Below are 121,896 nucleotides of genomic sequence, written 5' to 3' on the forward strand. Positions count from 1 at the left end.
TTATGGTTTGCACAAACCCTGCTCAGTGATTTATTTGAGACGGAGAGGTTAAGTGACTAACCCAAGGCCACAATGTAAGTCAGTGTCAGAGCTGGGGGCTAGCCTCCCAGGAGTCCTGGTACCCACTGCCTGCTGCTCTAACCACTAGACACCACTCCCCTCCCCAAGCTGGGAATGGAACCCAGGTGTCCTAGTTCCCAGGAAGAACCCTTCACGCCGGCGCTTTCGCACTCCTACGTGTTGTTTGTAAACGCTCACAGAGCGAGCCACCCCACCGAAAGCGTCCGCCTAAACGAAAGCATCACTCAGCATGACTAAAGTTCAGAGACTGTCTCTCTCTGCCCTTCCCGAGCTGGGAACCCAGCAGCCACTAACCCCAGCTGCCAGGCCCCCTCGGCACAGCACAGTGGCGGCCTGGGAAGAAAGTGTGGATTTTGTTCAGGGCTATAAATATCCTTTGTATCCAGGCTGTTCGAATCCCCGACATTCCCAGGGCTTTGAATTCCGCTTGGTATGCTGGTGCGCGCGGGCAGGCAGTCGACGCGGCACGAAGTCACGGCGCGACCTGTTTGCTGTGCCGAGCCCGGGTGGCTGTTCGCTTTGCACTGATGCAGTTTTGACGCAGTCCCCCGGGCGTACAGAGCATGTGGAACACGGACCAGGGCAGGAGAGGACTTTACTCACTGTCCCTTCTGAGTGCTAAGGTGCTTATAGATGAGCAACGGGGCAATCCTAGCGCCAGATGAAATTCACCCCTGCTCGGGGCCTACCCCAATGTTCCCTCTAATCTTTTCCATCCAGGTGATGATGTTTGTGCGGACTAAATTTTGTCTGTGCACCAAGGTACGTGTGGATGTGCACCAACAGGAGAAACACAAAACCTAGCTGAGGGTGCTCTGCTAATCAGCTGGGCAGCACTGGAATCTGAGTGGCTGCACAAGCACCCCGCTTACAGGGAACCCCACTTTCATTCCAAGGGTCCCGTGCCAGGTGCTGGTCCCACTTAAATCCATAGTGTTGGTTCCTGAGCCTCACGTGATGCATAAGCCTCTTCTATGAGGGCTGAAGCGGGGCGATTTGATGCTCAAAATGAACAACAAACAGTCTGGTGTGTTCGGCTGGCTGTGGTGTGGGGGCTCATGGCGTTCGTTATTCATAACGAATATAATCACTGGATTCCCAGGACCTGTCACCCTCGCTGGCATGACTGTTCGCAAGAGCAGCCCAAGGAGCAAATGCAACTAAGTTAGAGGAAGGGGGTCAGATTCAGGGTTCCTGCTAGGTGTTTCCATTTGTGTGTGGAATAAATTTTGTCTTGTGCACTGAATTAGGTGAAAATGTGCACCACCAGTAGAAACACACGCTGCCAGCAATGGGCGCTCTGCTGATCAGCTGGGTGGCATTTGAATCTCTCCTGTGTGGCTGCCCAAGTGCTCGACTTACCGGGAACGCTGATCAGATTCTCAACAGGGCAGTGGCTTTGTCAGGGTTTGGACTGGGTGGCTTGGCTTGGCTCTTCTTTGAGCCAGGCCCTCTTGCTGATTAGCTGTACAGAGGATCCCAGAGCCCCAGGAGGCCGCATGGTGCAGGGGGCTGCTCAGACACACACCAAGAGACTTGCCTGGTCTGGAAGAACGTCACAGTCTGAGTGGACAGGGCAGCCCCAGCCCAGGGAAAAGGAGGCTCCATTGTTGCTGTTTCACAGAAAGCCCCCTCCCCCAAGGTCAGGAGAGAGTAACTCTTTCAATGACGCAGGGAGGCAGCTGAGCCGGGGTTCATTCACAAATCTGACACGCTCCCCTTGGGCTTGAGTAAAGCGCTTAACTGGGTAATGCACTACCAAGGCAATTTCCCTGCCTTTGCTATTCGCATTCACACAGCAAACGCTATGAATGAACACGTCCCACCTGACTCAATCAGTGTCATCGCCACTGGCCCTACAATGGGCAGGTAACTGCTGTCGCTGTTAGAGATACCCTGGATTCTGTAATTTCCTCTCCAGCTCGTCTGAGGAAGTGGGTTTTGCCCACCAAAGCTCCCGATCCTGTCTATTTGGTTAGCCTCTCAGGTGCCACAGGACGGCTTGGTGTTTTTAAGGTTACAGACTAACACGACGAGCCCTCGGAGACGGCTTTCACTGTGTGTCTCGGGGTGTCACAGTCACCCCGATGCCATTCACTGCTACCTCCTAGAACAGGGGCGAGGAACCTTTTGGGGGTCAGGGACCCCCAGAAAAATCAGTCGGAGGCCGCACACATGTGAGAAGAAAAAACAAGCAAGCAAAAAACCCCAAAGCAAACCCTCACGGCCGTGGCCCCCGACTGAGAAGGAGAAAGACCCCTCCCCACCGTCCCCTTCCACACCAGAGCCTGGGGGGGGACCCCAGGAGAGCAGACTTGGTGCACTCCAGCCCTGCAGGGAGGTAGCGTGGGGGCTGGAGCGCCAGCGTGGGCTCCCCAATGTGTGCAGGGGGAGCTCTGAGCCTCGAGGGCCGGATCCAAGCAAGCTGGGGGTCACATTTGGCCCCCGGGCCTAAGTTTCTCCACCCCTGCCCTCGACCCTGATTCTTAACTTGGTCCAGTGGCAAAGGCTCCTCCGACACACTCCCCTGTGTGCACACCCCCTTCCCCGTCCCCTTTCCCCTGGCTCGTTCCCCCCGCCCTCCAAAAGGCATCTAAGCCCTGCAGCTCCATCGCTCTGCCAGCCCAGTTCCACGCAGCCGGGAATCTGTGCTTGGAGGAGCCGTTCCTAAAGATCGGTGGTGACTTTCCAGCGCATCAACCCCCCTAGGCGCAGGCCCTGTCAGTTCTCAGCCGGGCTGATGCCGTTTCGCTATCGTTCACTTCGCTCTTTTTGGCCTGGCTTTGCGGGCGATTGAGGTAGGAGGTGTTAGCATGCACCTCCGAGTGGCAACTTCCGACGACCGCCTTTTGTGTGCTCCAGAGCCGGGGCAAAGCAGCGATTTATACCCCGGCGGGACATGCCGCGCGCGGCTCCTGCAGTCCGAAATGTCCCCAAATCTAGCCGAGCGGTCAGAGCCATCCGGGAAGGGATAGACCATAAGACAGAAAATAGCATAATGCCCCTGTTAAAAGCCACGACACGCCCACACTTTGAATGCTGCAGGCCGCTCTGGGCACCCCATCTCAAAAGAGATGTATTAGAATTGGCAAAATTATAGAGAAGGGCAGCAAGACTGAGGAGCGCCAGAGAACAGAGGAGGAGAGATTAAAAGGAATGGGACTGTTTGGCTTCGAAAAGAGATGACCAAGCGTGTGTGTGTGGGGGGGTGGGGATATAATAAAATCACAAATGGTGTGGAGACGGTGAATATGGAAGTGCTCTTTACCCCTTCCCATAACACAGGGACAAGAGGTCGCCCAATGGAACGAGCAGGTGTAAAACAAACAAAAGGAAGCCTTTTCACACAGCGCACCGTTAACCTGTGGAACTCCTTGCCAAGGGATGTTGTGAAGGCAAAGCTGTAGCTGGGTTCCAAAAAAAGAATGAGGGAAGTTCTTGGAAGAGAGGTGCATCAATAGCTCCTAGGTGAGAGGGCCAGGGCGGCAACCCCTTGCTGTGTGTCTCCCTAAACTTCGGCCTCCCAGAAGCAAGGAGCGGCCCATGGTGGGTTGCTCACTTGAGGAGTCCCTGTGCTGTTCATTCTTTCTGAAGCGTGTGGCGCTGGCCCCTGGGCGAAGACAGGACACTGAACGAGGGGAAGGTGGGGCTGGCGCAGCGTGGCTGTTCTTACGGGCTTATCAGCAAGAACACAGCGGTCCGGGGGTTTTCTCCTTATTGGCTCCTCCTCTGCCGTTTCTAGCTCTGCACACCCCAGTTTCCTAAGCTGGGGCAATCGGTTCCAAACGCCGCTTCAGTGCAATGCCAGGCATGGCCCCGACCTGCGTTAGCCTGCCCGGGCTTCTCCGGGCGACTGTCCGTAAATCCCCGGAAGACCAGCTGGATCATAGTGGGGCCCTCCAGGGATATTCTGCCTTTGCCGTCTGGGTCGCCCAGAACAGCCCCTGTGTACCTTGGGGTCGGCAGCTAGGGACTGTGGAGACAGGGATCAGGTAAGAGTAAATATACAGATGGATCTGTATGGAGATAGATAGATAGATAGATAGATAGATAGATAGATAGATAGATAGATAGATAGATAGATAGATAGATAGATAGACTGAGGGTATGTAGATAGACAGACAGACAGACAGATAGATAGAGGGGGGTGGGGATAGATAGATAGATAGATAGATAGATAGATAGATAGAGGGGGGTGGGGATAGATAGATAGATAGATAGATAGATAGATAGATAGATAGATAGATAGATAGATAGATAGATAGATAGATAGATAGATAGAGGGGGGGTGGGGATAGATAGATCCATGCAGGTACCAGGCTGTGATCACTTCTGCTGACTGGCTGGGGACACTGCACCCCCTGTTGTTTTTGTTACCCTGTATCTGTTGTCCCCCCCACCCTGATCTGCTCCCCTGTCTCCTCTCCCTATTCCCGCGGCTGTAATTTCTTTGGGGCCTGGGCTGTCATTGTGTCCAGCACCCAGCACAACAGGGCCCTGATGTGCCCGGCCTCTCCGCACTGCTGGAATATAAAATGTGAATTCCTCCTCCCAAGGGGCAGACATCCCTCTGGGTGTGTATGTGCTGGCAAAGCTCACTGCACGGGAACCCACGGCCCCTTCCCTCGCTGCCCCATAGCCCCGTTGTCTCCACCCTTTTGATTTTCGAGTCTGTTCTTTATCCCTCGACTCCTCTCGCTCGCTCTCCGTTCTTGGCTCTTGATAGGTCCACACGGTACACGCGGACATGGGCATGTAACAAGCCGCCTGCTGTTCAGCGCCCCAGAAAACACCCGCTCAGCCGGTTGATGTAGGAAAACAGAGTGAGGGGGCAGCGGGGAGGTTGCCGGAACATCGCCACACACAAGGCACGGGAAATAATGAATGGCTTGGCCACCTCGCCTCCCGCGGCCCCTTGGATCCCCAGCTGATCTGAATGCGCAGCCTCGCGCGGTGCCAGTGAGCCGATGAAATATGCATCGAAGGGCAGCGGCCGTGCTCACACATCCTGGGAGGCCAGCCGCTGCGTGAGCTACAGCCGAACCCCTAATGCGATGCCCCTTTGCAGCCATTGATTTCCACGGAATAACCCAGCCGTGTGTGTAATTGTCTGCAGATACGGCAGCCTCTTTTACATGCTATTCTGCGGGGCCCTTGCTCACAGGAAATGAAACTTTTCAGGCCATTAGACATTTATTTTGTTTCTTGCGCTGTTAATTTTTTTTTCTCCTTGACGGATCCAGGGGAAAAATACTCGACAACATGCAGGAGACACCTTTATGGGAGAATCCCGAGAGATGTGGCGGATAACAGGTTAATCCGTGATTAACAGCTGTTATAAGCATGTGATGGGCATTAGCAGCAAGTGTTCTAGAGGGTTCGGCGCACAGCGATAGAAGTGGTTCTAGAGATGATTATAGTTCTATAGAACTAAAATGCAGAGGGGGATGGAGCATATGACCTACAAGGAGAGGCTGAGGGACTTGGGTCTATTTAATCTGCAGAAGAGAAGAGTGAGGCGGGATTTGGTAGCAGCCTTCAACTGCCTGAAGGGAGGTTCCAAAGAGGCTGGAGAGAGGCTGTTCTCAGTAGTGACAGATGCAGAACAAGGAGCAATGGTCTCAAGTTGCGGTGGGAGAGGTCCAGGTTGGATATTAGGAAAAACTATTTCACTAGGAGGGTGGGGAAGCCCTGGGATGGGTTCCCTAGGGAAGTAGTGGAGTCTCCATCCCTAGAGGTGTTTAAGTCTCGGCTTGACAAAGCCCTGGCTGGGTTGATTTAGTTGGGATTGGTCCTGCCTAGAGCAGGGGGCTAGACTTGATGACCTTCTGAGGTCTCTTCCAGCTCTATGATTCTATGAAACCCACGGTTAAGCAGCCTGTTGGCCTGTTCTAGTCGAGACTTATCTGTCCACCTTTCAATCATGCATTAACCATTTATTACAGAGTCTATTACTCAGTATTAACTATTTCTAGGCTATACGGTCATCGTTTTCTTCATCCAGCCAACCCCCAACGGGGCATGGTTACTAGGGATGCAAAAACCTGTTTAATCAGTTCATTGGCTAAACGTTATGTTTAACCAGTGAACCGCTTCCTCGGGGCAGGCGGGGGCTTCCCCCACTGGGCTCCCTGTGCGGGGTGGGGGGAGAGGCAGGTGGTATCCTGGGAGCGGATGCTTGCAAGGAGCATTTAAGCTGGCTACCCCACTCACCGGTTCCTGCCTGACCCTGTAGTAGCACAGGGGGGCTGCATGTGATCGATGAGCCGTTTACTTTCACATCCCTAATACCAAGTGATACCAGCACAGCTCCATAGCAAGAGTGGGAAAAAATATTCCCCAAGGGCAACCTAAGAGAGGGTCAGGATGACAGTACAGGATGATCAACATGGACAATGGGATGGGTGAAAAGGGAGCTGGGATTAGATCCCAAGTCGATCCGGGATCCAGCCTGAATCCAAACCTCTATGCTGGCATCTCGCGGTCACTGACAGGCCCACTGCGGCTGGGAATGGCAGTGTAGACACACCCATGCCAGTCTTTCTCCATCTCTGCACCCCTCTGTCCCGCTCGAGCAGCGATCGGCAACCTGGGCTAGTAAGTAGTCTGCATGAGCGGCCCTCCTTCATCTCAGTGGGCCACAAGATTGTGGTAGCCAAGACGGCCTCCCAGGATCGGGCAGTGATGCTGACGGCGCTTGTGTCGCTAGAATTTATTGGGGGTGTGGATTGAACCGGAGCAGCACTGTGGTTGGAGGCAGAGGGAGCGCATGGCTTTCACGGGTAACACTGCGTGTAATCAACATGCACCGCACAACACGGCCTTGGCATTACACACGTGGCACTTAGAATCATAGAACACGCCAACTGGAGGGGACCCTGAGAGGTCGTCAAGTCCCGACCCCTGCCCCCACGGCAGGACCAAGCATTGTCTAGATCATCCCTGATAGGGGCCTATTGAACCTGCTTTTAAAAATCTCCAATGATGGAGATTCCACAGCCTCCCTGGGCAATTTATTCCAGTGCTGAAACTCCCTGACAGGTCGGAAGCTTTATCTTAATGTCCAACTTAAACCTCCCTCGCTGCAATTCAAGCCCGTTGCTTCCTGTCCTGTCCTCAGAGGCCATGGAGAATCATTTTTCTCCCTCCTCCTTGTAACACCCTTTTAGGTCCTTGAAAGCTGCTCGCACGTCCTCTCTCGATCTTCTCTTTTCCAGACTAAACCCACCGAATTCTTTCAGTCTTCCCTCCTCGCTCATGTTTTCTAGACCAGCGGTTCCCAAACTTTTCGGCATCACGCCCCCTTTTTGATTTTTGAAAAACCTTCACCCCCCCCCCCCACAAAATAGCAAAACTTGTTGAAAACAAAAAACAAAAAAAGGAACTGACTGGGACAGCAAAACTTGATGGGGGGGGGTTGGGTCACCTTGCCCCCCCCTGGAATTTCTTCATGCCCCCTCAGGGGGGCACACCCCCCAGTTTGGGAACCCATGTTCTAGACCTTTTATCAGTCTTGAGGTGTGTCTAAACTACATGCCCCCATCAATGGAGCCATGTAGATTAGGCTGATCGGAAAAAGGAAATGAAACCACGATTTAAATAATCGCGGCTTCATTTAAATTTAAATGGCTGCCACGCTGAGCCGACAAACAGCTGATCAGCTATTTGTCGGCTCAGCACGCTAGTCTGGACGCTCCCGCGCCGACCCGAAAGCCCTTTATCGACCTCCCCGTTATGCCTCGTAGGATGAGGTTTACCGGGGAGGTCGATAAAGGGCTTTCATGTCGACAGGGGAGCGTCCAGACTGCCCCAATCTGCTGACAAACAGCTGATCGGCAGAGCGGGGCAGCCATTTAAATTTAAATGAAGCCGCGATTATTTAAACAAATCTACATGGCTCTGTCGACGGAGCCATGTAGTCTAGACGTACCCCTGTCGCTCTTCTCTGGACCCTCTCCAATCTCTCCACATCTTTCCTGAAATGGGGTGCCCAGAACTGGACAATTAGTAATAGAATCCCAGAACACTAGGACTGGAAGGGCCCTCGAGAGGTCATCGAGTCCAGTCCCCTGCCCTCATGGCAGGACCCAGCACTGTCTAGACCATCCCTGGTAGATGTCTGTCTAACCTGCTCTTAAATACCTCCAGAGATGGAGATTCCACAAGCTCCCTAGGCAAGTTATTCCAGTGTTTACAATACAATTAGAACTGAACTTCAGTAATACTAAAAACCTCCGTGCATGGAAACCAACAGAATCAGAGAATTCTGCACGAGGGCAGCGGTAACCAAAGGTCTCATGGGCCACACCTAGAACCCGCGCGGGCCACTTGTGGTCCTCAGGTCGCCCATCGCTAGCGCAGAATGACCCATCCTTTCATCCAATGACCTTAACGTAGTTCAGGAGAGACGGGAAGACTCATTTGTATCCCACTCCAGGATTCCGAGCTGTTTCTCGACTCCGGTCCTTTTCCAGCCCAGAGAGCTTTAACGGGGAGCGATTTCTCTCCGCGCCAGAAAACGAGTCTCCGTTCTCCCTCTGTGCACTCCTCTCGCTCTAGGTAACTGGCATTATATTCGGACCAATGGCTCCAGCATGATCCTCATGAATGTTGCACAGCATGGACGCGGCGTGTTATGTAAAATACATGCCTCTTAATAGGAATGTCTCCTACCCGACGGGGCAGGGGTGGGGGGGAGGCAGGTAGCTGGCTGGCATTTCGATGGCAGAGGATGATTGAACCGAGCGAGGGCTCGCCGTAGGAAACACCCCACCGAGGAGAGCAACGTGTTTTCATTCCACTGCCAGGTAACAAATGAAAAGAATTGCCATGCATGCTAATGACCAGGAACACGGCCCGGGCACAGTCAGGGGCCGAGGAGGGCACAGTGGAGCAGGTACGGACAGCTCAGATGCAGACAGGAGAAGGAGTCAAGCAACCCATCCAAACTTGGAGGGAAACTGACCGGCCGGCCCTTGGGGAAGTCAATCGGATCCTTGCCAAAGGACCCCCCTGCTCTGGAGGCCACGGGGAGGCAGTACAATGAACCCCAGTCCTCTCAATGCTCGGGCCCTATTCAAGTCACCGTCCAGTTTGATCCATTTCACAGTCACGGGATTTTCAAACGCCGATCGAAAAGTGCCTCGCGGCGCTCACGCTCCGCCTGGCGCGCGTGCAACAGAGCCCGAAAGTGAAACCGATGCCAAGTGAACGGGACTTGTCGCTTTTCATCATTCCGGATGGGTGGTGCTCAAAAAGCCAACAAACGGCAGGGAAACAAACAAGTGGGATTTTAAAATGTCTTTCGGTGTTTTTCCGCCGAGGTTAGGAACACAGCCACAGCGATTTGTTTGTACGGCTCGGGTGTTGCTTATTTAAAAATGGATAGCGCCAGTGTGACGTAGTGGGGGTACCTGGCTGGTTTCTATGCTGCTGGCTCTGGGGGAACCCCCACTGGCTGCTGTGGGTACCACGACCCAGCAAAACAGGATGAGTCACTATGCAAACCAGTGGCCAGACACCCCCCATGGAGAGGAACAAAGGAAGGTGGAATGCTGCCTTTGCTGGGGGGCAGGGCTGGAAGTTAGTGAGTTGGTTGCTGGCTGTCGGAGGGCATGGAGGAGAGCCTAGGGGAAGGGGCTGGAGTTTAGGGGCCCAGTCTCCCCCATCTCAAGGGGGCCTGAGGCATCCTAGCCCAGTTCCTGTGACCAGACTACACCTGTGCTGCGCTGTGCTGGAGGAGCAATAAACCACCCTCAATTCCACTGGCTGGTGCAGTCTGTTTGTGCCATTTCGGGGTGCAGGAGACGGGGAACCCCCAACGCGCCGTCACACTGGTGTCAGAAGTGGGATGCACTGCACCCCGTGGATGAAGCTCCCAGCGGCAAGCGACAAGGCGCAGTAGAAGCAAGAGCCCTGGAGCCAGGCGTGCTGGAGACAGAGCGAAGCGGTTCCTGGGAATCGTGGGGCGCTGCAGCACTAGACTGGTGAGTCTGCACCGAGGGGCCCAGCGGGCAGATGGCCTACGCCCGACTCTTGAAGGCAGAGCTGGTGGGGCTGTGCAGAGAGAGGGGCTTGCCTGTGCGGAAAGCAACCAAGGCCCAGCTGATTACCCAGCTGGAAGAGAATGACCAGCCACAGGGCCAGGATCTTGTCCCCAGGGGAAGCAGCCAGACCCCCCCTGAGAGTGTGTCAGGCTCAGAGAGGGGGAGGAGCGCTGGAACCCACCGGAGAGATGAGACAGCGTCTCCCGGGAGGCCTGCAAGCCGTAGCCCATCTAGGGCAGGGGCCAGCCCAGCGGAGCTGCGGCGGCTGGAGATCCAGCTGCGGATCAGGGAATTGGAAGTAGAGGACCGAGAGAGGGAGCGCCAAGATCGAGAGAAGGAGCGCCAAGATCGAGAGAGGCAGCGACAGCATGAGCTGGCCATGGCAGAGCGGAGAACCGGCGGGGCACCGGCTGCGCCAAGTGCGGATGGGCCCCAAGGTCCCAGGGCTGCCAGCCACTTGGAGAGGCTCGTGGTGGCCCAATTGAAGGACATGGGTGACATAGACGGGTTCCTCAGCTCCTTTGAGAGGGCCTGTGGACTGCAACGGGTTCCCCCAGCTGACTGGCTGCAGGAGCTCGTCCCCGCACTGAGCCAGGAGGCGGCCGGAGTGCTCAGTCAGCTGGAGGACCTACAGCCAGGGGATTACAACCGAGTCAAGGAGGCCCTGCTGCACAAGTTCGGGCTGACCCCCGAGATATACAGGAAGAAGTTCCGGGGGGTACAGAAAGGGCCACGGGAGACCTATGTGGACCTGGCCTCCCGCCTGGCGCAATACTGCCGCAAGTGGGTGTCTGGAGTTGGAGCCCAGACCGCAGAGGAGCTGCTCAAGCTGGTCATGATGGAGCAGTTCTATGAAGCGTGCCCACCCAAACTGAGGCTGTGGCTCAAGGACCGGAGACCAGAGAACCCCCAGGAGGCCGGGAGACTGGCGGATGAGTTCACGGAGAGCCGGTCCGGGTGTGAACGGGAGTCCCGGAGAGAAAGGGAACCGCGCAGAGACCGGATCTCGGCTGAGCGACGGAGGGAGTCAACTACGGGGCGAGACCAAGGAACAGGTCGTCTGCGCCCCAGAGAACCAGCCAGGGCCTGGACAGAGACAGCCCAAAGCCTAACTTGCCATCGCTGTGGGCAAAAAGGCCACAAGAGGGCTCAGTGCACCAGGTCCCAGGACCGGGGACTGTCCAGGGTTAACTGGCTGGGGCGGGAGGAAGGGCAGGCTGCCCCAGAGGCAGGGGCTGGCAGGCAAACCTCAGCTCAGAGAGAGGGGAAGGATGCTCAGTGCACCTCCCCTGGGAGGTCTGATTCTCAGGAGGCGGATTTCTCCGTGTACCGGGTGGGGGCAGGACGGCCCCTGCGGAGCGAGTGCCTCATACCCCTGGAGGTGGATGGTAGGAAGGTGACGGGCTTCTGGGACACGGGGGCGGAGGTGACTCTGGCCCGATCTGACATAGTGGCCCAGGAGCGGATACTACCCCACGCGCAGCTGACCCTGAAGGGCATAGACGGGTCCCCGTTTAAGGTGCCTGTAGCCAGGGTGCATCTGAAATGGGGGGCGAAGGAAGGCCTCAAGGAAGTGGGGGTGCACCCGCACTTGCCCACCGAGGTGCTGATGGGGAACGACCTAGAGGAGTGGCCCCATGAATCCCAGCGGGCTCTAGTCACTACCCGGAGCCAGAGCCAGCGGGGGGCTGACAACGTGGGTCCAGGGAAGGACTCCTGGCAGCGTCCTCAGGGTCCCATCCCAGTGGACACGGGGTCCAGCCAGGCTGGGACTCCGGACCTAGGCAGAGGTGGGGGACAGGTCCCGATCCCTGCCTCAGCAGCTGAATTCCAGGCTGAGGTGCAGGCAGACCCCTCCTTGCAGAGGCTGAGGGACCAGGCTGGCCTCCGTGCAGCTCAGCCCCGGGGGAGAGGTGGCCAGGAGAGATTCCTGCGGGAGCGTGGGCTCCTGTTCCGTGAGTGGCTCCCCCCCAGGAAGGCGAGGGCATGGGGTGTCCAGCGGCAGCTGGTCGTCCCCCAAAAGTATCGCCTCAAGCTGCTGTATTTGGCCCACGATGTCCCCGTTGGGGGCCACCGGGGGATCCGGAGCACCCGGCTGAAGCTGCTCCAGCACTTCTATTGGCCGGGAATCTTTACAGCCGTGCAGCGGTACTGCCGGTCCTGTGACTCCTGCCAGAGGGGCGGGAAGGCCCAAGACAGGAGGAACGCGGCTTGGGGGTCTCTACCCCAGATAGACCCTCTGGGCTTGCTGAGAGAGTTATGGGAGGGGAAGACCTCCCTGGATGGAGCATCGGGGGTGGAAGCCGCCCTGGCTGTCCAGCAAAGGCTCGCTGGGCTCATGGCCCTGGCCCGAGAGACCCCGGCCAGAGATCAAGGCCAGCGGAAGGGTGGGTGTGACCCCCGAGGACAGGCCTGCGTCAGTCGCCCTGGAGCGGGGCGGCGAGTGGACAGAGGGAAGCCAATTCATGTGGGGCCTCGCCACGGCCGGCCCGAGTCAAGGGGAGCACCCATGTCCCCAGGGCGGGTTCCCACGCAGAGGACCCGAACTTCCCTAGGTCACGAGCGGAGTGACCCTGCTCAGTTCGCTCTCGGAGGGGGGAGAACTGTGACGTAGTGGGGGTACCTGGCTGGTTTCTATGCTGCTGGCTCTGGGGGAACCCCCACTGGCTGCTGTGGGTACCACGACCCAGCAAAACAGGATGAGTCACTATGCAAACCAGTGGCCAGACACCCCCCATGGAGAGGAACAAAGGAAGGTGGAATGCTGCCTTTGCTGGGGGGCAGGGCTGGAAGTTAGTGAGTTGGTTGCTGGCTGTCGGAGGGCATGGAGGAGAGCCTAGGGGAAGGGGCTGGAGTTTAGGGGCCCAGTCTCCCCCATCTCAAGGGGGCCTGAGGCATCCTAGCCCAGTTCCTGTGACCAGACTACACCTGTGCTGCGCTGTGCTGGAGGAGCAATAAACCACCCTCAATTCCACTGGCTGGTGCAGTCTGTTTGTGCCATTTCGGGGTGCAGGAGACGGGGAACCCCCAACGCGCCGTCACAGCCAGCATCTTGGCTGGTGCGAATGCTACACTACGGGTTTGCTCTGGTACAATAAAATCCAGTTAATCCCGGCATTCGCCGGTGTCCTTCGAATGTCCGGCTGAGCGAAAGCCGGCACTTGTTCAAATTCTACATTCTGAACACACCTTTCAGTCAATGGGATCAAAGCTAAGTATGTGCTTAAATGCTTGCTGAATTGAGGAGGGAGGGAGATGGCATGGGGAGGAAAAGAGAAAGAGGAGGAAGTGAGAGGGTCCTAGCTGATAAAGAAACACGTCGCTGTAGGAATAAGGTAGATTCATTTTAAAAAGCCAATTTCTCCTGCCTTTAACATCTGCATTGCCATATCTAAAGCGATATACGGGACACATCCAGCCCACTTAATTAGCCTCATCAATGGACAGGTACCTCTTCTGTCGTTATACAGATCTTTTGATGTCTGTTATTTCCATGCCGAGTCATCTGATGAAGTGGGTTTTGCCCACGAAAGCTCACGATTCTTTGGCCACGTCTTCACGCCACAGAAGAGCGAGGCGGCCACGATCGATCTTCCGGGGTTTGATTTAGCGAGTCTAGTTAGGACTTGCTAAATCAAACTCAGAGGGCGTAGCCGATACACCTGCTCTTGCGAGGAGTAAGGGAAGCTGATGGGGGCGTTTGCTCCTGTTGGCCCCCCGCTGTGTGGACACTGCCCCGTGTGACTTGAGGGCAGCCGACTCCAGCTACGTGTTCTACGCATTCGACGTAGCGGCAGTGGCGCACCTTACACCGAGCTGCCAGGTCCAGCATACAATATTTTCGTTAGTCTCTAAGGTGCCACAGGACCACTCGTTTTTAAAGTTACAGACTAACCCGGCCACCCCCGAGGCCTTTTTAAATAGCTTGTGAGGCCTCTCGCGAGGCTCCCCGTGTTCGATGAGCGGAGAACCAGAGGGAACGTCTCTGTGGATATTTTGTAAACACTCCGTCCCACCTTGTCTTGGCTCTGCAAGGAGCAAAAGACGCAGCCAAGACAAGAAAGAAGCAACAGGCGGGTTAGGCAGCGGGGGCTCAAAGTTCACTATGTGCTTCCTGAATAAAAGCCCCACCAGCAAAATAAAATACATTCAACGGATTCTCCTTTCACAACGTGCAAACCAGCCGCCTCCGCAGCGTGCTGGAAGCTACACGTCCGCATGCGTTTGTTTAACCCCCTTCCTCCTTTGCTAGGGGTTATAGCATCTCCTCCACAGCCCCAGCGAGGCCCGGAGCCTCATTTGAATGAATGAACCTTGCTACTTAACCACGACTTACACCCGGACGCCCCGGGGCTATGCCAAGCCGAGCGCTTTGTAAATGGAGCCGGTTTGCTAAGCAGGAGGGTAAACACGGATGAGCTGCCTTCGTCCGCGCCAGTAAATATTTTATACCGCGCACCAAGCAAAGACACTCCTATTTAAATGATTTATAAAGGAAGATCATGTCGAGGTTTCTATAAAATATGCAGGGCTCCTAATCCTGACAGCACCAGGCAAAGAGGACTAAACTCATCTATTACCTTCCGGACAGGCTGCAAGCTGCAAGACTCCAACTGACAAATAAAAGTGTGTTTACAGCTTCTGGGCTACTCCAGGGAGCAGTAAATCAACGTGGGGGTGGGGGAAGGAGGGGGCAGGCGGAAGAAAGCTGGAAATGAAGTGGCGGCTTCTGTCTGTCACAGACCTCCGGGCTGGGGGGAGTGGAGGGGCCCGATCCTGAGCGTTCCCTGCCGTGGGGTGACGGCGTCGCAATGCTTCCTGATTTACACCGCCACCGGGGTAGCGCTTTGCGTGCCAGGAAGGGACGACCGGCTTGTTCATAACTGGGCTAAGGGCCAACGTCTGGATCCCAGGGCGGGCAGAGACCTCAAGAGGCACCGAGTCCAGCCCCCTGCCCAAAGCAGGACCAGCCTCAGCTCCATCAGCCCAGCCAGGGCTTGGTCAAGCCGGGACTTAAAAACCTCTAGGGACGGAGATTCCACCCCCTCCCTACGGAACCCACCCCAGAGTGCTCCCCCCGCCCCTCCCACCTAGGGAAATCGTTTTTCCTAATATCCACCCTAGACCTCCCCCACTGTAACTTGAGACAGTTGCTCCTCGTTCTGCCATCTGCCACCGCTGAGAACAGCCTCTCTCCATCCCCTCTGGAACCCCCCTCAGGGACCTGAAGGCTGCTACCAAATCCCCCCTCACTCTTCTCTTCTGCAGACTAAACAGGCCCCAATCCCTCAGCCTCTCCTCGTGGGTCACGTGCTCCAGCCCCCGAAACATTTTGGTTGCCTCCTGCTGGCCCCTCTCCAATGCGTCCCCGTCCTTTCTGTAATGGGGGCCCAGAACCGGACACAACACACCAGATGTGGCCTCCCCAGTCCCAGAGAAAGGGGAATAAACTGGGGTCACTGATCTATCCAACCGTCTTCGGTCTGTTTGTGGGCCGTGGGCCGTGACCGGGTCTCGCAGCTGCTCTGGTCATGCCCATGATAAATATGACTAGGAATATTGACTACACTGGCCATGTGCCTAGAACCCACAGTCAGCCCGGGGCCCGCCGGCGTGCCAGAGCAGAGTCAGGTAGTGAGGGGGAGGGAGAGGCCCAGCGCGCTCAGCCTGTGACTAGCTTCGGCGTTCGCGGCAGAGCCGAGCGCTGAGCACACAACGCCTGAGTCCCAGTTCAGTGCTGGTGCCACTAGGCCCCGTTGTCTCCCGTGGCCCGGGGGGAGCCACGGCGACGGCAGGTTCCACGTGCAATGCGGCGGCGGGCCGGGTGGTTGGTTTGGATTCGCTCTGGCTCAGCGGGCGTTGACACCGTGACTCTCCGCACTAGAAGGGGCCCCGCGTTTCAGGAAAGGCGGAGAGGTTGGAGAGGGGAAGAGCAACAGAAAGGCCTAGGAAACATGAGCTGGGGGGGGGCAGACTGAAAGAATTGGGTTTGGTACTTTGGGAAAGAGACGGCTGAGAGGGGACGTGCGAGCAGCTTTCGAGTATCTCACGGGTGTTACGAGGAGGACGGAGAAAATTTGTTCTCCTTGGCGCCCGAGGATGGGACAAGAAGCAAGGGGCTTAAAGTGCAGCCAGGGAGGTTTAGGCTGGACATTAGGAAAAACTGCGTGTCAGGGGGGTGACACACTGGAATAAATTGCCCAGGGGGGTTGTGGAATCCCCCATCGCTGGAGAGATTGAGAGCAGGTTGGACACACACCTGTCAGGGAGAATGTAGATGGTGCTGGGTCCAGCCGTGAGGGCCGGGGACCGGACTCGATGCCTCTCGAGGTCCCATCCAGCTCTAGTGTTCTGTGATTCTATGGGCAGCGCCCCTGGGCCCTGAGGTGGGGAAGGGCTGGGCAGGACATGGGCCCCCGGCTCCTCGGAGCTCTGTGGACGACGGCGTAAGTCACCAGCGGAGGATCGGGCCCTGAGGTCTAAGAGCTGCACGAGGGACAGGAAGAACCGTTGCCATAGGGCACCCGGTTCCCCGCCAGCCGGCAGCCCCCTGCCCTCCCTGGCAGCTGCCATTAATCGTCCCTTGTCGCACTGGCAAAGCTCCTGTGGACTTCCCCACGGGACGCTGCGTGCCCCCCGCTCCCAGTGAGGTGTGGGGGAGGGGGAGGGAGGGTTGCGCGAGTTAGGACCCATCCTGCTCTCCCCTGTGTAAATCAGGAGTCTGCTGGGAGATCCGGAGCATGCCGGCTGGCGTTTACACGAGCGTGGAACCGGAGTCAGGGGAGTCTGGACCAGATTCCGAGGAAGGCTTTCCAGCTTGTTTCACCTCTCCCCACGGGGGGAAACCAGAGTCCAGCGGTCACGCCGGCTAGACTCAGCCCAACTTTACAAGTCAGGGGCGCGCCTGCTCTCTCCAATTCTGGGTTTTACCCTGCTGTAGCGCCAGTGACGTCTCGGGAGTTACTCCTGGTTTACCCCAGCGGCGCTCAGCTCCGAGGCCGGGCAAAGCCCCCGCAGGTATGACGTTCAGACCAGCTGCTCATGGGCCGCGTAGACGGATACCCGGCCCCTGGCTCCCCACCCCCAGGCAGCTGGACTCCTGCGTTTTCAGGCCCTGCCCTTGGCTCAAATCGCCAGCCATTGCGTTGGCCTCGCTGACAAAAGAACAGCCGCTGGATAATACACACACACACACACACACACACGCACACACACACACAAGAGGCAGACTTTGGCAAGCGGAGGAGCAATTTCACATGCAGCCGTGGCAGCTCCAGCCAATGAGGCTGTTGATGTGGCATTATTAAGGGATTAGCAAGTTGTCTGGGCTCTCAATTGTAGATAAGTGCCCCCGTTTGTATTATCTTTTCACGCCGCACCGCGACGGATGACAAAGAGACAACATGGGTGTCATGGCCTTCAGAATATTATTAAGCGTAATTTGACTGGCTGGGGGGAGGGCGGGGGGCGAGGTGGAGGAAGGCGAGAAAAGGAAGAAGAGGAGGAAGAAGGAAACAAATCAGCCCAGGAGGAGCGAGGGGATTAAAACTAAGAAGAGGAGATTAGGAGCGAAATATGAACTCTATTCAGAGCCAGTCAATCAGGGGGAACGAAGAGAGGGGAGGGGTGAATGTCAAAGACGGGCTAAGCCGCCAGCAGCTGTTCGGAGCCCCACCAAGGGCTCTCGACAGGTAGAAACGGCTCTGCCGGGCAGATGATCCCCAGCCCTCTGGGGACTAGTTGTGACTCTCCTTTCTTTTCAGTCCCCGTGATATGGGGGGGGGGTGTTTTGCAGGGCTGGGCAGACAGAAGGGGGGGGTCTCGTGTCCGAATGGCCGAGGCTGCCCTGTGGCATCCAAGCGGACGTGCTCCCTCGCCAACGGGCCACCGAGACGCCCGGCCCAGCCCTGGTTGAGATCCGGAGGAACGCCGCAGAAGGCAGCAGCCTGACGCCGGTGCAAGAGCCAAGGGGCTTGGCCATCCCTGGTGGAGAGCAGCACTGCTATTGTCTGTCTGACGGCCGGCTGGGGACCTAAGACCCGGGCTTGCCCGGATCCGGCCCCCGAGGCTGCTCCCCCATGGGGCTGGAGCACACAGAATCCACTAGCCTGGGCCCCCCTTGGCTCTGGGGGATGGGGAATGTGGGGCAGGTCTTTCTCCTTCAGTCAGGGGCCGCCTCCGTGAGGGGTTGGTTTGATTTATCTTTCGGTTTTTGTTTCTCACTTGTGTGTGGCCCCTGATGGATTTTTTTTCTGTGGGTCAGCCCCACCCCCGCCCCGCGACCCAATTGCCTGGAACAATAATGGAGCCTAACACGGGGCCCCAGCTGCTATAAATAGACTTCCATGGAGCCAGGGCGATTCACACCGGCTGAAGATCTGACTCCGTCCATTTTATTCCGTCTTAAGTGGATGCATGGGTGGAGGAGTGGAGGGATGAAGGGATGGACAGACGGATGGATGGAGGGAGGGAGGGACGGACAGCGGGAGGGAGGGATGGCTGGCTGGACTTATGGACAGAGGGATGGCTGGATGGACAGTGGGAGGGATGGATGGATAGAGGGTGGGATGGATAGATGGATGGACGGATGGATGGATGGAGGGAGGGAGGGGTGGATGGACGGTGGGAGGGAGGGAGGGATGGACTGATGGACGGAGGAGGGAGGAAAGGAGGAAGGGATGGATGGATGGACTGATAGATGGATGGCAGGAGGGAGGGATGGATGGATGGACGGAGGGAGGGAGGGATGGACGGGTGGATGGACTGATGGATGGACGGCGGGATGAGGTTTTTCTAAAGCAGGTTTCTGACTCAGGTGGAGTTGTGTTGCAAAGGGCAGGACTTGAACAGGGTTTGAAAAAGAGCTTGGTACATTCCTGGAGGTCAGGTCCATCGATGGTTATTAGCCAGGCTGGGCGGAGAGGGTGTCTCTAGCCTCTGTCAGAAGCTGGGAACAGGTGATGGGGGAGGGATCCCGTGAGGATTCCCTGTTCTGTTCCCTCCCTCCGGAGCACCCGGCGTCGGCCGCTGTGGACAGGCAGGACTCTGGGCTGGACGGATCTTCACTCTGACCCAGCCTGGCCGTGCTGACGCTCATGTGGCGGGGCTCACCTCAGTGCTGGATCCCGGGCTGGCTTCATCATTCACCCTCTGATGCGATGCCTCCGATTCACCCACCAAAAAAGCAAAAAGAATTCTCCAAAGAGAAGGCAAACGAGGCCAATCGGGCGCAGCGTGTGGGGCGGATAAAGGCTGCACGGCCCTGGGCGCTTTTTATATCCCGGCATCAAAGAGTTCTGGATCCACCCTCTGCCCATGCCGCCGCGGCCTCGGCCCCACGTATTCCTCTGTAATAACAAGCAGCCATTCTGCTCGGCGTCAGCGGCACGGCAGAGAAATGGAGCGAGTGCGTTTCCCCCTTGCGTGGCCGACTCACCATTTGCATCATTCGGGAACCCTGGGGCCTGGCTGAATTCACAGCCAAACAGGACGGTCCCCTTGTGCACTCTGCAGGAGGCCCCAGAGCGGGCGGAAAAAAGGAAGCGCTCTCGCTCTCGCTCTCGCTCTCTCTCGCTCTCGCTCTTCATCGAGGTCGAGGTGCGTCCCGTCTCCTTCCTCTGCAGATGATCAAAGGGGGTTAGTTCTTCCTGACAAGCACCCGTAGATCAGGGCTGGGGAACCACCGACCCACAGAAAAATCAGTGAGAAGCAAAGACAAAAAAGAAACCCAACACCCCCTCCCTGATGTGGACTCTGACCGAGGAGCAGAAAGCCCCTCCCCATGCTCCCCCCAGAGCAAAGGGGCACCGGGGCTTGTAGATTTTGTGGCCTCCCCTACACTATAGGGTGGGGGGCAAATTGAGGGGTTCAGTGTGTGGGAAAGGGTTGCCAGGGGATGGGATCTGAGAGAGAGGGAGGGAGGGTGCAGGAATGGATTGGGGGCGGGTCTGGCTCCCCGATGCTGGGGAGACCCAAGCCTCAGGGGCTGGATCCAGGCAAGCTGGGGGGCGCGTCCAGCCCCTGGGCCATTGGTTCCCCACTCTGGGTCTGGATAGTCCTCAGTCCCGCCGTGAGGGCAGGGGACTGGGCTAGGTGGCCCCACGAGGTCCCTTCCAGCCCCACGCGGCTGTCTGGGGTTTGTTTTTTAAAGAGCGTGTTCTGCTCCCTCTGGAGCGACCCGAAACTGTTCCCTGGGGTGTGACTCTGGATTTGCCGCAGCAAGAGTGGCATCGGGCCCGTTACTCCGGATTTACACCAGGATCGGGCTCCACGTGGCCTCTGAAAGGCATCGATGCAAATCAGACCCGCCTCCGAGTCGAAGGACGGCCTCTCCCGCGTGCTCCGCCCGGGAGCAGTTGTGTCCCAGTCCTACCCGGGCAAGCCGGGCGTGTGAGCCAGGCTCCTTGGGCACGGAGCCACCGGGGCCATTTTGAAAGGCGCTGCCGCGACGTAGGCGCAGACGAGCCCTTTTCGAAGGACAGGTCGGCATTTGGGGAATCCCTCTCCCACGCTCCGGCCAGCAGACCTGCATCGGGGGAGAATCGAATTCAGCCTGCCACGCCCACGGCCAGGGGCGAGTCCCGGCACCTCCAGGCCTGGCAGCTCAGAGCCCGGCACCCCTTCCCTCACAATTTGAATACTGCCGAGGCCAACGCCCACGGGTGCCGATCTAGGGAGGGGCCGAGGTGGGGCCTAGGCACAGCTCCTGCTGGAGAGACACGGATGAGGTCTTGGTGGTTGGTTCTCAACCCGTTTCAGTCCACGGACCACCAGGCCACGCAAAAACTTTTCGTGGACCACCTCCTTTTTGAGACACGATAAAGATTATTTCAATCGCGGCTTCATTTCCCTCTGCCGATCAGCCTCATCTACATGGCTCCATCGATGGAGCCATGTAGTTTAGACACACCCTAAGAGAACAGCACAGAGCTCGCCTGCGCCCTGCCCCACTCCCCGCCCAGCCAGAGGCCGAGGAAAGCAGCAAACCCTACCCCTTCCCCTTGCTCCCTGGCAGGGAGGGGACAGGGAACAAAAGCACGCAGCCTTCTGCTACGAATTTCAGGGCGGGAAGCTTCAGTCTTCCCTGGCCTCCCTAAATGCCCATGACAGGGGCTCGGGACTGGGCCATCCTGGACTGCTGGGCGTGCCCCCCGCCAGCCCCTGCCAGGCTGCCTGCGATTCAGCACAGCAGCCGGCAGGAGAACCCTGGGATGCTGGCTGGGAGTGCGTCCTGGCCCCTTCCAGCAGCCGAGCCCCCCAGCTCGCCAGTGATCCCCCTTGCACCCGCAGGCCACTGGCGGGTCTGATTTTGCTGTATGGGAAGAACGACATGGCAAGCGCTTCGGCTCGCACACAGCAGCCGGCGTTCCGTGGCCGCAGGGAGGGCTGGTTTGGGGGCTGACACGCTCCTCCCCCCTCTCGCCCCGGACTCCCAGATTCCTGGGGGAAGACCCTTGTGGTGTTTGTTGCCATTTGAACTTGCCTGGCGTGGACAATTCTTTCGCATTACGTCCGGGGGCTCGGGCCCTTCTGCACAATAGTTAAACCCAGCAGAGAACCAAGGTCCCCACCCCTCGGAAAGCGCAGGCCAGCTCCGGGGGGTTTGATTCTATCGGTCAATCAGTCAATCAGGAAATAGGAATGTAGCTGCCTCTGGAAAAGAGAGGCCCCCGTATTGATTGGGGAAGATGGCTTTGCAGGGGCCGGCTAATGGAAATATGCATCGGGAGACACAGTCGGATGGAACAGCTAATACCAAGATCACTGATATGAAAAGGCGAGGATCCTATTTGCAGGGAGAGAAATCCTGTTATGATATTTTACATTTAGCCAAAATCCATTTCAGCGGCTGCCTCCCCTTCCCCCCACTCCCCCCGCAAACCTCGATGCTACAAACCCACGTGATCGTTACAGCTGGGGCTGAAAACTTTCCACACTTACCGCAGCCTGATGCAAAAGCTGTTGAACCCAATAGATTCGCTTCCCCCCGACGCCAGTGGATTTTCTCCAGGCCCTTACGCAGCCAGCGAGAAATACAGGGGTTCAGCTCAGTCTCCAGTGGTTTTCGAGTAATTTGTGGCTCCGAATCTCTAGCTTTCCACCCCCGGTGTTAAAGGAGAGTGTCTTTAGCTTGTGGTCTCTTATGTCCTTAGTGGGTTCCGCTATTAGACAAGAAACAGCACGGTACAGGGGCTAACGTGCTCGCTTGCAACTCCTGCCAGCTGCATTCTCAACTGTCTGGTTGATCTTGGACAAGTCAATTTCCTCCTTCTGTGCCTGTTTCCCTATCCATAAAAGGTGCAGAGAAGAGCAACAAGAACGATGACAGACCTAGAAAACACGGCCGGGGAGGGAAGACTGAAAGAATTGGGCTTGTCTAGTTTAGAAAAGAGAAGACTGAGAGGGGATGTGGGAGCAGCTTTCAAGGACCTCAAAGGGTGTTACGAGGAGGAGGGAGACACATTGTTCTCCTTGGCCTCTGATGATAGGACAAGCAGCAAGGGGCTTAAACTGCAGCAAGGGAGGTTCAGGTTGGACATTAGGAAAAACTCCCTGATTGTCAGGGTGGTGAAACACTGGAATAAATTGCCCAGGGGGATTGTGGAATCTCCATCACTGGAGAGATATAAGAGCCGGTTAGACACACACCTGTCAGGGACGGTCTAGACGGTGCTTGGTCCTGCCGGAGGGCAGGGACTGGACTCGATGACCTCTCGGGGTCCCTTCCAGTTCTAGGGTTCTATGAACATGGAACGCCCCCCCCCTTTGCAATGTGCTTTGAGAGCTGCGGGTGGGAGGCGCAAAGGGCTGTTCCTAGGCCCCTGCTTTCTGATCAGAATCCAGCCCCCCCCCCCCCAACTTTGAATCTAAATGATTGGTTGTTTTGCCGCTGCCCTGAAAGGACACCCCGGCTGCAAAGGGAAGGGTGTAGCCCCCCCTCCCGCCACCACACAGAAAACAGCCAGGTGTTCATTTTTCCACCTCCTCAGAACTGGGGGTGCTGAAGGAGCCTGACTTCCATCGCCAAGGCCCTCTCCATCCCCCTCCCTCGCCCTTTTTCACATAATCCCGCTTCTGAGCCGGGGGATTACGATGGATACTTCACTCCTAATGCTGTGGTAATGCAGAGTTACACTGGGAACGCCAGTTCCCCGCCGAAACACTTAAGGTGGTTTAAACCCATTTGCGGCTCGGCAGTGCGGTGAATTCACAAAGAGCCTCCCGGCTGCGAACGCAGAACAGTGGCCGCTGGGGAAGGGTGCAGCCGAACGGAGCAGCCAGGACAATCACACTTCCTCCTCCCACGGCCTTCCCGCCCTCCATCCGCTGGCCCTATGGAGCGATGGGACAGACGCACATCACCCCGTCAGCCTGTGACCCAGATGCTGAGACAAATCGCTTGATCATTGTCTTCGGTCCACCCCCTCTGGGGCACCTGGTGCTGGCCACTGTCGGCAGACAGGATACTGGGCTAGATGGACCTTTGGTCTGACCCAGTCCGGCCGTTCTTATGTTCTTATCACCCAGACGGGGCCAGATGTTGTCTGAGCAGAGAGTTGCGGTAACCGGGCCTGCAAAGAGCACATGTTCCTCTGTGATTCCTATGACCCACCGGCTCATCTGTTTACGAACAGATGGAAGAGGGTGACAAAGTCAGAGTGAAGAGGGTTTTACTAACCCTTCTGACGGATGGTGCTAGGGTAGCAACTGGCAAGCAAGGGGGGAGGGCTGGCAAGCTGCACACCAAAATTGGGGTGTCAGGAATGGCTCAGATAATGCAAGGAGGGGGGAAAAGACTTTGGGGGAACCTGGGCAGAAGCAGCTGCAGTGAGATTGATCGTAACTACGGCCTGCTTGAATCGGCAACAATCTTCATGTTATTTTAATGTTTTATTGTCATGTCAAAACATCTTCGGGGCTGGAGATGTCCCCGGCGGACGGGAAGGCAGCTTCGGGGCGGTCACGGTGAAGCGCTGCTCTTGTAGGGAACGCACCCGAACTTGGCGTTGGGAGCCTTGCAGAAATATTGCTTCCTGACAGGCATTCCTCCCTTGATGAAGTAACGCCTTTGAAAAGAAAAGGAATTCAGTGGAACGCCCCGCAGGCGTCATTCGAGAATTGGTTGCAATTTGAATCGAGAAACTTTCACAGGGCCCCTTTTAAGAACTTAAGAGCATAAGAACATAAGAGCGGCCGTACTGGGTCAGACCAAAGGTCCATCTAGCCCAGTAGCCTGTCTGCCGACAGTGGCCAGCACCAGGTACCCCGGAGGGGGTGAACAAGCAATCTCTCCCCTGCCGTCCATCTCCAGCCTCTGACAAACAGAAGCTAGGGACACCATTCCTTACCCATCCTGGCTAATAGCCATTAATGGACTTAACCTCCATGAATTTATCCAGCTCTTTTTAAAACCCTGTTATAGTCCTAGCCTTCAAAACCTCCTTAGGCAAGGAGTTCCACAGGTTGACTGTGCGCTGTGTGAACAAGAACTTCCTTTTATTTGTTTAAAACCTGCTGCCCATTAATTTCATTTGGTGGCCCCTAGTTCTTATATTATGGGAACTCATGATTTTATAGACCTCTATCATATCCCCCCTTAGTCTCCTCTTTTCTACACTGAAAAGTCCCAGTCGCTTTACTCTCTCTTCATATGGGACCCGTTCCAAACCCCTAATCACTTTAGTTGCCCTTTTCTGAACTTTTTCAAACGCCAAAATATCTTTTTTGAGATAAGACGACCACATCTGTACGCTGTATTCAAGATGGGGACGTCCCATGGTTTTATACAGAGGCAATGAGATATTCTCCGTTTTATTCTCTTTCCCTTTTTTAATGATTCCTAACGTTCTGTTTGCTTTTTTGACTGCCGCTGCACACTGTGTGGACGTCTTCAGAGAACTATCCATGATGACTCCAAGATCTCTTTTCTGATTAGTTGTAGCTAAATTAGCCCCAATCTTTCTTTCTTTCTTTCTTTCTTTCTTTCTTTCTTTCTTTCTTTCTTTCTTTCTTTCTTTCTTTCTTTCTTTCTTTCTTTCTTTCTTTCTTTCTTTCTTTCTTTCTTTCTCTTGCAACAAGAGAGGCAGCTAAGGCTATGTCTACACTACAGAGTTTTTTCAGAAAAATGGCCATTTTTCCGAAAAAACTCGCGGAGCATCCCCACCTCAAGCACGTTTTTGCACAAAAAAATTGAAAGAACGGAGGGTTTTTTCTGGTGTAGGTAATCCTCATTCTATGAGGAAGAATGCCTTTTTGTGGAAGAGCTCTTTCGCAAAAAGGCATGTGTGGACGGGGAAGAGAGGTCTTTTGTGCAAAAAGAGGAAAGAGGAAAACGCACAGGTGTCCCGGTGGCCATCCTCTGCAGTGATATCAGAGCTTACTTTCGAGAGAGCTTCCATGTGGCCTCTCTTTTACAAAAGCGCATTGCTTTTTCGATGCGCTTTTGCAGTGTCGCCGCGCTCTTGCGCAAGAAGTTTTTGCAGAAGATCTCTTCCAATAAAAGCTTCTTACGCAGGAAGCCTGCGGTCTAGACCTAGCCTAACAGAATAATCGAACCAGCTCCATGGTAGAAGTTTGTCAGGCTGCTTTGTCGGGGCTTGTGATTTTCCAGCAGCGAGGCTGTGAAATCAATGCCAGAGAACGACGCGGCGTTTTCCCGCTTTGCTGCTCTTTTCTTTCCCCTTCTGAGTGTGTTTGGCTTGTTTTGTCTTCTAGGAAAAGGGATTGGATTTTAACAGCAGCCCCAGCCCATCTCAGCTAACTTCCCTTTCCCCCAAAGGCCTGGTAATTGGCATCCTTAATACTGTGTACGAGATGCATAAACAAGGGGTTTATTTTCCCTTCTACAAACTCGCCTGCTATAGGGAAAGGAAACCAGGCATGTTGGTAAAATCAAAACCTGTCTTAGAACTTTACATGCCAAATGCGTCCTTTGTTTCCTTCCCTCTTTTCGTGCATCATTAGAAGCAGGCTAAGAGGAACGTGTTTGCCGTGGTACCGAAGGTGCTGTGTGCCCCAAACCCCATTTCACACTGGCCAGGGCGAGACCGGAACACAGCGGTGTGAAAAGCTGGGGCTCTTTGGGCCCCTTGAGTCCGGCTACACTAAGACTGGATTTTTTCCCCTGCCCAGTCCATGGGTGGCGGTTTGCTCTCAGCATCCTCACCCACTTGGAAACACCTGTTGGCTGGGCGACAGGCTGGGAAATTGCTACCACCCGCCAGAGCTGTTCCTTTGTGCCTCTGGAGAATTCCTGTGGGTTTGAAACCGAGGCCCACCAAGCCCATGGCGGCCAGCTGGTGGCAAGCAGCCCCTGCCACATGTGCAGGCTGGAGAGCACGGCAGGGCCCCGGGCACGATTCCGTGCAGATCGGGAACAAGAATAAGTTTTGCAGAAAGAGCCAATTGCTGGAGAAAGCCGACATGCTTGGGGAGTCAGACTGAGAATTCAGAGTCTTCCAGCCTCTTCCCCATCGGGCTGAACACAACATTAGAAGGCTGCCATGTCTGGTTTCGGTGGGTCCAGCCAGCAGAGGATGTGATTTCTCTCACACACATGCATGCACACGTGAGGTCTCTCACACGTACATGCACATGTGATTTCTCTTGCACATGCACACATGATTTCTCTTGCACATGCACACGTGATTTCTCTCGCACACGTGCACGTACATGTGAGGTCTCTCACACGTACATGCACACATGATTTCTCTTGCACACGGACACATGATTTCTCTTGCACACGTGCACGCACATGTGAGGTCTCTCTCACACGTACACGCACACATGATTTCTCTTGCACACGGACACATGATTTCTCTTGCACACGGACACATGATTTCTCTCACACACGTGCACGCACATGTGAGGTCTCTCTCACACGTACACGCACACATGATTTCTCTTGCACATGCACACGTGATTTCTCTCACACACGTGCACGCACATGTGAGGTCTCTCACATGTACACGCACACATGATTTCTCTTGCACACGCACACGTGATTTCTCTCACACACGTGCACGCACATGTGAGGTCTCTCACACGTACATGCACACATGATTTCTCTTGCACATGCACACGTGATTTCTCTCACACACGTGCACGCACATGTGAGGTCTCTCACATGTACACGCACACATGATTTCTCTTGCACACGCACACGTGATTTCTCTCTCACACGTGCTCAAGAGGTCATCAGGTCCAGTCCCCTGCCCTCACGGCAGGACCAAGCACCGTATAGAATCTCTAGATCATCCCTGAGAGGTGTCTGTCCAACCTGCTCTTAAATCTCCAATGATAGAGATTCCACAACCCCCCTGGGCAATTTATTCCAGTGTTTCACCACCTTGACAGGTAGGAACTTTTTCCTAATGTCCAACCTCAACCTCCCTGGCTGCAGTTTAAGCCCCTTGCTTCTTGTCCCATCCTCAGAGGCCAAGGAGAACAATTTTTCTCCCTCCTCCCATTTCGATACTTGAACTACCACTGCGTACCGTCTGCCAGGCTGGGCAGGGCCCAATGAGGAGATCTGCGCTGTTCATCGCCCCGAATGAGTGCAGTGAGCTGGCAGCAGCCAAAGGACATTGCTGGGAAGTCAGTCTCTGCCTGTGCCTCGGTTTCTCTGCTCAGTAGGCCAGTCTGCACCAGCTGTGGCCTAGGTTGGACTGGAGGCCCGAGTTTCTCTCTCGTTGCCATCAGCCCTCTAAGGCATGCATCTGCGTCACGGCAGCCTGGGCTGGGTGTGTGAGCTGCATGGATCGCCCCGTCCCACATGCAGGCAACGCTGCGGCCTCCTTCCCACCGGCTGGGTCTTTGCACCCTGCGGCTCTTGGCCACAGCAGAACCTGGCTGCCTGTGGCTTTGTCTGCACTGTCGCCAAAACCTGCCTTTCCCTCCTCCCTTGCTTAAAGTCATTGCCCAAAACACCCTGCGGGTTAAATAACAGTGGGGAGGAGCGAAGAGGGGGAGAGCCAGCAAGGTGGCAGGCGGGATACCCTCCCCGTCTAAAAGTCGCTCGCTCTAGAAAAACCCAGGAGTGCCCCCCCCACGATCGTGCATGCTTGTGTAGGCCCACATGGAGGCACGTGCGCGCACGGGGCCTCTCACACGCGTGTGCATGCCTGTCAGATGGTGAAAAGCAAACGGCAGCCACGCGCTGCACCCAGACGGGACCTGCAAAGCTGCTTTCCGATAATAGCAGAGCCTGGGTCTCTGAATCCGCAATTTACTGCAGCTTTCGGATCTATAAAGCTGCAGGAAATGGCTTCGCTTCCGCTTGCCCGCCTCTCTCCCCTGCCAGGCCATGCGGACGTATTTATTGACCGACAACCTCGCTGCCCTCATGCCTCGCTGCATCTGCTTCACCTAGACACAGGCGCCACACGTACCTGCCTTATTCATCACCTGATGTGCCCCGGCCCATACCTCACACTGAGCACGTCTACACTTGACTCTACGCCACGGGTCCCTCTAATGTTTCCATCCCGCGCAGAATAAATTTTGTGCTGTGCACCGAGGCATGTGTGGATGTGCACCACATGCAGTAGACACACAGGCTGCCGGCAGTGGGTGCTCTGCTAATCAGATGGGCAGCATTTGAATCTCTCCTGGGTGGCCGCCCAAGCGCTCAGCTCACAGGGAATCCTGCTTCACGCTCATGTTTTTAGGTGTGTTAATGAGTGTCAATGCTAGTGCAGAGTGCGTTGAACTCGAGGTTGCAGTAACCTGCCCACTAGATAGAAATACTTGCTTCTATTCCTGACTGACTTTCTAGGACAAGTCACGCCTCCATGTGGCACCTGTCTCCTCTTTCAAACTTTTGTCTGTTTTGCATTTTGGGGGGGACAGGGACGGTCTTTCCCCAGGCCTTTTTACAGCAACCAGCGCAGCTGTGAAGGGGTGTCTGAAAATGCTTCTGTAATCCAGACAATCCCAGGGTGGCACAGGACTATGAACAAACATTTACATCACGTCCACTCAGAGTTCACAACTTGTTAAGACATGACCATGCCTCCCAGCCATGCCTGGAAGATTTAAAACAAACCAAAGGCAGTATTTCTTCACTCGGGGCACAGTCAACCTGTGGAACTCCTTGCCAGAGGATGGAATGAAGACCAGGGCTTTAACAGGGCTCAATAAAGAACTAAGTAAATTCATGGAGGTTAGGTCCAGCAATACTTATTAGCCAGGATGGGCAGGGAGCATGTCTTCTTTGTCAGGAAATGGGTGACAGGGTGTGGCGCAGTGGGGGGCTGTCTGCTCTGAGACCCAGGGTTCCCCTGCGCTGTGATGGGAGATTCTCACTGACTCTCCCAAATGTGTATTAAGCCAGACACCCAGGCTCAGCCTCCCAGGGACAGACAAACGGAGGGGGGCAGACACCAGCACCTGGCTGGGGGCCAGGGCTAGAAGAGAGTTTTTCCGTTTCTGTCTGGAATCGTGGAGGAAGCAGCCTAAGCCAGGGGCTGGGATTTAGGGGCCCAGTCTCCCCCATCTCAAGGGGGGCTGAGGCATCCTAGGCCTGCCCTGGAACCAGATGACATCTGTGCTGTGCTGTATCCTGGAGAAGCAATAAACTCCCTCTGTTCTACTGGCTGGTGGAGTCTGTTCGTGCCATTACGGGGGTACAGGAGTCGAGGAAACCCCAACGCGCCATCACACAGGGGAGGGATCACTTGATTTCCTATTCTGTTCACTACTTCTGGGGCACCTGGCATGGGCCACTGGGGGCAGACAGGACACTGGGCTAGATGGGCCTTTGGTCTGGCCCAGTCTGGCTGTTCTTGGTCTGACACCATTTTATCCCCTGGCTAATAGCCTTTTATGGACCTAACCTCCATGAAATTATCTAGCTTCTCTTTAAACTCTGTTCTAGCCCTAGCCTTCACAGCCTCCTCTGGCAAGGAGTTCCACAGGTTGACTACGCGCTGTGTGAAGAAGAACTTTCTTTTATTAGTTTTAAACCTACTCCCCATTAATTTCATCTGGTGTCCTCTAGTTCTTCTACGATGGGGAACTAAACAATAACTTTTCTTTATTCACCCTCTCTACACCACTCATGCTTTTATAGACCTCTATCATATCCCCCCTCAGTCTCCTCTTTTCGAAACTGAAAAGTCCCAGTCGCTTTAGCCTCTCTTCATATGGGACCCGTTCCAAACCCCTAATCGTTTTACTCGGTTACTCCTAGTACCCCTAATCGGTTACTCGACTATTCTATAGTCCCAGGGGGTGGGGTCGGCAGCTTCCGAGGAACCCCCTATCACTCTGCGCGGCTGCCTCTGTATCAGAGGCAGCAGTGTGGGGGGGCAGGTGGAAGCTGGTCTGTGCGGGGAGCCAGTTTAAAAACCAGCTCCCCTTGTGGATCGGCTGCCTGTCGCCTCGTGCTGCTGCCTCTGATGCAGTGCAGAAAGGCAGCAGCCCCTGTCCAGGGCAGGATCTGAGCTCCTGGATCCTGCGTGAGTCAGAATTGAGCCGGGCTGCCTACCCTTAAAAACTTTAAATGCAGGGGTGCAGCAGGGGTAAGCTCTGACCCCAGCGCAAGCTGGCCTGCCAAAAAGTGTACTGGCAAGGGGTGGGGTGGGGAAATATGTGTGGTCTATAGCATTAACCAATATGCTTTTGCTTATCAGTTAATCGACTCCACTATTACATCCCTCCTATGGACAGCAGTCAGCAAACTCCCTTTGCGGCTGCTGACACATGCCAATTTCTGGCCTTTGCCTTTTCTTTTGTGTTTACAGCAGAGAAGAAAGAAGAAACATCCCCCTTCCCGCAGCCTGAATTTCCCACCCCCCCTTGATCTCGCTGCAGAGGGAGAGATGGAGGGAAGGAAGGAGGTGGACTTGTCAGACCAACAAGGGGAGAAACCTGCTCCCCCCCAGACACACACACACACACACACCCACAGAGCCTAATTTTAACCCACTGCTGATCTAATCAGGACTTGATTGGGGAAAAGCAGCAGACCCTCTAGCACAGGCCTTTCAGCGTGGCTCTAAGTGCTTAAAAGCTTTCAGGGCGGGTTATTAGGGAAATGAGCGGCATGGATCCTAATGAAGGGAAAAGAGCTGCTTTATAGCCTCCGTCTCACTTTTTGCAATCAACCCATCAATCTATTGCTTCCTTTTTACCTCCTGGCTTCCTCCTTTCTGGATAACTTTTCTGGCGCTTGGCGTTGAAAATGTGATGTACTTATTTATTTATTGGCTGGGCGTAATAAACTGGGAGCAATTAACCCCATGGGCCTGGCTGTGCCTGATGGTTTCCCCCTCCCCTCTACAGATGTATTTTTCAATTTTCTTTTGTATTGATTTTCAATCTGCTACGGAGAAACAAGGCTATCTGGGATGAAATATGCCAGCTTTTGCCGCTGGTCAGCGGAAAACTAATCACTGCAATTAGCGGCTGACCTAGCTGGGCAGTTAACAGGTCAGCTTTCCCTCCGAGCCAGGGCTGCCAGCAGTGGGATCCAGCGATTGAATGATAGGATCCTTATTGCTGTAGAATCTCACAGTCACTGTTATTTATCTGTGTCTCGGTAGAGCTGAAAGGCTGCGATTGTAGTCAGGGTTCCCTTGTGCCAGGTTGCTGCTCCACACAATAGGAATGGCCAAGAAAGCCAGAGGGAGGATTGGTACCCCCCACTGGGGACACTCGCGTACAGAGAGACAAGTGACTTGGCCATGGCTACCTAGGGCAGCAGTGGCAGAGCCAGGGATGGAATCCAGGTCTCCTGGTTCCCCAGCCACACATGCAGGCGAGGAGTAGGAAGGACCACCATAGCCCCACCAGATTGTGGGCTGCTTGGGGAGGACATGGTGCTTGACATAGAGAACAGCCTCTGGGACTACTCTCACTGACAGCCGCTTCCTTGTGACTGTTCATCTTTGCCAAGCCCCCTACACCGACACCTGTGAGGGGACAGCACAGGGCTGGCTTTGCTGACATCTGCCCCATGCTATTCAGGGGCAGGGGGGAACCTCCCGTGGCCCCCAGTAGCTCTGTTTCCAGGTGTAGGGACAGGATCAGACAGATGGTTTTGATCCAGACGAGGGGTCCCGTCTCCCAGGCTGTTTTCTTGTCCTGGACCAAGTCCCCATATGTCCGGCTGTCACTTGTCACTCTGCACTTAACCCTCATTTACATGCAAGGCCCCTGGCACTCTCTCTCCATCAGGTCATAGACTAGAATCCTAGAGCTGGAAGGGACCTTGAGAGGGCATTAAATCTAGTCCCCTACCCTCTTGGCAGGACCAAGCACTGTCTAGACCGTCCCTGACAGGTGTCTGTCCAGCCTGCTCTTAAATCTCTCCAGTGATGGAGATTCCACAATCTCCCTAGGCAATTTATTCCAGTGTTTAACCACCCGGACAGGAAGTTTTTCCTAATGTCCAACCCAAACCTCCCTCGCTGCAATTCAAGCCCATTGTTTCTTGTTCTATCCTCAGAGGCGACGGAGAATCATTTGTCTCCCTCCCCCTTGTAACACCCTTTTAGCTACTTGAAAAGCTAAGAGGTACATTAGTGCCACACTCTAAGGTGTTCAGTGTTTTGAGGGTTTTTTTGTGGTCTGACATCGGAGGAAAGAACAGTGGGGAAAAAACCAGCCTTCACCTGATATAACCCCTCGGACTTTTAATTTTGCTTTATTAAACCGGGAAAGAGGGAAAAAAATAGCTGGGAAAAATTTTTCCAGGGGAAGTTTGAGATCCTGTCATTCCTGACAGCCAGAATCGCTTGCAAACCAACAGTGCAGGAGCTTCAAATTAAAGATACGAGCATGGAAAACAGACACAGAGGGTATGGAAGTGATGAGGGCGTGAGAGGAGACTAATGTCTAAGAGAAGAGACGCCATTCATCCTGCATGCATCTCTTGCGACATTAAAGCTGCTCAGAACTGAGAGAAGCCAAATGAAACTCCTCCACCAGCTCTCTGTGCTTGTATTTTAAGAGACAGGCAGCCGTCACAATTCCCAAACTCTTATATTCATGGTTTGGTTTGTATTTTTTTTTAAATACCAGTTCTTGCTGGAAGGCAGGGGTCTGCGAGACACTGAGAGACGGATTTGAAATGCCCACAGCTCGAGAGTTTGACCTGTTTGTAGAGGAAATGTCACGCTGCCGGCCCCCAAACGCTCAAAAGAAAAACCAAGTCAGTGGCCACAAAATATCACGAGATTGGCTTTCAAAACAAGAAATGCTGTTTTAAAAATACACGTGGGTTCTTCTTCTTTGACATCTGGATTCTGACCCGACCTCTTGGCCCTCCAGTCCTGTTTCCAGGCATTTCTTTGGCACCAGAAAGGCGAGAAATGTCCTTATTTTAAAACATGAAAACTGAGGTTCTCCCCTAATCACCTGACTCCAGGAGCACAAGCTTTAAGAAAAACACCTTGGGTGGAAATCGCGGGAATTTTGCCACAATGAAACAACAACTCCCCAGTTAAAGGAAACATCCCACCTGCTTCTCTCCTACTTTCAGCAGAGTTGGGATTATTGGCAATATATGTATTTATATATTGGCAGAGGCCTCCTTGAGATCAGGACCCCATTATACTCGGCCCTGATAGATACACAGAATTTGGACAAGGGTGCATTTGAGAATGTATCTAGCTCTTTTTTGAACCCCGTTAAAGTCCTGTCTTCACAACATCCTCTGGCAAGGAGTTCCACAGGTTGACCTGCGCTGTGTGAAGAAAATCTTCCTTTTGTTTGTTTTAAACTTTTCATTTCATTTGGTGACCCCTAGTTCTTATGTTATGGGAACATGTAAATAACTTTTCCTTATTCACTTTCTCTGCACCAGTCATGACTTTATAGGCATGTATCATGCCCCCCTTAGTTGCCTCTTTTCTGGTCCTTTCCTCCTCTTCCCCGTGTCATCAGGTTCCCTTCTGGCTTTTTCTTTTCCTAGTTTATATAGTTCCTTTCCCAAGCGCCACGTGCTCTCCCCTGCTCTGGTAATTTATTCGCTGCAATCAGATCTGAATTTTAACGAGGAGCAGCAGCGATTTTGTGAGGGTCCTCTCACCAGGCAGGCTCTTGGAAAGCTTCTTGTTCGCGTCTCCACAGTGCAGCCAGGCAAGAAACATTTATTAACCCCCCAAATTCTATCCGGGGGCCAAATGCTCTTGACTTGGGCTAGAATTGAGGTGGTTGAGCACCAAGGTTCCCTCATGCATCTGACGAAGCGGGTCTTTGCCCATGAAAGCTTTTGCTCCCATACATCTTAGTCTATAAGGTGCTACAGGTCTCCTTGTCACTTTTTTCATCCTTGGGTGGAATACATTTTGTGGCTTGCCCTGAGGAATGTGCAGATGTGCACCACCTATAGAAACACGTGCTGTCCGCTGTGAGCAGCTGTGGGCACTCTGCTAATCAGCTGGGTGGCACCTGAATCTCTGCTGGGCGAGCAGCCACCCACGCGCTCAGCTTACAGGGAACCCTGCTCAGCACCCAGTAAGATCAGACCCCACCAGGCCGATTCACCTGAGCAAAGCTCCTCCCGGTGTCAGCGTTTGCAGGATCTGGCCTCTGATGAGCCGACTTAAGGAGTTTATTTAACTGTGATAATTAAAAGGAAAGGAAATAGACCTGCTCTTGCAGATATGAATGGCTCCAGCATTCAGATAGTCCCTATGACATGTCCTAGTCTTCATCAGGCGGCCTGGATGAGGGCTTTGGGTGTGAATGCTTTTTAAAGGTCTCATGGACAGAGCACAGGTCTGGGACCCCGTCTCTGCTACTGGCTCTGCCAGGTGTCCTTGGGCAAATCATTTAATTCTCTGGTGCTGGTTTCCCCTGCACTTTTCTTCTGTCTTGTTGACTTCATCCCTGAATCTGCAAAGATGTGGTCTAATGCAGTGTTTCCCAGTTGGGGCTCCGTGGAACCCCGGGGTTCCGTGAAGTGAAAGTAAGGGTTCCGTGTGAACATGACACTCCCCCGCCCACTCTTAAAAAGACAGAGTCTATTTTGTGGCTTTTTTTCCTCGACCAATTCTAGCGGAGCTTTTTTTTTTTTTTTTTTTTTTTTTTGGACAAATTTTACCTTGGCAACCTAGGGGTGCCTTGAAATTCTCTTAAGCCGTGGCCAAATAAAATTGGGAAACACTGGTCTAATGCTTAAATGTATGTGCTTGAGTCCTTGTATTGACTTCAGCGAATCTAGGCATGCGCTTAACATTAAGCAGCTGCTTAAGTCTTCACATGATTAGGGGTACAGATGATAAGCGCTCCCATGGATGCACAATGCTGGGGCCTCTAGATGAGATGGTATCGCAGCAGTAAAAATTGCCTATCAGAAATGGAAAGCTGTCTTGGTGGTGACTGATTTTTGGATTGAAACATGGGCGGTAGAGGCAGCCCAGCCTGGCATTCAGGAGATCATAGAATACCAGGTCTGGAAGAGACCTCAGGACGTCAACGAGCCCAAAGCAGGACCAACCCAACTCAATCATCCCAGCCAGGGCTTTGTCAAGCCAGGACTTAAACACCTCTAGGGATGGAGCTTCCATCCCCTCCCTAGGGGACCTGGAGCTGTACGCTCTCCCTGGCTCTACCAGGGTCCTGCTGGGTGGCCTTAGTTGCTCTGTGCTTCAGTTTCCTCATCTGTAAAATGGGGCTAAGGACATTGACCGCTTTCCTAATGTGCTTTGCCTCTGACAAAACGGGTTTTTACCGATTAAAAAATAAATCACTATGGGTATGTCTACACTACTCCGCTAGTTCGAACTAGCGGGGTAATGTAGGCATACCGCGCTTGCAAATGAAGCCCGGGATTTGAATTTCCTGGGCTTCATTTGCATAAGCGGGGCGCCGCCATTTTTAAAACCCTGCTCGTTCGAACCCCGTGCAGCGCGGCTACACGGGGCACGAACTAGGTAGTTCGAACTAGGCTTCCTAGTTCGAACTACCGTAACTCCTCATTCTACGAGGAGTAACAGTAGTTCGAACTAGGCTTCCTAGTTCAAACTACCTAGCTCGTGCCCCGTGTAGCCGCGCTGCACGGGGTTCAAACGAGCGGGGTTTTAAAAATGGCGGCGCCCCGCTTATGCAAATGAAGCCCGGGAAATTCAAATCCCGGGCTTCATTTGCAAGTGCGGTATGCCTACATTACCCTCCTAGTTCGAACTAGCGGGGTAGTGTAGACATACCCTTAGCTTCTAAGGCAGTGTTTCTTACCCAGTGCCTTAGGGGTACTTGAGAGACGTTGGGGGGGGAGGGATACGTGAACTCAACTGAAATTTGGAGAAAACTGAATTTTTGTGTTGAGTTTTACAGCGCTTGATTATTTTTGTACTTTTTACACCCCAAAATGTCATCGCCCGCCCAGCTACAATTAAATTGTTTAAACAAATGTGTTGCAATGGTAGAAAGAAATGTGTATGTCTGAAAACTGTAGGTACCGGGGGGACTTACAATTATTTTTCGTTTGAAAAAGGGATACTTTATAAAAAGGATTGAGCAACACTGCTCTAAGGAACCACAGGACTCCTCATTGTTTTTGCAGATGCAGCCTCGCACGGCGACCCCTCCGATCGTGAGCTCAGTTATATCAGTGTGAAATCAGGCGACTATTGGGGTTAATCCAGATTTTAACCATCATCCCAGAGAAGAGAGTCCAGTTCTGGGGTGGATAACTGGCTCCCACAGAGGTGTGCACGCTACCTATTTAACCATCTACTACAGGGGTCTCCAATCTTTTTAAGCACAAGATCACTTTTGGAATTTAAGTGCAAACCAAGACCTACCTCAAATATAAATACCCTTGCCGCGCCTCCTTCCCACCCCTTCTCCGAGGCCTCACCCCTGCTTACTCCATCCTCCCTCACTTTCATCAGGCTGGGGCACAGGGTTGGGCTGCAGGCTCTGGTCTTGGAGTGTGAGCGGGGCTCTCAGTTTCTCTTGGGACAGGCCGTTAGGATGGAGGAGGGGTTCTAGGTGCAGGCTCTGGGATGGTGTTTGGATGCAGGGATGCTCGGGGCAGGGGCAGGGACTTAGAGTGCAGGAGGGGGTTCATAACCGGGGTAGAAGTTTGGAATGTGGGCTCCAGATGGGTACGGCTGGTGGTTTCTAGCTGGCAGTGCAGTGGCGCTAAGGAAGATTCGTCCCTGCCCTGGCCCTGCACCACTCCCTAAAGCAGCCAGCAAACTCCATCCCAAGTCCTCATAGACTCATAGGCTACGTCTACACTGGCATGATTTTCCGGAAATGCTTTTAATGGAAAAGTTTTCCATTAAAAGCATTTTCGGAAAAGCGCGTCTAGATTGGCACGGACGATATTCCACAAAAGCACTTTTTGCAGAAAAGCATCCGTGGCCAATCTAGACGCGCTTTTCTGCAAAAAAGCCCCAGTCGTCATTTTCGCGATCGGGGCTTTTTTGCGAAAAACACTACTGTGCTGTCTATACTGGCCCTTTTCCGGAACAGTTTTCCGGAAAAAGACTTTTGCCCGAACGGGAGCAGCATAGTTTTTCCGGAAAAGCACTGATGATTTTACATTAGATCGTCAGTGCTTTTCCGGAAATTCAAGCGGCCAGTGTAGACAGCTGGCAAGTTTTTCCGGAAAAACGGCTGATTTTCCGGAATAACTTGCCAGTGTAGACACAGCCATAGACTTTAAGGTCAGAAGGGACCATTATGATCATCTAGTCCGACCCCCTGCACAACGCAGGCCACAGAATCTCACCCACCCTCTCCTAGAATAATCCTCACACCTATGTCTCAGATATTGAAGCCTTCAAATACTTTGAAGACCCCAAGATGCAGAGAATCCTCCAGCTGTGATCTGTGCCCCATGCTACAGAGGAAGGCGAAAAACCTCCAGGCCCTCTGCCAATCTACCCTGGAGGAAAATTCCTTCCCGACCCCAAATATGGCGATCAGCTAAACCCTGAGCATGTGGGCAAGACTCACCAGCCAGACACCCAGAAAGTTCTTGTGCCCCCTCTCTGCTCTGTGGAGAAAGGAGACAGGGTGGGAAGGGGGTACCTTGACATCAGCACCCCCCTTTTCCCTTCCCTACCCTGCACAGAAAGCAGGAGGATTCCCAGGGCAGGTGCAGCTCCAAGGGAAAGGGCAGGAGATGAGCAGCTGAAATGCTTCACTTGAGAGCCTCTTGGCCAAACCAGTCAGGCTCACCTGTCAGAGGCTCCGAGATCTCCCGGTAGATCCCGATCGACTGGTTGGTGACCCCTGATCTGGTACTTTTTGCCAGCAGGGACGGGGTGAGCTGCTTCACATCTGGCTACGATCCATCATTCCACCTGCCCTCAGTTCAGCAATTGCCCGGGGCGGCCCGTTTCCTCATCTGGAGCGAGACCCGTGCCTGCAGACACCAGGACAAGGGGCAGTGGCAGAACGAAGCACGACAAGCCGGCCCGTCAGCCCATGCAAATGGGCGCTGGTCCGTTGCAGCTGTGCAGATTTACTCTCGCTGGGCTCTCCCCCTCGGAGTGAGGAATAGTTTTCAATTAAAACGAAAATATCCTATAATCACCCTCGGAGAGGGTTTTTTTTTTAATAAATCCATTATGAAGAGCTTATGACAGTATGTAAAACTGGCAAGGGACAATTCAGGGATTAGGAAGCTGAACTTTCCTAGTGTGACAAGCAACGAAGAGAAAATCCTGCCTGGGAATAGAACGGGGAATATTGCAGCCCGCGAGCGACGGACCCGGGATGACAGGCTCCGGCACGGAACAGAAAGGGGTCAGGAGAGGTTACCGAGAAGGAAATTATTCTGAATATAAGACAACGGAGCAGCAGCCCCCTCCTCCGCGCCGAGCGCCCGACCGCGTGCTCGGCGCCTGGGGAGAAGCTGACCTCCTCCCGCGGCTGGACAAAGAGAGGATGGGGGGGATCACAAGCCCCTCACCCCCAAGGGAAGCTCTAGGGGATGAGGTAGAGAAACAGACCTCCCTATCGCCCCTCCCCCCCTGCCCCTGCTGTACCCCATGTTGGGATACCGAGGGCGTTGCAGGGAGCAGATCTATACACCCCCCCCCCAGCAGTGTGCCAGGGGAACGATTCAGACACAGCCCCCTCCCATGTGGGGGAGAATGGGGGAATCTGAGGGTGAGGGGCTGCCATGGCCCCTTCCAGTGGGGGTAGAAAGGGATGGGGGGGAGGCCTGAGGTGCAAGGAAAACTCCTCCCAGCACGTTCCAAAGTGGAACCAGGCAGAGACGAGGCCTCATGTGCCCCTGGAAACAGGCCTGACGTGACAACGGTTTCCAGTTACTGCTCCACGGTTAGCTGGCCTGTGTAGGCCGGAGCCTAATGAGGGTTCGAACCTTCCATCGAATCATCAAATCCCAGGGCTGGAAGAGACCTCAGGAGGCATCGAGTCCAGCTCTCCGCTCCCGGCTCCATCATCCCAGCCAGGGCTTAGAAACCTCCAGGGATGGAGATTCCACCCCTCCCTAGGGAACCCAGCCCAGCGCTTCCCCAGCCGCCTAGGGCAATAGCTTCTCCTAATCTCCAACCTAGACCCCCCCCTGCAACTTGAGACCGTTGCTCCTCGTTCTGCCATTCGTCCCCACTGAGAACAGCCTCTCGCCAGCCTCCTTGGCACCCCCCTTCAGGGAGTTGAAGGCTGCTACCAAACCCCCCCTCACTCTTCTCTTCTGCAGACTAAACAAGCCCCAATCCCTCAGTCTCTCCTCGTAGCTCATCTGCTCCAGCCCCCAAATCATTCTGGTTGCCCTGCGCTGGACCCTCTCCAATGCGTCCACATCCTTTCTGTAATGGGGGGCCCAGAACTGGACACAACACTCCAGATGTGGCCTCACCAGCGGCGAATAAAGGGGAATAATCACTTTTGTAGATCTGCTGGCCATGCTCCTCCTAATGCCCCTAATACGCCATTAGCCTTCTTGGCTACAAGGGCGCCCTGGTGACTCACATCCAGCTCCTCATCCCCTGGACTCCCCAGGGCCTTTTCTGCAGAACTGCTACTTAGCCAGTCGGTCCCCAGCCTGTAACAATACTTGGGATTCTTCCGTCCCGGGGGCAGGACTCTGCCCTTGTCCTTGTTGAACCTCATCAGATTTCTTTTGGCCTAATCCTCTAATTTGTCTGGGTCACTCTGGACCGGATCCCAGCCCTCCAGCGTATCTACCTCTCCCCCTCGCTTCGTGCCAGCCGCAAACTTGCTGAGGGTGCAACCCATCCCCTCCTCCAGGTCATTCCTTGACATTCTGGAAACCTGACAGAATGGGGGCCAGGAGGCCACTGTCCGGGGAACCTGGGTGATTCCAGTTTCCATCCGTCTGGCCAGCCTGCCAGGGTCCATTTCGACCTGTTCCCAAACACAAACCATTCCCAGCAGCAGGCAGGGCAGGGGAGCCAGGCCGGCTCCATTTCTAGCGAGTCAGAAAGTGGCCATCTTGGGATAGACCCCCCCCCATGTTCTCCCATTCTCCCTTTCCTCCCCTCTGGAAACCACTTTGCTCTGGGCCCGTTCCCCAGGTAAACAATTTGTCACAGACTCAGAGATGTGACATTGAAAGGGACGCCACGAGGTTCACCTTCTCCAGCCCCCAGGGGCGGATGAGAGCGCCGCAGGGCCCTGGGCAGCGAAACTTCACAGGGCCTCCCTTTGACACGGTGCATGCACGGGGCCTCGGGAAGTGCGGGGCCCAGGGCAACCGCCCCGTTCACCTGCCCTAAATCCGCCACTGCCAGCCCCCTGCGCTGAGGCGGGACCCAGCACCGTCTACACCGTCCCTGCCAGGTGTGCGTCCAACCTGCTCTTCAATCTCTCCAGCGATGGAGATTCCACAACCCCCCTGGGCAATTTATTCCAGTGTTTCACCCCCCTGACAGCTGGGAAGTTTTTCCTAATGTCCAACCTCAACCCCCCTTGCTTCTAGTCCCGTCCTCAGAGGCCAACAGGACCAATTTGTCTCCCTCCTCCTCGTAACACCCTGCTAGCTACTTGAAAACCGCTCTCACGTCCCGGCTCAGTCTTCTCAACTAAACCAGCCCAATTCTTTCAGTCTTTCCTCCTAGCTCATGTCTTCTGGACCTTCCATCAGTTTTGTTTAGCCCAGTGGCCAATGCCAGGTGCCCCAAAGGGAGTGAACAGGACAGGAAACCCCTGTCACCCATTCCCAGGCTCTGACACACAGCGGCTAGGGACACCCTCCCTGCCCATCCCGGCTCGCAGCCATTGATGAACCTAACCTCTGCGAATTGATCTATGTATTTATGTGCCTCTCTTTGCTGAGGAGCCAAGATGGGCGGGGTGGAAACAGAGAGGAGGGGGTAACCGAATGGAGCTGATTCCCTTCACATTCATTCCGCTCTTGCTGCCCGGGAGAGCCACGGAAACGCCCGGCCGACGACACCTACGTCCTGGTCTCTTCCGGCTTCTGAACTCGCTTTCTAACCGAGCGCATTCAGCTGCGCTGTTTAGCATAAAAGTCATTTTCGTTGCGGCCCCCTGTCTGCTGCTCACTCATTCACAGGTGGATGATAACTTTCTCCAACGCGGAATGCAACCCACCGGCTCGGCGCCGATCGCTGTGCAAGGTGAAGCGCGTTTAACCCCCTCCGTCAAGGATAATCGGCTTGTTTACCATTTCCCTGACCCCCCAAAAGACAATAAAATTGTGCACGAAACCAATAGATTTTAGCCACATGCCTGCGGCGCGAGGAGCTATATAAATAAAATATAGGTACAGAATGGTCCAGCGGGGACGGATAATGACTCCATAATGTTCGCGGTGGGGGGTAGAGCGGTTTGTTCCCCGGCACTTGAGTCAGCGTAGACGTCCGACAACTCTGCTCCTCCAATCCGTTGCCCACTGGAGGGGCCATCCGACAGGCAGCCCCTACCCACCCGCGGGTGTTCGGATGGGGACACTTGGAGGTGGGAATTCTAACGAACTCAGATGGGCTCAGTGCTGCGGGCACATCTCAGACACCAGCTCCTTTATTTTGCAGACAAGCTTTTGGGGGGAATCCTGCTCTCGTTACGGGGGCCGAGCCCCCGGAAAAGCCGCCCGTTGGAGCTTTATCTTGCAGCATGTGGATGGCTGCTGGGAGGGAGAGGGGAACGTGCGCCTCGGTTCCAGGAAATGCTCTGGGTGCCCTCCAGGCCCGTCGCCCATCAGCTGTGAGCGCAGACACAGACCTGCAAAGGCATTGGAGTGGCTAGCCCTGCCTCAGGGTGGGACTCAGCACCACAGCGCCTCCTGCTGGGCCCTCTGGGAATCACCTCGCCTGCCTCAGAGCACCCCCTGCTGGCCGGTATCCCAGCCTCTGGTGCGGGTCTTCTGCTGGCTCAGACCCATGTCCCTGCCTGCCCACAGGGCCCTTTTTTCCTTGTACTGCCCTAGGTCAGTGCCCCTTCACTCAGAGTCCTCCCCGCCCCCAGGGAACCCCCAATTCTTCTACACCCCCCTTGCCTCAGTTTCCCTGGCCAGTCATCATCCAGCCCCTTCCTCGGGGGCAAACTGCAGCTGACACAGCCACTCAGTGTCGGCAAGGGGGGGGTGGACCGGCTGCCTTTGCCTGTCCTGGCTGTTCCTCCATGGCTCTAGCGCCCTCAGGCCTTGCATCCTGGGAGGGAGGTGAGGTCAGGCCAGACCCCTCCAGCTCTGCCTGCCTTTCCCCAGCCCTGCTCTGTCTCAAGAAGCCTCCAGCTTCCCTGGCAGCCAGGTCCCTCCTGTGCCCCAGCCAGAGTGTGTCTCCTCCCCTCCACGAGCCCTTATTTATACAGCCCCAGCTGGGCCCTGATTGGCTGTATCTGCCACCGGTGTGGGCTCCGCCATCTCCCTTAAAGGGCCAGGCTGGGGCAGAGGCCCTGTCACAGATTCCCACTAAAATTAATGGGTGCTGGGCCCCCAAACCTATTTAACAGCAGAACGGCCAGACTGGGTCAGACCAAAGGCCCATCTCGCCCAGTGTCCTGTCTGCCCACAGTGGCCAATGCCAGGTGCCCCAGAGGGAGTGAACAGAGCAGAGAACCATCCAGTGAGCCCTCCCCGGTCACCCATTTCCCGCCTCTGACAAACAGAGGCTGGGGACGCCTTCCTGCCCATCCTGACTAATAGCCATCGGTGGGCCTGTCCTCCAGGAATTTATCTAGCTCTTTTTTTAAAATCCTGTTATTGTCTTAGCCTCCACAAACACCCTCTGGCGAGGAGTTCCACAGGTTGACTGTGCGCTGAGTGAAGTAAAACTTCCTTTGGTTTGTTTTAAACCCCCCACCTATTGATTTTATTGGGTGACACCTGGTGCCTGTGTTATGAGGAGTAAATTACACGTCCTTATTTCCTTTTTCCGTGCCGGTCATGATTTTCTAGCCCTCTCTCATACCTCCCCTTAGTCATCTCTTTTCCACACTGAAAAGCCCCCGTCTCATTAATCTCTCCTCACAGGGCGGCCGTTCCAAGCCCCTTATCGTTTTTGTTGCCCTTTTCTGAACCTTTCCCATTTCCAAGATAGCTTTTTGGAGAGGAGGCGAGCCGGCTCGTATCCGAACCCCTCTCTGCTATATTCTGTCTGGCTCTCAGCTCCTTCCCTGATACGCTGCGGCTCTCAACCGAATGCAGGGCTGGACTGGACCGCTCAGACCTACGAACTTTGCCATGGACCGGCAGGAGCGGCGAAGGTTGGTGAGCACCCCTGATCGGGAACAATCTGGGCAGTGGGCGTGCCGGGAGCCACCGGCCCAGACTCTAAATCCTGTTTATGGAAACCACTTCCAGCCAGGGGTGCGGCAGCATCCTTTGTTCCAACACCTAAGCCTCTTTGACCCCATGTAAACGGGGGAAAAGAGGCAAGAAGTGAAGTGAAGTGAAGTGAAGTGAACGTCTCTTTGCCTAACACTACGGCTTCTCGGGCACTGCTTTTTTTTGAGGAAGATAAGAAAAGCAACAAGCCCACTGCTGGGTCCTTCCTCCCCGAGGGGAGAATTGGCAGCAAATTAGCTTGAGCTTGGAGTGGCTCTTGTGCAGCTGAGGGCAGAGGCCTGAAAGCCTGAGATCCAACCAGCATCGCGCCGTGTGAGCAGCCACCGCTGGGCGGGGCCCTCCGGAGCGCGCGCGCGTGTGTGTGTGATGGCAGGGGACACTGCTTGCTCCAGATGGCCAAAGCAGAGGGGGAAACTGGGGGAGGGGGCTTTTTTGTTGCTGTTGTAGCAGCAAATTCTGAGGATGCTCTTTAATGCCCTTGCAAATCAGCTGCCCCTTGCTGGCAACCGCCAGGCTGCCCTAAAAGCAACCCCCCCATCAGACTGACTCCTTCCCAACTCCGATCTCCCCAGCGCCGGGAAATCGCCTCCTTTCCTCGCTCGACGGCTGTGTCAGCGCATGGCCGGGCCAGTTCTGCAGAACGGCGCCAGGCCAGGTGCCAACCTGTGCAAGGACAAGGGGAGTTCTAGCCCTGCCCTGTCGTCTCCCAGCAATTATTAGTTTACGCACAGGGCCGGAGACAGCAGCCCCAGTGCTGGGGGCATTCACCTTGCAGACCCCAGCCGGCTGCCACGTCACCAGGGCAGGGAACAACGGCAGTTCTGTGCCACTGTTCTTACAGGAATCTCATAGGCAGCTGTTACTCCTGTGAGTCCTCTCATGGATCTACACAGGGGGAAAAGGATTTAGGGGGAGCCGTGGCACACAGCTGCGGCCAGAGCCTGTGGGGAGCTATTTAAAGAGCTGGCAGGGACCCGGGGTGCAATAGGACGGCACCCGTAAGAAATGGTAAGTTCCTTTCACCGCTGGGTTTAAGTGAGATTGCTTGTGTGAGTCAGGGTGGAAGGAGAGCAGATCGATAACAGGGTGCCGGGGGTAGGGAGGTCATAGAATCATAGAATCCAGGGTGGGCAAAAACCTCATGAGCCATCAAGTCCAGCCCCCTGCCGGAAGCAGGACCAGCCCCAACTCCATCAGCCCAGCCAGGGCTTGGTCCAGCTGGGACTTCTAGGGATGGAGATTCCACCCCCCACGGGAACCCCTCCCAGGGCTTCCCCGCCCGCCTAGGGAAATCGCTTTTCCTAGCATCCAACCTAGACCTCCCCCACTGCAACGTGAGACCGTTGCTCCTCGTTCTGCCATCTGCCCCCATGGAGAGCAGGTCGATAGAGACAGGCTATAATGCAGCCCTGTAAACGGAGAACAAACTATTATCCCCAGAGAGCAGGTTCCGCAAAGATTTCCCCGTGTTGGTAAAAGGGTTTCGGCCGCATCTCGCCATGCCGAGCGCAGCGGCCCATTACTAAGCATTTCAGATTCACCGCCCCGAGGGAGGGCACGGGAGAGCGGCTCTTCCGGCGATGATTCCCGCGCGAGGCCGTGAAGAATCACCCCGCGGCTCGCGGGACAGCAGACACGGGACCTGTGGCGTGCTGACGGGAATGGGTCCTGCCGGAGAGGCAGTCTCTGGCTGGCACGGCAGGCTGTGACAACGCTGCATGTGTGCCAGATCCCTGGTGACGTGCAGAGCACCCCGCCTCCCACAGCGGTGCGGGGGGGCATCCTCCACAGAGAGAGGCCAGCGTGCGGCCCATGGCTCCGTGACGTCCGCGCGGCGTCCTCAAATGAGGATTTGGGGCCCTGCAATCTGGAGGACTGTCAGTTGAAAGGCTGAGCTGCCCACAGTCAGGATGCTCTGGCTAATGCCCAGCCAGGTGGAACCAGAAACAGACTAACTCCGCCTCTTGCAAACTCCGAGAGAGGAACACTATTTCCGGTCCTGGGACAGTGGTGGGCAAACAGCAGCCCGCAGCTGCATGCAGCGACTGGGGCTCTATTGTGGCCCGTGAGACATTTTATTTACCTTTGCCAGATTCTGCTGGTTTCTATCCGTGGCGGTTTTTTCCGACCGGTGTTACTAACGTGACAGGCACGGAAAGCCAGGGCACATGAACGAGGGGCGGGCCGACTGCACACAATATTGATGGGAGAGCTGTGTGCTCCCAATTCCAGCGCTGCCCCGGAGACAGTCTTGGTTATACCAACCCTGCAGCCCACTGAGATGACGGTGGCCGCTCCTAGGCTTGGTTGCCCATCGCTGCGCGAGGAACTTGCATTAGCTCTCCACCCGGGCTGAATTTCTTCTGGGCCAGGTGAGCACCAGGAAGAACGAGGGTTAACTCATCAGTGCTTTTAGCTGGGGTGTTACTCTTGTGCAGAAGTCGCCAGGGGAGAACAGTCTTCTCCAACCACACGTTTTGTGTTTTGAAACACTCAAGTCACATTGGCTTGGCCGGAGGAAAGAGTGTCTGGTGTAGAGAGGGCAAATCGGAGGCTCTCCGTGCTTCTTCAGACTGCAAGAATAAGGAGCTGTTCCGGGAATAGCAGCAGATATAGAAGTGATCAAGGAAACCTATGGGGGTTGTTTTTCCTTCTGCTCTGTTAGCCTGCGGAACTCACCACCACCAGATCTAGGGAACCCAGAACTGGGCAGAAAAAAGCTAGCTGTTCCTATGGATCACAAGAATAGCTATCTGTGGTACTGCTATGACCCCATCACCGCTCCCCCCCAACACACGCCCGACTCTAAGGCAGGGCACTGCTATTATGCCCATTCCGTAGAGGGAGAATGGAAGTATACACCCGAACTGGCTCTCCACAAGCCAAGCAGCACCTGCTCCATCAACACTGATATTTTTAGCAGTGTCGGGTCCTGCCAGGACCCTTCACAGTAGTGGGGCCAGGATGTTGACACACCAATGCAAGCGTAGACAGAACCTTGCAAGTCCCGGCCAACGCCCTAACCACTACCCCACCCTTCCTCTCTACAGCATCCACCAACCACAGATGACAGAATCCAACACGGCTTCTTGCCACTCCCCTGCAGCGTGCAATGCTGGCCACCATGGGAGAGAGACACCCACGTTAGCTGGACCACAGGGGTGATGCAGGCCGGCAGGGCCGGTGTGCCTCAGCTCAGACTCTATTATCTTTGTTAGCGATGGTCTGAAGCCAACCGCTCCCATGTCGTGGGACAGGGAATCCACCACCTGCTCCAGACAAGCAGTGTCGGGGGAAGGAGAGCTGCCGTTTCTTCTCGGAAGGTTTCTTTTTCTGCTCCCCTCGATGGGGCTACCCTAGGCTGTCATCCGCCAGGCTCCGAGCCCCTTTGCTCTCCTGCTTTAATGCACCACCTCTATTTATTCTGCTCCTGTAACTGTAAAATTGATTTTCTTGCAACACGATGCTTGTCTTTCACCACCGAACGCACCCCAATGCTCCAACATAAGACACTGGCAATTTTTAATTAGTTTCCTTTATACCTCCTGCCTCCCAGAGCAGGCGTGTGGAACCAGAACAGGGAGGCCAAGAAAGGAACAGAATCCAGAGATGACAAAAGCACTTTTTCGTCGAGATAGGATTATTAATAATACAAGTCCTTTACCTAACAAGGCAGACAAGCTACTTGGGAGAGAACGGTAGAAGAAGGGCATGGGATTGGGGGGGGGGAACAGATGTAATTATTGTAGCTTTCGTTGCAGGGTTTGAAAAGTGACTTTAACCACTATGGTAACCTTTAAATAATATTTCCAACTGGCTAGTTCCCGCAAGGCACCTTCGCACCCTCCGAATGCGCGATGGTCGCCAAATTTTCTTGCCACTGCCTTTTCCTAATGGTATCTTCCTAAGGACCAATGACCAGAGCATGTGATTGCGTTTAGTTCGGTTTGAAGCCAAGCTCCACACTGAAATCCTAGAACCAGAAGGGACCTCAAAGGGTCATCGAGTCCAGTTCCCTGCCTTCACGGCCGGACCAAGCACCGTCTACATCCTCCCTGACGGGCGTCTGTCCAACCTGCTTTTCAATCTCTTCAGCGATGGAGATTCCACAACCTCCCTGGGCAATTTATTCCAGTGTTTCACCACTCTGACAGCTGGGAAGTTTTTCCTAATGTCCAACCTAAACCTCCCTTGCTGCAGTTTAAGCCCCTTGCTTCTCGTCCTGTCCTCAGCGGCCAAGGAGAACAATTTTTCTCCCTCCTTCTTGTAACACACTTTTAGGTCCTTGAAAGCTGCTCTCACGTCCCCTCTCAGTCTTCTCTTTTCCAAAGGAAGCAAGCCCAACTCTTTCAGCCTTCCCTCACGGCTCATGGTCTCTAGACCTTCCATCATTTTTGTTGCTCTTCTCTGGACCCTCTCCAATTTCGCCCCGTCTTTCCTGCAATGGGGTGCTCAGAACTGGACACTCTCCTCCAGCTGAGGCCTCACCAGCGCAGAGCAGAGCAGGAGAATGACTCCTCGTGTCTTGCTCACAACCGTCCCGTTCATGCAGCCCAGAACCGTGTTTGCTTTTTTTTGCAACAGGGTCACACTGTTGACTCATATTGAGCCTGTGATTCCTAGCTGCCTTTTCCAGGACTCCTTCCAAAAAAGGGTGGGGAAAGAGCCCCCAGCGATGATGGCGCCGCTTTGGGGTGTAACGACTCCACTGCCCATGTCAGTTTGCTTTGGACAGGCACCTCTTTGGGGTGGAGAGCTTCTCCACACCCAGGAATGTCCTGGACTGGACTGGACTGGACTGTTGGCCAAGACCCACCCGCCCACCCACAAATGACCCCCTCGCCCTCTCTCTGTACCCCCTTAAACCTTCCCCTCTATGGCAACACCCAGTTCTACCTTTGCTCCAGTGTTCCCCCGACTTTTTTCCCATTCATGTGTGGAATAAATTTTGTTTTGTGCACTGAGGCCTGTGCGGATGTGCACCATCAGTAGAAACACAGGGGGCTCTGTGAACCAGCTGGGCAGCCCCCCAATCTTTCCTGGGAGGCCACCCAAGCACTCCACACTGCTTTGCAGCCCCTCCTAGGCAGTAGATCCATGGGGGCTCCCTTGTGGTAGGAGCTGTTCATCACTTCAGGGGGAATACCGTGTTTTAGCACATATAATCTGTGGGGTATACAAGTTTATTTTTACTTGCCTGGGCGTGAGTGCGGCTCTCCTCCCACAGGCCGGCCAGCAATTACCAGGTACCTTAAAGTAGCGTCTATAACCCACGGGCTATACATGTGCGCGGGTTATCTTAGAGTTTTTTTACACATTTAGGAAAAACCGCGGGTTATGCCCAGGTGCATGTTATACTCCAGTGCGGGTTATATACGCTGATTTACGGTAGTTAAAACACCGGTTTGGGACTCAGGAGATCTGGGTCTGTTCCAGCTTCCCGTGAGAGCCCCCTACCAGCTCTGGTCCTCATGTCCGCATCTGTCGTCTTCCTTCCTTCGTCTGTCTTGCTCCTGTAGACAGCCAGCATTTCTAGGCAGAACCGTCTCTCACTCTGGGTCTGGACAGTGCCAAGCACAGGCGGCTCTGATGTCAGGGATACCTCTAAGGGACAAGTCATAGAGAAGAGAACCAAATCAGCAAGCGGAGCAATAATTCCTAGGACAGCTTTTTTAGAAGAAACTTCCAATCTTGATTTGGAAATTGCCCGGGATGGAGAACTCACCACCGCCCCTGGGAAACAGATCCAGTGGCTAATTACCCTCACTGGTAAACACGTACCCCTTCTTCCCAGTCTGCAGGGGCAAATGGTGAGGGGAGACACTGGGGGAGGCACCAGCCATGTGACCCATCCCCCCCACCGGTCTGGGGAAGGGCCGGCCAAGTGCTCAGCTTGCAGGAAATGCTGTTCTGCCCCCAGCCTCTCCCAGGGAATATATTCATGGGGGCTGCGTTACAGTAGCACCCCCACCCCAAACCCCGCCCCTGCTCTGCCCCGCCCATGTGCATGTTTGCTCCACCCCCCACCCTGCCTCTTCCCCCAGGGTATGTCTACACTACCCCCCTAGTTCGAACTAGGGGGGTAGTGTAGACATACCCTTGGGGAGGCTTGGTTTGGTCTGGAGTGTGAGGCTTGCTGTGTACATGCCTGATCTCCAAAGTAACGTGTGCGGCCGGCGCACTTCTCTTCTGGAGCCCGTTGGCACCTGGGCGATCCCGCTAGTGACGAGCTGTGAAGCAAAACGAACTCCTGACAGGCTGAGGGCGAAATTGCCAAGTCCCTTGGATCGGCCATTCCTAGAAAGCACATCTGAACAAAGCCGCCGTTCCAAGAGTTCGTAGGAGAGTCCTGGGCGTTTCACTTTCCCGCCCAGCGTTCTCCGGGCCTGGCTTGTAAACTGTCCTGGATCACATGGCGTGTGCGCCTCGATGAAGACCAGTCATTTCCACGGCCCACTCTAATTCCTAAACTCTTCTTGAGCCGGCCACGAGACAATGGTATGCTAGCCTCCGAGTTTGCATCTGGGTCTGCAAAGCTTGGTCGCTACACCCCCTGCAGGCCATTCTGAGCTATTACGGTTCAAAAAACTATTTAGGGTACATCTACCCTGCCTGGCTATTTCGGGATATCCCAAAATAGTGACCCCACGTCTCCACAAGCTGCCTGTTATTGCAAAATATTTTCACGCCATGCTATTTCAGCATCCCGGTAGCCCTCCTTCCATGAGGGTGAAGGGATGTCTCGAAAATCATGTGTTATTTCGAAATTTGGTGTTGTGTTGCCACGCCAGATTTCAAAATAAGCTCTTTTGATATAGATTTGAAATAAGAGATGCAATTTGCATGGCTCAAATTGCGTCTCTTATTTCAAACTACAGTGCCGTATCGACGTAGCCTAAGAGAGAGCAGAGTCTGTGTTGCATTTCCAGCATCTTTTCCTGAAAAAGTTTAGCCAAGTGTCTCCTGGGGAAACCCAGATTCACCCGTCTTCCCTGAAATAGCCAGAGAGCTCCTGGCTGTGACTGTTTCCTGCCATTCCTACTCGCTCAATCATTGTGTCCAGAGAGAGACACTAAGGGTACGTTTAGACTACAGGCTTTTGCCAACAGAGAGCGTCTGTCGACAAAGAGCATCTAGACTGCATCCAGTTCTGTCGACAAAGCAAGCCGCTTTGTTGACTTGAGGGTGTAGACGCAAAGGACAGTGTAGATGCAATAACGCCTTCTGTCCACCGAACTCTGTCGACACAAGGCGTTATTCCTCGTAGAATGAGGTTTACAGCCATCAACAAAACTGCCGAGTTCTGTCGACATTACGTCAACAGAACTTGGCGGTAGCGTAGACACAGATACAGTTTTGTCGACAAAAGTCCATTTTTGATGCAGGTATAGTTTTGTCGACAAAAGTGTCTATACCTAGACACCCTGTGTGTCTACACTACAGGGTTTTGTCAACAAAAGTGGACTTTTGTTGACAAAATGATACCTGCGTGTACACTGCCGCCGAGTTCTGTCAAAATAACTTCAACAGAACTCGGCAGTTTTGTTGACGGTGGTAAACCTCATTCTACGAGGAATAACGCCTTGTGTCGACAGAGTCCTGTCGATAAAAGGCGTTACTGCATCTACACTGTCCTTTGCGTCTACACTCTCGTGTCGACAAAGCGGCTTGCTGTGTCGACAGAACCGGAGGCAGTCTAGACACTCTTTGTCGACAGACGCTTTGTTGACAGCATCTTTGTTGACAAACCCTCTGTCGACAAAAGCCTGTCGTCTAGACGGACCCTAACAAATAAAGATGCAATGAGAGAAAGGCTGAGCAATTCTTAAGCCAGATAAAGATGGTGAGCAGTGCCCGGAGGAACTGGCTGCGAATCCAAATGCCCTGATGGAAATAGAATGAGAAAGGGAAAGCAGGTAAGTTTTTCTGTGCCTTTAGGAACCCGGACCAAACAAAACAACGGCCCTAATGAAATCCCAGCTTGGCCAGGCGGAGTTTTGCTAATTCAAAGGACTCAAGATTTAAAAAAAAATGCTCGTGACATTCATTGTAGGCCAGATCTTGGTCCCGTCGTCACTGAGGTCAGCTTTGCCACGGCTGGCAAGGGGAGCAGGATTAGGCCTTATCACGGTTCCCTCCCCACTTCAGTGCTGCCGCGAGCCAAGGTCTGATTCTGCTCCCGCCTGGGCTCTCCGGCCGTGGTTTCATTGCCTCGCCTCTGGGGCTGGCACCTCCTGGGACCGTGCGGTGCCCGAGACTCAGGCTGCTGCATCTGGCAGAAACTGCGACAGGAGTCCAGGGCTCCAAAGAGGTTTGCCTGATGCAGACCGGGACCTTTACCAGCAGCTGCCTGTAGAGAACCCCCAGAGACAGCCACCCAAGTCAATCAGCTGCTGTTCCTTAATGTCTCACTCCAGGGGTTGGTGCGGCCAGGATAATCATGTATCCCGGGGGTGTCAAAGACCCCGTGTTACCACTCAGAGACCCCCGGAGACTCACCCTGACCCACTGGCTTGCACCCACATGATTTCCAAGACTGGATTAAGCAAAGGTGGCCTCTGGCCTTCTCCTAACCCTAGCAACTCTTCATCCTTCCATAGCCCACACACTCATTAACAAATTCAGCCTCGTAACTCCCCCTGTCCTATGAGACAGCTAAACTGAGTCCTGGCAGAGTCAAGTGACTTGACCAAGGCCTTCAAACAAAACGGGTGCAAAACCCAGGTGTTCCCCTGACGTCCAGGCCTGTGCTTTTCAGTGCTAGGCAGCACATTCCAACATGAGGCTTGTGAGCAGCGAAACAGCTCAGAGAAAAGGCCTCTCTGAGGGACGGGGCTTGCACGTTTGCTCCATAAAAGCTGCCAGTGTCATTACCGACGTGGGATTCCTCACGGGGCCTTTCACACGGATGGTTTGCTCACAGCCGGCTCCAAATGGGGCCATGGCAAACCCTCGGGGGTCTGTGCTGTTTGCATGGGTGGGACTGAGAAGGGAATGTAGTCCTGCGGTCGGTCGGGTGATGCTGCACATCTCTCTAGATCACATCTACATACAAAACAAAGCCCTCTTCACAGTGGGCCCGAGCTACCATTTGATTAACTTACCCGCCTCCTGAGGGAGTCTCAGATAGGCTTGCCAGATGCTTTTACCAAAAATCCTGAATGTGGCAAAAAACAAAAACAATGAGACAGAAGTTGTTAAGCAAAAAAAAAATGGCACTGTACCTTTAAGAATCCCCATACTCATCGCTTCCCCCTGCCCATATCAGACACAGCAGGGGAAGATTGTCCCTGCTGGCCTTCCATCCCAGAGAAACATAAAATACAGACGTTTTACATGCCCGGTATTTTCTGGGTTTTTTTTTTTTTACGAGACTGGGGCCAGAAAAAACAGACTGTCCGAGCAAAAACCAGACACCTGGCAACCCTCGTCTCAGGTGTAAAGAGATGACATGGGCCTTCCCCGGCTAAGCACGATCATCCCCTTTGGGAGGACATACACACCGGGCAGGGCAGTGTCTGTGCTCAAGCGCCTCTGGGACAAACCTCTCCTGGACGTGTAATATACCGAGCAGCCCACCTAGAGATTGTCGACCTGCCACGGCTGCAGAGGCTAGATCTCTCAAAATCCGACGCTGAAAGCACACCCCCCGCCCTCCGCAACTAGCTGCAATCGGTTGTTGTGCTCAGTTGTGGTGACTCTGCACTGGTCGCACGCACCCACCCGGGGGAGCTGACAGCCTCCGCGGGCCCCAGCAGCCTTGCACTCCGAGAAGGAGCAGGGCTGGGGGCAGCCAGCCCTCCGTGCCACATGGTCCCCACCCCCGCAGCCCTAGAGCTGCTAGGAGCACACGGCATGGAGCTCCGGTGGCGATTTAAAGAGCCAGGGCTCTGGCGGCTGCAGTAGCAGCAGTGGTGTCCGGGACCTTTGAATTACCAGGCCCTGGGGCCATGGCCCCTTTTGCCCCACATCAGCAGGTCTCCGTTCACTTTTTTACATAATGCAGGGCTCTGGAAGGGGTCCCATATGAAGAGAGATTAAAAAGACGGGGACTTTTCAGCTTAGAAAAGAGGAGACAAAGGGGGGATAGGATAGAGGTCTATGAAATCCTGACTGGTGTGGAAAAAGTGAATAAGGAAAAGTTATTTACTTATTTCCACAATATAAGAACTAGGGGTCACCAAATGAAATGAACAGGCAGCAGATTTAAAACAAACCAAAGGAAGTTTTTCTTCACTCGGCGCACAGTTAACCTGTGGAACTCCTCGCCAGAGGATGTGGTGAAGACTAGGACTTTAACAGGGTTCAAAAAAGAGCTAGCTAGATTCATGGAGGATAGACACAGTGATGGCTATTAGCCAGGATGAGTAGGAATGGTGTCCCTAGCCTCTGTTTCTCTGGAGGTGGGTGACAGGGAAGGGATCACTGAATGATTCCCTGTTGTGTTCCCTCCCTCTGGGTCATCTGCCATTGTCTGCTGTGGGCAGACAGGACCCTGGGATGGACGGATCATTGGTCTGACCCAGCCTGGCTGTTCTTATGCTCTCATGGATTGCCACCGTCCACACAGGGATCTCAACACGCTCCACTAACGTTAGCCTCTCAGCTGAGGGCAGGAGAGCGTCTGCCCCTTGTGGCAGAGCTGAGATCAGAGCGCCTGTCCCCTGGCCCCTACGGCTATCGTCCCTTCCCAACGGCGGCATCGCGTGTAATCACTCAGGCTCTGGGGAGAACCGATTGGGGGCCATTTCTGTGAGTCCCACGCACGTCTCAAGCATCCGTCCCCCGGTGTAAGACCTGGGCATCGGGTATGGTGGATGGCCAGACACCTCCCTCCCACCATGCGTGTTTCGAAGAGCAGCTGTCTCCTGTGCTGCACGGAGGTGCAAGGACCGGGGGGCGCCGTGGCTTGCAAACCGGCAGGGAGCTATTGAAAGAGCTGGCAGTGACCCGGGTTGCAGTAGGACCGCACCAGTGAGAAACGTGAAGTTCCTTTCACGGCTGATCATACACCAGACATATCAGTGCGACTCGGTCCCGTCCCCCGACAGAGCAGCCTTTGACCTTTCGCTGCAGTCAACACGTGTCTCCAGATGTCACATCCACCGGCAACTCTCCCCTCCTGCCTGCGCTTGCTGGATGCCGAAGGATTGGCAGGTACAAGCCCATTCCCCCGGGGCCCACCGCGCCCTCCCGCTGCCTGTTTACAGCCGCGTCTATTGCACCAGCATGTAGAACTCCAGCCAGGACAAGGGAACCCACACCCTGCGGCCTGCGCGTGAAACTGACGCGGGTGAGGAAGCTGAGAAGGAAGGGTTGAGGGTGGGTGTTTTTTTAAGGCAATGAACTCCGCTGCATTATTTACTAGGGGGCAGCATCCGAAAGCTTGCACACACACGCACAAAAGTTCCCGGGGAGGGAGGGAGGGAGGGAGCCATCCAGCCTTTTTTTGCCTTGTCAGTGCGGTGTCTGCTGTCACTCAGCCGCCGAATTCTCCTTCAAGTTGTCATAGCGAGGCTGGCAGGGATTATGCTAAGGCTCTGTCCAGAGCTGATTCATGTGGAACGGGTGCTTGACGAGCGGAACCGCTGGTGTGAGCGAGAGCCGTTGAGACCCCCGGTTTTCCCACCTTCCTTAGACAATCTGGTATTGTTCGGCCTCAGCCTTAGTGATCCCTGTCCTGGGGTTGTGACTGACACCGCTTTGAGGCTCGAAGGCGTACTTTGAATTTCTAAAACCTCTCAGGAAGTCCCCATGGGTGCCTTCTGCCATTGTCTTGTTTCTCCTTTTTGGCCTTTTTCTCTCTCCGCCCCACGCAGCCCCCTCCTCTGTCCCCTGGCTTCATCTTTTTTTAATTTCTCATTCCAGGCCTTAAGATCCCCGGACACAATGTTTTCTCCTCCCCCTCCCCAGCCTCCCTCTTTGCCCTGGGTTAACACTTTTGCACCCTCTGGGGGCTGCTCAGCCAATTTGCAAACATGGCTTTAAAAGAAAAAGGAGAGAGAGAGAGAGCTTGGAGACAGTGACTGAAAACCCGGAGCCGTTATTGACAAGAAGGGTTTGGTTTGTGTGTTGTTAATCAACGGACAGACGATCAGAACCTGTTGAGGGGAAAAAATCAACACTTTAATCTTCTCTATCACCCTCCTTCCCTGTTTCTGGATCCAGCTTCTAAAGCCTTCCTCACCGCGAGTGAACTGTTGCAATTTGTTTCACGCCCCCTGACAGGGAAGAAGTTTTTCCTCACGTCCAACCTAAACCTCCCTTGCTGCAGTTTAAGCCCCTTGCTTCTTGTCCTGTCCTCAGAGGCCAAGGAGAACAATTTTTCTCCCCTCTCCTTGTGACACCCTTTTAGGTCCTTGAAGCCTGCTACCATGTTACCTCCAGGCATATCCCAAAAGGGAGCCTTCCTTATCCATCCCCCCCCTCCTATCCCTCCATCGCTGTCAATTACGCTCCTGGTTCAGCTGCTCTTCTGCCTCCCCCCCATGCACGGCTTCTAAAGCCGTCTTCCCGGGGAGTGATGTAAGGGGAGCTTGTTGCACAGAAGTTGGTCCTGATGGTGTGGATTCCACAGCCCTGGTTTCCCCCCGGCCGTTCTTGCTGTGTTTAGTGCACGTTTCTCAGTCACTGATCTGTTTTCTGTGGCTTTTACGCAGAGGGGAAAGTGAGCGGGGGCGCCGTGGCTAGCACTGGCGGAGCTGCGGCCAAAGCCAGCAGGCAGCAATTGAAAGGGCCGGCAGGCATCCAGGTTGCAGTGAGACAGCACCCGAAGTTACTTTCACTGCTGGTTTTACACACGGGGGTGTGTCTGGGGGTGCGAGTGACGGGGGTAGGACCCTGCAAACTCTCCACTCAGGCAACGTTCTGGAAAGAGGCCACGATTCCCACCTCCAGGGAGCGTGGAGCAAATCTCTTCGCCAAGCCCCTGTAACCCCTTTGCCTGCTGCGCTCGCTCTTCGCGAGTGGAATTTGCCTAAGACTCAGAGACATTTGCACAGGAGTGACTGCCGGCCAGGGGCTGTGCTGCGGGACTCAGGGCAGGCCCTCTGGGCCCAGCAGCCGATTTTAACCTCACAAAGGCCCAGCACGGCTTGGACTGGACATTGGTCTTGCTCCCGCAAGGAAGAAAAATCCCCCTAATTCCAGCCTCCGAGCAGCCGTTGCCCTAATCACCCCTCGTCATGGCCAGGAAACTGTGCTGCACAGACAGGTGTATTCCAGCTCTGATGACCAATCAACTGCACTTGAAAGGGAATCCTCTGAACTGTTATTCATGCTAAAATTCGACACTTTACGCCGGGGTCTTAACAAAGACTCTAGTTATCTTACCCATTACAGAGATAGCTTCCCCAGTTATCACCTCTAATATCATTAGCTCACAGACATTCACCTCCCCTCCCTCCCCCGCATCCCCCTTCTGTTCTGAAATGTGATTTGTCCTTTTCATATGTGTTCATTTTTTTAAATTGTATCCTTTGGTATATATGGTTGTGACTATTTTCTTCCACTACTTGATCTGAGGAAGTGGGTCTGGCCCACGAAAGCTCATCATCTAATAAACCATCTTGTTAGTCTTTAAAGTGCTGCATAGTCCTGTCTTTTGTTTCAGCTGCACCAGACTAACACAGCTACATTTCTATCACTAAAACTGGAAGGGACCTTGAGAGGCATCAAATCCAGTCTCCTGTCCTTGTGGCAGGACCAAGCACCGTCAAGACCGTCCCTGATAGATGTCCATCCAACCTGCTTTTCAATCTCTCCAGCGATGGAGATTCCTCAACCCCCCTGGGCAATTTATTCCAGCGTTTAACCATCCTGAGAGTTAGGAACTTTTTCCTAATGTCCAACCTAAACCTCCCTTGCTGCAGTTTAAGCCCCTTGCTTCTTGTTCCATCCTCAGAGGCCAGGAAGAACGATTTTTCTCCCTCTTCCTTATGACACCCTTTTAGGTACTTGAAGCCTGCGATCATGTCACCTCCAGGCATATCCCAAAAGGGAGCCTTCCTTATCCATCCCCCCCATCCTATTCCTCTACTGCTGTCAATTACGCGCCTGGTTCGGCTTGTCTTCTGCCTTCCCCCCTCGTTCCCCCCCCATGCATACACAGCCCTTCCTGTGCGAGACTCCCCCTGGAATCCCCTACCTTTCTAGAACCATTCCCCACTGCCAGTCTTAATCTTATAAGAATGAATGGAGACTGGCCAGCGTAAATACACTGGTGCCCTTGGGTGCAGAGCGACTCTTTAATCTCAGACAGGAAAACAAGCCCCTCTGCCGTGCGCCAGCAATCAGCCGGCACCGTGGGCGCGCCGGTCTCTCCGGGAAGACGGGAGCTTATAAATATGAATTAGCATGGGGCAAATGTACTCTCTCCCCGCAAGTTAAATGTTATCTAGGTCCCTCTCCAGCTCCGGCTGACATTTCCAGAACACTCAGGCCCATCTGCTGCAAGTCAGCGCGTTTCTCGGGTAAAAAGCAAAGAAAGGAGATGGGGGGGGGGGGGAGGGAAATATGGGCCTTTGTTCCAAGGGAGGCGGTCGGCTTTTCTGCATCCTTCCCAGAAAAATTGGCTAAACTTCTCCTCCAGCTTCCTGGGGGAGCTGCCCTAACAAAGCTACTGGCAAGGCCCCTGAGGGAAGGGAATTCCCACGTGGCACACAGCCAGCTCTGCTCCCGGCCCCACAGAGGGGCCACGCCCTTCTCCCGGGCAGGCTGCCACAGACACAGTGGTCCCTGGGAAGGGCTGGGGTCAGGAAGTTATTTGCAGCAATGACGCTTCAGGATGGGTCGTTAGCAGGGAATGAACTCGCAGCCTCTGGATCTAAACACAGCGATTTCTGCTGCTGGACCCGCGAGGCCCGGGCCAGCCACTGGAGGGGGACAAAGAGCCTCCGTGTGGGTTACAAGTGCAGAATAATTATCGTCTTGAACCTTCCAGGTTAGGAACTGCACAACGTAGTCCTGGGATGGTAGGCGGCGCCTTTTGTACTAACTCTCCATCCACCTCTAGGCATAGACACTTCTACACTTATAAGGACATGAGAACGGCCAGGCTGGGTCTGACCAGAGGCCCATCAAGCCCAGTGTCCTGTCTGTGACAGAGGCCAATGCCAGGTGCCCCAGAGGGAGTGAACAGAACAGGGAATCATCAAGTGATCCCGCCCCTATTGCCCATTCCCGGCCTCTGACAAACAGAGTCTAGGGACACCCTCCCTGCCCATCTTGGCAAATAGCCATTGATGGACCTAACCTCCATGAATTTTTCTTGCTCTTTTTTTAACCTTGTTAAAGTCCTGGTCTTCATCACATCCTCTGGCGAGGAGTTCCACAGATTGACTGTGTGCTGCGTGAAGAAAAACGTCCTTTTGTTTGTTTTAAATCTGCTACTTGTTAATTTCATTGGGTGACCCCTAGTTCGTGTGTGATAGGAACACATAAATAACTTTTCCTTATTCACTTTCTCCATACATGTCATGATTTTATAGACTTCTATCCTATTCCCCCGAGTCTCCTCTTTTCTAAGCTGAAAAGTCCCCGTCTTTTTCATTTTTCCTTATATGGGACCCGTTCCAAACCCCTCATCATTTTTGTTGCCCTTTTCTGAACCTTTTCCAATGCCAAGATACACCGCTACACAGAGAAATCTTTGTTATAACAGCCCTAGGGCTGCTCTAAATTGTACAGAGGGCTTCCAAGATCAGGGACAGAAAGAGAACCGGTTCAGCAGTGAGAACAGCTCGGCTGGACCTAGGGATCAAGTCCTTAGACTGTGACCCCTTTGGGACCGGATACTAAACTGAATCTGTGTTTGGACAGCGCCCAGCCCAGCCCTGCATAATAACCAAAGGAATTATAACTGCAGTTACTATTACGTGGCTGTCAGATACCAGTACCCTGCCTGATGGGGCTTGCACAGACCAGATGAGGCTCCATCTGAGGAATGTTTTTCCCAGGCTCTGCTCCCCAAAGCCTCGTCTCTGGCCCCACCCCACAGCCCACACCCCCTTTCAAAGCCTTCACCCCTTGCACCCTCCACCCGCTGGCCCCACTCTGGAGCCTGCACGCTCGTCAAAAGATTGAATTATGCTGGGTCCTGGGCATCAACCATTTTCTTCTACTGAGTCACGAGAAAAAAGTCCCTGCCTGAGGGAGAGGGCTACGAGCTTTGTGCGTCTCACTTTTCGTTTTCCCTTGGGGCCTTTCTAAACTCAGCCAGCCAGGGGAATTAGCTCTTGGTCAGTGCTGGGTTTCCTTGATGTCAAAGCATCAGTGGCTCTTTCAAACCGGCCTCTGGGCAGACACCGCGGTTAATCCCATGAGCGGTGGAATCTAACTGCAAACAAGGCATCTGGACGGAGGGACGGGCGGCTTCCAGCAAGCCGAGCGCAGGAATTTGCCATTTGTTTGCACATCGGGTGCTAGCAGCCTGGCGTCTCTGTGGTCAGAGAGGGCCAGATCCTCTGCGGGGGTTGTGATGGCACCTCGGGGAGCCCCCGACCCTGCACCCCCATCCACAGGTAGGTGTGACTGTCAGCCGGCCAGTAGAGGAGAAGGTTTTATTGCTTCTCAGAGACACAGAGCAGCACAGGAGCAATGTTAACACAGGAGCCAGGGCGGACAGTCTTATTCCTCTTGGGGGGAAGGGGCATCACCCCCTTCCTTGGTCTAAAACATCCTCACTCCTCCTAGCCCAGCTGAGACTGCTACACCCCCACAGCCACTGCCCACTCACCCCGGGCAGCCCTGCCTCCTCCTTTCTCCTCCTTCCAGGTCCATGGGGTTATCTGCTGTCCCCTGGGCCTCAGGAGGTGAAAGGCTGAACATACTTCCCCAGTGAGTCACACCCACCTTCCCCCTCCTCATGCAGCTAGTGCTGCAGGGCCTGGGGAAACTGAGGCACGCACCCACCCACCCACAGCATCACTACAGAGCAGCAGGGAACAGTAAGATCACATATAATCCCATAAGACAAACGGTGAGTGCAACACCGGAGCAAACATAGAATTACAAAAGTAGACAGCACCCCTACTACGTCACAGGGTAAATTGAGGCAGCTCCATTAACTTCAATTGTCTTCATCCTCTAGAATCCTAAGGGTGGAAGAGACCTCAGGAGGTCATTGGGTCCAGGCCCTCATCCTCCAAGCCCATCACACCAGAGAAGAAACTGGCCCAGTACTGTCAGAATCACGTGCCTCAGTTTCCCTGCTGACAAGATCGGTACCATGGAGAAAGGCCGATGCCAGGTGCCAGGATGCTTGGCTTCTCATCCATTCATGGGCAGAGGGGGCCATGCCCAAAACATTTCAACTGTCTGGCCCTCAGTTCTCAGACTGGGAACCCAGGGGCAGTGTGACTCACCGGTCTCCTAGCATCTGTGAGGCCATCATCCCTCATGTTGGTTCAAGGAGCAACAAAGCGGGAGTCAAGAGACTTGGCTTGGCTCCCCAGCTCTGCCAATGGCCTGCAGGGAGTCCTCGGCCAAGGTACTTCCTGCCTCTTTTCCCTCCCACCCTTTATCAGCCTTGTCTGTTTAGACGTGAGCTTGGGGGATTGTCTTTCTCTCTGTATCCTGGCACAACAGAGCCCAATATTGGTGTGAGCCTCTAGGCTGGGGGCAGGAGGGATAGCGGGTGCCCTGACAGTATGGTGGTGGGGCAGGTTCCCATGTGGCCTAGGGATAGGGCAGTGATCTGGAAAGCATGGGGTTGTGGGTTCTCTGTGGGGCTGGAGAACACAATATCTACCAGCTTAGACTCTGGTATGTGGGGAGAATCTCTCTCCTTCTCAGTGCAGGCTTGTTTTGGTTTGGGGTTTTTTGGCTTCTCACTGGTGTGTAGCCCCCAGCTGATTGTTCTGTGGGTCAGCAGCCCCCCAGCCCAAAAAGGTTTCCCACCCGTCAGCTCTCTGGTGAGACACGTACTAACTAACCACCCTCCTAATAAAGATCTGCAAAGTGCTTTGGGAGCCCCGCTAGGGTTGCCAGATACTTTCAGAAAAAATACCAAACATGGTGGGGAAAAAATTGGTTGAGCAGAAAAAAAGGACCAAACTCGTTGAACAACAACAACAAAAAAAGAGTCACCGTGCCTTTAAATCGACATGCTACACTCTCCCCTGCTCCCACCAGATGCGGCATGGGAAGAATGTCCCACGTGGCCTTCCGTCCACGAAAAACAGAAAATACTGCACATTTTACATGTCCAATATTTTCTGTTTTTTCTGCAAAACCGGACACCTGGCAACCCCAAGCCCAGCGTGGCCTGCGGCCAGTCCCCTCCCTGCCAAGGAGCCGTACAAAAGAGTTGGACCGTGTGTGTGCGTAGTCAGATCAAAAGCCGAATCTTGCTCCGAATCTGGTGGGGTGGCGGGGCGGTTTCTCACCCTCAATAGCCAGGAGAGAAATCCATTGGCAGCACATGTGATGCCCAAGGAATCTACCTGCAGGCCCAGCCCTAGGGTAAGGCAAATGCTTTGGACTTTGTGCTTTTGGGGCCCCACGCTGCTGAATATTCACCATCCACCAGCCATGGGCCCCGGGCCTGTCTCCTTGCACGGGCCGGTCAAAGCCGCGGCTGTCTAGTCCTCAGAGGACCGCTTTCCTTTTGTAAAGCAGGCACCGGCTTTCCCTCCGGGCCCCAGCACGGAAGCGATGCAGGCGCGAGAGGAATGACAGAGTCACCTTCAAGATCTAAGCGCCCTCCTTCCTTCCCCCTCTCCCGCAGGCAAAGGGCATGCCGCACCTCTTCCCGGCACAGCCCCGCTTGTTCGCCAAGAGGGGGACTTAAAAGACTGTGGCCCTGCAGCCAGCGAGGCCAGAAATTGAAACGCTCCCCCTTTTTCCTCCAGACATTCGGCTGTGATCTCCGCTGCCGAGACACGCTGGCCTCGCACCGCACCGGCGTAGCGGCGAGGGGAGAAACGACAGAACGCCGAAGTCTCTAATGGGACGCTTTTGGCTTTTTAATGAGCGGCTCATGGCAGGAATGCTAAGCACCGCTAGGTAGACAGACCTGTCTCGCTAGCAGACATCCCGGTGTGCGTCTGTGCCCTTGTCTGGCTTGAGTGAGCTCTGACCTCGTTTGCTTTGCGCCATTCAATTAGCAGGGAGAGGCATGTGAGGAGGGGGGAGGGGAGGGATGGGGGGGCTGCCGGGGGGCAATTTAACCATGTGTGTTAATTGCCGTTTTAAATTCCAAGCAATTGAGTTCCCTGCGGGGACAGAACCAACCTGTCCGCCACCCCTAGCAGAGACTGACCTATCTGGCCAATTAGCTTCTCCGCTGGCTGCCATTTCTCTCCCCTGCCGTGTCATCGCCGCTGGCTGAGGGGCCGTGGCCCAGCGGGGTGGGATCAATACATCAGGGGGAAGGGGGGCTGGTCAAGCCCTGTGCCCCGCCGGCTGCCGCACAGCGTGTAGCCATGGCTGGGCCTTCCTGCTTCCTCCGTGATGGAGGCAGGATCGGCTGACGGGGCTCGACCCAGCCGGGGGAGAGTCAAAGGTCCGTCTGGCCCAGTGGCCTATCTGCCCACAGTGGCTAATGCCAGATGCCCCAGAGGAAATGACCAAGTGATCCCTGTCGCCCATTCCCAGCCCCTGACAAACAGCGGTTCAGGACACATGCCCTGCCCATCCTGGCTAATAGCCATTGATGGACCTAACCTCCATGAATCTAGCTAGTTCCCTTTTCTGAACCCTGTTAAAGTCCTGGTCTTCATCACATCCTCTGGCGAGGAGTTCCACAGGTTAACTGTGCGCTGCGTGAAGAAAAACTTCCTTTGGTTTGTTTGAAACCTGCTGCTTGTTCATTTCATTGGGCGACCCCTAGTCCTTGTGTGACGGGAACACGTCAATAACTTTTCCTTATTCACTTTCTCCACACCTGCCATGATTTTTATAGATCTCGATCCTATCCCCCCTCCCTCGGAGCCTCCTCTTTTCCAAGCTGAAAAGTCTCAGTCCTTTTCATTTCGGGGCAGCCGTTCCAACCCCCTCATTGTTTTCGTTGCCCTTTTCTGAACTTATTCCAATGCCAGGATAGCTTTTTGGAGATGAGGCGACCACGTGTGTATGTGGGATTCAAGATGTGGGCGTCGCCTGGATTCATACAGCGGCAAAAAGATATTCCCCGTCGTATTCTCTATCCTCTTTTAATGATTCCAAACCGTCTCTTTTCTGACTGCTCCTCTTGTTCTCTGCGAGGCTGAGGCCACGGGCTGCCCTCAGTGCTGTTGACCTTCTCAGAAGAGCCCCCATCTCACATTCCCCTCAGCAGGATGGAGGCCGGACGCTACCTGGAGCGAACACGCTCACTTCCTCCATTCGCCGGCTCCGCTCAGAACGACCCGGCTGCTTCCTGGCAGCACAGTGAGCCACCATGTCACTCTCGTTCATCTTGGCCTCGCCAGCAGCTCTGGGGAGCCACGCGACTGGGTCAGAGACACTGGCCAGCCACCCGTCAGCCTCACTTGGTCCTGCCTCAGCACAGGAGAGGGGTTGACGTGACGACTTCTCGAGAGCCCTTCCCGCCTGATATTTTCAGGGTCCTGTACCCCAACCCCTTTCCCTGCCCCGGGGCCCCTGGCCCTGCAGCTCCAACCCCAGTTCCATTTAAGGGGGGGTGAGGAAGGGGGTCACAACCTCCTGGCACCTGCTTGTGAACTTCCAGGGGGCACCTTCCAGGCCCCGAGAGCCCCTGCTCTCGAACCCATTTTAAGCTTCCTCCCCTAAATCCACCTTTTGCACCTCTTGCTCTGGGTCACAGTATCATAGACTCCCAGGGTGGGTAGAGACCTCAGGAGATCGAGTCCAGCCCCCTGCCCAAAGCAGGACCAACCCAACTTTGGGTCACATGTTTAAAAGTGCCTAAGTGGTTTAGGAGCCTGGTACCCGTTTTCAAAACCGACTTGGGCACTTAGCAGTTGACGTTTAATGAGACTTAGGCTGCTAAGGTATTAAGGTGCTGGATGTCTATGGGAATTAGAGGCCTACATCCCTCTGAGGACCTGAGGCTAGGTGCCTAAGTCACTTTTAAAAACGGGACAGCGGCTCATCTGAGATTTTAACGCTTCATCATCTTCCACATGACAGGTCTGGCCACCAACCCAGTTCAAGTTTCCAGATCCTACCCCAGCCAATCCTGGTGCGTCGATGGCCTGCCTGACTGTAAGGCATGAGCCCCTCTCCGTCGTTACAGCATGGAGCCTCACATGCGACTTACGGAAGTGACGGTACCGATTTTGTAAGTGGGGAATCTGAGGCACGGTGCCTCTATCTCCACTGCACACTAAGGTCACAGGTTCTGATTCCGGTGTGAGGCCGAGTCTCCTGCCTGTCCACGTACAAACGAAACTCAAGAGCGATTTGCCCAAGAGCTCATGGAGTCAGCAGAGAAGCCAGGAATTAAGCCTCGGTCTCTGGCTAGCGACCCAACCATGGGACCCTCCGCCCTCCCTTTGTCTGGAAGCTGCTTCTTCAACTGCCAGAGTTTTCAATCAGTCTGTTCACAAAGACGTTCGTTAATTTCCCCCTTTTGTGTTTCATCGGCAACGTCGACAGCCGAGCAATTAAATACAAATGACTTTCAAAAAGGGAAAGATGGAGAGAAACGTTTCCCGGGACATAAAAGGTGATTTCAGGCACCCAAATTTATGCTGCTCGACGAGCGATTTGATTCCAAGTGTAATGAGCGAACAAAATCATTAATTCCTCTCTCGGAGACAAAAGGGGAAAGGTTGTCTTCCAGGGTCTTAATTCAAACCCATCATCCCTCTGCGCCCCGAGGGACAGGCATGGCCCACAGCCAGACATGTGCCAGGCAGTGATGTCGAGTGGAAGGAGCATTGGATTTGTCTTTAGAAAAGTCGGCGCCTGGAATTAGGGCTAATAATGGCCCTGTATAGTGCAGCTGAGATCGATCAACCCTTGGCAGGCTTCCATGGGTAGCTCTTCCCCTGGCTTTGGTCCTAAGCTGCCCATCACCCCTTGCTCCTAGCATGAAGCATCCCCTCATAGACCCGTTCCTGGACATACATGGCGCTGCAGATGCCTTCCCAGTCCTGGGATCCCCGCCCCTGGGTCTGGTCCTTGGCTTTGCTGATGCAGTCAGTTTCTGGGGTGAACAGTGGCCAGACACTCGTTAGCAAAGTCCCCAAGCTATTGAAAAGCAAGAAACCAAGCACCCGGTTAGGAGCATATTTACAAAGGAACAGGTCACGGGTGGGGAACCTACAGCCCAGGGGCTGGGTCCGGCCCCCGGCTTGCCTGGATCCAGCCCCATGGCTCCCCCCCCCAGCATTGGGGAGCTAGTACTGGCATTCCAGCCCCACAGACCCACCACGGGACTGGAGCGCCAGCGCCAGCTTCCCGCTACAGGGGGGAAAGCCCCAAGCTTTATGGGCCAGAGTGAGGCAAGCCAAGGCTGGATCCAACCCACAGGCAGGGGGGAACAGCTTCTGCACCCTCCTGCCCAGACCCTGCACCCCAAGCCTGCTTCCCAGCAACCCCCCCCACACACACACACTGACCCTCTCAAAGCCAAGGGTGCCCCCCAAATCTACTAGTCTGGGCTGTTCTGGGCTTTAGGGAGTGTCGTTCTGCTTCTTCGTTGTGGGTCATGTCAGCGAGGTGGGTTTTTTTGTTTTTTCCTTCTCACTTTTGTGCAGCCCCCGACTGATTTTTCTGCAGGTCAGATCCAAAAAAGGTTCCCCCCCCCGGACTAGGTGCTGGCTCTCTTAAGGTACAACCTACAGCAGTGGGGGGCTGTGGAGAGGCGGGGGGGCGCTTGTTCTAGATGAAGCGATAAATAATAATGACAGAAACCAGCCTTCTTCCGGCCCACCCTTATCTCTGCAACCTAGCAGGGCATAGGCAGGGTTGGTATAAATTGAGGCAGAGTGAATGCATTCAGTTAGCGGGTTCCCCCCTTGAAGGATATTCCTGCCAAAGGAAATTTGGAACTTGACACAGTCATGTTGGCCTGAGTTTGTCTCTCTCAGGGTACGTCTACACTAGCCCCCTCGATCAATCTAGGGAGGCTAATGAGGGCAACCGGAATTGCAACTCAAGCCCGGGATTTAAATATCCCGCGCTTGATTTGCATGTTCCCGACCGGTCGCCGTTTTAGAAACTGACTAGCCCGAAGTAACTGCCCGCGTCTACATGCGACAGTGAAACAGGATTCCGATTTAAAGCCCTAACTCAAATTAGCTGGTATTCCTCCTGCAATGAGGTTTACCAGCTAATTTGAATGAGGGGCTTTAAATCGGAATCCCGTTTCACTGCCGCGTGTAGACGCGGGCAGTTACTTCGGGCTAGTGAATTTCTAAAACAGCGACCGGCCGGGAACATGCAAATCAGCGCGGGATATTTAAATCCTGGGCTTGAGTTGCAATTCCAGTCACCCTCATTAGCCTCCCTAGATCGATCTAGGGGGCTAGTGTAAACGTACCCTCAGATATAATACAATAGTCTCAGTCACACTTAGGTCGCAACTTACAAGGAGAGCATGGTGTACCAGCAAGTCTTGCTTGTCAATGTTTTTCAGGGAGGGTCTGACACCCGATTACACTAGCACAGCGTTTGGGAGGCCGAACCGACGTGCTGCACTCCAGTTTATAGCCCGGAATGTCGAGCTTCCTTATCTAAAGTGTTCCGTTACCTGGAACCCAATGAGAAATCCCTTTCCTTTACCAGCCCCTCTGGCTGACTTCTCGGTTCCTAGAGTCCGAGGCAAAAGGGAACCGTCAAGTTAGAGGGGTGGCAAGTGCTTTGGACGACAAGGTCATAATTCAAAATGATCTGGACAAACTGGAGAAATGGGCTGAGGTCAACAGGATGAAGTCCAATAAAGACGAAGGGAGGAACAATCCGTCTCGCACATACAGAATGGGAAGCGACTGTCTAGGAAGGAGCCCTGCAGAAAGGGATCGAAGGACCATAGTGGACCACAAGCTAAATACAAGTCAACAGGGTAACATAGTTGCAAAAAAAGCAAACCCGGTTCTGGGCAGCATTATAACAGGAGTGTTGTGAGCAAGACACGAGGGCTGTGTCTACACTCGCGGCTTCTTGCGCAAGTAATATGCAAATGAGGCTAAGCGTGGAATATCGCCGAGCCTCATTTGCATACCTAATGAGCCACCAGTTTTTTCAGAAGAGGCTCTTGTGCAAGAAGGAGAGTCTACACGGCCACTTCTTGAGCAAGGAAAACCCTCTTGCGCAAGGCCGTTCTTCCTCTCAAGTAATAGGTGTAACGGCGTTGTGCAAGAGGGTTTTTCTTGCACAAGAAGGGGCCGTGTAGACTCTCCTTCTTGCGTAAGAGCCTCTTCTGAAAAAAAATGGTGGCTCATTAGGTATGCAAATGAGGCTCGGCGATATTCCACGCTTAGCCTCATTTGCATATTACTTGCGCAAGAAGCCGCGCGTGTAGACATAGCCGAGGAGTCGTTCTGCCGCTTTGCTCTGTGCTGATTAGGCCTTCGCTGGAGTCGTGTGTCCAGTTCTGGGCACCACGTTTCAGGAAAGATGTGGTGAAATTGGAGAGGGTCCAGAGAAGAGCAAGAAAAAGGATTAAAAGTCTAGAAAACATGAGCGAGGAGGGAAGATTGAAAGCATTGGGCTTGGTTATTTGGACAAAGGAAGACTGAGCGGGGACATGAGAGCAGCTTTCAAATACCTAAGGAGGAGGGGAAAAATATTTCCTTTTAACCACCGATGATAGAACAAAAAGCAATGGGCTTAAATTGCAGCAAGGGAGGTTTGGGTTGGACATTCGGAAAAAGTTCCCAATTGTCAGGATGGTGAAACACTGGAATAAATTGCCCAGGGAGGTTGTGGAATCTCTTTCACCGGAGAGATTTAAGAGCAGGTTAGACACACACCTGTCAGGGATGATCTAGACGGTGCTTGGTCCTGCCGGGAGGGTAGGGGGCTGGACTTGATGACCCCTTGAGGTCCCTTTCAGCTCTACGATTCTATGATTCTATGAACATGAAGGCTGGTGTCCTGTCCAACACACAGCCATGAATCCCACCCATTTACTCCTTTATGAAGACCAACCACTGGTGTTTGGCTAGGCACATCCTCCAGATAGGTGTTGAGCTTTGAGGTGAAGGTACATCTCCACCGCCTCTGGGATCCACAGGCTGGGGTGGGCAGGAGTCGTGCTGGTGCACGACAGACCTCGCCCTGGCATTGCAGCTTGGACTGCAGCCCAGACACCCAAACCCACCTCGCCCCCTAGAGAAGCCGAGTCCGTGGCCCCGGGCTGGGTGGCTCATGCCCACGTCCAGTAGGGACGTCCCCCAGAGGTGGAGAAGCCGGTTTCCCTTGGTGGTTGGTTCCAATGATTCGTCACCCTAACGTGGAAGAGCATTTGGCTTTGGGGAGAAAACAAGCTGGGCGCTTTTCATATTCTGTCAACGTTTCCCTGCGTGGATGCTAAGTAGCAGTAAGTATTTAGAAGCTGGCGTTTTGGCCCCTAAATCCCTAGTTAAGCATCCGTACCACGAACTGCAGACTGAACCTCCACCTGGTCCGAAGGAGTTCACTGCCGAGCGATCTGGGTCGTGCTCCGGCGGCCGTGCTCCGAGTCCTGCACCGGAGACTGGGACTTCCATGTGCCACTGGATATGTGAGAGAGTCTGTCTGTCCGGCGGCCGTGCTCCGAGTCCTGCACCGGAGACTGGGACTTCCATGTGCCACTGGATATGTGAGAGAGTCTGTCTGTCCGGCGGTCTGTCTGTCTGTCCAAGAACTCCTCCTAAGCCGGGAGCGCTCGGGCCACCCAATTCGGGAGGCAGCTTCCTCTGATCCTAACTCAAAGCAAGGTCAGGGGTTGGCTGGGCCAGGAGAACGGGATATGTGCAGAATGGGATCGATTCTCAGAAAACCAGGCAGAAAAGAGAGAGACTCACCGGGCAGGTGAAAGGGGCTGGCGGGGGCGCACCCCCACCCTCCGGAACTGCCCCAGCCTTGAGCCTCCCACTCCCCAGGTACCCTTTAGAGAGCGGGGGAGATGGGCTGAAGGTCCCTTACACCCCCCGATTGATATGGAAACATTCCTGGCTGTTCCCCTTCATCAGGGAGCAAGGGGAAAGTGCCCAGTTTGCTGCATTCCTTTGGCTAGAGAGCACTGGGGGCAGATGAACCTGGATCTACCCCCGCCAGGGGACATGCCTCCCTCCCCCAGCTGTACCTGCTGGAGCTGCAGCGGCCAGGGAGACGCCCCAAGCTGCTGCAGTGAAAGAGGGCTGGGGGTGTTCTCTTTGGCTGGGGCAGCCTGATACTGACCCCTCCTCCCCAGCCCCACCCCAGAGCAGTGACTGAAATGGAGCCTGGCCATTTTCATGGTATTTTCCCAAACCCCAAACCACATCGAGTTAAGGACCAGAGCAACGCCGGGTAAATCTTCTCCTGAATAAGAAGCAACAGGCCCAGGGTTATGCTGGCGTCAAGGTCCCCCAACAGCAGTGAAGTTTATTCCTCCCGCTAACTCCCGGCGCCGGCGTACGTGTCATTGAGTGGCAGCCCCGCGCCCTGCCCGAAACCCCCGCCAGCCGTCAGAGGCAGGCTCCGAACACGGCACGCAATTCCCAGCGCCCTCGCTAACAAGGAGAGAGAAATGGAGCGTGTTATTGAAATCCCCACCGCACGCGTCTCGCAGAGTCGAGAGCCGAGCTCATATCACGGGGGGGATGGGGCTGGGCGCGACCCGGAGCCGCGCTCTCAGCCAAGTATTAATTCCCTTCGCTTGTACGTACAAGAGAAATCTCGCGCTGGAATCCCTCGTCGGGGGCAGGATGAAATCCACCGCCTTGGAAGCTCCGGCCAGCGGGAGCCGGAATTGGAGAGCACACCTTGTCCTAATCATGAGGGCTGCGGGGGAATTGGGGGACCGATTAGCCCACCCAGGGGCTAACCCTTTGGATGTCTGTACCCGGTGGTGCTGGCGGCTCTGATGGCGGCACTGGGATCTCGGGTTTTATTGCCCTAGCATGAACCGACATCACTTCCTTGGAGGTTTTCCTCTGGAGAAACAGGTCCTCTGCACGACCCTTGCGGCCGGCGAGACGCTGCTTAACGGGGCGGGCAGCCAGCCGCCGGGGTCACGGAGGGCGCAGATGGTTCGCGCCGCTGGGGGAGGCAGATTCCCCCGATCAGGAGTGTGGTGCCGATTTCCTCTAGGGATGTGAAGTATCAGTTCATTGAATAGTCGATTAACCTCATGAATTCTTCTCCGTTCGTCGATTATTCTATTGTTCCCCAGGGGTGGGGTGGGCAGCCAGTGCGCTCTGGCCCCACTCCTGGGGAGCCCCCTGCCACTCCGCGCTGGTACCTCTCTATCCGAGGCGGCCGCGTGGGGGGCCAGGCGGGAGCTGGTCCGCGAGGGCAGCCAGTTTAAAAACCAGCCCCCCTTGTGGACCGGCTGCCTGTCTCCCTGCGCTGCTGCCTCTGATACAGCAGCAGCAGCCCCTGTCCAGGCAGGAGTCTGAGCTCCCGGACCTGGCGCGAGACAGAACTGAGCCTGGGCTGCAGGCTCCGGGGAGGAGGTGCTGGGATTATCCATCCACCTGTGCACCTGGAGGAAGTCTCTGGTGATTCCATGGCACTGGGCTCGCCCACGGCTCCCTCCACGAATCTTCTGCAGCTGCACCCGGGCCTGGGAGTGCTTGGCCCAGCACGGGGAGGGGGGAAGGAGCGAGGGCAGAAGACCCACCTGTCTGCTAATACTTTAAATGCAGAGCTGCATCAGGGGTAGGGCCTGGACTCGGCGCACGCTGGGACTGAGCCGGGCTGCTAAAAATTTACTGGCGGGGGGGGGGGGGAAATGCGTGTGGGCGATAGCATTAACCTAGATGCTTTTGCTTATCAGTTAATTGACCCCACTGTTACATCCCTGATTTACACCAGCAGCGGGTGGGGCCCAGAAGATTAGAAGCTAGTGGGGTAACCTGCCCCTCCGCTCCTGACCCATAGAGTCCATCCCCACAACGCCGAGGGGCTGTGCGGGGAGGAGATTCTATCCTGGGCCTTGTGGACAGAAACGCTTCGCCTGGCGTTCGGCCCCGAGGAACCAGCGGACCGAGGCTGGGTCGCCTCAGAGCACCCACCACACCCGCTGAGGCTTTCGCTAGACCCGTGCTGAAATCAAGGCTGCTGGGGGCCGGGTCAGCGAGGAAGGACGGCCACGGAACCCGGTGCCTGCCGGAGCCCTCGCATTTACGGAGCCGTTTTAGAGCCCTGCTGTGCCCAGTCGATTCGCCGGGGCGCTGAGAGTCGGGGCCGTGGCGACGCGGAGTTGAAATCCCCTTCGGCTCCTGGGCGGAGCTGTCCCGCGCACGGAACCCAGCAGCCCCAAACATCGCCGCCCGCCGGAGACGAGGCTGGAGTGGACCGAGGGCGGCGAACGGGCCGCGGGGGAGACCCAACGCCTAGTGGGGGCAGGTGAACGCCGCTGCCCCCCGTCGCAGAGCGGCTGCTAATCAGGCCGGGGCGAGGGGAGAGGGGGCGCCCTTCCTGACCCCTCCTATGGGGATCCGCTAGACCCCGAGCATGCCGCCCAGAACCAGCCAGCTCAGAGCCCCTGGCGCCCCCAGCCTGGCCATCCCTGATGCTTAGGAAGGAAAATAATTCGCGCCACCCCCATCACCCTGCAAAGGTGCCCTGGGAAAGGAGCCCGGCGCGGGGCCATATGGAAGGCAACAGCACCACCTGCAGGCAGGCTGGTGACATGGCAAGAGCATGGTGGGGCGGGTCTGAGACCCAGCGCGCTCCAGAGCTGGTCTGGGGGTCAGGGCTCAGTGCCCTGCTCTGGGAAGGTGCTGAGGTGTAGTGGTTACAGCAGAGTGGGGGATGGGATTCAGGATTCCTGGGGCCTATTCCTAGCTCTGGGAGGGTGCCGGGGTGTTGTGGTTAGAGCAGCTGTAGCCATGGCAGAGTCCAAACTGGCCCCAGGATCAGAGGAATGTAAAGGTGCTTTAAACCCCCCCAGCTATAGAGATGATGCTTTGCAATTAAACGCTGTAGGAGTTCATTAAAGACACGGTCCCAGCTCCCCAGCTGGTGTAACTCAGCATCGTCCCTGGCTTTTGCATGGCCTGTTGGTTTGCAGAGTCGTTTACACGAGGGACGGCTGGAGATTCCGTTCTGGAGCCGCAGGGCGTTGGCGCGTCGGACTCCTGGATTCCAGAGCTCACCGGGGCAACACTGATTTACACCCTCTGGCCCGGACGCATGGTCCATTTACACCAGCTCTGGCTTTGGCCTTTAACTGCTACGGGACTTGGCGTCTCCTTCGGCCCACAGCGCGCTGCTCCGTCGGCAGCCTGTGAGGAACGGGAGCGGATGGTCGGCAGGCGACAGAATATCACGAACCCGGCTTCTCTGAGACTGGCGAGCGCCAGGCCGAGCCCGGGAAGCAGGTGAGACAAGTGACTTTCCTCCTCCCTGGGGTTAATTTCAACGGGAAAACACATTTCCTCTTTAGAGATCAGCAGAGGGGTTCATAGCAGGAGTGGGGCGACTGTGCTGGGAGAGAGGCTGGAGATGCGGCAGACCCACAATAGGTCAGGTGAAGAAGGAAATTGGGGTTGGTCCTGCCTTGGGCAGAGGGCTGGACTGGCTGCCTCCTGAGGTCTCTTCCAGCTCTAGGATTCTATGAAATGGACATGGGCGGCTGGTAATCAGGCAAGGGAAGGTGTTGCCTTCCCAAAACTGCCTACTCTGCCCCGCCACCTGGGAGGGAATGAGGCCGCACCACACAAACCCTGACCCTAACCGGCAGCCAAGTCTGGGGCCATGCTGCACGGCAGGCTCAGCCCTCAGCTGGGGTTGGCCGGGGCTTGGCTGGGGGTGGGGGGAAGGCGAGATCTCGCAGCAGGAGTCCAGTCTGGGTTCCCCTGCTCCTCAAGGGCATGGCGGAGAGGCTGTTCCAGGGGGAGTGTAACCAGTTTGCTTTCTCTCCACCCTCCAAATGCATGTCAGTGCTCAGGGGGAAGGGAGGGAGTCATATTTCCCGTTCTGTGTGAATAGATAGATAGATAGATAGATAGATAGATAGATAGATAGATAGATAGATAGATAGATAGAGGGGGTGTATCGGGATAGATAGATAGATAGATAGATAGATAGATAGATAGATAGATAGATAGATAGATAGATGGAGGGGTGGGGATAGATAGATAGATAGATAGATAGATAGATAGATAGATAGATAGATAGATAGATAGATAGATAGATAGATAGATAGATAGATAGATGGAGGGGTGGGGATAGATAGATAGATAGATAGATAGATAGATAGATAGATAGATAGATAGATAGATAGATAGATAGAGGGGGTGTATGGGGATAGATAGATAGATAGATAGATAGATAGATAGATAGATAGATAGATAGATAGATAGATAGAGGGGGTGTATGGGGATAGATAGATAGATAGATAGATAGATAGATAGATAGATAGATAGATGGGTGGGGATGGATTAAATAGATACAGGGGCTGCGTCTAGACTGACATGATTTTCCGAAAATGCTTTTAACGGAAAAGTTTTCCGTTAAAAGCATTTTCGGAACAGAGCATCTAGATTGGCACGGACGCTTTTCCACAAAAGAACTTTTTGCGGAAAAGCGTCCCTGCCAATCTAGACGCGCTTTTCAGCAAAACAGCCCCAATCGACATTTTCGCGATCGGGGCTTTTTTGTGGAAAACAAATCTGAGCTGTCTACACTGGCCCTTTTGCGCAAAAGGGATTTTTGCCTGAGCGGGAGCAGCATAGTATTTCCGCAAGGAGCCCTGATTTCTTACAGTAGGACGTCAGTGCTTCACACACCTTCCTGTGGGGACCTATTTCCCAGCAGAGCCTGCCCATCTTAGGGGTGTTTGGCTACTGGCTGGGCGAAGGCCCCATCTCGGCCGTGTGGGGTTGGAACTGGATTGGAAGAACAACTTGATGCTTCGGGCACCAGCCTGGGAGCCATTTGATCTTGTCTGGGGCACCGCCTGCATGTCAGATCATAAAGGGACTCCGGGCTTGGAAACGCAGCTTGCTCTTTAGTAGGAGAACTATTTGCAGAGATGCGGCAAGTCGCATTCCAGACCGACTTCCCGGTACCCCTCCAAACACTTCCCTCCTGCAACCGATGCTCCTCTCTCCAAGTTCCATGCTGGTTGCTACAGATCTTCATTTAATCCCTGGCCCCAACGCGGCTTGTGGCCCTGGACAAGCCCTGGAGGATGGGGGCCCACGGTGCCTAGGTTCTACGGATTATTTGGTTGTGTCAAGAACAAAAGATTAATTAAAAGAGGCCCTGAGGATTCCAGGGGATGAGAAGCTGGATATGAGTCAACAGAAGGCTAATGGCATATTGGGGTGCATTGGGAAGAGCGTTGCCAGCAGATCTAGGGAAGTGATTATTCCCCTTTATTCGGTACTGGGGAGGCCACATCTGGAGTGTTATGTCCAGTTCTGGGCCCCGCGTTGCAGAAAGGATGTGGACGCCCTGGAGAAAGTCCAGCAATGGGCAACAAAGATGATTCGGGGGCTGTAGCACATGACTTACGAGGAGAGGCTGAGGGATTTGGGCTTGTTTAGTCTGCAGGAGAGAAGAGTGAGGGGAGATTTGGTTATCTGTAAATGTGGCACAAAAAAAAATCTTTCCTTTCCCCCAGCCTCTGTGAATTGATTGGGGTGGGGATTGTTTCATTTTAGGTCTGTACAGCACCTAGTACTGTGAGGTTGAGGGGAGGCCTCTGTTTGTTCCTAGGCTACTGACGACTTCTTGGGAACGGGTAAAATGACAGAGGTTACTATGAGCCCAGCTGTCCGGCAGGATCTGTTGTGCTGGGAAGACTTGGAAGTCTCGCAGTGGGAAGTTTGTTGTGTGGGAAAGCAGATTGCAGTGTCAGCAAGGAGCCATTTGGTGGCACAAAAGAGCCAGCGAGAAAGGAGGGGCCAGCAACCATCGATTGTTTCTCGTAAAGGTCACTTCTACGCTGCAGCTGCCGGGCGTGGTGGGATGCCTCGCCTGTGCCCCACGAGAATGACACAGCAAGAGAGGGACCCAGGCGCTGTTTCTCGAATGAGGTGCTGAATTCCCTGCAAAACCACCTGCGTCTCTCGAGGCTTCTCTCTGTGGACCAGGGAGGCATCTGGAACCTGAAATCCGGAGATTTTCCACAGCCACAAGGGCCGGGACCACACGCGGGACATTCAGCGGCTCCCCGTGTGTCTGAAATCTTCCAAGATTGCACATCTGGGACTTGCTCTGGGCTGGCCCAACCAGGTTGGGAGAATTTGCAACACAGGCCTTGACCGCCGGTGCAAAAAAGCAGAACCGTAGTAGAAGAGTAGCGAAGGGGCAGTTAGAGGGGGGGCGTTTTCTTGCCAAGTGACCCCAGAGGTTTGGAACTCTCGACATTGACTCAGTGACGAACGAGCGCAGAGGATTAACGGGAGCGAGTCTTTCTCTGCCGTTACGTTTGGTAATGAAATCAAAATGAAGATTCACCAAGTTGCAACTAGCAACTAGCAGGGAAGGATTCCAGAGGATGCAAGCCACCGGCAGAAGGAAGTGTGCTCCGGAAATAGAGGACACCTCTGATGTCTTGGCACTGTCTCTGGAGGCGGCAGAAATCAAGACGACAAAGTGACCATCCTCCCTGTGCAGGAATATTTGCTGTCTCGCCTTATGTGCGTGCCTCCATTAGCACGGCCGGCAGAGTATGAAAATCAGGGTGTGGATGGGCAGGAGAAAACAGGGGGGCGGGCAGAAACCCCCAGCCGGGAGGAATATATCTGAATAAGTCCAGTGTGCAGAGATTTGTGGACATAATTTTATCCCACGAGATAATCCCGGGAGCTGCTTTTTGGTCCAGCTGCTTGTCATTGGACTAAGCGGGGGAGGGGGTAGCACGTCCTAGCAATAGGCCAGCCTGTGTCACATACCCAGCAGGAAATTAAGTCCTTTCTGCAGCTTCCAACCATGCCTACCTCCAAACCGGGAGTGGAGTACTGGATTGATGGGTCCCGTCGCAACACAGCCCTGGAGGACTTCTACACTATGGGCCCGGAACTGGGAAGGTAACAATTTGGTATTTTATCTGCAGCGGGGGCGAGCTTTGGGGTGCTAGCTCCCGATGGTGCCTCTTGGAGTGGTACGTGACAGATGCCTGTGGGGTCAAGAGCCAACATTGCATCTGGTAAGCCAGGGTGGGCAATAAGCAGCCCGCAGGCCAGACACGGTTCACCAGAGTTAGCCCCTGGCCGGCCGCCAGACACTTTATTTACCTGAGCGTCTGCGGGCACGGCCACTCCTGGCTCCCGTTGGCTGCGGTTGCCTGTTCCTGGCCAATGGGACGTGCCAGAAGGCCAACCCGCATCAAGAAACGAGTCCTGCCACAATTCACCAGGCGGTGGGAAGCCTCCTCCATAGCCCCTGGTTCCATAAGTGATCAGGAAAAAGGGGTTCACAGGGAGGTGGCAAAGTTTGCAGATGATGCCAAAATGACTAGGGGCTGGGGACCGACGGGCTAAGCGGCAGCTCGGCAGAAAAGGCCCCGGGGAGTCCAGGGGATGAGAGGCTGGATGTGAGTCACCAGAAGGCTAATGGCATATTGGGGTGCAGTAGGAGCATCGCCAGCAGAACTAGGGAAGTGATTATTCCCCTTATTCCGTACTCGGGAGGCCCCATCTGGCGTGTTGCATCCACTTCTGGGCCCCCCGCTACAGAAAGGATGTGGACGCATTGGAGAAAATCCAGTGATGGACAGCTAAGATGATTCGGGGGCTGGAGCATGTGACTTACGCCGAGAGGCTGCGGGATTGGGGCTTGTTTAATCTGCCGAAGAGCGGGGGGGGGGATTGAGAGCAGCCTTCAACTCCCTGAAGGGGGGTCCAAAGAGGCTGGAGAGAGGCCGTTCTCGGTGGTGGCAGAACGAGGAGCAATGGGCTCAAGTTGCAGGGGGGAGGCCTAGGTCGGAGATTAGGACAAACGATTTCCCTCCGCGGGCAGGGAAGCACTGGGCTGGGTTCCCTAGGGAAGGGGTGGAATCTCCACCCTTAGAGGTGCTTAAGTGCCGGCTTGACCAAGCCCTGGCTGGGAGGATGGAGTTGGGTTGGTCCTGCCTTGGGCAGGGGGTTGGACTCAACGCCTCCTGTGGTCTCTTCCCTCCCTGGAATTCTGTGACTCAAGCTACTGAAGTCTGAAGCGGACGTCCAGGTGCTACAAAGGGATCCCCCAAAGCAGGGTGACTGCGCAACAAAATGGCCGACGTGATGCCACGTCGATAAACGCAAAGTGGGGCTCGTTAGAAAACAGCCCCCCAGCCACAGAGGCAGGGCCGGCTTTGACAAGCGCGGGGCCCGATTCCGGGGGCGGGGCCCTGCATGCGTCGGGCACCCGGGGGGGGGGGGCACTGCGCCTGCGTCGGGCGCCCGGGAGCGGGGCCCCCTTCCGGGGAATCGGCCTAGAGCCGGCCCTGCACATGAGGAAGGGCGTCGCCACCCAGTGCACAGTCAGCCTGTGGAAGTTGCTGCCAGAGCATCTAGCGACGGCCGAAACGACAGCTGGGTTCGCAAAAGACCGAGGCAAGTCCAAAGAGTCCCGTAGCCCCTTATAGACTAACAGATCTGGGGGAGCATAAGCTTTTGTGGGCAAAGACCCACTTTGTCAGATGCATGGGCCTTTGCCCACGAAAGCTTATGCTCCAATGCATCTGTTAGTCTAGAAGGTGCTCCAGGACTCCTTGTCGCTTTTGCAGATCTGGACTAACATGGCTACCCCTCTGATACTAGGCAAGTCCAGTGGCTATTGGCGCCGGTGGCCAGAAAGGCCGCCCCGGCGTGTGGCTGTCCCGGAGCCTCTCTCCGCCAGGTGCTGAAATCGCCCTGTCCGGTTCGTCCCCTCCCAAGCACCCGGCATGGGCCACTGTCAGAAGCCAGGCTAGCACGGGGGTTCCCAACTTTTTTTTCCTCGTGCCCCAATATGTGTGTTGGCCTCTAAGCTGCCACAGGACAGTCACGAGGGTCCCGTTGTGTTTCCCGTCCCCTTGCCGAGACCCTGAGACGACCCTGCCAGGGCTGGGGGTGTCTACGGAGCTGAGATGCTGTGGGCATGCAGGCCTGCTGACAGAGGGGCAAAGGGGGCAGTGGCCCCGGGGCCTCGCAATTCAAAAGGGCCCGGGGCTCCCAACAGCTGCTGCTACCGTGGTGAAGCCAGATCCCCAGCCCTTTAAATCTCCACCGAAGCACCACATGGTACGCTCCGGGCAGTGCTAAGAGCTGGTGGAGGCGGGGGGGGTGCACGGCACACTCCAGGTAGTGCTGAGGGCTGACTGCCCCTGGCTCCGCCCCTTCTGCTCAAAGCCCCACCCCTTCCAGGAGCACAAAGCTGCCCCCTTCCCCCCCACTTTGGCCCCTGCTTGGGTGTGTCTACACTACACATGTGAGCCCGGGGCCACTGACTTAGGCTCGAGGTGTTACCGGTCCCTGGAGAACCCCAGGAAATAACCTCACATTCAGACTGGCAAGTGAAGGGAGGCTGCAGACGTGGCGTAGGGAACTTCCGATTTCACAGCTGGACTGAGCTGGCCAGGCGTCAGCTTCCCGGAGACCGACCACGAGGCTCCTGGCTCTCCCTGGAGTCCCTTGGCTACTGCCTCCAATTCAGTCCCAGGTGTCCCATGCGGTTACATCCCTTCCAAAAGGAGATGATCTTCCTGGCCGCTTGTCGGTTCATATATCTACTCTCCAGGATCTTTGTCGGCCTTAAAAGGTCTCGGATCCTAAACTGCCTTTGATTGGGTATTTCCCATTCACACCTCACACATTCCACAGGTCACGTGCCTATTCAGAAGCCTGCATTAAGCAATATGGTAAAATCCAGCCTCATGGCCTTGAGTAACCAGAAACCTCCCATAAATTGGATTACTTGACATACTAAAAGGACCTACTATAAATGACATGGGCTTACACAACAAAGGCATGATGAAGGGTTAACACAAATCATAACTAAGAGAACCGGGGTCAAGGAAAAGGGACAAGCAGAGGGGTATGGTCAGCCAGCTGGACGCCAGTGGACAGGAGGGAGGAGGGGGTCGTGTCTGACTAGTTACAGGGGGAGTCAGGCTGTGGGCTATAAAATTGCAGGGTAAATGTTCAAGCTCAAGCTAGAGTCAGAGCTCCAAGATGCTGCGATGAAGGAGGGTTCTCATCACCCAGGCTCCAGACACAGCTTGCATGTCTCCACTGCAATGTTATAGATCCATAGTCCAAGCCTTGCAAGCCCGAATCAGCTGACCTGGGCAAGCTGCCAATGATTAACTGCTGTGTAACCGGGCCCTACGAGAATGGACCCGTATCTCCACAACAGCAGTTCTCCATCCATTGTTTTTGGTCCATACCCCACCACAGAGCCAAAAAATTCATCCCTTGGTGCACCGTATTCCACAGTCTTTTGTGGTTGCTGAGGATTGTGGGATCTGGGTTGTGAGAACAAACAAGGAGAGGTTTGGCTCTAGGGCCTGGGTCTACAATAACTGGATGCGACAATTCAGAACCCAATTTAGGAGCCTTCGGGATCAGGCTGGAAATCTGGACGTTGTTCCGTGAAAATGTCCAACTTTGGCCAGTTAGAAAACGATCCAAACAATTCCAATTTTGGAACAAAAAATTTCAAAAATATTCCCGCCCATCGAAAAAATTAATGAGTTTGTCAACAAATTCCATTTAAAAATGTTGGGAAATTATTTTTTGCAAGAAATTCTTTTTTCCACCCACACAAAAAAAGAACCACAAAATAGTTTTTTTGTTGAAACCCTGATTTCACTAGGAAAAAAACACCCAAGGGAAAATGTGACCAGCTCAATTGAAGACAATTTTCTGTGGAAGTCAGACTTTGCCAAAATCCGAGCAGCTTCTCTTCGGACTGAATTCTTCTTGGTTGTTTAATTAAAACAGTGAGCAATCTCTACAGCCACATTTCCACTTACCTGAGGATCCATACCTGAGGCTGTGGCGATCGATCTTCTGGGGTTTGATTTAGCTGATCTAGTAAAGACCCGCTAAATCGAATACTGAGGGTGCCCCGCTATCCTCTGGGTGGTAGCCTGCAATTGGGTATGCTTCTGCTACTGAACAAAATGAAAAAGGGCGGGAGTGGAACCAATCACAGATGTCTATATTTTTGGTTTTAAGATCAGTTGTTTCAAACTTCTGCCTCCAAGGGCTTTCGAAAGAAGGAGCCTTTGTATTTTATCCTGCTAGCTCACTTGCCTTGTGATTTCCCATTCAACACTTAAAAGTTCATTATTAAACAACCCAAAACAAATATGAAAACGGTGCGACTGCACTAAGAAAATTCTTCCTTGGAAATGGAGGCAAGATCAGTCAGGTTTGAACCGTGCATTAAAATTGGCACTCGGTCCCGAGGGCTGCTCAGATAAGTATACGGTGAGGAATGTTTTAAAGCGCTTATAGTTTTATCCTGCTCTATGCAACAAGCGTAACTGAGCCTCTGTGTGTAAATCCTTAATTAGGAACTCTTGTTAAAAGCTGGTTCTTTCTTCTTCTTTGTGACCTGTTAAACCCTATCATGGCCACAAGCACAGAAGAGATTTAAAATCTGTTTGCTTTACACCACTATCAGCGATGAGAGCGCCAGAGGGGTTGAAGAAACTTGCAAGGAGTGGAAAAGGGCTGCAAGAAGTGAGGTAGGATGGTCCACTGGTTAGGGCACCTATCTTCCGCTTTAGGAGACCTGAATTTCATTCCCTGCTCTGCCACAGCCCTTCGGTGTGACCTTAGGCAAATCACTTAACTGTGAAATGCCTCGATTTCCCATTTGTAAAATAAGAACATAAGAACGGCCGTACTGGGTCAAACCAAAGGTCCATCTAGCCCAGTATCCTGTCTACCGACAGTGGCCAGCACCAGATGCCCCAGAGAGGGTGGACCGAAGACAATGATCAAGCGATTTGTCTCCTGCCATCCCTCTCCAGCCTCTGACAGACAGAGGCCAAGGACACCATTTTATCCCCTGGCTAATAGCCTTTTATGGACCTAACCTCCATGAAATTATCTAGCATCTCTTTAAACTCTATTATAGTCCTAGCCTTCACCGCCTCCTTTGGCAAGGAGTTCCACAGGTTGACTACACGCTGTGTGAAGAAGAACTTTCTTTTATTAGTTTTAAACTTGCTCCCCATTAATTTCATTTGGTTTCCTCTAGTTCTTCTATTTAGGGAACTAATAAATAACTTTTCTTTATCAGCCCTCTCCACACCACTCATGATTTTATAGACCTCTATCATATCCCCCCTCAGTCTCCTCTTTTCTAAACTGAAAAGTCCCAGTCGCTTTAACCTCTCCTCATATGGGACCCGTTCCCATCCCAAAATAAGGATGCTAGCCCTGCCCTACCTCACAGGGGTCTGTGAGCTGCTCTGATGTTATGGCAATGGGGATATAGACGTGCCTTGGTACAGCGGCTGTAGAAAACTAGAAATGAAGTAGCTCTGTCAGTTTTCAGTTCACATCCCTGCCCATCCACCAACAGTGCTGCACCCTCCGGAGCCTGAACCAGCAAAAACTTCACACACACAAGTGGCCTTTTACTCACCTGACTAAGCCCGTTAATTTAAGGCTCAAGCCTGCACTACTGAGATTTTGCCACAGGACTGGTGATGAATGCAATTTACTCCCGCTATCCCTTCCGTTGCCTGCTGCAGGCCTCATTCAAGTCCCACTCAAGCCCCCAAAATAGGGTCTTGATATTGCATGGGGCTCGCCCTGGCCATGCGCATGGAGATTCAGTTTCGCCCCCTCTGTGAATGAGGGTTTTGGTTCAGCAGAGCCTAAATCCTGAAACAAAAGACAGGCCTATGCAGCACTTGAAAGACTAACAAGATGGTTTATTAGATGATGAGCTTTCGTGGGCCAGACCCACTTCCTCAAGTCTGGCCCACGAAAGCTCATCACCTAATAAACCATTCTGTCAGTCTTTCAAGTGCTGCATAGGCCTGTCTTTTGTTTCAGCATGACCAGACTAACACGGCTGCGTCTCTATTATAAATCCTGAACTAACATTTCATTGCTTGGCCCCATTCTAGTGCAGCTGTCGAACAGCCATTCCATTGATTTGCCTGGAAGCAGGATAGGACCTCTCATAGAAACACTAGCAAAGCTCTTAACCGCCACGCAGCTCCCAGGCAGGGCTCCGTACAGCTGTGCAAAGAGGTGCATTTTTTGGTTCAATGACAGTTCAGCAACCATGGAGGGGAAACCGTTTCAGGAGGATGTGAAATGAATTTTGGTTAATGGTTTGGCCCGTCAAAAGGCAGCAACAGCCGCATAGTTGGGGGTCCAATTAAACGTTGTGTGTAGATTTTGAACTTACAAAAAGGGGTTTTTAAGTAACATTTAAAGCATTTTTTTTTTCAAATCACACCGTTTCCTTTTGAAAATCTCCAAACCAACCATGTGCATTCCTTCAGAATGTTGTTTCCTGACCGAAACAATTCAGCAAATTCTGCTTGAATTCATGAAGTATTGTGGTTGATCCAAATCTGCATGTTTGCCCCCTCCTCACCCCCCAAAGTTTTGGTTAAAAGCTTTTTTCCCCCCAGCTCTATGGCTGTATTAATGAGGAAACCCTGGAAGGGCAGAGAAAAAGCCCCAGGTTGCCAGTAAAAACCAAAGTCAAAGAACAACTGGAGTGTCTGTTAGCTCTTGGCTTTGTGTCGCTAGATATTAATACTGTAGACCTATGGATTATATTCATGCTTTGTCTGAGGGCAAAAAAAGCACAGCAATCAGGATGAATGAGCTCCAAGGGAATGGAATTTACATTTCACTTCTGTAGACTTTGGGAGATTGTTTTACTCTCTGGCAAATGATGCGAAGCTAATACTTGAACCTGAACATCCATCTGCATTAAGTCCCGAAGACTCTGCAGGGCACATAACAGCCCAAGCTCCAGCTGGCTGCAAGGGAGTTTCCCTTCCATGTGTCAGTTACCCTTCCCATCAAAGACCAGGGGCCGAGTCTCGGTTACTCCATTTCTGCACTTGGAGGAGGCTGGAGTTGGGAAACGAAGAAGACTTCAAGATACTTTTGTGTTCCCTGAATTATTGCACCTTCCAGCCCCTGGTGTAAGTTAGAGCAGCCTCAGGACTGCTCTAATTTGGGTTTCAGAGGGGGAGCCGAGTTAGTCTATCACTAGAAAAACTTAAAAAATAACAACTAGTCTAGCAGCACCTTAAAGACTAACAAAACATGGAGCTGGGATGATGAGCTTTCGTGGGCACAGCCCACTTCTTCAGATGACTGCAGTATTGAAAGTCCAGATCCAAGAATAAATAAGGGGAGGAGGGACTGAGGGAGGAGAAAAAAGACAGTAAGTAGATTGTTCAAGTACCGTATTTTAGCGAATATACCCTGCACCTGAATATACCCCACGGTTTTTGCTATTTGAGGGAAAAAAAAACTGTATACCCCATGCACGAGTATAGCCTGCAGGAGAGACTCTGCAGCTGCAGGAAGCACCAGCCTCCGGGTGGGAGAGTAAAAACAAACCTGTATACCCCGCACACGAGTATAGCCCGCGAGGTGAGGGTGCGAGGTTTGTAAAAACGAATATAACCCGCAGGTGATATTTGCTAAAATACGGTCCTTACAAGAGGCTGATAAGAACAATGAGCGCCTCCATGGGTCGGTCGGTCGGTTAAGTCATTAGGATGTGGAAGGTCGTGCGTGAGCCAGCTGATGTCTCGGTTCGTTCCATTCTGATAAGAATCAAACGTGTGAATGAAATGGAGTTCCAACCCTTTCCTTTGTCTTTGGATCTGGCCTGAAACAACACGGTGACTTGGAGATCCATTAATGAGTTGCCCGGGCAGGTGAAAGTGTTCTCCAACCGATTTCTGTGTGTTGCCTTTTCCGATATCTGATTTGTGTCCATTCATTCTTTCCCAGAGAGATTGTTTCCCAGGGCCCCCCAAGGGGAAGCAGAGAATAGCTGCAGGGAAGTAGAAAAGTGGTAATCATGTTGATTGCCCCCTAAACATATGCTCTGCCTTTGGATGGAGAAGTTTGGTGACAAGTTGTCCAGGATGAGAGAGGTGGGGAAAAGAGCCGAGGCCCTGTGCTGACTACCTGCTGCTTTCAGCAAAGTCGTTGGGGGTTATAGCCAGGACTCAGCACCCTCTGAGTATTTGGCCGCAAAAGCTAGATATAGGGCCCAGCTTTCCCGCATGCCATTGTTTACACCAGCGCAAAGTGGGGGGACAACACGCTGGTCTCATCTGGACCGTTCTCCCTAGCGTTGGCCACAAGCCCGCGCAGCTGGCCCCGATCTGCTAACTCTCGTGAGAAAAAAAAAAGTTCTAGTCCTTTAAAAATCAGAATGAGGCTCTCGAATGGCAGGAGGCTCGTGAGTGCGCCTCCTGCAGCTTCTTTGCAGCACATGGCGTCAGAACACTGGTGTCATTATTGACCAGTCTGGGTTATTAGCCAATCAGGAAACGTTCACTCTGCTATTCACCTCCTGGAGTTGACAAAATAATACTGGGTCGGTCATTTTGCTGGGAGACTGATCAGGATCTAGATACAGATCTAGAGCTAGAGCTAGATCTATACTAAATTTACCAGGCGTTGCTTGGCTCCTTAACTCAATTAATTTTTGTTCTCTGGAAAATAACAGAAATGTCCAGGCTTTATTTGAATCACCGCTCTGGGGAGGGGCTGGGGATGCGGGATTCAGTATCAGGCTGCCCCGAAGAGAGAGGACAACCCCAGCCCCCTCTCACAGCAGCAGGTGGGGGCCAGGTGAGAAGCGCCTGTTCGTGGCCACTGCAGCTCCAGCAGGCACAGCTGGGGGAGGGGCGCATGTTCCCCCAGCTGGGGCAGGTCCAGGATCATCAGCCCCCCTGCGATCCCCAGCCCGAGTGAGGAATGCCGCAAACTGGGCCCTTTCTCCTCACTCCATGACAAAGGGGAATAACCAGCAACATCCCCGTTTGAATTGGAGGGGGGACTTTCAGCCCTCCCCCTGACCTCCCTAAAGGGTACCTGGGGCTTGTAAGCTTGGGTCTGGGGCACTCATGGATGGGCAGGGGGTGAGCCCCAGCCAGACCCTTTCACCTGCCTGATAAGTGTGTCTCTTTTCTGTCTGCTTTTAAGAGCAACAATCCCATTCCAGGCCCCTCCCATTGTCCTGGCACAACCAAGCCCAGGTCCTCGCTCTTACTGTTTAGGAGGAGTTCTTGGACAGACGAACAGATGGACAGACGGAGGGACAGACAGATTCTCTCAAAAGCACAGTCTTCTTTGTACTGTATATTTCAGAAAGGTGCAAACCCGCAGACAGCACAAGCATCACGAGGGCGGGCTGGGAGGACGCGGGGGTCGCACCGCTGTCAGCGACACGGATGGAGCTGTTATCGCTTTGCCGTGCTGAGCTGACGTTGATTTCAATACAGCGTTCACCATCCCGGCCGTTGGGCGAGTGGCTATGGACAGCCTGCGTGGGCCTTTGTGTATATGCACCATTCTTCATGTTGCGCAAGCACCTAGGAGCCCTTGGCAGGGCAAAGGTCGTGCCATCATGCTGGGGGGGCCCACACAAACATGGAACAAAAAGCAGCCTCTGCCCCCAAAGGATTTATGACCAATGCCAAGTCGGTTTTATTTATCTAGCAATGGAAGCTTTCTTCAGCCCAATCCGCCTCTGCAAATCGGGGGCACCGAGCCGGCTTTGTCACCTCCTATCTGACACAGACCTGTGCAGGCATTGGAGAGGAACAGCAACTAGGGATGTCAAATCCTGTTTAACCAGTTAACTGGTTAATCGTAATGTTTAACAGATTAACCAATTAAAGGGGGTAGGCTAATAACAATGAGCTAATCAAAACTAGGTGTAATTAATGCATCCAGATTTCAGTCAAATTCATTTTGTTCCTACACACACACACACACACACACACACACACACACACACACAACCCAAGAACAACCCTGCCTGCATTGTCAGCCCTTCACCTTTCTTTTTTATTTTTTCCCACAACTTGAAACGCCAAGTATCGTATAAAAGTCTTAGAGGGGTCACCGTCTCACTCTGTAACTTTAAAAATCAAAAGTCCAGTGGCTTAGAGATGAACCAAAATATATAGGATCATGAGCTTTCATGGGCAAACCCCACTTGCTCAGATGAACTAGAGTAGAAATAACAGAATCCAAGATATTTATAAGAGAAAAGAAAAATCTGTCCATTGTAAGACCGGTGCTAACGAGGGTAATTAAGGTGGCTGGAAGGGTCCCATTCTTAGCTTTTGATGTAAAAATGCAGTCATTAAAAGCAGGGGAGTCTGGCTTTATAATGTGACATCCAGTTAATGTCTTTGTTCCGACGCAGGGAAACAGTGTCACATTTCCAGATGAATACCAATTGCAAGCTGCATACAGATGTGGTCACCTCATCTCAGAAAATATATATTGGCACTGGAAAATGTTCAGAAAAGGGCACCAAAAATGATGAGGGGTTTGGAACCGGTCCCATATGAAGAGAAATTAAAAAGACTAGGAAAAGAGGAGACTAAGGGGGGATAGGATAGAGGTCTATAAAATCATGACTGAGGTGGAAAAAGTGAATAAAGGAAAAGTTATTGACTTATTCCCACAATATAAGAACCAGGGGTCACCGATTGAAATGAATAGGCAGCAGGTTTAAAACAAACCAAAGGAAGATTTTCTTCACTCGGTGCACAATCTGTGGAACTCCTTGCCAGAGGATGTGGGGAAGGCTAGAACTCTAACAGGGTTCAAAAAAGAGCTAGATAGATTCATGGCGGTGAGGTCCATCAATCACTGTTAGCCAGGGTGTGGTGTCCTTAGCCTCTGTTTGTCTGTGCATGGGTGACATGGGAGGGATCGTGTGAGGATTCCCTGTTGTGCTCCCTCCCTCTGGGGCATCTGGTATCCGCCACTCTCGGCAGACAGGATACTGACCTTTGATCTGATCCAGTATGGCCGTTCTTATGTTGTTATGTAATTCCGCACTCACTCTCTCTGTGTAATTGGCCGATGAAGTTCCTTTGTAGAAGAACGGCTACTTTTATATCCCTGGCTGAGTGCCCAGGCAGGTCAAACGTTCCCTCCAGGTTTCTGTGTGTTTCCATTTCTGATGTCTGATTTGTGGCCATTTATCCTTTGTCGCAGAGCCTGTCCGGTGTGGCCAGTATCCATGGCAGAGAGGGGCCTTGCTGGCACAGGTCACATTAGAGGATGTGTGGTTGTAGGAGCCCCTGCTGTTGTGGCGTGTGTGGTTAGGTCCTGTGATGGTGTCGCTTGTGCAGATGTGTGTAATCTGAGGTGATAGAACACCGTTCTCCACATGCATGTGCCACTTAGTGCTGAAACTGACCGAGCAGAACGTCTTTCATGGACTGATATGTAGCCAACAGTTTCTTCTAATCAGATAGTGAATCACAGCGCCCAGTTTAAGGAAGGGTGCATGGTGGGGGAGGGAATCCATAAACCATTACCAGACACATGAGCAGAGACAAGGGTATTGATCAGGAGCAGGGGGGAGGGCCTTCGAATATGGCACGCATCAGTTCCAAAGACAGACTGGGTTGAGCAAAAAATGGTCAGAGTGACTTAGACAAGTTGGAGGATTGGGCCACAAGAAATCTGATGAGGTTCAGCAAGGACAAGAGCAGAGTCCTGCCCTTGGGATGGAAGAATCCCAAACATTGTTACAGGCTGGGGACCGACCAGCTAAGTAGTAGTTCTGCAGAAAAGGACCCGGGGGTTACAGTGGATGAGAAGCTGGATATGAGTCAACAGTGTGCCCTTGTAGCCAAGAAGGCTAATGGCATATTAGGTTGCATTAAGAGGAGCATTGCCAGCAGATCCAGAGATGAGATTATTCTTCTTTACTCAGCTCTGGTGAGGCCACATCTGGAGTATCGTGTCCAGTTCTGGGCCCCCCACTACAAAAAGGATGTGGACGCATTGGAGAGGGTCCAGCGGAGGGCGACCAAAATGATTAGGGGGCCGGAGCACATGACTTATGAGGAGAGGCTGAGGGACTTGGGTCTTTTTAGTCTGCAGAAGAGAAGAGTGAGGGGGGATTCGATAGCAGCCTTTAACTTCCTGAAGGGGGGTTCCAAAGAGGATGGAGAGAGGCTGTTCTCAGTAGTGACAGATGCAGAACAAGGAGCAATGGTCTCAAGTTGTGGTGGGAGAGGTCCAGGTTGGATATTAGGAAAAACTATTTCCCTAGGAGGGTGGTGAAGCACTGGAATGGGTTCCCTAGGGAAATAGTGGAGTCTCCGTCCCTAGAGGTGTTTAAGTCTCGGCTTGACAAAGCCCTGGCTGGGTTGATTTAGTTGGGATTGGTCCTGCCTAGAGCAGGGAGCTGGACTTGACGACCTTCTGAGGTCTCTTCCAGCTCTATGGTTCTATGATTCTATGACTCAGCTACTAGCTTATTCCCTGTAAAAATTAATTACTGACAGATATCGCAGTGGGGAACAAAAAGCAGGCCTGGAGCCTGAAACCTTATTTGTGTGAGGACCGGGCCTGCCTGAGACGGGGCCTGCCTGAGACGGGGGTCTTAAATCCAATATGTGTCCGATTATTGGCGGAAGGGGGGGAACAGACTGTGGATTGTCTTAGAATTATAAAATGAAAATATCTACCTCTCGGTGATGTCCGAGGAGAGTTTGCAGCGGTCGTCTCGGCTAGCGCTGAGTACAACGTGCCAAACCCACGGGTCACAATCCTGCTGTGTCTTTGTAGCATCGGGGGGTCCCAGGTGAGAGGCAGTGCCTCTGTGCAGGAAAGGGGGGTGAACGGAGCGCTTTGCTTGTGTGTTAGACAGGGAGGGCTTGGCAAAGGGGAGAGACCGGCCAGCCTGGAGCCTCATCACCGCATGGCTGAGGCCTGATTTATAGTTACTTTGGAGCTGTTCTTTCAGCCACTGCGCCAGCGGTGTTCTGGGGTTATGGAGGCAAGAGGAGCAAGTTAGAGCACCCTCGAGGCTGCTCTAAGTTATGTTTTGTTTCCTGTGGCCCCTGGGAAATGGAGAACAGCTGCAGGGCGATACACCCCGACCAGTCTCTCCGTTAGGGGCTAGGAGCAGCCCACCAGCTGTGCACAAGTAGGATGGGTCAGGAACACTCTAGCTGCGGGAGCATCCCCCCCCCCCAGCAAGGCCAAAACTCAGCTCATTGACTTTGGCTCCTCTGCAAACGACACTGGAAATCCAGGCTTCTTTTGGCAAATTCCGCTGTGACACGTTTTCCAGTCAACTGTAAAGCACACACAATTAGCTCTCCCCTCAGAGTCAAGGGCGATTACGGATATTTGCTCAGCGCTTGCAGCAGAAGGCGAAGGGGACGGTTTTCTAGAAGCTCAGCACCTGGGCCGGCCCCGCAGACCAACTGGGGTGGAGCTAATTTGTCTAAATCCTGCCGCTGCCCCAGAGAATGTCAGCAGGAAGCACAAAGGCTCAGAGTCTCTGACGCGCAAACATGAGCATCTCTCTCCTGAGCAGATTACGTGGCAACAATGATGTGAAAACGCCTCGTTTGGGTTCCCAACTAGCCGTGCAGAAAGTTCACACTGAGTGGCCGATGGAGGAGATACATCCAAGGGGGGGTGCAAGGGCAAAGAATTAGAACTTGCCCTCGCCCCCACCCCCCACCCCGGGACAAGAATTAACCTGCTCTGAGGAACCCTGAAGCAACGATGACGTTGCAGGGGGTTGATTTCAATGTCCGCTGCTTAGCAAACGCTGTTAACGAGATCTAAAAATTTTAAACATAACAATTGATTCCTCGTGAGGAACCTAACGCAGCTTAATTTGGTACATGGGTACCTTCCCTGGACCATTTGGGTTGGAGGGGGGTGGGAAATTGAGAGAGGAAACCCGGCTGTATATGCCCTTTTCCAGCTAGCCCGATCTAAACATGAAGCCTGTTTCTTTTGACACGGACACAGTGGGTTATGTCTCCTCCTGCTCACAGTGCAGGTGTGTCCCCAGACACAATCCCGGACTTGCCCTGGGCTACGGTCACTAGCCGGTGAGCCGGAAGACCTGCGTCTAGTCCCAGCCGTGCCACTGGGTGGTGGTGTGACTTGAGGAGCAGATTGCTTTTATGAGAATGCCCCGTGCCTCAGTTTCCCCATCTGTAAAACGGGGTCGATCACACCCCCCTTTGGGCTGAGCTGGGGGAGCTGGCAAGCGGAGCACAATGTGCTTGGAAAGCACCATGGTGGCATGAGCACCCTGGTGCCAAGGCGCAGGGGGTGCTTGTGGCATGTGGGGGGGGTTGTTCTGGGATTGCACCTGTCGGACACTCCCCAGAGCCTCCCTCTCCTCTCCCCGAGAAGGGCGTCATCTCTTCTCAGGCCTCCGCATGCTGCTGCTTCACTGATTGGGGGTGGGGTAGGGTGGGGATGCATCTTTCTCTCTTCAAAGCTGCTTAAGGGGTTAGGCCGGCTTAATATTCCGATTTTAATTAAAATGGTTTTAGCTAGGAAAGCCGGAAGCGATTTGGGGAGGGGGGGAAGGACATTAAGCCCTTGTACGGCTGAGCGCGCTGATCCTGGTGCACTCACAGGTCACAGTCTCTCCCTCGCCCTCGTGTCACACGACAGCCGCGGAACAAGCAGCTACCAAGCGCGACATGAGGGTGCCCATCCCGTCCCCCAGGGCTGCTGCTCCAGGGTGGCCGGTGAAACGTCTGCACTGGTGGCGTGGGCCCTGAGCATCGGACAAAGAACCTCAGTGTCACAGCCCCATTTTAGAGATGGGGAGGTTGAGGCACAGAGAGGGAAGTAACATGGCCAAGGTCAGGGCTCTAGCCACTAGCCATCGCTGCCTCCCACATGTGCCCAAGGTGACAGGAAGTGCCATAAACCAAGGCACCGGGACACCATAGGGAGGTGTCCCCAACGAGCACGATGCTGAGTGTAACCCCCAGGGAGGGGCTGTTCAGTCTCAGCTCTGCCTATCCATGGTACAGCCCTGGGATCTGGAGAAAGCCGGCAGGAGCTCCTTAGCCCTTGTACAGACCGGGACCCCAATCTTGAACTTCAAAAGCAAGCAGAACCCCTAACCCCGTCACCCTCCATCAAAAACAACCGTTCCAAAGGGCACCCCCAGCCCTCCCTTGCAGGCTTCTTTGAGCCGACGTGGCTTTTCCGTCCGGGGGGCTGGTAACACGGCGGACCTCTTCTTCTTTCCGCAGGGGCGCCACGTCCGTGGTATACAGCTGCGAAGAGAGAGGAACCCACAGGCCGTACGCTGCCAAACTCCTGAAGAAGACGGTGAGTTGGTTGGATGAAGGCCCCTCGATGGTTTCTGAACGGTTCTGAGCAGGCATTCGCCGCAAGTGGCCACAGGGCCGATCCGAACCCATTGGCTGCCCCGGGCAACCGCCTGGCTCGCTGGTAGGGTTGCCAGATGGTTTAAAAAAAATGGACAAAAATTTGGCAAGCAAAACCCACCGGAGAAAATTTGTTGAGCAAAAAGTTTAAAAAAGGGCCAGGGAGAAACCAGGGAAACCTGGGGGAGGATTCGCCCTTAAGACCCGCTCTGTCGACGGCCCCTTGAAAATGGCGGCCTTGGGCGACCGCCTGGCTCGCCAGCCTCTCAGACCGGCTCTGAGTGGCAAGATATCTTCCGGAATAGCTGATTTCGAAATAGAACGTCCACACTACAGGGAAGTCTCCAAGGGTATGTCTACACTACCCTCCTAGTTCAAACTTTGAACTAGGAGGGTAGTGTAGACATACCCCAAATGAGTCCGAGGCAGGCTCCCCTAATGTGGACGCACCACTTTGGTTTAGAGCCCCAGGCGGCACTGGGGAGGAATAACTCAGAATGGCCCTGGGAAGGAGTTATTTGGACATAGCCACAGCGGAGCGTCCACACGCAGCCTCTTCCGAAAGAGCTTTTTTCAAAGCGGCGTGGAATGAGGTTTACCTGCGTCGGAAAAAGCCCTTCATTATTTCGATTTTCTTTCGAAATAACGCAATTGCTGTGTGGACGCTCGCATTGTTTTCCTGGAAGAACGGCCGTTATTCTGGAATAACGGTGCCGTGTAGACGCACCCCCTAGGCTATGTCTACACTGGCGGGTTGTTGCGCCCAAAATATGCAAATGAGGCTAAGCGTGGAATATCGCCGAGCCTCATTTGCATACCTAATGAGCCGGCATTTTTGCGGAAGAGTGTCTTGCACCAAAAGGAGCATCTACACTGGCCCTTCTTGCACAAGAAAAGCACTCTTGCGCAATGCCGCTACGCAGATTATTTTCAGGAATAAGGGCATTGCGGAAGAGGGTTTTTCTTGCGCAAGAAGGGCCAGTGTAGACACTCCTTCTGGCGCAAGAGCCTCTTCCAAAAAATGGCGGCTCATTAGGTATGCAAATGAGACTCGGCGATATTCCACGCTTAGCCTCATTTGCATATTTCTGGCGCAACAACCGGCCAGTGTAGACATAGCCCTAGTGCGGACAAGGCAGAGTGGTAGAGACCTGCAAACCCGCTGATGTCTGCTTTATCATCCACGCCCACGGATATGCATATCTGCAACTCATTCTTGCAGGTACGGGTGCAGATGCAAATTGTGGACCTAGAACCCGGCAAACTTGCAGCTAGTTGCTTTATATCCCCGGGTACCCACCTCCGCGGCTGTAGATGCGGATATCCGTGGCTCATTTCTGTGGATACGGGCGTGGATCTCAACTTGGTTTCCACGCAGAGCTCTACAGATTGTAAAGCCGACATGAGCGAACAAGTCAAGACCAACCCTTGATTCCCCAGTAAGTGAAGGGTCTGGATTTTGGGCTCCCTGGTTCCAAATTCTGCCTCGAATGCTCAGGATCTGCATGGGTCCAAGCAGATGTTTCTTCTCTATGTCGTTTGGGCTGTGGGATAGGGTGTACAAACCCCACACCGAGGAACAAGGGAAAACCTATGGCCCGGGGGCCGGATCTGGCCCCCAGCTTGCGTGGATCTGGATTACAATTCCTCTCTGTACAATGGGCCCTGGCCAGATAATTGGAGGAAGGCAAAAACTCAGCACTCTTCTTCTAGCTAGACTTCCACACAGCTGCACAGCCAGGGCTGGGTTAAGACACGCTGAGGCCCTAAGGGACATCAAACTTAAGCTGGCCTCAAAGCATTGTGAAAAAAACGTGGATTAGTCTCACAGAAAGGACAATGCAAATGGAAATAACGAAGTGTTATATTTGCCTCTATCCCAGTAAATAGGTGAGGGTGTCTCTCAAAACGAGGGACGTTAAAATGCGTTTCTTTAGATAAATGTGTAAACCGCTGAAAAATGTCAGTGGTTACATGTGGGGGAGGCTCTGCTTGGGATCGGGGCGTCCCCTTCTTACACATATGTGGCTTGAGTGGAAAGGGGAGCCACGGAGCATGGTTAATCCGATCCGGTTCGGAATTAATTCCAGCCTGGTTCTTACCAGCAGCAGAGGCCTCGGTGGGCACGCGCTGGTCCCGCCAGGTGTCCGGAAGGGTGATGCAAAGCACCGATTGCTGTGACCTTCTTTGTGTTTGGTTTTAGATTGACAAAAAGATCGTACGGACTGAAATCGGTGTCTTGCTGCGGCTTTCACACCCCAACATCGTGAGTACAAGCCAGGTGGCTGCTTTGTGACTCCCCTGTCCCCCACTCACGTGCTCCCGAGAAGGGAAGCCTGCGATGACTTGCCCTGATGTGACTGACCTTAACACGGAAGCCAGGGGAAGTGGGTAGAGTGGAGGCAGTGGAGGTACATTCGCCCTCTAGTCCCCGGCCTGGGTATTGTACCAAAACCCCTACGATGGTTGCCAGACCCTACGGGGGTTGTGGAATCTCCATCACTGGAGAGATTGAAGAGCAGGTTGGACAGACACCTGTCAGGGAGGATCTAGACCAGGGGTTCCCAAACTGGGGGACGTGTCTCCCTGGAGGGGGATGTGAAGAAATTCCAGGGGGGGTGCGAGGCGACCCAGCCACACACCCACCCCGTCAATCCCACCCCAAGTTTTGCTGCTATTTTTTTGGGTGAGGGGGGGTGAGGGTTTCTCAAAAATCAAAAAGGGGGGCGTGATGCTGAAAAGTTTGAGAACCGCTGGTCTAGACCAATCCACTGCCTGTTTGTTTGCGGCCCGCGGGGGGGGGGGGGGGGGGTTGGGTTTACACGGCGTTCAACACGTGGCCTGCAGGTGGGATCCTTTGAACGTGGTCCCCGCTGGGAACATGCTCCCCAACAGCAAGGCGTCTCCCAGGCAGGGCGAGCACTGAAAGACGCAAGCGGACGGGCTGGCTGCAACAGACGGATACAGGGTGTCGGCGTTTCTAGCCCCCAAGGAGCAGATTCCAGGAGTGCCATGGCATTGTGGGAAGTGCTTTGTATTCATGCCTGTCACTGTGAAAGAAGCTATTTGCATATCTATTTGCATGTCTATACAACCACACTTAAGTTGCAGCCCTCGGCATGTGCTGTGAGTATCATTGTGGCTTCCAAAGTTGAGTAGCCCTGATCTTGACAGTGCTGGGTCCGGCCATGAGGGCAGGGGACTGGATTCGATGATTTCTCGAGGGCCCGTCCAGTCCTAGTGTTCTGTGATTCTAGGATTCTTTGACCCCCTCATAAGAGTCACGGGGGGTCCAGTGTTACCTAGAAAGAAATGGAAACACTCAAAAAGGTTCCCCACCCCGCCTCAAAGGAACAGGCTAGCGCCCTGAGTGGGGCGATTTTTTTAATCCCATCCAACAAGACCGCCCCCCCATGTCGTTTGTTGAATTTGTACCCCATTCCTGCTCCTATGGCAGCAGATTCTGCAGGGCTCACGGAAGCCCCCCTCCTGCTTCAGGGCTCTGTGGCCGGCCCCCTGCTCCACGCGGCCTTAACTGGATTTTCAAGGACTCATTCAGAACACCCACCAGAAGCCCAGCGCACGGAGCTCCCTTTACCCGCTGCCGCGGGAAGGCTGGGATGGGAATCAGCCCAGGTGGGAGTTTCCAGGGACGTCAGGTTTTCCAGCTCTGACCGTCAGGCCGCTAGACTCCCCCGCCCCCAGGGTTTCCATTCAGTGAGTGATTTCTATCGAGGCACGCGAATGAATGCCTGGTAACGGATCCTGCAGAGGAAGATAAAGTCAGGCCAAGTGCTGTGCTGTCTGCCACTCCCCGGCGGGAGCAGAGCAGCATTTAGATAACTCGGCGCTCGGAGGATCCTGGCAGCTGAACTGGAACAATTTGTAACACGGGGGACCAGATATAATTACCGAAGGAGTCAGAGACCTTCTTGTCAGTTTCCATGTAACTGCATTCACACTGCGGAGGCTGCCCAGGGCCAAGCCCCACCGTGCCCATTGGGGTGCAGGGGCTGAGCACTGGGGAGGATTGAACCCCTCCCCTGATTTTCGAACTCCAGAGAAAACAAGGAGGAGCCTGGTGGCCCTTTAGAAACTCCGGTTGCCTGATTTGCCTACCTAGCTCGAATTAATGAGCTAGTGTAGACATACCCTGAGTAGAAGGGAATGGAGGGAGAGATAAACAAAGGACAAAATCCATCCCCAGAGTCAGTGGAGTGATGCCGGGGGCGGATTTGGTCCCAGCATTTTCATCTCCTTTTGGCTTTCTTGTTACACGCGGCAGTTTAAAGTTAATCATAGAATCATAGAACCATAGAGCTGGAAAAGACCTCAGAAGGTCATCAATCCGAATTAAGTCCTTAGTTGGAATGAGGAGTAACAGTTAATCCGAACTAAGGACTTAGGGCTTTCAGGTCGGCGCGGGAGCGTCCAGACTAGCGCGCTGAGCCGACAAACAGCTGATCAGCTGTTTGTTGGCTCAGCACGGCAGCCATGTAAATTTAAATGAAGCCGCGATTATTTAAATCGCGGCTTCCTTTCCCTTTGCCGATGAGCCTCATCTACATGGCTCCATCGACGGAGCCATATAGTTTAGACACACCCCTGATGAGGTGGCTGATGTGCTTAGGTCGTGTGATTGTGTTGCTTGTGTAGATGTGTGGACAGAGAGAGCAATAGGGTCTGTTGCAGATGTAAGTTCGTGGGAGGGTGTATCTGAGGTGTGGTGTGTGGCTGCTAGAAAGGATTTGCTTCAGGTCGGGGGGGATGAGTTGTCTGTAGGCGAGGCTAATTTGCTCACTCTAGAACTAGAAGCAGCTACAAGCCAGCGGCACAAACATAACCAATTGGGCAGCTTTAGTATTTAAATCACAATGACTTTGGGAAGGGTCTGCTCGCTCTCTAGTTCAAATGACGTTTCGTTTCATTATTTACAACATCCGTGCGCTTCTCGCTGTCATTCAGCACCGGCTTCAAGTGCAGACCATAATAGGATTGTAAACTTTTGAAGTTAATAGGAAAATTATAGCACTGCTGCGTAGTATTAAAATACAGCAAGCCGCCCCAGCGTCTCAGCCGCCAGGCACTCTAGGTAGTGATTAAAGCCCCGTGAAATTCATAGTGTCACCAAAGTCTTAAGAACTGTGAAATTCTCTGGGGTTTTTTTCTCCGTTGAGAAAAATGCCATGTGATGCATTTTTATGAGACCTGTCACGCCCATGTTGGCTGCATTTGCACAAAGGGTCAACACGAGCAATCTCATTTAGTATCATTTTTTAAAAATATCTTTGGGAAATATTATTTATTTTCTGCTTCCTTTGCCACCAAACAACCTAAAAAATGAGTAGTCCTGTGGCACTTTCGGCTACATCTACACAGCAGGGCTATTTCGGGATACCAGAAGTATCCCAAAATAGCAATTCTGCATCTTTAAATGCGCCCATTGTTTCGAATTATATTTCAAATTAATGGGCGTGCTATTCCGGCGCCCCTGTAACCCTCGTTAAGGGTTAAGGAACTTGTCAGAATAGTGCTTTATTTTGAAATGTGGCACTTTATTTCAAAATTACCTCAAAAAAAGCTACGCAATTTGCATAGAGCATATTGCGTAGCTTATTTCGAGGTATGGGTGCTATGTAGATGCACCCATAGAGACTAAGGATATGTCTACACTTGCACCCTCTTTCGAGAGAGGGATGCAAATGAAGAGATTCAAAATTGCAAATGAAGCTGGGATTTAAATATCCCGTGCCTCATTTGCATATTCGCATTATGGCACTATTTCGATATAGTACTATTTCGAAATAACAAACGCAGTTAGGACGCGGTTATTTTGAGAGAAAATTCTTCTCTCGAAATAACCCTTACTCCTCATAAAATGAGATTTACAGTGTATGATCTGGGTCGTGAATCAAGGCTAGGCCCAGAATGCAATGCTCCATCGATGTGTGTGCTTCCCCTGGTGGGAACCAGAGCACAAGTTAGAGCAGTGCCCAGGCTGCTGTAACTGACACAAGGAGCTATCCAAGCCTCGGACCAAGGAGAATTCGCGTCTCCTCCTCCCTCATGTCACGTGCTGGAATAGAGTAACAGGCCACATTTGCTCTGGAGGAGCTACAGTGGCATGACCCAGTATAGCCCCATCATGTAGACTCAGCCTACAGCAGTCTCTCTCAACCTTTTTTTATAAAGTACCCCTTTAAAAAAAATTATAATTACCCCAGTACCTACAGTTTTCAGACACAATTTTTTGTTACCATTGCAACACATTTGTTTAAACAACTTAATCATAACCGGGCAGGTGATGAAATTTTGGGGTGTAAAAAGTACGAATATAATAAAACGCTGTAAAACTTAAAACAAAAATTCAGTTTTCTCCAGATTTCAGGTGTGTTGACGGACCCCCCCAGACTTCTCTCAAGTACCCCTGAGGGTGCTTGTACCATCGGTTGAGAAACACTGCCCTACAGCACTATGGGGTGGGGAGGGAGGGAGTTTCCTGTCACTGTAAAAATTCCATTTCCCTGAGTAGTATTAGAATACAGTACGATACCACAGCATCTCACACACCACGCTGGCAATGATGAAAACCCCATGAAATTCACAGTGTCACCAAAGTCTTAAGCACCGTGAAATGTTTGGGGTTTGTTTCCCCCCAATTAAAAAAATGCACGGGGTGCATTTTTGAATGAGCCCCTGTTAATCCCACATGGGCGGCGTTAGCACAAAGGATCAAAGCAGGGAGTCTCGTTTGGCATCATTTTAAAACGGAAAACATTCGCCCATCAGTTGAAAGGCATCGACGCGGGAGCTAGGTCTGCGCAGTGCCGGGGCTGAGAGGTATGGACGTCTCACGCCTCTCGGCACAAGGCCCCAGCTCCCCTTGGAATCCGATCCAAGAGCTTCCCCTGAAATTCTGAGCCTGCCAAAGCTAGTGGCAAAGTTCCCAGTAATTCCAGTGGGCCAGGATTTCACCCATAGGGGTAAAAGTCTCCAATCAGCAGAATCAGCGGCGGAATGGAAGGGAGCTTGGCAGGGGCGGAGCGGCTGCTAAATGAAAATGCTTCCACAGGATACAGTGAATTCCACTTACAACTAGCGAGCTTCAGGATTTGGAGAGAGTAAATGCAGGGCATGCTGGTCTGTTTCCCTGCCCTAATTTGCAGTTGTTGGTTTTTTTTTAATGCCTGATTAAGTGGGCAAACCCATACTGAACAGTGAAAATGCCATGTTCAAATAAATAAAAAATTAGGTATATACGCCGCCAGCCGTCCTGCTATGATAATAATAAACTTGTCCCAGCGATGCAATCTGTTCTGCATCTATTTATTCCTCTTCCCCCCCGACGAGCCTCCGCTCTGTGCCTCTCGTGAATGAATTAACCTGTTCTTGGAATAAATGGACGTACAGTGAGTGCAGGGCTAGAGGAACGCTCCCGCTGTGTCTGGCTGGGAACTGACGTGGTTGGAAGAACGGCCCAGTCCTGGCCAGGGGGCCGGGCTGCAAGTGAACCGTTCCCGTTCTTTTCAGATCAAACTGAAGGAGATCTTCGAAACGCCCTCGGAGATTGCGCTCATCCTTGAACTAGTGACGGGAGGAGAGCTCTTTGACAGGTACTCAGCCAGGCTTTTACCCTGCAAATCTTCTATATATAGGAGAGGGTTTGTCTGACTGTCCATCCGTCCTTCTGTCTGTCTGTTCAAGGATGCCTCCCAAACTGTAAGCACTAGGTCCTCTCCATTTGGGATGCAGCTTCCTCTTATCATAACTTACCGGAAGGGCAGGGTTTGGTTGTGCCCGGACAATGGGCTATGCCTGGAATGGGATTGTGTTCCTCACTCTGGCTGGGAAGTGCAGGCAGGGCTGGCTTTAGGAAGTGCAGGGCCCAATTCGAACCGTTTCGATGGGGCCCCGGCAGCAAAAAAAAAAAAAAAAAAAAAAAAACATACCCCTTTAAATCCTCAGCTACAGGGCAGAGTCCCACCTTCCGGCCAAACCCAGGGGCCAACTCTCCCTCTCGCGGCGCACAGAAGCCACCATGCTCCTCCTCCGGAGCCGACACCCCCTCCCGCAGTGCGCCCGGCACACCAGCACACTTCCGGGTTTAGGGCGCGGGGCCCTCTTGCTTCAGGGTGCGGGGCCCTTTTAGGCACGGGGCCCAATTCGAGTGAATCAGGCGAATCGGCCTAAAGCCAGCCCTGAGTGCAGGGGGCAGATGAACCTCCCCCAGCTGTGCCCAGTGGAGCTACAGCAGCCATGGAGAGGTGCTTCTCACCTGGCCCCAAGTTACTGCAATGAGAGAGGGTTGGGGCTGTCCTCTCTTCCCGGGGCAGCTTGATACTGACCCCCTCCTCTCCAGCCCCACCCCGGAGCAGTGATTGCAATGGAGCCTGAACATTTTCATTTTATTTCCCACCCCCCCAAAAAAAATTAATTGAGTTAAGGACCTGAGCACCCCAGGTAAACCTTCTAGTTCTTCATAAAAGGAGACACCTCTAGCCCCTGTGAAAACATGGGGGATAGAAGGGGGTCTGAGTGGCTGAATTACCAGCTTTGCATCTCCTGGATCAAAGCACCAGCTGACTCAGGAAACTGCTTAGGACACAGAGCCTAATTCTTTAACCACCCGCACCCGGAGTACGTTTCCAACCGGGAACAGCAAAGCGCTGGGGTTTACTATTAAGAGATCTGCATAATAGGGCCTCTCTGGAAGGTTAGAAATGGCGTGGCTTGGCCTATTGGGGGAGGCGGGGGAGAATGTCTTTTGCTTTGGATCCTGTTTGAGTTTCCATTAGGGAAGGGGAGTTCACTGGATGGGCGGGCACAAACTTTTTTCGAGGTTCTGAAATCAACCCTTTGTTCTTCCAGCCCTGTGTCCAGGCGTGATCTGGCTTGGGCAGAAAAAAGTGGTTTAGAAAGGAAGAGCCTTGTAGTGCAAAAAGGTCTCTTTGTGCTCAGGTTTCTTTGTGACCTCTTTGCTGTCTTCCACTTACAGGATTGTCGAGAGGGGATTCTACAGTGAAAGAGACGCAGCCCATGTGGTCAAGCAGATCCTAGAAGCGGTGTCAGTAAGTTTGCCAGCGTCTTTATCTTTCTCCAGCACTTTGGCCTCTCTGCCTCGGCCAGTCCCTGCCGGTCATGGGCAGGTGTCGCGGGATCGTGACCCTCTAGACCTGGGCAAACAACTGATGCAACAGAAAAAGTTGTGGGGGAGGGGACTTGTGGCAAGCGTGGGGTTTTTGTTTCTTTTTTACAACTGTTTTTTAAAAACCTTTGATGTAAAATTCAAAACACAAAGTGGTTTTGAATGGAAATGTTTCATTCCCCTCCCCCGGACTCGAATAATTTTGGGGGGGAGGGAGTTCAACATGAGTTCACACCATGTTTCACTTGACCTGCATTTTTCACTCCCTCCTGCCCCCCAAAAAACAAGTTTCAGACAAAAAAGTTTCACCCAGGTAGTGACCACCAGACCCCAAGAATAACAGAGGAGGGGGAAGAGTTTAATTGAAAGAGGTTCCTGTACAGCAATGGTTAAGAACCAATGGCCTGCTGGTTAGACCGAGAGACAAGCCATCAGAACGCCTGGGTTCTAAACCTATCTCTCTGAGACTTTGGGCAACTCTGTGCCTCAGTTTACCTAGTGACTAATAACTCACCAACCTTTGTCTAAAAATACGGCTGCATGAGCCATCTCCTACCATCGCCAATGTTGCACCGTCTAGAACCAGAACTTAGCCAGCTGCTGACGCATGAGGGCTCGCTCCCCAACCTCTCCTAGGCTGAATATTGGATCCTCTAGTCCAGGGGTTCCCAACCGTTTTCGGTCCCTGTACCCCCTTGGCCTTTAGTAAACCTTCCCGTACCCCCCACTCAGTATGAAAGGAAATACATTCTAGACTCTAGAATCCACAACTTTTTTCACTAACACTAATGCTTTTGGAATATTTCAATTAGGATAATCTAGTTATTTACCAAATATTCCTCATACCCCCTTGACAAGCTTCTCATACCCCCTGGGGGTACATGTACCCCCGGTTGGGAACCCCTGCTCTAGTCTATGCCCATCTCTCCTCCAGTGTTCCCTGTCAGCTAAATGCTGGGGCACCTACCCAGGAGAGATTCAGCTGCTGCTCAGCTGATTGGCCGAGCACCCATCGTTGTCCACAGCTGGCAGCCTGGGTTTCTACTGGTGGTGCACTTCCACACATGCCTCAGTGCGCAGAACAAAATTTATTCCTCACGTGGATGGAAACCATTAGAGGAAACATTGCTTTCCTCCAGGTGCATTCCTACACAGATGGCTAGGCGCATGCTACAGGGTCTCTTTAATGGGACTGTTTCTGTGCTGACCCCGGGGATAAAGGGGCAGCCCATTAAAAGGACTTTGCGAGGGGCTTCCGGAAGAGAGGCCGGATGGTGAGTTGGCACATAGGCGCTGGGGGAGCTGGTCCTCCAGGACTCTGTTTCCAGTAAGTTCACAACAGCCGCCAGATCTGCCAAGCCGAGGGAGCTGCTCTGTATTCTGCGCCGCTGACAAATCTCCACGGCCCCCAACGCAGCCCAGAGGGCATTGTTTGGAGGGGCTGCCTCTTCAGAGCCGTGTGCTGGGGAGGAGCCAAGAGGCGGCGAGAAAATACCTCCGATTTGTACCAGGAAGGTCGCCGTTTCTCGACAGGAAAGGTGAGCGGCCGAGAGTCGCCATGGCAACGGCGGCTTTAAAAATGGAAACTCCAAATGGAAAATCTGCCTGTGCGGAAATTCAGGCCCCGTAGGCAGGGAGAGAGCAGCAATCTACCCTGGAGGAAGGTAGTCAGCCAAGGGGGGGGGTTCAAGGCAATCGGCTGCAGGCTTTTATAAAGGAAGCTGCTTTGTGGGTCAGAGTTAAGGGGACCAAAGACGTCTGTGCTCGCAGGAAGCGCGTCCAATTCCGTTAGCGGATCAGTACAACGTAATACAATGGCCGATCGAGACAATGCAAAGGGAACATTTTGCCGTGTCATTCCGAACACAGGCCAGGTGCCATTATTTCTCCGACAGACGCGTTAGGGCCCCGTTGCGTTAGGTGCTGTACATACACTACGTGAGCAGCCGAGCCTGCCATTCAAACTGGAAGGGAAAGGGCAAGGAAGGGAAGCAAAGTGGCCTGCTAGCTCAGTGGATGGAATCTGGGTCCCCTGGATTCAGGATAGGACCCCAGCGACTGGGCCGTGGTGTCTGCTCACTGGTAGTGTGTTTAGCATTCCACCTTCCTCTGCTATCATCCGCCGTCTCCCCTGCCATATCCCGTCTCCTCTTCGCTCCCTAAGGCTCCATTTTCCCCTCTTATATCTTCACCGTACTGCAAGCCATGCCCAAGATCTCTAAGAACCTCCCTCACACTCTGCTGATCCCTTTCTAAAATTGTTAGATACATGCCAGGCACAATATCTACTGACTTCTCGCTATGTCTGTGGCCTGTGGATTAACACCTGGTGACTGGGGTGTTCCCGCTGGCTAGGAGCGCTTGTGCGGGCAAAGTACAATCCACTGTTGCAACAATGTTCTAATTGTCAGCTGGGCAAAGTACAATCCGCTGTTGCAACAATGTTCTAATCGTCAGCTGTCTTAGTCTGCTGAAAACGCTACCTCAAACTGGACTGAGCCTGGGGCCTGATTTTTGTCTGCCCCCAGGCCTCCTGACATGTAAAAAGAGAACAGCCCTTTGTATTTGAATAGTTCTCTCTATGGACTCTCGTATTCTGTTTAACAGAAATTAAGCATGGGGCGGGGGAGGAAATCTACGGGGGTGTGTTGTGAGTCTTCAAGACACAAATCTTTTGCCAAGCCTTCCAAGGCTGATCTCCCAATGAAAATGGGTTTTTGTGCCCTCTTGTAGCAAACGCTGCAAGATTTGGTGCCGAGTAATTAATCTCTGAGCACTGCTGAATCATCCGTTGTAACTGCTGAATTTTGTCTGACCCTGAGTTGGCTTTTTCTCTCTCTCTTGCTGTTCTCTTTCCCGCTCTCCAGTATTTGCATGAAAACGGAGTGGTCCACCGGGACCTGAAGCCAGAGAATCTCCTCTATGCAGACCTGTCCCCGGACGCCCCTCTCAAAATCGGTACGTTTGGGGGAGGGGGCAGTGTTGGGGTTTCCTGTGCAGAGGCAGCTGGTGGGAGATCAGTCCGAGAGGGAATGGGAATTTGGCTCTTGAGTTCGGAGAGGCAGAGTCAACTAAATTCTCAGCCAGCACAGAGGAAGGGGGCGATGTGGGACTGTAGTGCCCAAGGAGCAGAGGAGAGAAGGGATAGAATGCTGTCCTTATCTTTCCAGGCTTTGGTACAAAACTCCCCCCAAAATCCTAATGCCTGGACTTTGGAGAATAAAAACCCGCTGCCACCACTCAAGTATTTGTAGGAAAAAACAGGGAAGAGATCAGTTGGGAAATCTCTCCCCTAAAATAAAACCAGAACACAAAAATGAACTAATATGAGCTAATTAGGGAAAAAAAAGAAAACAAACGTTTATTATCAAAACAAAACCACAGTTACAAGCATGGTTGGATTGGCTAGATGGTAAGAGCCACCAATTAATAAACTCATGGGGAATTTTCCCATGGGCTCAAAAGTTACTTACAAAAGAGGGAAAAAAACCATTTCTAACAGCACAGACATCAGATCCAAAGTCCCACAACAGAAAACAATTTATCTAAACTTTACCCTACTTACACATTATGAAGAGTCTTTTTCTTGGAAAGAGACATGTCTTCTGTCTCCCTCCGTATCCAGAGCAAATTTTCTCAGAGACAAAGGCAGGAAAGCCCCAAAATTCCTTTGTCTCAGTTTGAAATTCTTACCTGCATTTCTATTGGCTGACTGCTACCTGGCTAGGTACAGTTAACCCCTTAGTCCGCATGCTGCTGGCCATCCCTCATAACCATGACACCTCCCATTGAATTCGTACCTCGGAGGCTTCTTTGAATACCCTCACTTCAGCCAATCAGCTGGAATCCCCGTGCTGGCTGTGAACATAAGAACGGCCGTACTGGGTCAGACCAAAGGTCCATCTAGCCCAGTATCCTGTCTGCCGACAGTGGCCAGCACCAGGTGCCCCAGAGAGGGTGGACCGAAGACAATGATCAAGTGATTTGTCTCCTGCCATCCCTCTCCAGCCTCTGACAAACAGAGGCCAAGGACACCATTTTATCCCCTGGCTAATAGCCTTTTATGGACCTAACCTCCATGAAATTATCTAGCTTCTCTTTAAACTCTGTTATAGTCCTAGCCTTCACAGCCTCCTCTGGTGGATTGTGGGACATGCAACAGTCCTGTCTCCCCTCGGTGTGAGCGATCAGACATTTGAGGCCTTCCCGGGTTGTTTACAAGAGGAGAGATCGGTGCCATGCGCCGGGTCTATTCTTGGGAGCAATCTCATTTACAAAATATCCACCCACTGGCCCGTTTCCTGGACCGCCGGAGGGGCTAAGCGCAGGCCGCTTCCTTGCTGAGACATTCCCACGTCTGCCCCACCAGTGAGCTCCGTGCCCCAAAATCAACATCTCAGAGCCATGCTCCCCGTTCTCCTCTGACTTCTCTCTCTCTCTGCCCCTCGGCCCCCTGCCAGGCGATTTTGGGTTGTCCAAGATCGTGGATGAGCAGGACACCATGAAGACGGTGTGTGGGACGCCGGGGTATTGCGGTAAGTGGGGGAGCAGGGCGGGATCGTTTAGCGGGGAGCGGAGGGGGAGGAGAGCGCAGGGTTGGTTCAGGAAAGCAGCGTGTCTCTTTGCAAGGTAGGAGCAGGGCCGGATTAAGGCAAGGGCTAGCCCAGGGTGCCAATCTATGGGGGGCGCCTGATGGCAGCTGTAAGGGGCGCGCCTGGCTCCTGGATCGCGGGCTGCAGCAGCTCCTAGCGGCCACCCTGCAACGGTCACCTGGGGTGGGGCCCACGTTAACCCCCGCAGCGCCAGCCAGCAGCGCCCTTCCCCCCGCGGCCACGGGGCCCTGCACGGCCACGCTCAGCTCGCCCCGGGCAGCCCCGGGCAGCGCGCCAGCAGCGGTAGCCGGGATGGGCCAGGCAGGGCACATGCATCCTGCCACCGCCAGCTCCGCGTGCCCTCCCCCATGCATCGGGCAGGGGCGCCCTCCCTCAACCCAGGGCACAATTAAACTGTCTGCCCAGGGTGTCAGAATGGCTCAGTCCGGCCCTGGGTAGGAGAGATGGAAACCCCTCAGGTTAGGTCTTCCCTGCACCGGGGGCTTGAGCAAACTTTCACGACCGTCCACACAGAAAAGCCTCTGACCAGGGATTTCTATAAGCCCAGGCTATTACCCAGTTTGGGATGGGGCGAGGGGGCTTTTACACCCTGGACTCTGCTGTAATTCAGGCTAGAATCCCCCCTCCCCCTTCCCCCCGCATCCCGACTTTGCAGATAGGATGCTGAGAAAACTCAAGGTCTCCAGCGACTTCCCCTGATTCTCCCTGGGGAGGGCAGCCCCCTTCTCCCACAATGAATGAATCCTAGAACATCCTGCTGCAGAGAGCCCAGGGCAACTCCTCTGAGCACGCCCGGAGGAGATCAGAGATGGTGAGGGGCAGAAACGGGGCTGGGGCTGTGCTGGGGGGGTGCTCGCACCCCGGTGCCAATCCCCGGGTTAACTCTGCGGGGAAGAGACACCCTCAGAATTGCCATTCAGCTGTGCGAAAGGGAATGGGCGTGTCACGCAGGAGAAGCACTGACGACATTTAGGAGCACAAGTCTCAATGGCGTTTGGTGGGAACCGGGCTCTTTTGAAAATCCCACCCTGAGTCTTTGAGCGTTCTCAGGCCAAATCTTCCCAAGCGACTCGTGATCTGGGTTGCTCCATTTTTGAGATGCCTTTGCAGTGTTCCCTGTAAGCTGAGCGCCTGGGCGGCCCCCCAAAAGAGATTCAAATGCTACCCAGCTGATTAGCAGAGTGCCCACTCCCAGATGTGTTTCTATTGGTGGTGCACCTCTGCCTTTGCCTTGGTGCACATAACAAACTTTATTCCTCACACCAAGGGAAAAATTAGAGGGAATGCTGCTTATGAGTCTGATTTTCAGAAAGTACCGAGCATCCCCCCTTCTGCAGATCAGGCCCCTTTAACATGTCTCAAAGTGGGCACCCACAATCACTAAGCACTTGTGAAAAGTAAACTGTAGACTGTGTCTTAAAGAGACATTATCAATTTTTAAAATCCATATGACTTAAGGCTCAGATTTTCAAAGAGACCCAGGATATGGGGATGTTCAAATGCCATCAAAATTAATTGGAACTGCAGGTCTGATCGTCTCAGACTACATTCTTTTATGTGTCATTAATAATATCTTGGACTCTAAAGAGAGGGAGAATATTTAACAGCCTAGTTCTCAGGGAGGCTGCCTTTGTGGATCAGGCGCAGGACTGGGACTCAGTAGAACTGGGGTCTCTTCCCTAATCTGTCGCAAACTTGTTGAAGTTACATCCTCGTCCTGTGCCTCAGTTTCCCACATCTGTATTATGGGCATAATTACACTTACCTGCCTCCTGGGGACATGTGAGAGGCTACCTGAGCTAATGTTTGTAAACTGCCTTGAAATCTCCAGCTGACTGTGAGCTACGGAAGTGCAAATGTATCTGTAGGCTTTGTTGTTCAAATCACTTCTCTTTGCTTCTTGCTGGCCTTGGTCCATGCAATCTAGTTGATTCTGCTTTGGGGCATCATCCATTTCTAATCTGTGTCACTTTTGCTTCTTCCTGAACACTGTCTGGAAAGATGCTGCCTTATCTGCAAGGGAATGTTTAAATCCCAACACCAAATCATGGTTTTGTTAAATGCTTATTTCGTAATTCCTTGACGCCAATTCACTTCATATTAGGGGTTATAAAAGAAATCTGAATGTTGCGATGGTCCCTTGATTGGAAGTGGTTTGAAACAGGAAGCCAGAAGTTAGGGTTTGAAACTTTGTCACAGCTTTGAGTGGGTGAAGACACTTTTCAGTGAGAGACATCAACAAACAGCTGTTTGATTCTAGAGCAGAGGTGGGGAACCTAAGGCCCAGGGGATGGATGTGGCCCTTGGCTTGCCTGGATCCAGTCTCCGAAGCTCCGGGCTCCTCCCAGCAGCATTAGGGAGGAGTTCCCGCCCCTCCTCCATCCCGCCGTGGGGTTGGAGCACACAATCTACACGAGGGGAATGTGGGGAGGGTCTTTCTCCTTCTTGGCTGCGGGCCACATCAGTGAGGGTTTGGTTTTTCTTTTTCGCTTCTTCCTTGTGTTAAGCTGATTTTTCTGTAGGTCGGTGGTCCCTGACCGGAAAAAGGTCCACCTCCCCCGCTCTAGAGTAACTCTATTGCCCTATGATATTGCTTCTGATTTATAGCAATGAATCTGAGAGCAGATGCCAGGAGGGAAGTGCAGTGGTTAGGACTCTGGCCTGGGACTTGGGAAATGTAGGTGTAATTCCCTTCTCTGCCACCGACTTCCACTGTGTGGCCCTGGGCATGTCACTTAGCCTCTAGCTGCCTCAGTTCCCCATCTGTAAAATGCGGGTAACAGTACTGCCCTGCCTCCCTAGGGGGCTATGAAACACTCAGATGCAGTACTCCAAAGAGCAGAACTTGATCCTCAGGGTGTCGATAGGTGCCTCCTGCTTGCACGTTTTAACTGTGCGTTATACTTTTAGCACCTGAAGTTCTCCATGGCTGTCCATACGGCCCCGAGGTGGATATGTGGTCCGTGGGAGTCATAACGTATATACTGTGAGTAACGCTGAAAATCTCTGACAGCAGCCCATGCCCTTCCCTCCTTGCCGCTTTTCCCAACCACTGCCCTTCAGCCGTGAAGGAGTGATGCCTCTGAACACCGTCTGCCAAGATGCCTGGTGTTTTCACCAATTTGCACATGCCATTCACACTAACTGCATGGCCAGTCCATGCAACCCTTGCACACATGAGGGCTTACAGGAGGACTGCCATTAACAAGTCTTCTTGAGGACGTGCCAGCTAAGGAGGCAACTCTCAAAATCTACACGCTTAGCCTCTCCCGAGTGAGTGGAGTTGGCTGTTGTTTCTCCTCACTGCTTTGTTGTAACCCCTCAGTCTCAGCAAGAAGCAGTTAACTCTCATGAGAAGTCTCATTAAAAGCAACTGGTGGTCCTGGAGTACCTTAGGGCATGTCTACACTTCATTTCAAAAGAAGTTACTTCGAAATAATAACTCCCCAAAGAACTATTTTGAAACCAGCATTATTCCTCTTCGCATGCAGGAGTTATTACTTCAAAATAACAAGCCTGTTATTTCGAAATAACGGGCGTAGTAGTGTGGACGCTCACCTTGTTATTTTGAAATAAGGGAATTATTTTGAAATAACTCCCTAGTTTAGACCAGGGCTTAGAGACTAACAAAAACTATAGAGAGAATCATGAGTTTATGTGGTTAAAACCCCCTTCATCAGATGAGTTGGACTCCAATTCATCTAATGAAGTGGGTTTTTCCCACAAAAGTTCATGATTCTCTCTGTGTTGCGAGGAGTCCTGTGGCACCTTCTAGACTAACTGAAGTGTAGGAGCATAAGCTTTCGTACATGCATGTGACGAAGTGGGTCTTTGCCCACGAAAGCTTATGCTCCTACACTTCAGTTAGTCTAGAAGGCTATGTCTAGACTGCAGGCTTCTTTCGAAAGAGGCTCTTTCGAAAGCATCTTTCGATCCAGTGAGTCTGGATGCTCTCTTTCGAAGACGCCCTATTTACATTGAAGAACGCCTTCTTTCGAAAGAGGAACTTTCGAAAGAAGGCGTTCTTCCTCGTAAATTGAGGTTTACCGCCATCGAAAGAAAAGCCGCGTTCTTTCGAATTAATTTCGAAAGAACACGGCTTGAGTCTGGACGCAGGAGAAGTTTTTTCGGGAAAAGGCTACTTTTCCCGAAAAAACCCCTGAGTCTGGACACAGCCTAAGGTGCCACAGGACTCCTCGCCACTTTTGCAGATTCAGACGAACACAGCTACCCCTCTGATACTCTCTATGTTGGTTAGTCGCTAAGGCCTGGTCTCTATTAGATCAGGCAGGTTGGCTCAAGGTACTCCATCCAGCGACACAAAATGCGTAGCTGGATTTGGCATACCTTATGCTGAGCCTCTGTGGCGTCTATGGTGCGAGAGGCCAACAGGAGTGCACGCTGATGGGCAGAAATGTTCTCCTGCTACTTGTATGCCGCCTCCAATCCCCTTTTCTGAATTTTATCCCATTGTATTTTCAGGCTGTGTGGATTTGAACCATTTTTCGATCCAAGAGGGGACCAGTACATGTACAGCAGGATACTGAACTGTGACTACGAGTTTGTTTCCCCATGGTGGGATGAAGTTTCCCTCAATGCCAAGGACTTGGTAAGTTACCTGAGGTCTCCACGTAGGATGTGGGTGAGACAGTGGCCTCTGGATTGTATGTCACGTGAGGGAACAGCCTGGCTTCTTGTTAGGGAAGAGCTTTGTAAGGACAAGTCTACCCCAGCAACTGTTACTAATAGAGTACTGTCACTTCGGATTATACCATGATCTTTAGCCATGTGGACTCTCTGTTCCAGAATAAAAGTTGCTCCACTTAAAAAAACGAACAAACCTGGAATTGCTACATTGGTCAGTTTCCCCCATGTAGACAAGACTTTAGCTAGATCACTTCACGCGTGACTCGTAGACACTTGGATGGTAACGTTTTACATCCACATAAGAATGGCCGTACTGGGTCAGACCAAAGGACCATCCAGCCCAGTATCCTGTCTGCCAACAGTGGCCAGCGCCAGGTGCCCCAGAGGGGGTGGACCGAAGACAATGATCAAGCCATTTGTCTCGTGCCATCCATCTCCAACCTCTGACAAGCGGAGACCAGGGACACCATTTCTATCCCCTGGCTAATAGCCTTTTATAGACCTAACCTCCATGAATTTATCTAGCTTCTCTTTAAACTCTATTATAGTCCTAGCCTTCACAGCCTCCTCTGGCAAGGAGTTCCACAGGCTGACTGTGCGCTGTGTGAAGAAGAACTTTCTTCTTCATATGACACTGGCTATGCCCTGGTGTAGATGACAGCAAAAAGCAGAGGACAAAGATCATTTTTATTGTAGTCTACGTGGGAGAGACATTTCTGTTTTGCAGCCCATAGGGCAGCGGTCGCCAACCTTTTTAAACGCAAGATCACTTTTCCAATTTAAGTCAAGCCAGGAGCTACCTCACACCCAAATACCCTAGTCCCGCCTCCTTTCCTACCCCTTCTCCTAGGCCCCACCCTGCTCATTCTGTGAACACTCTCACAGAGTCCTCCCCACGCCTGACAGTCCCCCTTGGATTTTGGGGAAGTGGGAATAGTTTGTTCAACGGCAGAAGTTAGACCCTAATGGTACCGATCCATTGCACAAACACTGACGAGATACTAGGCAGCATTGCTGGCAGGCGTTTAACCCCAAATTTGCTTGAGCAATAAAAAAAAATGAGGTTACATGATAATGAGTTATATGGGCATTCCTGTATAGGCATGTTAACCTACTATTACCAAAGTGAGCAAGTTACATTGGGACATGGAAGGCGGAGCCTTAAAATGAACATTCATTATATTTTTCACGCCCTATATCAGGGCAAGCTGCCATGGGGAAGTTAGCCTTCTATCATTTGCCCCTCCCACTCCTTTATCGGCCAACAAACTCGGGCACTGAGAAACCTGGACCATTGGATGCATTCAGCATGGCAAAGACAGGCCTGGCCCTTTGTCTCTTTCCACCGATATTCTCCAATACTGTATTAGGCCAGGTCTATCGGAGATCCAAAAGGTCAGCTTAAGGTACGCAACTCCAGCTACATAAATACCATTGCTGGAGTCGATGGACTACAGCAGGCGGTCGATGGTAGTAAACTCTCCCTTCAGCTCCCCTTACTCCTCACGAATCGAGAAGTATCGGCGCTAACAGGGGGCCCCCTCAGTGTTTGATTTAGCGGGTCCTTACTAGACCTGCTAAATCAAATGCCAGAAGATTGATCTCTGATGTGGCAAGTATAGACGTGGCCTTATTCTTCTCTGTTTATGTGGTTTGGAGCTTTATTAGTGATCTTAATGAGGATTGCTAAGGTTTTGCCTTGCCCTCTGTCTGAGTGTCCTTGTCAAACACCTCAAGGGTCCCTACGAGATATTGAACTCAATGGGGTTTTAGTTCCGTGTAGCTAGATTCTGCGATATGAACCCCCTTATCCTCCACCAGCCCTGTCCACGGCTCTGCCATTCACTTGGTGTGAGACTTGACGCAAATCTCTCCGTGCTCCGTCTGCAAAATGAGGGGGTAATACTTAGTTAAACATTTCGAACACTCTGAGGGAAAGCTTTCTATTTTGTTATAGCTGCTATTAAATAATTGTAACAATCGTTAATATAAAAACCAGCCTTTCAGAGCAATTATTCCAAAGTGCACTATTGAAATACGAATGTCTCGAAAAGCACACGTGACTCCGTTTAGCGTCTTTCCAGTTTCACAAAGGACAAGTGACAAAAAAAAAAAAAAAGACCAAAATGTATGAGCCTGGTAGAATAACGACGAGAGACACCGTCAAAACTCTCGCTGCTTCCAGACACAAAACATGAATGAAATTTGCCAAACCAAAAATATGAGTCGACAGTGTGCTCTTGTAGCCAAGAAGGCTAATGGCATATTAAGAGGAGCATTGCCAGCAGATCCAGAGATGTGATTATTCCCCTTTATTCGGCTCTGGTGAGGCCACATCTGGAGTATTGTGTCCAGTTTTGGGCCTCCCACTACAAAAAGGATGTGGATGCATTGGAGAGGGTCCAGCGGAGGGCAACCAAAATGATTAGGGGGCTGGAGCATATGACTTATGAGAAAAGGCTGAGGGATCTGGGTCTTTTTAGTCTGCAGAAGTGAAGAGTGAGGGGGGATTTGATAGCAGCCTTTAACTTCCTAAAGGGAGGTTCCAAAGAGGCTGGAGAGAGGCTGTCAGTAGTGACAGATGGCAGGTCAGATGGCCGAACAAGGAGCAATGGTCTCAAGTTGTGGTGGGAGAGGTTCAGGTTGGATATTAGGAAAAACTATTTCACTAGGAGGGCGGGGAAGCCCTGGGATGGGTTCCCTAGGGAGGGGGTGGAGTCTCCATCCCTAGAGATTTTTAAGTCTCAGCTTGGCAAAGCCCTGGCCGGGTTGATTTAGTTGGGATTGGTCCCGCCTAGAGCAAGGGGCTGGATTTGATGACCTTCTAAGGTCTCTTCCAGCTCTACGGTCCAATGGGCCACCTTCATTTTCTCTCCTGTGCCTGGCCCCAATTTGGGAAACCACTAGGCATGTGCTTTGCGTAGTGGGGCCTCTGACAGCACTTAGTGCTTTAGAGGAAACACACCATCCCTGGGATGTGCTTGCTTTTGCTATACTCTATAATGAGCTAAATTCTTCCTGCCTCCGGCTGATGTCATTCTGCGTCCTAAAGCAGTGTTTCTCAGCCAGTGGTACCCTTAGGGGTACTCGAGAGAAGTCTGGGGGGTCCGTCTGACATTTGACGAAAACTGAATTTTTGTGTTACGTTTTACAGCGCTTTATGATTTTCGTACTTTTTATACCCCAAAATTTCATCGCCCGCCTGGCTACGATTAAGTTGTTTAAACAAATGTGTTGCAACGGTAGAAGAAAAACGGCGCGTGTCTGAAAACCGTAGTTACTGGGGGTACTTATAATTTTTTTAAAGGGGTACTTTATAAAAAAAGGTTGAGAAGCACTGTCCTAAAGCAAGAAGAGGCAAAGCCCTTGAATTGCGCCGCCCAACCTGGGCCTGCAGAGGGCACCAGTGAGAAATCTCCAATCCCTTTTAAACAGCGTGGTTGTGCCCGGGAAAGCTCATGATGCAATCTACATGTTGTGTTAGTCTTCAAGGTGCTGTTCGTCTATTTGTTGTTTTTTAAGTGTTTCCCGTAACTCGGCTCCCCCTCTGAAGCTTTTTATATTAAACTTACTTCTTTGGGATCTGGCTGCAGGTTCAAAAACTAATTGTCTTGGACCCCCAGAAGAGGCTAACAGTGCAGCAAGCCCTAGAACACCCGTGGGTCACGGGCAAAGCAGCTAAATTTGCTCATATGGATAGCACACAGAAGAAAATGCAGGAGTTTAATGCCCGGCGGAAACTGAAGGTAATGTTACAGAGCCTGGCTGTTAATTGTTCTGGGGTATTTCTTCTTGCCCTTTGCCACTGCTCACAAAATCTGCGTCCACTACGCAGGCCAATTGCTCCACAACTTTTCTCTGACACATAAGTTTCTAGTAGAAACTTAAATGAAAAGTTCCCTTGAACCAGTTTTACTAAGGAAAACACAACTGTAAGCCTTTCAATTGTATGCTTGTTTATTTCTTAGGGTGTGTCTAGACTACAGGGTTTTTTCGAAAAAACTTCCCCTGCATCTAGACCGCTGCTGTAAATCGAACGAACGCGGCAGTTTTCGCGACCGTGGAAAACCTCATTGTACGAGGAAGAACGTCTTTTTTCAAAAGTGCTCTTTCGAAAAAAGGCGCTATGTCATGCACACTGCGCTTTTTCAAAAGAGAACATCCGGACTGCCTGGGTGCTCTCTTTTGAACGAGTGGCTTGCTTGTTGTCGTCTAAATGCTCTTTCAAAAGAGGCTTATAGTCTAGACGTAGCTTTCGAGAGGACAATGGGTCCTGATCCTGCAAAGATTTATGCATATAACCAGGAGCAGCCCTAGACTAGCTGCCAGCAACTGATGCCCTAGGCCAGTGGTCCCCAACGTTGAGTGGCTACCGGGCGCCCGGGGGCGGGGCCACGCACGAGCCGTGCGCCCAGGGGCGGCACTGCGCATGTGCCGTGCGCCCGGGGCAGGGGCCGACAACGCACCCCGGGCCGGCACCGCGCATGGGCCGCGCGCCCGGGGCCGCCCACGAGTCACGCGCCCAGGGGAGGGGCCGCCCATGTGTCCTGTGCCTGGAGCCAGCACCATGCATGTGCCGCGCGCCGGGGGGGGGGCCAGCCCAGATGTTTCAGCGGGCGCCCAGAAATCCCCCGGCGGGCGCCATGGCGCCCGCGGGCACCGCGTTGGGGACCACGGCCCTAGGCGAACCATGCAATCGGCGCCCCCTCCTCCAAACCCCTCAACGATATTGCCCCACCATTTGGCGCCCCATTTAACTTGGCGCCCTAGGCAACCGCCTAGTTCACCTGTATGGATGGGCCACCCCTGCATATAACTTTAGCCAGATGGGTAGTCCAAGGGACTTCAAACTGACTCCTGTATTAAGCTTTGTAGGCTTAAGACCTAGGGATACACTTGACTACAATACAAAAGAAATGTGATAGGTTGGAAAATGTTAATACGATGAAAACGATATTTTCTGGTCGGTCTAATATGATCTGATCTCTTGTAAGAACAACTCCGGCTCTGATCTAAGCTATTCTGTTCTCCTTCCTTTCCATTTCCATGGTTGCATCTACACTGCACCGTTATTTTGAGATTACTAGCGTTATTTCAACATAACAATGCGAGCGTCTACACAGCGGCTTATTCCGAAATCTGTAAACCTCATTCTACGAGGAATAACGCTATTCCGAAATAGCTATTTCGAAATAAAGCGTGTGTAGACATTTCACTGCTGCTATTTCAAAATAGCCCCTCCCCAGGGCCATTCTAAATTATTCCTTCCCAGTGTCTCCTGGGGCTCTAAATTGAAATAGCACGTCTACATTAGGGGAGCCTGCCTCGGATTCGTTTGGAGTCTTCCCTGCAGTGTAGACGTACTATTTTGAAATAAGCTATTTTGGAATAACTATTCCAGAACCATTTCATGTAACATCAGGGTGTTTCTGAACACTGAGTAGCAAATCTCTGAAATGCAGCCTGACCATGGCTGTTCACTGACTCTGCTTGTTTGGTTTTGACTAGGCTGCCATGAAAGCGGTCGTTGCTTCTAGCCGTCTCGGTAACCACGGGCATCACGACGGCGCCAGAAACGGACGTGCCCACGAAGGTGCCAAAGAACTATGCTCGGCCCAGGCAGCTGAGAACTCCCACCTTCAAGACAACCCTGACAGGTCTTCTGCGGCCAACTGCCAGGAATCCAGCGCAACAGCTCCCTCAGCAAAAGCGGAGAACTTGGAAGCTTTCCAAAGTGGCTTCGCTGCGGCTCCCAAGGGGGCGCTCAATGGGACCAGCTGTGAAAGTTAATGCTATCACTGTGGCTGCTGGCTCTGAACGAAACGATCTCCCACCGACTCTTGGCCGCAGCCACGTGGGGGGAGGAGGCAAAGGAAGACACTGCAGTGGGAGAAGCATCTGAGAAACGGTTGGACATGGGGCCTGGTCTAGGTGTGCTTTGGGAAGCAGGCAGTCTGTTGTGTGACGCATCCTTGTTTAATGTCCTTCCTCCAGTACAATTGCAACTGGTGGCGGGGCGGGTGTGTGTCTGTATGGACCAACCTAGCAAACCAAAGCAGGCAAGTTGGACTTCCAGCAAACTGGCCACCTGGTCTATTGCACAGGAAGGAAAAGCAAACAGCCACTGCAGGCATTTTTATCTTCCCTGCAGAAGAAATCTTATTAAGTTCATGACTTATTTTGTAATGCAATGTAAATACCCCTCTGAGGTGTTTTTAAGGTGGGAACACAGTGAATCTAGTATCTCTATAACTGTTCATCTTCAAGGCCAACGGCAGGATAGTTTAGGTAGGGTTGATAGACACATGAAGACCTCGACAATTGACGCCATGCAAAGAAATAGTGCTTGCCCTGTTTGATTTGTGCTTCAATTACACACCGGTTCAGCCTTGTGCTGCGGACAACAATGCAGATCACCTGGTTCTTAATATCAGAGGCCACTAGCTCAGCAACTTTTGCATTTGCTTTCCAAGTCACAAGTTGCACAATTCCAATTCTAATGATGACCAATGAAAATCTGTCTTCTGAGTATCCTAACCCTGTGTGACATGTAAGAAGCGCTGCTGTTTCTGGGCATGTTGGACTGTCGTTGTGCAGCATAATGTCATTTCAGAGTTCTCTTAAGGCAGAGGTGTCCAAACTTTTTTCAAAGAGGGCCAGATTTGATGAAGTGAACAAGCGCGAGGGCCGACCATTTTGCCTGACATTCTTTGAACCATTAAAATTAAATGCAAATTAACTATCTTATGCAAAGTTTATTGCAAACGGCATACTTTTCATTTCGTCACATGGATGACAAATCTAAACAGGTGTTAAATCACTCTGCCTTTCCTATCTGAAGGCCAGATGAAAAAAAAAATCCAGGAAGCTGAAATATATGTCAGGAACATTGTAAAGTACATTACATATTATTGGTAATAAAGGTTGTCTGTCAACTTTTAAGTTCAAAAAATATGAACAGGAACATAACACCAAGTATACATGTTGTGTCCAAATATATTTATAACTGATTTAGACCAACTGACATTAACTGAGATTTTACAATGTATTCTTCTCAATACATATGGATTCGTTGGGGGCCATAAAAGATAGATATTGCCAAATTACCTGTGGGGCCGTATTAAACCGGAACACGGGCCGCAATTGGCCCGCGGGCCGGACTTTGGACATGCCTGGCTTAAGGTTATCGAAATCAATTAAGAGAATATTTATGAAAAATCCTACTTAGGGTTTTGGGGGGGTTGCACAATTATACACTGGATAACCATCCAAAGGCATCAGATGAGCGGCAAATAATTTTAAGAATATATAGTCTGTTTGGAATTATGAGCTGCCATTCAATCAGATCACACTCTGCAGGTCCAGTCTCAAAACTGTAAACAGTGTCGTTCCGTTTATGTTAATGGAGCTATACCGGCTTACATGGCGGAGATACAGTGTGTGCAGGGATAGGCTTCTGGCAAATCTCAAGGGAAAGAGATTAGAACTTGTAAATAAAGCTCATTTTTGATACTTTGTATGTACAGTTTGGAATCTGAGAACAAAAGGGCTCACAAATAAAACGTACATGTCTGTTTAGCCTAAGCATTTCTGGTCGCTGATGCAACCAAAGGGGATGGAGAGCAAATCGTAGAACTACAAAAAGAGGTGCAATAAGAAACAAAGTCAAATGATTCTCAGATTTATTCACAAGTCGAAACTGGAAAGATTATACATGAGGGTTTATAAGGAAAAACGTTTTATTTATGTACTGAGCATTTTGATGTGGAGTAAAAAATGTGGGGAGAGATTAAATCCAAGGATTTTACTGATTGGAAAAGTTTTAGTACTAGTCTACAGAAGTATTTCTGTAATTAGCATTTATTTCTTAGGTGGGGCATTAGAAAGAGATGCCCTAGAAGGATATCAGTTTGGATGCAGAGAATTTGTCTGAGAAGAAAAGAATATGGCATTCTTGAAAACAACTTATACCAGGTTAATGCAGTTCATATTGTTATCGAAAGATCAACAATGGAATCAGAAAGCTTTTTTAATGAATACAGGGCTTGATTTCACAGAGTGCTAAGTATGCCGGCACAGATCTTGCAAAACTCTTAACTCTAAGTCAATGAGAGTTTTGATTTTAGTAGGGTCAGGACTTCACCTTTAAATGTTGCTTTGCTTAATTGGACTTCAGTGCGACCACTCACATGCTTAAATTTAAGGACAAGCTTAAATGTTCTACAGGATCAGGACCAGAGTGCCTGAAATCTTAAGCTCTTCATGCCAACACAGCCCATAAAACTTAGGGTCCAACCCGGTGAAATGCTAAAAACTACTGGGTTGACGTCAATAAGAGTCAATGGCACTCTATTTTGCAGGTTCGGCTACATTTTAAAAAAATGAATAGGCTGGGAACATTGAATAAGAAAGGATATTGCAGTGATAGAAGGAATCCAAGGGAAAATACTAAGCAAAAAAACAACAACCTGTCATTTCAAAAAAGAATGATTCTGTAAATAGCGATACTTAAAGAAAATGTACTCCCTGTATATTTAGAACATACAGCGTTGATGTGTAGAGATGTGTTTTAATAATAACTTACACAACCAATTGAATGTTGTGCTGTTGGTATTTATAAAAGCATCAATAAATAATAAATATTACTCATGATAAAACATGGATCCCTTGTGTTTACTGATGTCAGAGGGACAAGTTAAGGGATTGCGCTGATAGGAACAAATAGTTCACAGCTGATCTTGTTTTTTACATGACTGAATTCATCATCACATACCAGACTTTCAGGCCTCAGGAAACTGAATATTACATCTAGGTTTTTAAGGACTTCCATTGCCTGACTTCTGTTTGACTTGAAGAAGAAGGGAAAGGATTCTCAGCTCCTAAGTCAGTGCAATAAGAATCTGCCCTTCAAAGCAGGCCAGCTGTTGCCCAATTAAGCCTGCAAAGTAATTGGAGCTCAAGGAAATTAGAAATCCCTTGTTATGTTGAACCAGAAACAGTGCCTCTTAATAGTGAAAATAATCCTTCTTTCTGAGCAGCAGTAGCTACAGAACACTTCTTCTGTCAGCCTAGCTGTGTCTACACCAGGGATTTTGGTTGGCTTCACTGCAGAGCTAAGGATGTGTGAATTTTTCACATTGGGAGTGATGTAGCTTATTAAAAACTATAACTCTTGATGCACTCATTCAGAAGTGAAGTGATCTCATTCCCCTTTGAGGAAGTATCAAATAAAACTGAGACCACTTTACTTCTCAGTGGCAGTGTGCATCGAAGAGTACAGCATCCATACATGTTAATGTCACAATTTTCATTTATTTCTTATTCATTTGTGTGAGCGTCGCCATGTAAGCCAGCCCTTAGATGTAATGGCACCAGAGACACACTTTGCCCTGGGGCTGCTCTGTCATTCTGTCCAATGAAGAAGGCAACCATGTGAATGGTTCTAGGCCAGTGGTATATTTTAGAAACGTGTGTGTCTGTCTGTCTGTTCAAGAACTCCACCTTAATGGTAAGAACTAGGACCACCAAATTTGGTATGCAGCTTGGTTGTGCCAGGACAATGGGACATGCCTAGAATTCAATTGTTTCTCACAAAATGGAAAGGGAGCAGACTGGCAGGAGGGACAGTTATACTACAGAATGACCACAAGGGGGCAGCAGGCTCCAGAGATGGGGCCCAGGACAGCTATAACCATAATGGGCCAGCAGGGAGAAGGGGTGGAGAAAGAGACAGCTATCTACTATATATTTCAGAGTTTGTCTGTGGGTGTGTCTGTCTGTCCCCCAGCCAGGATGTGCACCCCTCCCTCAACTGTGTCTGCTACAGCTGGGGGAGAAAAGGACAGGTGCATCTCACCTGGCCCCAAGCTGCTGCAGTGAGAGGGGGCTGGAGTTGTCATCTCTCCCCGGGGAAGCCTGCATACTGAACCCCTCATACCCAGCCCCACCCCAAAATAATGATTTAAATGAAGAAAAACAAAATTTGAGTTAAGGACCTGAGCAACACCAGGTAAATCTTCTAGTAAGTAAATAAACAATGTTGTGGTCTGTTCAAAAGCATCTGGTGGTCCAGATTTGGCCTATAGTCTGCCTACTGACTATTACCCCGGTTATAGGCTGTCATCCTGTTGCAACTTGCCCTAAAAGATATGATTTTAGGCCCGGATCTGAAGAAAAACTCGGTGTAAGCTTGAAAGCACGTCTCTTTTTCCAACAGCAATTGGTCCAGTCAGAGCGATTATCTCCCCCATCTTGTTTGTCTAGTATTTGGAGACCAGCACAGCTCCAACAGCATTGTAAGTCACTTTAGGCTTGACAAAGCAATGGCTCCCTAGGCTGTCTGTTTGGTTTGGTTTTTCATACTGTCACATGCTTATAGATTTCCATTAAACCCCTCTGCTGGATGGAGTGAATGATCTGAACACTTTAAATGTTTAAGCCACTCGTCCACTCCAAGGTTACCTCTGCTGGAATCAGAGCACGTCTAGTGAGTTCAGACATTGAACTGTTTAGTAAGTCAAAATAAACACACACACACCACCAATAAAACAAAAACAATGTAAATTTCACGGGCCCAAGGCAGCAATTGGCTTTTTGTTTTTCCAGGAGCATATCTCAAAGTAAAATAAATTCCCCGCCCTCCCGCCGCCACCTTCTCTGCCCCACTTGACTTGTACGACAGTTGGCTCTGACTGATGCTTTGGAGGCCTGTAAAGGATAATTTTCTGAAACGGGGGCTAAAGAAAGTGGATTCCATGAAGACTGTAAAAGATGTAGTTAAGCAGAAAAAGCACAAACTCGCATTCTGGCTGGGGCATGATTTCACAACGCAAGCCTATGGGATAGCTAGTGGGTTGGGCTCTTGTGGCTGCTCTAAATAGAAGGAGGCTGGTTCTAGTCTGTTAGTGACTAGAGCTAGTCAGGAAAATGTTGATTTGTCTAACCTGAAATGTTCTGGGGGAACATTGTGGGTTTGATACACTTTTGAGAAACCAGAAGCAGAATTCTGATGGAATCCTGCTCTATTTCCTACTAGCTTGCCTGGGAGCCTGAACTTCTACAGTCTGCAACTCTGGGCACCCTTACCACATAGACTGCCACTGCATGAAGGACTTCAGGAGTTCCAAGCTTCCTAAGAACATAAGAATGGCCATCCTGGGTCAGACCAAAGGTCCATCTAGCCCTGTGTTCTGTCTGACGACTGTGGCCAATGCCAGGTGCCCCAGAGGGAGGGAACAGAACAGAGAATCATCAAGTGATCC

At 52.6% G+C, this 121,896-nt stretch overlaps 1 protein-coding gene across 1 annotated transcript; it reads left to right on the forward strand.

The window, feature by feature from the left end:
• Positions 1–75,800: 75,800 nt before the first annotated feature.
• On the forward strand, positions 75,801–119,286 carry LOC102459794 (calcium/calmodulin-dependent protein kinase type IV-like). Its single transcript, XM_006124964.4, has 11 exons — positions 75,801–76,919; positions 92,093–92,171; positions 94,434–94,496; positions 99,761–99,843; positions 101,226–101,298; positions 104,243–104,333; positions 105,836–105,910; positions 108,899–108,974; positions 110,471–110,597; positions 114,229–114,381; positions 116,144–119,286. Exons 1-11 carry the CDS (start codon positions 76,822–76,824, stop codon positions 116,423–116,425), a joined length of 1,200 nt encoding a protein of 399 aa, XP_006125026.2. The 5' UTR covers positions 75,801–76,821; the 3' UTR covers positions 116,426–119,286.
• Positions 119,287–121,896: the final 2,610 nt, after the last annotated feature.

Source organism: Pelodiscus sinensis, chromosome 19 (assembly GCF_049634645.1).
Source record: "Pelodiscus sinensis isolate JC-2024 chromosome 19, ASM4963464v1, whole genome shotgun sequence".
NCBI classification, from domain to species: Eukaryota; Metazoa; Chordata; order Testudines; family Trionychidae; genus Pelodiscus; species Pelodiscus sinensis.

Excerpts from the sequence above, each read along its gene's own strand:
- LOC102459794 (XM_006124964.4), top strand. The coding sequence starts at position 76,822 with ATGCCTACCTCCAAACCGGGAGTGGAGTACTGGATTGATGGGTCCCGT. Across the intron at positions 76,920-92,092 it reads ATGGGCCCGGAACTGGGAAG|GGGCGCCACGTCCGTGGTAT; the intron begins GTAACAATTTGG and ends TTCTTTCCGCAG. Across the intron at positions 105,911-108,898 it reads TGGGACGCCGGGGTATTGCG|CACCTGAAGTTCTCCATGGC; the intron begins GTAAGTGGGGGA and ends TTATACTTTTAG.